The sequence below is a fragment of the Hemitrygon akajei genome, unplaced genomic scaffold (assembly GCF_048418815.1).
Source record: "Hemitrygon akajei unplaced genomic scaffold, sHemAka1.3 Scf000054, whole genome shotgun sequence".
Lineage (NCBI taxonomy): Eukaryota > Metazoa > Chordata > Chondrichthyes > Myliobatiformes > Dasyatidae > Hemitrygon > Hemitrygon akajei.
Genome location: NW_027331940.1, coordinates 232,212 through 376,390, shown reverse-complemented (window position 1 = coordinate 376,390; position 144,179 = coordinate 232,212). Strand labels below are relative to the sequence as shown.

The 144,179-nt window shown below is 44.9% G+C and overlaps 3 protein-coding genes and 1 long non-coding RNA gene across 9 annotated transcripts; 2 read left to right on the top strand and 2 right to left on the bottom strand.

Moving 5' to 3' along the window:
- Nucleotides 1-56,561: 56,561 nt before the first annotated feature.
- On the bottom strand, nucleotides 56,562-61,269 carry LOC140721383 (uncharacterized). 2 transcript variants are annotated; one of them, XM_073036226.1, is made up of 2 exons: nucleotides 60,201-61,269; nucleotides 56,562-57,361 (listed from the first exon to the last, which is right to left on the bottom strand). In XM_073036226.1, the coding sequence occupies exons 1-2, from the start codon at nucleotides 61,209-61,211 to the stop codon at nucleotides 57,104-57,106; spliced, it is 1,269 nt and encodes a 422-aa protein (XP_072892327.1). In that variant the 5' UTR covers nucleotides 61,212-61,269; the 3' UTR covers nucleotides 56,562-57,103. The 2 variants fall into 2 exon arrangements, with proteins under 2 accessions (XP_072892327.1, XP_072892328.1); XM_073036227.1 differs by having other exon boundaries at nucleotides 60,285-61,269.
- A 9,834-nt stretch (nucleotides 61,270-71,103) lies between these two features.
- On the top strand, nucleotides 71,104-81,001 carry LOC140721384 (uncharacterized). 3 transcript variants are annotated; one of them, XR_012097377.1, is made up of 4 exons: nucleotides 71,104-71,301; nucleotides 79,559-79,787; nucleotides 80,167-80,293; nucleotides 80,615-81,001. It is a non-coding gene; the product is annotated as an uncharacterized lncRNA (long non-coding RNA). The 3 variants fall into 3 exon arrangements; XR_012097376.1 differs by lacking the exon at nucleotides 71,104-71,301 and adding an exon at nucleotides 76,403-77,178; XR_012097375.1 differs by lacking the exon at nucleotides 71,104-71,301 and having other exon boundaries at nucleotides 77,342-79,787.
- Nucleotides 71,342-107,481, bottom strand: LOC140721382 (uncharacterized). 2 transcript variants are annotated; one of them, XR_012097374.1, is made up of 3 exons: nucleotides 107,342-107,481; nucleotides 105,386-105,532; nucleotides 71,342-71,504 (listed from the first exon to the last, which is right to left on the bottom strand). XR_012097374.1 is itself a non-coding variant. In XM_073036225.1 (3 exons), the coding sequence occupies exon 3, from the start codon at nucleotides 89,636-89,638 to the stop codon at nucleotides 87,914-87,916; it is 1,725 nt and encodes a 574-aa protein (XP_072892326.1). In that variant the 5' UTR covers nucleotides 89,639-90,044; nucleotides 105,386-105,532; nucleotides 107,342-107,481; the 3' UTR covers nucleotides 85,049-87,913. The 2 variants fall into 2 exon arrangements, 1 of the variants encoding a protein (XP_072892326.1); XM_073036225.1 differs by lacking the exon at nucleotides 71,342-71,504 and adding an exon at nucleotides 85,049-90,044.
- A 6,425-nt stretch (nucleotides 107,482-113,906) lies between these two features.
- On the top strand, nucleotides 113,907-119,991 carry LOC140721397 (uncharacterized). Of its 2 annotated transcripts, none has more exons than XM_073036247.1 (2): nucleotides 113,907-113,960; nucleotides 118,103-119,991. In XM_073036247.1, exon 2 carries the CDS (start codon nucleotides 118,419-118,421, stop codon nucleotides 119,622-119,624), a length of 1,206 nt encoding a protein of 401 aa, XP_072892348.1. In that variant the 5' UTR covers nucleotides 113,907-113,960; nucleotides 118,103-118,418; the 3' UTR covers nucleotides 119,625-119,991. The 2 variants fall into 2 exon arrangements, with proteins under 2 accessions (XP_072892348.1, XP_072892349.1); XM_073036248.1 differs by lacking the exon at nucleotides 113,907-113,960 and adding an exon at nucleotides 114,340-114,383.
- The last annotated feature ends 24,188 nt before the right edge of the window (nucleotides 119,992-144,179 follow it).

The following is a 144,179-nucleotide window of genomic DNA, read 5'->3' as shown; positions in this document are numbered from 1 at the left end:
ATGGGGGTGGGTTGTAGGCTGAAAGGGGAGGGGAGAAGTAAGAGTGAAAGACAGTGGGCGTGAGAAGAGTGAGACAGGGGCAAGGGGTAGAAAAGTAGGGAGAGAAGACTACCGGGGATGGAGGGACGAGTCTGAGAGAGTTGGGAGGGTATTCGGTGTGGCTGCAGTGGGCTGAGAGAATGGTGAGGGATAGGGAGGAATAGGGAGATGATGTAGTGTAGTGAACAGTGGAGTGGGGAGGGAAGAAGTCTGTGAGGGAGCTGCACACATTCAAACAGGGTGTCAGTGGATTTTCCATTCCCTTTCTGGCAATATAGGATCAGATGGTTAATACAAAAATATTAAAATACACAATTAAAGACCAGCAAGACGACAAAAGGAGAAAATGCCGACAGAATCCAGAAGCTATCCAACACATCGAAGGATCTTGCAGCAGTTTAGTTCAATCCGATTACTTGCCCAGGCAGAACCAAGCGGCAAGCATCATTCACCAAAGTCCTGCTTCAAAACACAAACTCATGAAGGATACTATACTATAAATATAAACCTCATTCAGTTTGAGAGCCCGAGTTACATTGAAATGATGACAGATCCATTATTACATATCCATAATAACCGTCACGATAGAATGTTACAGGACAAAAAAAATCAACTTCCCGGATGGTAGTTTGCCTCCCTGGTGCCAGGGTCCGGGACGTTTCTGATCGCGTCCAAGATATCCTGAAGTGGGAGGGTGAGGAGCCAGAGGTTGTGGTACATGTAGGTACCAATGACATAGGTAGGAAAGGGGAAGAGGTCCTAAAACGAGAGTATAGGGAGTTAGGAAGGCAGTTAAGAAGAAGGACCGCAAAGGTAGTAATCTCGGGATTACTGCCTGTGCCACGCGACAGTGAGAGTAGGAATGGAATTAGGTGGAGGATGAATGCGTGGTTGAGGGATTGGAGCAGGGGGCAGGGATTCAAGTTTCTGGATCATTGGGACCTCTTCTGGGGCAGGCGTGACCTGTTCAAGAAGGACGGGTTACACTTGAATCCTGGGGGGACCAATATCCTAGCGGGAAAGTTTGCTAGGGCTACAGGGCAGACTTTAAACTAGTAAGATGGGGGGGGGGGGCGGAAATCAATTTGAGGAAACTATGAGAGAGGAGGTTAGTTCACCAGAAGAGCAAGTAAGTAGACAGTGTGTGAGGGAGGAAAGGCAGGTGATGGAGAAGGGATGCGCTCAGCCCGAAGTTGTAGGGGAGAAGAAAGAAAAGGATAATAAATTTGAATGCATTGCTAGGGATGAAAAGAGAGGAGGAGGTGGAGAGTATCTTAAATGTATCTATTTTAATGCTAGGAGCATTGTAAGAAAGGTGGATGAGCTTAAAGTGTGGATTGATACCTGGAATTATGATGTTGTAGCTATTAGTGAAACATGGTTGCAGGAAGGGTGTGATTGGCAACTAAATATTCCTGGATTTAGTTGCTTCAGGTGTGACAGAGTAGGAGGGGCCAGAGGAGGAGGTGTTGCATTGCTTGTCCGAGAAAATCTTATGGCGGTGCTTTGGAAGGATAGATTACAGAGCTCCTCTAGGGAGGCTCTTTGGGTGGAATTGAGGAATGGGAAAGGTGTAGTAACACTGATAGGAGTGTATTATAGGCCACCTAATGGGGGGCGTGAGTTGGAAGAGCAAATGTGTAAGGAGATAGCAGATATTTGTAGTAAACACAAGGTGGTGATTGTGGGAGATTTTAATTTTCCACACATAGATTGGGAAGCCGCACTTTCCGCGAGACAGGATCACAATCGCCACTAAATTCACTGGAGAAACAACAAAAAATGAGTGAATTACTGTCAATCGAAGTTTGCAGACAACGCATTTCTGGACTTTAACAGGTGTAAAGCGGGACTCGCAGGTGCCCCGTACAATTACATGCTGGGTGAATGGAAATACTACTCGATCCTGGAAGAGGAGCAGGGTTCTGGAGTCGCACCATGCAGCGAAGCCCCGCTCCCTAAGCTTCTGTCTCCCGTTCCCATGTCTTCGCCTCCTCCCCAACTCCCGTCGGTTCGCCTCTTTAAAATATAAAATTCTGCAACTGCGCTTGACCGTGACCGATTGCAACCAGGAAGTTCCATTTCCCGATTTTAATGATTTTGCCTGTATTTTGAACGTTAGTGCTTGAACCATCCAATTATCAAAGGAAAGCCAATTTATCTTTTGCAAAATATTTGCCTCTTTTAGAGGTTGCTGCAAAATCACTGCAGCATTATTCTAAATGCTGCGATGCTTATAGTTCCAGAGCAGAGTATCGCGTGTACGTTATCCCGTCTGACCTGCAACAGACACTGCTGGATTGGGTTTTAACTCCTTCTTCACGAGATGTATCGTAGGACGCGGAAACGAACCCTGGTGCACTAAAACGCACACAGACCATTATTTGAATTTTGCAATCTCACAATGGTTCGGAGTCTAACTCACAAGTGTTGTCTACCGTTCTCCCCTGAACTTCACCGGCGATCTGTTTCCGTGATCCAGTCAAACTTGAAGCAATTGCTTAAAACACGGCTCAATACAATGAATCTGACTGTAAAGCATGTTACGCTATTGATATGGAATAACACCAAGTAGCCGGTAAAGGTGCCGGGCGAGCTGGATTATCGGAGTTTACTTTGACAGAGGCTTTGCAATGATAAATCACAACTGTCTGTCATGAATCCGCAAAATGGATCTATCTATTCTATCCTCCCGCTCTGCAGCTGTTTCAATTGCCGGTTTATTTTCAGTCGAGGTCATGGATCAAACTTCAAGGGATCTTCTGAACGAACACGGAGCTTGTCACAATGTCTGCACCGCACTCTCCGATACACCGGCATCACAATGCTGTCGTAACTCACCGAGTCCAAAGACCGCGCTCACAGAACAGCAAATGTTAGTTCGCCTCTGTTCTTACCAGGAACACCAATAAAGGCAATGATCAAGAAATATATCTTTCTCACACGGAAAAATGTTTCAAGCATGCTGTGTGAGATTCAGCCTGTCTTTCAACTGCTCGCGATCGCGCTGAAGAAACTCTGAGCTGTTGAATCTCCACCGTCATTCATTTATACTCGCTCCAGCACACTGAATATTCAATATTACACAAGGCTGACGTGTCTTCCAACAGTTGGGGTAAAAATACACATGATGTAATTCAAGTAAAATCCCAATTGTAATGAGCTATAGATAGCTTGACACGAAATTTCCAAATCTCAAAGACGATGTACGTTGGTGAATGTTTTGCGAAATGTCGTTGGCCTCATGGACGTGGCCACCAATGCTGTATTGTCATTGACTGCTCTGTTTCACTCTGAGAATTGCTTCGGTGATAGATCTTACAATAGAATTATATAAAACAGATTAAGTTGTTTGTATCTCCTTGTAATATAGTGAAGAGCCTTAAACTAATAGAATATAGTCAACGCACCAAACCGTTAAGCAAATGAATTCCACTCATGCAAAATGCCGGAGGAAATCAACAGGTCAGGCAGCATCTGTGGAAATATATCAACAGTCGTCGCTCCGGCCGAGACCCTTCTTCTCATTAATGAACGTGTCTTCGAGTGCCTTATCTCCACCGACAAAATATTCCAGTGGCGAACCGCTTCCATTTCTATCCCCATTCCCGGTCCGACATATCTATACCCTCCTCTTCTGCCACGATATGACCCTCTCAGATTGGAGGAGTAACACCATCTGTTCCGTCAAAGTAACCTCCAATCTTATGGCATGGACATGGATAGCTCCATCTTCCGGTATTTCCTTCTCTCCCTTCCCTCTTCTGCATTTCTCCACTCTGGAATCTTACTCTTCTTGTCAGCTGTCTATCAACCCTCCCCACCGATCCCCCTACTCATTCCCTTCCTCCCATTATCCACTCTCCTGTCCGATCAGATTCTTTCTTCTCAAACACTCTGCCTTTTCCGCTAATCACCATCCAGCCTCTTATTTGGTCACCCGACTCCAAACACCTTGCTTCACCTATCATCTTCCGGCTTGACCTCCTCCCACTCTCCCAAACATTCTTATTCTGGCACCTTCCTCCATTTTTCACGAGTGCTGTTGCAGGTTTGGGCCCGAAACATCAAGGGCCGATTCATTTCCACAGTTCCTGCAGGACCGGCTGTGTTCTTCCAGCGTTGGTGCAGCCCTCCACATGGTAAACCAGCTCCAGTCAAGGTTCGCAACGGTCTGACGTAAAGCAATTAAATCACCGTACACACCGTCTTCGGATTGGTTAAAAATGCTTAAACCGACAGAGCATCTGCATCCATTACATTTTTTTTTTACCAACAATGACAATTGTTTTGCAGATGCACAAAATTGGTAGCTTTGTTGACCATGAGGTAGGTAGCCGGATTAACATATTTGACGAACCGAACAGCGCTTTCATTGGAAATACTGTTTTGGACACTGTTGATGGGGACGACCTACCAGGGACAAGTTGCAGTGGTTGCGTCTCTGGCACCGAGACTGGACACTCAGCTTAGAAGGGAACGAGGGAAAAGAGGAGAGCAGTAGTGATAGGGGATTCGATAAATGGGGGTACAGATAAGAGGTTCTGTGAAAGGGATCGAGAATCCCTGCTGCCTCCCTGGTGCCAAGGCCCTCGATATCTCGGATCGAGTTCTCAGTATTCTCAGGAGGGCGGGTGAGCAGCTGGATGTCGTTGTCCATGTGGCGACCAATGACGTGGGTAGCAAGAGAGAGGAAGTCCTGAAAGGTGAGTTTAAGGAGTTAGGCGCCACGTTAAAGGACAGGACCTATAGGATAGCAATCTCAGGATTGCAACCAGTGCCACGTGCAGGTGGGTTTAGAAATAGCAAGATAGTGCGGATCAACACGTAGTTGAAGACATGGTGCAGGAGGGAGGGCTTCAGATTTATAGATAATTGGGCAGTTTTCCAAGGAAGGTGGAACCTGTACTGGCAAAACGTTTTACATCTGAACTGGAGGGGGAAAAATATTCTTGCAGGTCGGTTTGCTAGAGATGCTACAATGGATATAAACTAGATACAAGGGGAGAGCTAGAGGGAGGGGAACTAGAGTGTAGGAACAGATGTATGGGAGAAGGAAGAAAAAGAAGATTGTAAAGTTGTTGGCACCGTTAGTGATAAACAGAGAGTAAGAGGTGGAACATTTCTTCAATGCATTTAGTTTAATGCTAGGAGCATTGTAGGAAAGATGGATGAGCTTAGAGCATGGATTGATACTTGGAAATATGATGTTGTAGCTATTACTGAAACATGGTTGCAGGAAACGTGCGATTGGCAAATAAATATTCCTGGATTTCGTTGCTTCAGGTGTGATAGAATCGGACCGACAGGACGAGGAGGTATTGCATTGCTTGTAAGAGAAAATATTACAGCGGTGCTTTGGCAAAATAGATTAGAGGGCTCGTCTAGGGAGGCTATTTAGGTGGAATTAAGGAATGGGAGCGGAGTAGTCACACTTACAGGGGTGTATTATAGACCACCTAATGGAGAGCGAGAATTGGAGGAACTAATTTGTAAGGAGATAACAGATATTTGTAGAAAGCACAGGGCTGTGATTGTGGAAGATTTTAATTGTCCACATATAAACTGGGAACCCCGTACTGTAAAACGTTGGATGGTTTGGAGTTTGCAAAATGTGTGCCAGATACCTTTTTTGCAGTAATACATGGAGATATCAACTACAGAAGGGGCAGTGTTGTATCTCCCGTTCGGGAATGAGATACATCAGGAGACGGAGGTCGGTGTTGGGGAGCACTTCGGGTCCAGTGATCACAATGGCATTAGCTTCAATATAATTATGGAGAAGGATAGGACGGGACCTAGGGTTGAGGTTTTTGATTGGAGAAAGGCTAACTTTGAGGAGATGCAAAAGGACTTAGAAGGGGTGGACTGGGACGATTTGTTTCATGGGAAAGATGTAATAGAAAAATGGAGGTCATTTAAAATTGAAATTTTGAGGGAACAGAATCTTTATGTTCCTGTTAGGTTGAAAGGAAAGGTTAAAAGTTTGAGAGCCATGGTTTTCAACGGATATTGGAAACTTGGTTCGGAAAAAGAGAGATATCTACAATAAACATAGGCAGCATGGAGTAAATGTGGTGCTCAAGGAATATAAAGAATGTAAAAAGAAACTTAAGAAAGAAATTAGAAAAACTAAAAGAAGATACGAGGTTGCTTTGGCAAGCAAGGTGAAAATAAATCCAAAGGGTTTCTACCGTTATATTAACAGCAAAAGGATAGCGAGGGATAAAATTGTCCCTTAGATAATCAGAGTGGACAGCTATGTGTAGAGCCAAAAGGGATGGGGGAGATTTTGAACAATTTCTTTTCTTCGGTATTCACTAAGGAGGAGGATATTGAATTGTGTAAGGTAAGGGAAACAAGTTGGGAAGTTATGGAAACGATGATGATTAAAGAAGAGGAATTGTTGGCGCTTTTAAGGAATATAAAAGTGGATAAGTTTCCGGATCCTGACAGGATTTGCCTAGGACCTTGAGTGAAGTTAGTGTAGAAATAGCAGGTGCTCTTACAGAAGTATTTCACATGTCACTAGAAACGGAGATGGTGCCGGGGGATTGGCGTATTTCTCATATTGTTCCATTGTTTAACAAGAGTTCTAAGAGTAAACCTAGCAATTATCGGCCTGTACGTTTGACGTCAGTGGTGGGGAAATTAATGGAAAGTATTCTGAGAGATGGTATATATAATTATCTGGATAGACAGGATCTGATTAGGTACGATCAACATGGATTTGTGCGTGGAAGGTCATGTTTGACAAATCTTATGGAATTTATGAAGAGGTTTCTAGGAAAGTTGACGAGGGTATAGCAGTGGATGTTGTCTATACGGACTTTAGTATGGCCTTTGACAGGGTACCACAAGGAAGGTTAGTAAGGAAGGTTCCATCGTTAGGTATAAATATTGAAGTAGTAAAATGGATTCAACAGTGAATGGTTGGGAGATGCCAGAGAGTAGTGGTGGATAACTGTTTGTCACGTTGGAGGACGGTGACTAGTGGTGTGCCTGAGGGATCTGTACTGGGTCCAATGTTGTTTGTCATATACGTTAATGATCTGGATGACGGGGTGGTAATTTGGATTAGTACGTATGCAGATGATACAAAGATAGATGGCGTTGTGGATAATGAAGTAGGTTTTCAAAGCATGCAGAGAGATTTAGGCCAGTTAGAAGAGTGGGCTGAAATATGGCAGATGGGGTTTGATGCTGATAACCGCAAGGTGCTACATTTTGGTAGGACTAATCAAAGTAGGACATACATGGTAAATGGATGGGCGTTCGAGAATGCAACAGAATAGAGTCATCTAAGAATAATGGTGTATTTCTCACTGAATGTGGAATCTCATGTGGATAGGGTGGTGAAGAAAGCTTTTGATATGCTGGCCTTTATAAAGGAGAACATTGAGTATAGGAGTTGGGATGTAATGTTAAAATGGTACCAGGCTTTGGTAAGGCCAAATTTGGAGCATTATGTACAGTTTTAGTCACCGAAATATAGGAAGAATGTCAGCAAAATAGAGAGAGTACAGAGGAGATTTACTAGAATGTTACCTGAGTTTCAGCAACTAAGTTACAGAGAAAGGTTGAAGAAGTTCGGTCTTTATTCTTTGGTGCGTAGAACGTTGAGGGGGGACTTGATAGAGTTATTTAAGATTATGAGGGGGATAGATAGAGTTGACGTGGATAGGCTTTTCCCATTGAGAGTAGGGGAAATTCATACAAGAGGACATGAGCTGAGAGTTAGGGGGCAAAAGTTTAGGGGTAACACGAGGGGCAACTTCTTTACTCAGTGTGGTAGCTGTGTGGAACGAGCTTCCACCAGAAGTGGTATAGGCAGGTTCGGTATTGTCATATAAATTAAAATAGGATTGGCATATGGACAGGAAAGGAATGGAGGGTTATGGACTCAGTACAGGTCGGTGGGATTAGGTGAGCGGAAACGTTCGGCACGGACTAGAAGGGCCGAGCTGACCTGTTTCCGTGCTGTAATTGTTATATGTTTATATGGAAATATAAGACAATATTCTATATTCTTTTGATTGTTCGCAACGAAGTGCTTATGTATTGCATGGTCTGAACTGAATGGCGTAAAAGAAGACGCTTAAACTGTGACTAGATAGTCGTTGCAGTGATAAATTAATGGGTCGTGGGTGATGGTATTCAGTCCATCAGTTGTCACTGATTGGCAGATCAACATCAATATTGAAGTATGTGATAATTATTGTCCATGGGTGAGTAGTGTAAGGACATTCACAGTGTAACGGAGTTCTCGTGAGTACTGATTCAGAATCAGATTTAGATTTCTGTTTCTTATCAACGGTATGTGACGTTATTTTTTTTTAACTTAGCAGCAGCAGTTCAGTGCAATACATAACGTAACAAAGACAAATATTAATAATTATAAATAAAATAAAAAAATAATAATTATAAAAATGTAAGTCAGTTACGTATATTGAGTAGATTAAAACAAACGTGCAAGAACAGAAATACTGTATATTAAATAGAAAAGTGAGCTAGCACCCAGAGATCAAATGTCCATTTAGGAATCGGATGGCAGAGGGGAAGAAGCTGTTCCTGAATCGATGAGCGTGCGCCTTCAGGCTTCTGTACCTCCTACCTGACGGTCATACTGAGAAAAGGGCATGCCCTGTCTGCTGTTGGTCCTGAATAATGGACGCTGCCTTTCTGAGACGGACAAGGTAATGGAATTCCAACCATTAGTGAAGGCGGTGATGCGGATTGATAATGTTGTGTTTAATAGTTGACTTCACTGACGTGTATAGTTACATTGCTCGGGAGAAGGTTCTTGGGAAGCCGAAAGGTCTGAAACTAAAAAGGTCACCTGGACCAAATGATGTCCGTCTGAGAGTTCTGAAAGAGCTGGCTGAAGAGATTGTGGAGATTTAGTAATGATTTTTCAAGAATCAATGGATTCTGTAATGGTTCCGAAAGACTGAAAATTTGGAGATATCACTCCACTCTTCAAGGAGATAGAGAGGGAGAAGAACCGAAATTGTAGACCAGTTAGTCTGACCTCTCTGGTTGGGAAGATATTGGAGCCAGATGTTGAGGATGTGTTTTCAGTATCTTTGGGGTTCATGACAAAATTGGCCATTTTCAGCATGTTTTCCTGAAGGGAAATTCTTGTCTGATACGTGTGCTGAAATCCTTTGAATTGATTGAAGAAATAACAAGGGAGATAGAGAACGGAAAATCGGTTGATGATGCGCACCTGTCGTTTCAGAAGTTCACATGAGGCTGCCTATCAAGTTATAAGCGCAAAATATTACAGGAAAGATTCTTGAATGAATAAAGCAGTGGCTGATTGGCAGGAGGCAAAATTAGTCATAAAGTAATAAAATAGAGTAATAAAAGGAACCTTTTCCGGTTTGCTGCCGGTGACCAGTGGTGTTCCACAGGGATCTGTGTTGGGACTGATGCTTTTTATGTTGGATTACAATGACCTGGAATGCAGAATTGACGGCTCTATTGCAAAGTATGCGGATGATAGCAAGGTAGTTGGAGGAACAGGTAGTTTTGAGGAAGTAGATAGACTACGAGAGGACTTCGACAGATTACAGCAAAGGGCAAAAAGGAGGCAGATGGAATACAATGTAGGGAAGTGTATAGCCATGCACTTTGGAAAAAAGAAATAAAAGGTAGAATATTTTCTAAATAGAAATTTAAAAAAAGCAACATCGATGCACAAAGGGAATGGGAGTCCTTGTGCAGGATTCTCTGATGGGTAACTTGCAGGGTGAGTCGGCGGTGAATGAGACAAAGGCGATTTTAGCATTCATTGCAGCAGAACTAGATTATGAAAGTACGAACTTAATTTTGAGACTTTATGAAGCACCGGTGAGGACTCACTTAGAATATTGTAAGCAGTTTTGGGCTACTTATATTAGAAAGGATGGGCTGACACAGCAGTGAATTTAAAGGCGGTTTACGACAATGATTCCAGGATTGAATGTCTCGTAATATAAAGAGATTTTGAGAGGTGATATAATTGCAACCTATCTAATGTCTCGATGGATTGGATGTGGAGAGAATGTGTCCTATGGTGGGAGAGACTAGCACCATAGGAGGCAGTTAATAGAGGGGCGTCCTTTTGAAATGAAGATGAGATTAACCGGAGAGTGGTGAATCTATGGAATTCGTTGCTACAGGCAGCAGTGAAGGCAAAGTCCTTATGTTTATTAAAACAGAGGTTGATAGATTCTTGACTGGTCTGGACATGAAGGGATACAGGGAGAAAGCAGGAGATTGGGGCCACGAGGAAAATTGGATCAGTCATGAGGAAATGGCGGAGCAGACTCTATGGGCCAAATAATCTAATTCTGCTCCTACGTCTTATGGTATTATGTTTCATACTCATCTCTCGGTTGTATTGTATCTTGTCGATCTGTTTCATATTCCACCAGCTCTATTGCTCTCACTTACCCTGTCCATAGACAAAGGAGAGACGATGGATGGTGCTTGCTTGGATTTTCAGATGGTCCGTAACAAGGACTTGTACCTGAGGCCGCTTAGCAAGATCACAGCTCGCGATATTACACGAAAGGTACTAGTATCGATCGAAAATTGGTTTACTGGCAGGAGGCAAGGAGTCAGAACAATGTGAGCCTGTTCTGTTTGCTGCCAGTAAATAGTGGTGTTCTGCTGTAGTAGGTATTGAAATCAACGATTTGCGTGAAGGACTTGATAACTTGGTGAGCAACTTTACCACTGATATGAAGGTAGGTGTCTGCGGAAGGACTGGGACGGACATGGAGAACAGGCGATGCAATGGCAGATGAAATGCAGGTGGAGGACTGAGTGGAGATTTGATAGATGTATACCAAATGACGAGGCGAAGAGACAGTGTAAATGCAATCGGGATTGCTCCACTGATGTTGGGCGAGAATACCATTGCAGATCATGGGCGAGGGGTGAAATGTGAAATGTTTAAGGGAAACATGGGGGTAAATTTCTTCACCCAGAGGGTGGTGAGAGTGTTGACAGTGCTGCCAACGCAAACGGTAATTGCGATTCCGATGTCAGCATTTAAGAGATGATTGGATAAGTACAAGAATAAGAGGGATGTGAATGGCCATGGTCCGGGTGCACGTCGATGGGAGCAGGCAGTGCAAATAATTCCTCACGGCCTGACGGACTGAGGACCCTGTTTCTGTGCAGTGGTTCCCTATGGCTGTCCGACTGTATGTCTGGGTTAGAGCGTTAGTGTCTCACAGTGCTGACCAATCTAGAAAGTCGTTGATACTGTTCGATCCCTCTGTCTTTGCACACACTGAAGCATGGAGACTGAGTTAATGGATGGTTACAGCATGAGAAGACTGAAGCGCAGATGTGAGATGATAACGAGGGTGTCACACGACAGAAATACACGTTCACCCCTTCAGTAACGCGGTAAAGAAAGTAGTTCCGGGCTGGAGGTGGGTGTGACAGTTGTCCCGGAACAATTAACAAATCTGTTGCTTCATCGGTGGTAATGGGGATGATTCGCCCCGATACTATACAACAAAGGATCCATGTAATCCGAATCCTATCCTTGGTCAGAGATTGAAAGTGAGAATTCTTGGCAGTCGTTGGAGGCTTGGAGTTGTGGAGACGTCATATTTTAATTGTGTTGAATATTAACTCGTGGACGATACGTTACTTTCTGCGTCTCTTTGTCCTGGAGTCGAAAGGCTTCATTAAAAGTTGTATGACTGCAATTACAGATGTTTGTTAACTATTGAACACATAACAGGAAGCCATTTTCTGCAATATTTTGAAAATATGAATGCATTGCCAATTTGAAATATAGCACGAGGTTTGGACGTAAGTGAGTTCAATTGAAAGAGACAGAGAAAGATTACAGCCATGAATGGCTTTATGTGAGGTGTGTGTTTCTTTAGTTTGTGTTAGGGAGAATGATTGAATTGATCTTCTTTTTCACCATACACATGACAAAAAATTTGTGTCACCTTGCGAGATGTAACTTCCAAGAACTGATGCGAAATTCGGAGGCTGCGTATCTTTCCGAAATTCTATGAAGTGTTTGTGTATGTGAGCCTCAGCTCCCCACATCTCACTCTCCCAGGTTCTTCAGAACACGGGCTGAGGCCTTTTGCTTTGGAAGTTGTTTATTCTGTATTCTCCACTTGCCGGCTATGGTTTTGAAGGAAGAAAAGTACGAGCACGGATGTTTGCTTTGCTGTCAAAGCGTTTTAATTCTGTGTCGTTTTGTATGATTCATTTATCATTGATTTCAGAGGGAGATACGGACTCTACACCGGCCATGTGGATTCCGGGTTAAAGGGATCGAAATTTGCATCTACACCCGATACGATAGAACTACAATTAAGGGGTAAATTGGCATTAGGATAAAATGGTGTGTACTTGAACTGCGAATTTGGAATTGACATTTTGGAAGGCTGGTTCTTCTAAGGAGCAGCAAAAGCTGCTGCTGAACACTTTGGAACACTGGTTTGAAGTTGTAGGTTTCCATTGCAAAAGATTGTTTTGATGTCATTGTAGCATCTGCCCTGTAATATGTAAATGGAAGGTCGGTTTAGATACCGTGGCGGTGCAGTCAATAGCTCAGAGATTTGCTTACATCCTTAGCCCTAATTCCACAAATTACCCAGCTGCAGCTCGGTGGTCAGATTAAATCGGATATTTCCCTCTTAACTGCAGAGCCCAAATATAGTTAAAGTATAATTTTAACCCTCCGTGTGGAACACGGATGCCCGCTGTCTTCCAAGCAGAATTCACTCTGTCTGCTACATCATCTGCCTTCTGTTAGCAAGCCGATTCTGAATCAACGCAGCCAGGTTTCCCTGGACCCCTTGCCTCCTCACTTTCTGAATGAGTCTATTATGGAGAACTGATCAAACGCCAGACCGAGATTAATGCACCCACATCGACTGATCTGATTCTTCTGCTTGTTTTATTTTCCAAAGAGTTCAATCTGGTTCGTAAAGGACAACATGCCACTCAAAAAGCCATGTTGACTCTCAGTAGTCTGGCTACATTTCTCCAACTATTCAGAAATTCCCTCTACAATAATCTTCTCCAATAGTTTATCCACTGCTGATATAAGTCTCATTGGTCTATAATTCGAAGGAGTATCCCTATTCGTCAACAAAGATAATAGGATAACATCTGCCACCCTCACCTCAATCTTCCCCTCCAAAAGCGCAGCAATATCTTTGCTCTCTTTCCAAAATTACCTGGACTATATCCCTTCTGGCACCGGAGAATCATCTATCATAATGCTTTTCAATTTCCAGCACATCCTCTTTCTTAGCGTCGGCAAGTTCGAGCATATCTGCCTGATGAATATGAATGTGTTCATATTCATCAATGTATTCAGTAAGGAGCTTCGCTGCCTTCTTGGAATCCAGACACATATTTTCCTCTTTTCCTTCTGACCTGCACAGACTCTCTCTAGTCATTCTCCTGTTCTTCACACTGCAACTCGCCAAAGACTTCTCAAGTCCCCTTCTATCTCCTCTCAGTCCATTTTAACATTCTCTCCTGTCTTCACTGTGATTCACCATAACCCTACCTGATCCCTTCTTCCAAAATTTTAAGTTTCTTTCTTTCTTCCTCTTGAATCGTTCAAATTTTCTTGTCACCCAGCGTTACGTTACGGTATCATCCTTTCCCTGCGTCACTGAGATAAGCCTATACTGAACCCCATGTCAATCTCCACATATCTGTTGCGTATTTCCCTGAGTACATCATTTCCCAATGTACGTTCCCAAGTTCCTGCCAGGTAGCGCCATAATTCGCAGACCCCAAATTCCATGCTCCCTGGTCCTAACCCTGTGCAAGGTAAATATAGGGGAGTTCTGCCGTATTGCTCTGACATGCAGACCCGCGGAGAGATTTGTCACCTGACCCGGTTCCTTTTCTAATAATAGATCCGGTATGGACTGCTCCCTAGTCCGTCTTTCTTCTTACAGTGACATGAATCTTTCCTGGACACAACTGAGAAATTATGCCATACCTAAACCTTTAAACCTGGGGAGGTGCCAAAAAATATTAGAGAAGTTTCAATTACCCGTGCCAGTAACATGGTCGATGTACATGTTCCGCTCCCGATCGGTTCCTCACTGTTCCCGTTGTGTGTGTGTGTGTTTTCTTCTGTTAATCTGGTGGGCGGCTATACAAAATATTCCAGATGGCCCTTCATGTTTCAGTGTTAGTCTCACAGTGTATTAAAAAACGAACGCTCCACGTTGTCCTCCCTTTCTGCAGCTGCGATATCATCCCTGGTTTCCCATTGCACTCCCTTTACACTCTGTTATCCGAACCTGTCCAATTTTCAACATCTGAAACCCGGAAAGTCCTGAAGCCATCCCTGCCCTTGTGACAGTCGAGTGTCTGTGATAGTTTGGAACATACTTCAAACAACGTAACAATCACGCCAGCAGCATTGAAGTTTTGTATCGCTGCCTAACTGAACGGTATAAAGTGAGAAATCTTAGGCCAGTTGTGCAATTTCCGGATGGCCAGGCATACAATTGTTTGAATTAATGACAAATTTGCCAAACCTGTTCATTGTAAATGGGCTTTATTTGAAAACTCCGCTGAATTGTCATTAGACACGGGCGTTATCTACATAGATGGCAATTTAATGTAAACACATACTTCATTCCATTCCTCAGCTCTTCTCTGAATTTCCTCTGTGTCAGTGTATAGATGCAAGTGTTGGTGCACACACTGAGCATTTGCAGCATGAACCCAAATTGTTGGAGGATGTATACCGGTGAACTAAAATGTCTGTCCTCGTAGAAATAGTTTTGCACTTGCCATTTCAGGGAATGAGCTACATTGGGCATCCACAATAATATGAAATTAGCTGATATAGAAAACAACAAAATCATCGATTTTCTGTGTTTTTCAACCTCGGCATCTTTCTGATTGTCGCTGCTGTCCCGAAGCTTTCTGCGGACTCTATTTGCCACAACGATATACCTTACTGTTAACCCGTTAAACACCAGGATTAAGCCGATTGGTAGCAATGGTGTTAAAATACTGTCCAGTAATTGGTATCCTTTCCACACGGGTGAAGTAGCGTATTCATATGTGGCGGTGCAACGCCACGGCATGTTGTCAATGATGACGTCAGGTTCAACGGCAAAGTAACCCGGGATACATCTCCCGCAGCTCACTATAACCACGGTCACGATAACCACCGTTGCTGTTCTCTCGGTGCAGTATCGTTCCCGCAACTTTTGGCAACATATTGCCATGTAGCGATCGAAGGTAAAACTGACCGTGAACCAAACAGAACAGTCCGTCATTACAGTCCGAAATACAATTGTCAGAGCGCATACAGGAGTGATGAGCAGGGATTTGGAATAAATGTAGATATTGTTGGTCTGTTCCACTAAAGCAGCAACGATAACCACCATCAGATCCGCTGTTGCCATTCCAACCAGGTAACGGGTGATGCATTTGGAGAGTCCGCATTTTCCCCGAGATAGGATCACAATCGCCATTAAATTAACTGCAAGAAATTTGGAAACAAAATAGAAATATGGTCAGCTGCCTGAATGCCCCCATTCTACCGATGCTATGCAGGGTATGGTCTGTTTGGAAGTGGAAAGTGGACAATGACGGATGTGAGTGTAAGTGGATTGGAGACATTCCCACAGTTTAGAGCGAGGCATCCGAGTTCCACGACTCACGTACCGGTGAGCAGTCGATCGCTCCTATAAACAACACCATCTCCATTATTAGAGGTGAAATAGCTGAAGGGATTGTTTGTAGCGGTGACAAAGTGGAGTCAAGGAGATATAAAGCACGAGTTCTCAGTTACTGAGTTACAGAAGAACAGAGCTACGTTTCGAAAATAGACTGGACCGTCATTTAAATAAGCTGCCACGTTGTCAGCACTGATAGAGACTCAGACCTAGAAAAGCAGAGACCAGCATCACTTCAGAAAGCCCAGCGAGGTGAAATTACGAAACAACGACAATATCGACACTAACTTAATTAACAAAAGAAGAAAACACTGCGATCAAAGTATGGAAAATGAAAATAAAACAATCAGATTCCTGAATCCTCCATTCCGGAAACACGTTTCAGCCGATGGTAGCATCTGTGCTCACTTACAGTGCGGATACCGCAGCAGAGTAACGACGGCAACATACATAAACTAACCAGCTCCGGCATCTTACCGGGAACACCAACCGCTACAAGTGTGGGATAGAAAATGGCCGCGATGTAGTAAATCGCCGGATATCCCATGTTCCGTCAGAAGCAGCGTTCAGTTGTACGGAGCGTTTCAGCTGCTCAGATGGACCGGGGATCGGTTTAGCAGACTTTTATTGAGGAGAGAGCAATTCCACTGAGGCAATTAGCGTGGCTATCACGTCAGGGACATTAGTGACAACCAAATGCACAAACACTTAAGTTAAACTATTTTTACTCACTGCTGCCGTGTCACGAGTTTGATTCCTCAAGGGATATTACAATCCATTTACATTAGAAGAACACATGATGTGGATTTTTCATGTTATTTTCCATGATACCTGGCTTCAGCTATTCAAATATGATACTTTTTGTATCTGTGTTGCTTTAAACAGGCATTCATCTTGAAGTCAATTTATCTTGTAATATTTGACCGTGCACATTCGCCTCTGAAGTTGTGGGAAGGAGCTGGCGGCTGAAATGGAGAAAACCTCTTTATTAAAGGGGAACATTCATCCATCTTTTCGTTCGTTCGTTCCAGTCATTCCGGGGGTTTGAGTAATGGAAATCACAGTGACAGCTGACATGTGTTAAAATAAAATACACTGCACTTATTCCTCTAAACACTGTAAAAAATCCACAGCGATGTCCCAGAGACGTGTGATCAAAATGGGAGCGTGTCCTCGGGAAATTAGCGAGGACTGTGGACAGTTTGAAGAACAATGTTTTCCAGCGCAGACACGGGCCGTTTGGCAGGAATCTGACCTCTGCCAGTGAATGACTTGACCACTTCATATCCGTTACGCACGATGTAGTCTGTTTAACTTTAAAGATATTCTCCAACCTGCCACAATACTACCACTATTTCTCCATCCATTCTCTCTTTGAACAAAAGTAGCAAGTGAAATCTATGAACAATCTGCAGGTTTCCAGGCTGTGCTGTTATTTGTGATTAAGTTGTCATTTTTTTCCCCTCCTGATTTACTGTCAGATATATTACCTTTCCAGCATCACTATATGAATATGCAGAACAGCGGATGTGTTCAAGCTCACCTGTCAATCGCACTTCCTTCTGCTCCGGCAGTGCACCGCTTCGTGCCGATAGTGGTTCTAGTATCGATGAGCGGCCCTCGGCGTGTTGGAGAGAGTCTCACCACTCTGTTTCCAGTGTGGAACTCACACTAACGTGCGGCCCTAGGTTGACACTAGAAAATATCACTACTGCCTTCAAATCCATCTTTCCAAACTGAAACACTCCGTACCTTTCCGGGTTGAACTCCATCTGTAACCGCTCAGCGCTGCTCTGCGTCCTGTCACTGTCCTGTTGTAATCTGTGACTACCTTCTATACAATCCATAATTCCACCAACCTCCACATCATTGAAAACACAATAAACCACCCTACCACCTCGTCATCCAAATCGTTCATAAAAACACGAAAAGCCGGCGGTCTCAGAACAGATCTCTGCAGGACACCTGTCACCAAAATCCAGGAAGAAAACGCTCCATCGGCAACTATCCTCAGTCTTCTGTGGGCGTCAGGTCAGAATCCATCAGCGAACTTTCCCTGCATACGAAACCTTCTGACATTATGACTGGTCCTACCATGGATAAATCTAACGCCTTGTTAAAATCCATTCATATCAGATAAATTACCGCCAAATTTATTTCCAAAAGTCCACGCAACAAGCACGTTCCCATTTGTTTCTCTCTTCCAGTGTCTCCGCTTTGGCTCCAGCGAGTGCAGAGATGTGAACTGTCTCCATCCTCCGGGTACAAAATGGAAGTAGTCGCCCAACTCACTGAGGGGGCAACTGCTCCATCACCGTCGATTGCCTGAAACGTAAATCCAAGAGGATAATCTCATCTCGGAGCGGAGCATCCCATTGACAATATGTTTTCTGGAACTCAGTTACTAGAGGACATTGGCTATCTCCAAGGTGTTTGAGTTGGTTCATATGATACCAACCGAACTTAAATGGAGCGCTCTGAATTCGATATACTGATGGACTGGCTCTGTGCCGACTAATCTGGAAGGGGTAAGGGGGCTCGGCTGATATAGTGACATCATAACCTTCTGTCGTATTTTAAACGCCCGCGGTTTTGCTCGCACCTCGAAACAAGCTTCGCTCTGCCGTTTCTTCCGTCACGTGTTATGGGCGGCATCATAATGAGCCTCCATAAAAAAGTCAATTATTTGCTGTTTGCTATTGTTCATTCCAATGTATCATACTCGGTCTTCGATAAATCTAACCCTTTCATTTGTCTCCCGATCGTCAACGTAAAACGTACAAATGCAGGAGAGGATGCTTCTGTGCTGAGGGCTATTCTCAGAACATAGAGAAAGACCGGGACCCATGAGCCGTTTAGTCATTTTGCTTCTCCAGCCGATTTATCGGGGTTCTCAGCGGGCACAAACCAAACAATTCTTACTATAATGTTGTACATCTCCTCGCAATTTCGGCCACCAACACAGATTCTTCAACTATTCCATAGATCTATCTGAACCTTGATGCCCACAATTGCCATGGTGCCAGTACATCACTTGATTTCTTTCCCAATTAGGGACCACAGATTTACCATTATTAATTACAATCTAATTCCGTGCCTACATCACTCGATATTTCCCAAACTCTTCAGATTCCTCGGCTCTTTGTACCTTTTTAAACTCCTGATCCTCTTGTTGTGTCATATGTGTGTGTGTGTGTGTGGGGGGGGGGGAGTGGGGCTGGGAGTGGCCACAAAAGCAAGACACAGACACTGAACTACCAGGAACAGGACTGGGCGTGAGAAGGAAGCAGGGAAAGGAAGGAAGAAAGGACGCTGGACACGACAAAGGCCCCAGACGAGACAAGGATTCCGGGCCTGGGCTAGGACCTAACTAGGATAGGGAACCAGGACATGGAACTGGGAAGTAGGAGCCTAGCCTTGGACTCCGAGACAGAGACTGGACAAGGACCCAGAACCCGGGTCTTGACTCGGGCTCGGACCCCAGAACCAGGCGAGGACATGAAAAGGTTACAGGATGGGACGTGAGACTCATGAACAGGACGAGGGAATCCCAGCACAGGACGAGGGAACCCCAGCACCGGGCTGGGCAAGGAACTCCTATGCTGGGCGATGCACATGGACAAGACGAGAACACAAAGCCGTGGCTTGGACAGGACAAGGATCTTGGACGTGACTGGGACTGGACGAGGCCCTGAAGCCTTGACATGGTCGAGGGAGAGGCAGGAACGCAGAGACTTGATCGAGGAAGAACAGGAGCGAAGAAAGAGTCTGGGTCGAGGGAGAGACAGCAACATGGAACACCGAGCCGGGACCCCTCCTTGGGTACAGGACATAGGGCCGAGACTCATCACACAGAACGCTGAACACGACGACACAGTTCCCAATGCTCGGCAGCGGCATAACTGCCGGACCTACCTAGCGAAGTCGTGGACACAGACAGACAGTTTCAATGAGGGCAAGGCTCCAGACACAGGCAAGGCGAGGCAAGGCTCCAGGCAGAGGCAAGGCGAGGCGAGGCAAGGCTGCAGGCAGAGGCAAGGCACCAAGCAGACGCAAGGCAGGGCGAGGCAAAGCTATGCTAGGCTAGGCTAGGCTCCAGGAGGAAGGTGAAGGGAAGGGATACAGACAAGAGGTTTGGACAGGAACAATCCGGCAGCCAGAGGCTGAATCGTGAAGCTACTTATGAAGCAGCCCAAAGAAGAATCAGTTGCCTCAGCAGAAACTGGAGAAACCCAGAAAACCTGGAATAAGGAACTGGGACCAGACCTTGAACCGGAATGCTGTGTCATGACTAACTCTATATCTCTACAGTTTGATGGTTTCTCTCACTCACCAGCCTTCCTGCTCCCTTCCCGGAAAGTCTGTAACTGAGCATTCACCTTTTTGTTAAATTAGGTGTTTCCACTTCCCTTCTCAAACATGTACGTCATCAAGTGAGCTGATAGTACAGTTTTGCCATCTTTTGAGATATACCCTCTAGCTTCCCATAACGGTAAATATTCAATCAAAGCACACGTGTAGGCAGTGAATGAAGGGAGATGGGTCGAGTACATTCATCAGAGTTTACTCTCATTCGGTATCTTGTTCAGAGCAGAAGTAGTGAGTCACAGGGCTTGTTCCCATGCTGTCCTGTTCCCAGGATCCCAACATGTCCATGTGACGAGTTCACCTTGTAATATCAATCTATTAATCATCAGCTGCCCATTCTCCTCCATTCATCTCGTTCTTCTGCACTGGTGAGTGTAATATAGAACACGGTGTCTTGCAACACAGGAGCAAACTCTTCCGTCCACCATGTCCCTGACGAGCGGAACATTTCCGGCTAAGCTGTGACGCCAGATTCTCAAGATTTATTCAATTAACCGGATGCTGCAATTTGGAATTTTGGGTTATTCCAAATGTGAAAATTTACCTTCCCTCACATTCCTATTCAGAAACTCCTTCGGTGCTGCATAGAACAACGTAGACTTAATTTTATCAATGGGAAATGCAGGCATTTGCAGACAAGTCTGAGGTTATCATAAGAAAATCGAAATGAATATTATATTATTTATGAGTGGGACATAAATCGAGTGGACTAATGGTCTGGTGCACATTGAGAAATATGTGACAGAATCGGCAAACATAATAGAGCAGATACACGGTGAAGGTAGCAATTTAGAATTGCTGAGAGGAAATGTGTTCACATAAATGATGCTGGAACATGCAACGCTCTGCCTCAGTTGGTCTTATTTCGAGCAAATTATTAATTTAATTTCTCACTTATTTATATAAATTAATGAATTTATTTAATTTGATTATTTTCATTCAACGTTTAAGAAGTTTTTTTGCCAAACCACAGTAAGTTACAAATCACGTGCTGCTCAATTGTCTCTACGTGGTTGAGTAACAAATAGCGTGCAGAATGATGTCGGGCCGAACGGTCTGTTTGACATATGATTCTACGACGCTGAATGTCCTGCTGGATATAGCCGTCATCATTCATCGGTGCACTGTCCATCTCACAATCATAACAAAAACCGACTGCAGGAGACTCGTGCTCTAAAAATAGCTCATGCAATACAGAATCTATTTTAAGATTATTTACTAGGTTTGAGGGACAGTGGGAAAAAAAGGAGAAAAAATACACGCGCTCAGACTGCATCAGAGTCTCACAGGTGCAGGACTGAGAAGACACACTTAACGGTGGATCCGAGGCAGATAAATGGAAAATGAAACCCACACTCGCACATAGTAACAGAGACTGACAGATACAGAATGAAACCCACACTCTCACGTAGTAACAGAGACCGGCAGATACAGAATGAAACCCACACTCTCACACTGTAGCAGAGTCTGACAGATACAGAATGAAACCCACACTCTCACACTGTATCATAGACTGACAGATACAGAATGAAACCCACACTCTCACACTGTATCATAGACTGACAGATACAGAATGAAACCCACACTCTCACACTGTATCATAGACTGACAGATACAGAATGGCACACACACTCGCAGACTGTAACAGAGACTGGTATGTACAATATGAAATGCACACTCTCACAATGAACATGAGAGTGAGAACTAAAGAACCGCACCCTCTCAGTCTGTACCAGGGACTGATATCTATAAAGTGATCCCCACACTGTCACATTGCACCGGAGACTGGTGGGTACAGAATGAACTACCCCTCCACACTCTACCGGCGACAGGCAGGTGGAGAATGTAACCCACACTCTTATATTATCCGACTGAGTGTCTTCCGTTTGTCGATTGTCTCTGCACTGCTGTCGTTCTCTCTCACTATTTCTGCATTATATGTCAACTGTATATTAACCCTTTCTTCATTTTCACCTTGTGGTCAACTGCATGCTCAATCCTTTCCTCTCTCAGGCAGACTGGCCTATTACTCTGTTCTCCCAATTTATTGTTCTTCTTCTTTCATTCTGCTGTGAATAATCCTTGTTTCTACAACATGGCCTTCCAGCTGTTTCAAAGTCGCTTTTGCTTCTTCAATCCCTTAATCGAAATGCCGACTTCACCGTGAAATATCGTTTTCACCGCGTTCCGATTGGGAAGAGAAAGGCATGAACTGCGAGATCGACAAAGAATTTAATATATGTACTAACTTTCATTTGTGTGTGCGCGCGCGTGTGTGTTGTGTGTGTGCATGGTGTGTGTGTGTGTGTGTGTGTGTGTGTGTGTGTGTGTGTGTGTGTCTGTGTGTGTGTGTGTGTGTGTGTGTGTGTGTGTGTGTGTGTGTGTGTGTGTGTGTGTGTGTGTATGTTGAGTCCAGGTGTTTGTGTTCACGTCTTTGTCTGTGTATTCGTCTGAGCGCGTGTGTGCTAATAATGGCTTTTAATTTGGCTTTATGTGATGATGTGGCCTTACTTGTCGGTCCTGCATTTATTTCTGCACGGCACTGCGAAGGTAATGCCAAGGATACGGGCGTTTTTATGTTCAACCATGAGAAGAAACGGAATGAAATCTGCCGATGGCAGGAAGTATTTTATTTTACACCGGTATTCACACCAGGGAGAAACGTGTTGATGGTTGTGCCCGTACCCCACAGGACAGTGAATGGCAGCCTTATCAGCCCACTGTATTCCTGCAGCTAAGTGAAACAGTATTTCAGTATCGAACTGTTCCTCAGGTGAATTCTACATCGGCTTTGTCCGTCACTTTACCGTTTCAAAATCCACAGCACGAGTAGGAAATTTTATACGTACTCGTAATAAGATATTTAATAGTTGCACACTTACATACGTACCTTTAGCAGCTTAATGTGCACTTTTTCCCTGAATCAACTTCTTTCTGAAATCCAACTTCGAAAATCACCTGCTGACTCTGTATTACCGTCACTGCTACTGATTTGCATTAAAACCGATGTTGATACAATATTTTCTGTTTTTCTCTGTCTGTTACAGCAGCGGATAATGTCTGTAATGCTGGGGTCATTGGTTTGCATTTCGCGCCGCATACTTGCCAGCATCTGTGTTTGCGACTGACTCCGGTAACAGTGCAAACAATGAGGGTTTGCGTCAGAAAAAAAACATGAATCCTAATGTATCATATCCAGGAAAAGAAAATCACCGGAGAGTGAATCATATTAAAGGTGCGTCATCATAGCGAAATAACAAGACAAAGACTCCACTCGCAATGTGAGAGTGGAATCAGCGCTGATGAGGTGGATTCATCCACAGGATTACAGACTACTGTCGTCACCAGCGATGCGCAGATAATGTCTTGTCATTACACGGAGTAGTTTGACAACAACTCAGTGTTGCAGTCCAAGCGTCGGCCGTCTCTTGGGGCTTCAAGAATGGTGTTGCGTTCAGTTCAATGAAATAAGGCGTGTTATTTCCCCACTGGCATTACGGTTCGTTAGAGCAGAGAAATAATTGCTAATTAGCAGTAATTAGCACCAGTCAATGAACCAGTTGTTTTCATCATCGGTAACCGATTATCTATAAAAGAATGCCATTCTGTGCTTCAGTTACATTGAGGACGGAAACATCCAGACGCGGTGGACTGTCAACAACGTGTGATCCGTGAAGAGTTTTACCCAGTAGGCGCAAAAGAAATTTGCTCTCTGGGCGTTGTTATAACTGTTTGAGTTTATTTACTGGCTATTTACAGCTTTTATGACATTTAGAAATTGGGAACGTTCCGAACAGATCTGTAAATACTAACAGCCTTGGATTAACAATGCTTGAAGTGAGTGCTATTTGCTACACGGTGATTATAATTGTCGGTATCCCGGGTAGGTGCCTTTCGATTACTTATACAGAAACAGAGACCTCCCGCCGCTCTCAGCTACTGCTGATGTGATTTTAATCGGTGTTTATTAAAAATTCCTAAAATGCCGCCTCGCTCCTCTCAATCTCCTGCCCTGTTAATATTTCAACCTGGGCCATGCAGACTTGTCACTGGAACTGCCTGTAGTCTTCTCCGTTGTGTCGTGAGACATCGACCTGTACAGACACAAGACACACAGTCCATGTCTATCAAAACCTCCCGTCATTAGCGGACCTCATTCCTTCCAACCCTGTCACGTGAGCAGTAGATTAACGTTCAAACTCACAGCAAATAGCTTTGATTTCAACTTGTGAAATTCTGCTCCCTTTTCTTGCTCTGGTTCACGGAGACTGAGCATCACAGGCAATTTTGATCTTATTACCGCCCCTCTAATTTTCCCGATCAGAGGATTAACGTGACAGTTCACAGTATTTTAGTGTCTACAGTCACATAAGATCCAGATAAAGGCCAATATTCTTCATCCCTAAAGGACATTTATGAAACAAATGAGGCTTTACAGCAACTGGGTAGTGTCGTGTGCTTCGTCACCGAGGCCGGCTTGTTAGGGAAGGGTGAAAGAGACTCGTCTAAAGACAGGGATTCCAACGGCGCGGCCGTGAGTAGGGTTCCATTTCACCATAAACGATGCGCCGCCACGGCTGTGATCCAGAGACTCTTGTCGCTCCTCAAAGACTCGCTCACGCATCTTCCAGCGGCTGTGCGCCCAAGTGCAAATTTACCGATTTCCACTAAAAAAATTATCTTCCCTCTTTCTTAAAGGTAAACTCATCTTTTCCTTTTCTATTTTCCCCTCCCAGCGCTGTTCAATTAAAGGACTTTTTTGACATTTTCTACTCTTTGACAATTCCCAAGTTTTTCCAGTCACAAATTCTGATCTATGTTTCTTGGTGTCAGCACTGTTCCTTCGCAGATGCGCGGGTACGCAGCTGCGCCAGAACTGAAATGGGTCACTCTGTAAATATTGTTTTTCAAATCTTTGTTAATTTGACTCTGCAATACACCGAAATTTACTGTATTACTGAATATAATCCATAAATGCGCTAAATACTAAACGTACCACATTTACATTGAAACATTTTAGAGCAACACATTTGAATCGTCATTGTTTCAAGTTACAACACTGTCAAAAGTGGTAACAATAAAGACAGGAACTTCCAACGCCGTTCAGTCAGAACATTTTACTTCGGAATATTCCCTGACTGAGGTGACTGCCTAGCAGCGTTTACTTGTGTTGTGTGTAATATTTTGTCATTGTTCGACATGCATGTTACAAATTTAAAAAAAAAATAAAGTACCGCGCACTTTCCAAACCATGTAACAATGTTCTGCTCAGAGCAATGGTTTGTCCCCGAAGCAGTAAAATAAAACAGATGGAAGGTTGATAGATAGATAGATAGATAGATAGATACTTTATTCATCCCCATGGGGAAATTCAACATTTTTTTCCAATGTCCCATACACTTGCTGTAGCAAAAACTCATTACATACAATACAATACTTAACTCAGTAATAATATGATATGCATCTAAATCACTAGCTCAAAAAGCATTAATAATAGCTTTAAAAAGTTCTTAAGTCCTGGCAGTTGAATTGTAAAGCCTAATGGCATTGGGGAGTATTGACCTCTTCATCCTGTCTGAGGAGCATTGCATCGACAGTAACCTGTCGCTGAAACTGCTTCTCTGTCTCTGGATGGTGCTATGTAGAGGATGTTCAGGGTTTTCCATAATTGACCGTAGCCTACTCAGCGCCCTTCGCTCAGCTACCGATGTTAAACTCTCCAGTACTTTGCCCACGACAGAGCCCGCCTTCCTTATCAGCTTATTAAGACGTGAGGCGTCCTTCTTCTTAATGCTTCCTCCCCAACACGCCACCACAAAGAAGAGGGCGCTCTCAACAACTGACCTATAGAACATCTTCAGCATCTCACTGCAGACATTGAATGACGCCAACCTTCTAAGGAAGTACAGTCGACTCTGTGCCTTCCTGCACAAGGCATCTGTGTTGGCAGTCCAGTCTAGCTTCTCGTCCAACTGTACTCCCAGATACTTGTAGGTCTTAACCTGCTCCACACATTCTCCATTAATGTTCACTGGCTCCATATGAGTCCTAGATCTCCTAAAGTCCACCACCATCTCCTTGGTCTTGGTGACATTGAGACGCAGGTAGTTTGAGTTGCACCATATCACAAAGTCCTGTATCAGTTTCCTATACTCCTCCTCCTGTCCATTCCTGACACACCCCACTATGGCCGTGTCATCAGCGAACTTCTGCACATGGCAGGACTCCGAGTTATATTGGAAGTCAGATGTGTACAGGGTGAACAGGACCGGAGAGAGTACGGTTCCCTGTGGCGCTCCTGTGCTGCTGACCACTGTGTCAGACCTACAGTCTCCCAACCGCACATACTGAGGTCTATCTGTCAAGTAGTCCACTATCCAATCCACCATGTAAGAGTCTACTCCCATCTCCGTTAGTTTGTGCTTTAAGATCTTGGGCTGGATGGTGTTAAAGGCACTAGAGAAGTCAAGGAATGTAATCCTCATCTTGGTTTCAGAATCTGGCCTTGCAATCGAATAGTAACTAAAACCTTCGGAAAGAAGTGTAGGTACGCACTTCAATTACACTACCCCTCTCCTCGGAGATACCGCGCTTGTAGTTCTGTGAACAGTTTTGCTCGCCCTGTTATAGGAAAGGCAGAAGTACGCTGATATTGGTATTCACCTGACGGAGAATCTCACCTGGTCCTCAACACCAGCTCCATAGCAAAGAAAGCCCAGCAGCGTCTCTACTTTCTGCAAAGGCTGAAAAAGTTCATCTCCAACCCCGCATCCTCATCACATTCTACAGGGGTTGTATTGAGAGCATCCTGAGCAGCTGCAGCACTGCCTGGTTCGGAAATTGCACCATCTCTGATCGCAAGACCCTGCCGCGGATAGTGAGGTCAGCTGAGAAGATCATCGGGGTCTTTCTTCCTGCCATCACGGACATTTACTCTACACGCTGCATCTGCAAAGGAAACAGCATTATGAAGGACCCGACGCACCCCTCATACAAACTCCTCTCCCTCCTGCCGTCTGGGAAAAGGCTCGGAAGCATTCGGGCTCTCACGGCCAGACTATGTAATAATGTCTTCCCCCAAGCTATCAGACTCCTCAATACCCGAAGCCTGGACTGACACCTTGCCCTACTGTCCTGTTTATTATTTATTGTAATGCCGGTACTGTTTTGTGCACTTTATGCAGTCCAGTGTAGGTCTGTAGTCTAGTATAGCTTTCTCTGTGTTTTTTTTTTTACGTAGCTCAGTCTAGTTTTTGTACCGTGTCATGTAACACCATGGTCCTGAAAAACGTTGTCTCATTTTTACTATGCACTGTACCAGCAGTTATGGTCGAAATGACAATAAAAGCGACATGACTTGAAAAGAGTGCAGACAGTATTTACAAAGATGCTGCAGGGACTCCAGGACCTGAGTTACAGGGAGAGGTTCGGCCGAGTGGCATTTTATTCCTTCAGGCAGGTGATTGGCGGATGATAATGTATAGATACTGTCATTCATCTCCGCGGGGTTGGGTAATCGTGAGCAAAAGGGGGTAATTTTACGATCAGAGAACAGAAATGTAGTTGGATTCTGAGAGACGTTTTCTCACATAGAAGTTGCTTTGTGTGTTTGACAACCTGACAAAGGAAATGGACGATAGAGAATCATTAACAAATATTTAAAATACACCTGGGCAGCTTGACAAATGTGAAAGCCTTAGGGAGATGTGATCCAGACGTGAATAGACGGGACCAGCTCAGATGGCCGTGCCGGTCGGCATGGAATTATGGGCCGAAGGGCGCGTTTCTGTGCTCGATCATTCCTGGACTCTACTCATCGCTGCTGCATCGGTGAACGTGAGGAGACAGAGCAGCAGGTGCTCCTGTAAAGCGCTTTGTGCTGCGGTCAGGCTTTCAAACAAACCGCATAACACAGGTATTTGTTTTTTATTTCCTCTGATAATGAACGATGGATTTTATTTCAAGTGAACAAATCATGGCTGTATTTCCACGCAAAACAGAGTTTGATATTGTTTATTCTTATTTTTGGTCCTTTTTGTCACGCTGCAGTTAACCTTGTGGCAATCATCATTCTCTGCCCAGGAAACTGCGGTCTCTCCAAATGTGTCACGCGGTACCTGGTGGCAATGGCTGCGGCGGATCTAATGGTGGTGATTATCGAAGTCCTGTTCTACCAGATGGGTCGAGCATACGGATTTCATTACGGAGTCCTGGACAACGCTCCGTTCTGCCTTGTCCACTACGTCCTGTGTCACGTGGCCGTTGACTGTTCCGTGTGGCTTACTGTCGCTTTCACTTTCGATCGCTTTGTGGCCATTTGCTCCGCTAAATATAAAACGAAATACTGCATCCCCAAAATTGCCGGTTTGGTGATTGGCGCAGTATTTATCGGTTTCTGTTTAAAAAACGTACCATTTTATTTCCTGTATATTGAAAGAGTAGCATTTTTGATGAGGGGTAACTGGGTCTGTTTCAATAGGCCGCACTTTCTTTCACAGAATCGTTAGAGTGGTTTTATTGGGTGGACCGTCTGTTGAATCCGCTACTTCCTTTCTTCCTCATTTTGACCCTCAATGCTCTGACCGTCAGACAGATACTGGCGGCGAGCAGACTTCGCAGGGGGCTGAAGGGACGGGGAATTTGCTGGAAACAGCGAGATCCGGAGATGGAGAGTCGGAGACAATCCATCATTCTGTTCTTCAGCTTGTCGGCGAGTTTCCTTCTCTGTTGGGCGACAACTACTCTGGTCTTCATTCTCATGCGATGCCTCTACACAGACCTGGAAGTGTCCATTCGGCTTTTTCAGGCACAGCTTGCGGGTTCTGTGATTCAGAATTTCAGCAGCTGCACAAATACATTTATCTACGGAGTGACCCAAACCAGATTCAGAGAGCAGGTGAAAGTTCTTTTGATCTCCCCCGCTATTTTAGTTTTGAAACATTTCAGATGTCTATATCGCTCAGTTGAAAGGGTCAGGTAGTTCTCCCAGTTCGAAAATAAATCCACACCTGCTCTACAAGCGGATTAATAAATTGAACTTCCTGAAAACGTCGCTGTTCCCAGCAGTTCAGCCTTTCCATTATTTCAGGAAATGAAGCATTGCTTTATATAGATCAGATTGCTTAGATATTTCCGTTCTGTAAAATGTATTTTAACTTGCACATTAATCCCTCTAATATCCGGTATTGAAAACAAAGAGATTTATTCTCGAATTGTCCACTATCTAAACCTGTGCAGTGACCCGGCCGTTTTTGCCATCCCGACATCCATTCTCTTTACATTTGGTTCGGAGTTTTCATTTTATTTAATGTTCCAGTGTGCCTCCTTTACCAGCATGTGATCGGGAGATTTATCGATCTATTCTCTGTCTGGCTGAATCTTTCCAGTTTCAGCCAATGGAGAAGCTCACGATATAAATGACTCGATTGACTGAGCGACTAATTCTGCTCCTGCAGTCTGATGATCCACCGGAACTTGTTTTGACCCCACGTCACATCACGGCAGTTTGTCAAGTCTGCAACACCTGCTCTTAGATTTTAAACTGTAAATGTAGAATCAAAGACCTCATTCCCGATTTTTTTTTCTTATCCGGATTTTCCTTAACAAGTTAGTGAAATATTTATTTGTGCTCGTGTGTGACACGAAATTCACATTGTATTGCCAAAAGATCGATGCCTGTTTCTCATCCGATCACATTCACTCCGGTCACTCTCTGTCACGCTGCATGTCTGATCAGGCAATGGTAAAAAGAGGGTAATATGTCTGGAAATCCAGACGTCTGTCCTTGTTCCGGTAAGACATTGACTGCCGGTATATTAAAATAAGAACGAGCAGTACAAACTGTCTAAGAAGTAGTACTAAACACGATTTATTATAAATTATTATAATTGCACTTTGCACATTTAGACGGAAATGTAGAGATTTTCGCTCATTATATGAAGGATGTCAAAAATATATTCAATTCAATTCAGTTAGCTTTTCTTAAGGCTATCTACCCAGTATTAACTCAAAATTAAAGTGACGCGCTGACAATGAACTGTGCCGACTTAAACGGACAATTTAATGCCATTCCAAATGAATTTACATAAACATCCCAATCAGTAGAGCAACATATTATGATCGAGCCCTAACGTTGAAATTGCCCCTGTGTGTAATTCGGAATTTCTGGAAACGTAATGTGCAATACAGAGTGGCTATCTCACTTCTGAAACTTTGAGCTAGTAACAAGTCGTTAGCAATTTCCTGAATAGCAAACTTATCTCGAAATTCCTCAATATATCATGCCGATTTGCTTCACGTTGCCCTCTCCAAAAACAAAGTTTCGTAAAAGTTAGGTTAGCTGTAGTTTCAGTTTAGTTATCGCTATTAGAATGTTTATAACAAGGTGTAGCGAAATCAGGAATTCACGACTAATTTTAGGTGCAATCAGTGCTTGATTATTGCTCTAAAGTCCAGAAAGGTTCATTTGCGCTCAGACAGAACTACCTTCTGGAGGCCCAGCGTCAGCTCTCAGACATCTTCTCCTACTTACTCCTCGAAAAGGATCCCACCACGGAGCACCAGGCCTTTGTCCCCAAACTTACTAGCTCTGGGGGTCAAATTCCACTGCAGCACCCTCATGATTCCCGTAACCGGCGGCTCCCGTTTCTACCTCATACCCAATACCCACAATCGACCCTGTTCAGGTAAACACTTTGTTACAGATTGTTCTGCCCCACTAAAATCATATCTGTATTCTTTGACTCCGTTTCATCCGCCATGGTTCATTCCCTTCCCATACACATCCATGACAGCTCACACGCTTTGCATCTTTTCAATGTTGTCTGGTGCCCTGACACATATCATATGATATATACCATCCATGCCCAGTCCCTATACACCCCCATCCCTCACCAGGAAGTTCCCAAAGCTCCCCGTTTCTATCTGGACACCAAGCCCAACGACTTCCATCCCACCATCACTCTCCTCCGTCTGGCGGAGCTTGTCCTCACTCTCAATAATTTCTCCTTTAGATCCTCCCACTTCCTCAGACAAAACGTGTACCCATGAGCACACGCAAGACGTCCCAGCTATGCCTGCCTTTTTGTCGGCTCCGTGGAGGCGCGGGTAAATAAATTCAGGCAGATATACCAAACACCAGAAAGTCTGCAGATGCTGGATATTCAAAGCAACGCACGCAAAATGTTACAGTAACTAAGCAGGCCAGGCAGCATCTACGGAAAAGAGTAAATAATCATTGTTTTTTCGGGCTGAGACCCTTCATCGGTACCGGAAAAGAAGGGGAGAAGTGAGTTTAGAAAGCTGTGAGAGGTGAAGAAAAAGTTAAGGTGGCAGTTGATAGCTGCAACTGTGAAAAAGGGAGGGGTGAAATAAAGAGATGGAAAGTTGATTAGTGAAAGAAATAAAGGTCTGGGGAAGGGGGAATCTGAATCGAGCAGAAAGAAGTCCATGGAAAAAAGGGAAGTGTGTGGGGTGGGCGGATGGGTAGGGGAGAGCACCAAATTGTGGGGATGATCAGGTAAGAAGAGAACTTGTGAAAGAGAGACATGAATGCGGAATGGTGAAGTTGTGGGGGTGAGTGTGGGTAATGACCAGACGTTAGAGGAATCAATGTTCATGCCATAATATTGGAGGCTACCCTGACGGAATACAAGGTGTCAGTACTCGAACCTGTGTGCCGCCGCCTTGGCAGTAGAGGAGGCCGCGGACGGGCATGTCAGAATGGGAACGGGAAGCAGAATTGAAATGGGAGGCCACCACTTTTCGTGGAAGGCGCTCGACGAGGGGGAGGGGTCTTCCTATCTACGTTGCTTCTCACTGATAGATAGGAGCTCTCAACGACCGGATACAGTAGATGACCCCAAAAGACTCGCAGGTAAAGTGTCGCCATCCGTGGAAGGAATGTTTGTGGCCCTGAGGGAGGAGGTGTGAGGACAGATGTTGCGCTTGTTCCAGTTGTAATGATAAGTGCCAGGAGGAAGAACAGTGGGGAGGGACAAGGGAGTCACACAGGGCGTCATCCCTGCAGAAAGCAGAAATGTTCGGGAGTTGTATGAGGATGGGAAGATGTGCTCGGAGGTGGGATCCCGTTGGAGGCAGTAGACGATATGTGCGATTATGTTCAGAATGTGCATTGTGGTGCGGTAAGTGAGTGAAAAAGAGGAACTCTATCCGTGATGGGCCGCGGAAGGATGGCGTAAGGGCAGGTGTGCGTGAAATGGAAGAGATGCGGGCGAGGCGGCGTTCATGTTGGAGGAGAGGAAGCCCCTTTCTTTGAAGAAGGAGGACATTTCATTTGCTCTGGAATGAAAAGCCTCAGCCTGAGAGCAGATACAGAGGGGACGGAGGAGCTGAAAGAAGGGGTGGCTTTATTTACAAATGACAGGGTAGAAAGAGGTACCGTCCGGACTGCTGTGAGGCAGTAGGTTTATAAAATATACCAGCATATAGACTGTCTCCGGAGATGGAGGCAACGATGGAGAAAGGGAAGAGAGGAGTCGGGAATGGACCGGGTAAATTTGAGGGCAGGGTGGAAGTCGGAGGCAAATTTGAATAAATGGACGAGCTCAGCACGAGTGCGGGAAGCAGCAACTATGCAATCGTCGATGTAGCGTTGGATGATTTGGGGAACGTTGCTGCTGTAGGCTTTGAACAGTCCGGGTGACTTATCCAACTTCATGCTTTCCAAAAGCTCCAGCACATCATCTTCCTTAATATTTACATGTTCAGGCTTTTCATTTCGCTGTTGCTTATCCCTACAATCGTCAAGATCCTTTCTCCGTAGTGAATACTGAAGCAACGTACTCATTAAGTACCTCCGCTATCTCCCCCGGTTCTATACACTTTTTTCCACTGTCACACTTGATTGGTTCTATTCTCCCATTTCTTATCCTCTTTCTCTTCACCTACTTGTAGAATGCCTTGGGGTTTTCCTTAATCCTGCCCGCTAAGGCCTTCTCATGGCTCCTTCCGTCTCTCCTAATTTCTTTCTTGAGCTCCTTCCTGCTAACGTTATAATCTTCCAGCTGTCTATCATTACCTAGCTTTTTCAACCTTTCGTAAGCTCTTCCTTTCTTCTTGACTAGATTTACCACAGCCTTTGTACACTTTTTCGGCTTCTCTGCTCCAGGACGAGTGAAAACAGCTTTTCCGGTCTAACCTGCGTCTGAGGTTCCTTCCCGGTGGAAATATTCCCGGGAATATTCTCGGCTACATGACGGAGACGTCCACATCCATCCTAAATTGACGGGACCAGAATTGAGAGCCACAGGCCAGCTGTGCCCAGCCCTGCTCCAACATCTTCCTGCTTCTGCCTCTGGGCTTCGAAGTGCCCGATGTCCCTCACTCCCCACTCTCTCAACGAAGTAGTGAAGCTGTCCAACTCATCACAAGCACATCGCTTCTCGGAGTGAGCAGTATCTCCAGGACGTGCCTCCTCAAGAAAGTGACGTCGTCATCAAAGGTCCCGTCATTTCGGTCATTCTGTCTGTCACAGCTGCAGTCAGACAGGACCCGTATGCGTGTCACGTGCTTTTGTCGTCATGCGGTAACTGTGCATTCCATTACAGAATAACACAGATATAAATTACAATAACTACAGTATGTACTGAGATAAATTAAATATACCGTGCAGAACGAAAGACAGAAATACAGAGGAAGATTTCGTCACCGAATCGATCTCTGTTCTGAAATCTGATTGCGGATAGGAAGAAGCTGCTCTTGAGTGTGTGTGGTCGGGTCCCTGTGCCCTCTGGGCGAGCGAGGGGAGTGGGGTGAACTCTTTACTGATGGATACAGCTTTTTGAGGCATCGCCTTTTGAAGGTGTCTTGGGTGCGTGGGAGGCTGGCGCCTATGATGCAGCCTTCCAAGAAAAGATTTTCAGCAGACTGATCTGATCCTGTGCAGCGGCCTCTCCGTGGCAGACGGTGATGCTTTCAGTTAGAATGCTCTCCACGGTACATCTGTCGAAATGTGCGAGAGACCTCCGTGACAGACCGATTCCTCTCAAACTCTGAATGAACTATCGCCGCAGTCGTGCTCTCATTGAGACTGCATCAATATATTGGGCCGGGATGGATCCTCAAAGAGGTTAACACCAATGAAATTGAAACTGCTCACTCCTTCCACTTCCGGTCCGTCAACGAGGGGACTGTTGGATGGTCCCTCGACCTCCTCTTCCAGGACACAGAGGCTGGGGGGAGATCTGGCAGAACCTGGTAGAGTTATGAGATGCCTAGAAGGTGAATTGTTGTGGCCAAATGTTGCGGAAAAATCTCAGGAGCAGCAAATAGAATAAATCCGGCCGACTCAGAGAATTGTTTCAAACTAAATGACTTTATTGCATGATATGATGGGGAGCCTCCTTCCACCTAAAAGCGGTGCTCAGGGGGTCTGCTTCTCTGGCAGACCCAGTTCATTATATAGACACAGCGTAGGTGACTAACAACACTTACGAATAACATTGCTTGACTGAGAACTTAGTACTAGGTTGTAACAAACAACGTGACTTTGAACTTCGGACTAATTTTCAAGAAGCAAGAGCATGACGTCAATATGGTGCCATAGCATTCTTGTTTACACTTTAGCAAGTACTGAATTCTAAGACTTGCAACTCAGAGCTCAGCTAAATTTTAAGAGCATTCATAAGCAATTAGGTTAACCTCTGCATATCCAAAGAGTCTTAAGTTCTTCCACACCCAGGTGGAAATATCAAGTCGGCGATGGTCTGTATTTAACGCGAGAGAAGAGTAGCTTAGAGGAGATGCGCGGGGCAAGTTGGCTTGTTTCACAGATAATGGTGGGTGCCTGGAAAATCTGTCAAGTGTGGCAGTCGGTAATACATTGTTGTTTACGACGTTGTTGGCGTAGCACATGAACACGCAGTGAATGAATGGAGATGGGTCATGTGCAGTCAACAGAGTTTAGTCTCATTCGGTATCTTGTTCAGCGCAGGAGCAGTGAGTCACAGGGCTTGTTCCTGTTCTCTACTGTTCCATGATCCCAACATGTCCAGGGGATGTGTTCACATTGTGATATCAGTCTGTTCATCATCTTCTGTCCATTCACCCCCATTCATCTCGTTCTTCTGCACTGATGGGTGTAATATAGGACACTGTATCCTGCAACACAGGAGCAACTCTTCCGCGCACCATGTCCCTGACGGGGGGAGCATTCCCGGCTGTGCAGTGACGTAATCAGTGACGCCAAATTCTCAGGATTCTTCCATCAACCGCGGGCTGCAGTGAGCAGCTTTGGATGATTCCCACTCGCATTCCCACTCACAAACACTTTCAGTGCTGCACGGAACAAGGCTGTCACAACTTTATCAATGAAAAATGCATGGCATATTACAGAGCAGTCTGAGGCTGGCATAAGAAAATCGAAATGAATATTATACTATTTATGAGTGGGAAATAACTCTGGGTAATTCATGGTCTGGTGCACATTGAGGAATATGTGACAGAATCGGCAAACATAAGAGTTGCGAATATACGGCGAAGGAGCAATTTAGAACTGTGAGAGAAATGTCTATAGCGGGGGGGGGGTGATTGATAAGTTCGTGGCCTGAGGTAAAAGGTGTCAACTTTAGAAACCTGGTGCATTTATTTTTAATGAGTTATGATGAGTTATTAGCTTCAAACTTTCTGCATAATCACTCAAAGAGCTGAAATTCACGTGCATGTAACGTGAACTGTATAATTCATCTCCTTCGAACTTATCAATCACCCCTGCTGTGGACCACTTCTGGACGTCCAGGACGGCGACTTCTACAAAGAAGGAATCCATACGCTTCACCACCGCTGGACTAAGTGTGTAAATGTAGGAGGGGACTATGTTGAAAAATAAACGTGTTTGATTTTCTAAAGTTGACTCATTCTACCTTAGCCACGAACTTATGAATCACCCCTCATAAATGCTGCTCAAACAAAAAACTCGATGCCTCTATGGGTTTTATTTCGATCAGTTTATTGATTTAGTTATGCACTTGTTTGATTAAATTAATTAAAATATTTATTTTCCTTATTTTCATTTAACATTTCAGAGATTGTTTTGTCAAACCACAGAAATTTTACGGATGGGCTGCTGTTCAATTGGTTCTATGGGTTTTAGCAAGAATCGCAAGCAGAATAATTCCGGGACGAACGGTCTGTTTGCCGTATGACTCTATTACACAGGATGTCCTGCTCCATACAGCCATGAGCATTCATCAGTGCACTGCCTCTCTCACAATTTTAACATAAACCAAATGCAGGAGACTCTTGTTCTAAAAATAGCTCTGAGAATACAATATCTATTTTAAGAGTATTTTCTGAATTTGAGAAACACCGAGAAAGAAGGAGGATAAATAGACCCGCTCACACTGAATCAGAGTCACACAGGTGCAGGACTGAGACGACACACGAAATACTCGAACAGAGACTGACAGATACAGAATGAAACCCACACTCTCACACTGTAACAGAGACTGACAGATACAGAATGAAACCCACACTCTCACACTGTAGCAGAGACTGACAGATACAGAATGAAACCCACACTCTCACACTGTAACAGAGACTGACAGATACAGAATGAAACCCACACTCTCGCACTGTAACAGAGACTGACAGATACAGAATGAAACCCACACTCTCACACTGTAACAGAGACTGACAGATACAGACTGAAACCCACACTCTCACACTGTAACAGAGACTGAGAGATACAGAATGAAACCCACACTCTCACACTGTAACAGAGAGTGACAGATACAGAATGAAACCCACACACTCACACTGTAACAGAAACTGACTGATAAAGAATGATTTGTAGCTTTTTGGTCAATCAGGGCGTCAGATGTTTTCGGGAGAAGGCAGGAGAATAGGTTTGAAAAGGATAATAAATCATTCGTAATGGAATAGTGGAGCGGAATGGCAAGGGTTTGAATGGTGTGTTCTGTTTCAACGACACACCACATGTTTGTTAAGTCATCCAGACCTGTTTTATAGAGTTTAAACTGTAAATCCAAAATCAAAACTCATGATTTCTATCTGACGTTACTGTGGGACTGAATATATAATTAATAATTCTCCATTTTTTAGCCAAGATTCCGGTAACAAGCTAACTCAATATTCCTGTGTGATTCTGTGTGACGTGAATTTCATCATTCATTTTTCAAAGCTCGATGTCTCCCTGTCGATAATTAGATCGCCATAACGAGTTGATGCCGCGCATTTACAGGAACTGCGGCTCCACAGAAACAAAGTCAAACCACAAGATGTTGCTGTTTCTCCGGACTGGTGAAAGATTTACACTGAACTTCCTCAGATGTCAGTAGCAAGAGCATTTTGTTTTTCATAAACATGAACGAGGAGCGGAAAAACTTTGGGGGATCATAACCGTGATATACAGGAAGATTAAAATAATATCGGAAAATATGGCAGATCAAATTAAATACTGATGACTATGACTCCCAATAATAAAACACGCCTTGTGCACGACACTCCCACACTGACTATGCGTGTCTCCCAGTACCTACTGGGGCCGACTTACGGCATCTCTTAGCGTCCACAGACACCACAACTCCGCCTTTAGCCCCTTCCTGACACCCAGCGTCTTCAGTACGAGCTGTACCTATTGACCCTCATCTCTCCACCACTGACCATTCCCTCACCATGCTGTCTCATTAAACACACCCTTTTCCCACCAGTTCCCAATGACCACACGTCTCCTCAACAACCACTCCTCCTGAACCCAGACCTCCCACACGAAAACCCACTGAGTCAATTCCATCAGCACAGGCCCGTCGCATTGAAATCACCGACACCCCCACACGTTTTACACACACTGAAACACCAGACACCGCCTCCCTGAGCCCTCCTTCTGAACCCGCCCTATCGCGATCGACACATGGCAATGACTTTGATCCTTCCCATCAGCTTTTCCCAGTGATCTCATCACATCCCAACAAGATGCACCCCTGTGGCCACGCCGCCCTATTAATCTCTGACTCCGCAATCTCTCAACAATCCCGACATTGAGCAACTCTCGAGCAACGTCTCCACTAACCGCGCACACACATTCCGATCGATTTCCCTTTAATCCTCACGCGGTCCAACCATCCTCACTGACTCCAACTCTACACCAGCCTCCACGGCCTCCAAGGCTTTCAGCAGCATTCACGGACTCCACCTCCCCACCAGTCACCACGGCCTCCACCACAACACCAGCGTCCACGGCCTCTAACACTCAGCCAGCCTCCATAGCCCTCACCTCCGCACCAGCTTCCTCTGACCGAGCGCATTAGCAACAGCTCCTTTGAGCCCATTACCTCCGCACCGGAACACAGTCTCTGTTCCTACCTGCGATTACCCACTGACCCCCCTCATTCCCGAAGTTCCCAATGACCCCACACCGCTCCAACAACCTCGACTGGTTACACCCCTCCCGGTAGATTATCTCTGACAGCATACTTTCTCCATGCTCCAAAGATCAGCTGATCCGCCCAGCAGTTCCCACTGACCCCACATCGCTCCACGTCCCCGGTAACCAAAAACTCAACACATCAAACTGACCGCACACCTCGTTCATGTTCCGATTAACACCACAACTCCCCCACCAGTCCCCAGTGACGCCGCACACTTCTACGTCCCGGATGGGTCCACACAAACCCGGTTGTTTCTACTTACGGCCCAAGTCCGACTGACCCGACACATCTACCGGTTCCCAGTGACGTCATCCTTCCTCCGCGTTACAACTGACATTACAACACCTTCGCCATTTCCCACTGCCCTCAGATATTTCCACGTCCCCAGTGATCACAGCCCTCTCCAGCAGCCCGTACTCAATGTCAACCACCCATACTGCCCGAATGGTCATAACCCCCACTACATACGTTTCCTCTGACTCCTCGTTTTCCAATGACCACATACCACCCATATTCTCGCTGACTCCACTCCTCCCCATCAGCTCACATTGCGACTATTCCTCCCCAGCAGACCCCACAGCTCCCAGGCATTTGACACTGACCACAGGCTTCTATTGAACACACAGCCAGCCCCCATATCTCACCCGTCAGACCCTAAAGCCGTCCTCATTTACCTTCTTCCCCACAAGCATCGCGCCTGCATCTCCGCTCCCGCACCGGCTTGACCAGCAAAACAAGATCCGTGTATCTAATCTTGATTCTACGGGCCCATAACTGCACATCAGCCACTCCCACAGCACCCATCTGACTCCTCACGCTCAGCAGACGCCCATTGTTCAACCACCACAGAACCCCACCACCCGCCAGAAATATCCACACGAACAGCAACACAGAGCACCCCCGCACCCCCAGCCATCTAACTGACCGCACACTGCTCCCTCGGGATCCAGTATCTGTGAATCCTCGGGAGGATGCCTTTCGGCATTTGGACCCACCCTCAGTCATCTAACTGACCGCACACAGCTCCCTCGGGATCCAGTATCTGTGAATCCTCGGGAGGATGCCTTTCGGCATTTGGACCCACCCTCAGTCATCTAACTGACCGCACACAGCTCCCTCGGGATCCAGTATCTGTGAATCCTCGGGAGGATGACTTTCGGCATTCTGACCCACCCTCAGTCATCTAACTGACCGCACACTGCTCCCTCGGGATCCAGTATCTGTGAATCCTCGGGAGGATGCCTTTCGGCATTTGGACCCACCCTCAGTCATCTAACTGACCGCACACAGCTCCCTCGGGATCCAGTATCTGTGAATCCTCGGGAGGATGCCTTTCGGCATTTGGACCTACACTCATCATCTAACTGACCACACACTGCTCCCTCGGGATCCAGTATCTGTCAATCCTCGGGAGGATGCCTTTCGGCATTCTCACCCACCCTCAGTCATCTAACTGACCACACACTGCTCCCTCGGGATCCAGTATCTGTGAATCCTCGGGAGGATGCCTTTCGGCATTTGGACCCACACTCAGTCATCTAACTGACCGCACACTACTCCCTCGGGATCCAGTATCTGTGAATCCTCGGGAGGATGCCTTTCGGCATTCTCACCCACCCCCAGTCATCTAACTGACCGCACACTGCTCCCTCGGGATCCAGTATCTGTGAATCCTCGGGAGGGTGCCTTTCGGCATTTGGAACTACCCTCAGTCATCTAACTGACCGCACACTGCTCCCTCGGGATCCAGTATCTGTGAATCCTCGGGAGGATGCCTTTCGGCATTTGGACCCACCCTCAGTAATCTAACTGACCGCACACTGCTCCCTTTGGATACAGTATCTGTGAATCCTCGGGAGGATGCCTTTCGGCATTTGGACCCACCGCCAGTCATCTAACTGACCGCACACTGCTCCCTCGGGATCCCGTATCTGTGAATCCTCGGGAGTATGCCTTTCGGCATTTGGACCCACCGCCAGTCATCTAACTCACCGCACACTGCTCCCTCGGGATCCAGTATCTGTGAATACTCGGGAGGATGCCTTTCGGCATTTGGACCCACCGCCAGTCATCTAACTGACAGCACACTGCTCCCTCGGGATCCAGTATCTGTGAACCCTCGGGAGGATGCCTTTCGGCATTTGGACCTACACTCGTCATCTAACTGACCGCACACTGCTCCATCGGGATCCAGTATCTGTGAATCCTCGGGAGGATGCCTTTCGGCGTTTGGACCCACCCCCAGTCATCTAACTGACCGCACACTGCTCCCTCGGGATCCAGTATCTGTGAATCCTCGGGAGGATGACTTTCGGCATTCTGACCCACACTCAGTCATCTAACTGACCGCACACTGCTCCCTCGGGATCCAGTATCTGTGAATCCTCGGGAGGATGCCTTTCGGCATTTGGACCCACCCTCAGTCATCTAACTGACCGCACACAGCTCCCTCGGGATCCAGTATCTGTGAATCCTCGGGAGGATGCCTTTCGGCATTTGGACCTACACTCATCATCTAACTGACCACACACTGCTCCCTCGGGATCCAGTATCTGTCAATCCTCGGGAGGAAGCCTTTCGGCATTCTCACCCACCCTCAGTCATCTAACTGACCACACACTGCTCCCTCGGGATCCAGTATCTGTGAATCCTCGGGAGGATGCCTTTCGGCATTTGGACCCACACTCAGTCATCTAACTGACCGCACACTGCTCCCTCGGGATCCAGTATCTGTGAATCCTCGGGAGGATGCCTTTCGGCATTCTCACTCACCCCCAGTCATCTAACTGACCGCACACTGCTCCCTCGGGATCCAGTATCTGTGAATCCTCGGGAGGATGCCTTTCGGCATTTGGAACTACCCTCAGTCATCTAACTGACCGCACACTGCTCCCTTGGGATCCAGTATCTGTGAATCCTCGGGAGGATGCCTTTCGGCATTTGGACCCACCCTCAGTAATCTAACTGACCGCACACTGCTCCCTTTCGATACAGTATCTGTGAATCCTCGGGAGGATGCCTTTCGGCATTTGGACCCACCGCCAGTCATCCAACTGACCGCACACTGCTCCCTCGGGATCCAGTATCTGTGAATCCTCGGGAGGATGCCTTTCGGCATTTGGACCCACCCCCAGTCGTCTAATTGACCGCACACTGCTCCCTCGGGATCCCGTATCTGTGAATCCTCGGGAGTATGCCTTTCGGCATTTGGACCCACCGCCAGTCATCTAACTGACCGCACACTGCTCCCTCGTGATCCAGTATCTGTGAATCCTCGGGAGGATGCCTTTCGGCATTTGGACCCACCGCCAGTCATCTAACTGACCGCACACTGCTCCCTCGTGATCCAGTATCTGTGAATCCTCGGGAGGATGCCTTTCGGCATTTGGACCCACCGCCAGTCATCTAACTGACCGCACACTGCTCCCTCGGGATCCAGTATCTGTGAATCCTCGGGAGGATGCCTTTCGGCATTTGGACCCACCGCCAGTCATCTAACTGACCGCACACTGCTCCCTCGTGATCCAGTATCTGTGAATCCTCGGGAGGAAGCCTTTCGGCATTTGGACCCACCGCCAGTCATCTAACTGACCGCACACTGCTCCCTCGGGATCCAGCATCTGTGAATCCTCGGGAGGATGCCTTTCGGCATTTGGACCCAGCCTCAGTCATCTAACTGACAGCACACTGCTCCCTCGGGATCCAGTATCTGTGAACCCTCGGGAGGATGCCTTTCGGCATTTGGACCTACACTCGTCATCTAACTGACCGCACACTGCTCCATCGGGATCCAGTATCTGTGAATCCTCGGGAGGATGCCTTTCGGCGTTTGGACCCACCCCCAGTCATCTAACTGACCGCACACTGCTCTCCCGGGATCCAGTATCTGTGAATCCTCGGGAGGATGCCTTTCGGCATTTTGAACCCGTGATGCTTCGCGCGTCGTTCTGCAGTTTCCCCTCGGCAGGAAAAGTCAACGTTGATTGCATCAGCACATGTCAGGTTTAGCAAAGCGATAAGGGCGAGAATCATCTGATACCGAATGGGGAAAGGAGAGAAAGAGGGAGGGGCCATTCTTTGGAAAGCCTTTATTCATGACCACCACGGAAATAACCCAGAGAACGGTATAGAAGGTGGTCACTCGCCGAATTCAATATAACGTTGAGACTTTATAAATCACTGTTAGGGCTGCACTTTGAGTGTTGTGAGCAGATTTGTGCTCCTCCGCTTAGAAAGGATGTTCTGAAACTAGAGAGGGCTCAGTCCTGCTTTACGAAAATGATTTGCGGATTTATCGGCTTGTCCTATGAAGAGGGTTTGTTGGCTCTGGCCCGGAATTCACAGGAAAACAGAAAAATGAGGTGTGACGTCGTTGGAAATATCGAATGGTGAAAGATCTTGACAGAATAGATGTGGGATGGATAATGTTTTATTGTGAGAGAGTCTAGGACCAGAAGACGCTGCCTCAGAATAGAGGAGCGTCCCTGTAGAACGGCAAACATAACTAATTTTGTTAGCCAGAGAGGGCTGAATCCTGTAATTCCTTGCCACGGGCAACTGCAGAGTCCAAGTCTTTATGTATATTTAAGACGGAAAGTGATAGATTCTTCATTCTGCAGGTCATGGAGAGAGAGAAAAAAAAAACATTGGGGCTGAAAGGAAAATTGGATCTGCCACGATGAAATGGCGGAGCAGACTCGATAGACCAACTTGATTAATTCTGCTCCTATTCTTAATGTCCTTATGGCCTTAACTGCTTTGCGCTGATTATTATATGAGCCGTCTCGTTAACTTTGCTTCCTGTATCGTTTCGATATCTACACATGAATCGCCCGTCATCTGTGTGCGCAGTTACATTTGAAGACACCTGGTGACCCCATCTCTACCACAGGAGCGGGCAACGCCTTCCAATCACAACGACTTATTGTTTGTACAACACCGCGTGTGTAGCCCAGGTGGTATCCTGGTAAATCTGCTCTTCACCGCCTTTAACGTTTGCACCGTCTCCCTAAGCTCAACATTTCAAGTGTGGTCTGACCTGTGCGTTACAGATCTGCAACATTTTCTCACCATGTTTGAGCTCGATTCCAGACAAATGAAGGCCAGCGCGCCTTCCTAACATTGCTCCCGACTTGTTCATAGTTCACAGCACATTTACCATCAGAGTATGTATACAGTAGACAGCCTTGAGGTTCGTCTTGTTGAAGGCGGCCACAAAGCAAAGAACCCGCTTAAAGAAAACAAAAACACACATAATTCAGGACTAAGGATAACTCCGAGGAATTCCACAAGTATGTGAAGAGCAAGAGGGTGAGATGTGAGCCAATAGGACCAATCAAGTGTGAGAATGGAAAAGTGTTTATGGAACCCGAAGAAATAGCAGAGGTACTTAAAGAATAATTTGCTTCAGTATTCACTACGGAAAAGGATCCTGGCGATTGTAGGGATGACTTGCAGTGGACTGAGAAGTTTGAGAATGTGCCGGAGATTTTCGAAAGCATCCATTTGGATACGTCTCCGGGACCGGACGGGATGTACACCCAGGCTACATGAAAGGCTTATTGAGGAAGAAAGGAGGCATGGGATCCAAGTGGGCATGGCTTTGTGGAACCAGAACTGGCTGTCCACAGAAGGCAAAGTGTGGTTGTAGACGGGTCATATTCCGCATGGAGGCCGGGGACCAGGGGTGTGCCTCAGGGATCTGTTATGGGACTCCTATTCCTTGTGTTTTCTTTAATGACCTGGATGAGGATGTGGAGGGATAGGTTAGTAAATTTGCTGATGGCACAAAGGTTCAGGGTTTAGTGGATAGTGTGGTGGGCTGTCAGAGTTTATTGCTGGACACTGATAGGATGCATTTTGGTAGGTCAAATACCATAGCAGAATATAGTATTAATGACAAGACTCTTGGCAGTTTGGAGGATTAGAGGGATCTTGGGGTTCGAGTCCATACGACACTAAAAGCTGCTACGCAGTTTGACTCTGTGGTTAAGAAGGCATACGGTGCATTGGCCTTCATCAATTGTGAGATTGAGTTTAAGAGCGGGAGGTAATGGTGCAGCTATACAATGTGGTGATAATGGCATCTAAGTTGAATTTTCCTAATGTGTGTCCTTAATTGGCGATCCGGCATTTACTTCTACCAGTGCACGGCGGAGGTAATCCCAAAGACATAGCTATTTTATGTTAAAGCAGGAGATGAAGAGATCTGTTTATGGGGTTGAATCTATAAATAACAGAAAATATCATGCCAGTATTTACACCTGTTGGGGTCCGGTCCGAAGCCCGCCTTCCGGGTCTTGTTCCGGTCCACGGACTCCGGACTCCAGGCCTTGCAGCCAGCCCTCCTGTCACACGGAGCCATTTAATCATCTTGGCTTAAGGAGGTACACCTGTTGCCTATTAGGGGGTTGGTGTTTATAAGAGGCTCGGGGACTGAGCCTAGTTGTGGGGTCGTCCTGCTCTGAAGCCGGTTTAACCCGCTCTGAATACTGTTCTGCCCTGGTTGCCGCCCTGCTCGGAATCCTGCTCTGCCCTGGTTGCCGGCCTGTTCTGTATATGCTCTATCCGGTTGGTCTTGTCCCGCTGCTTCTCTCCTGTGCGCTGGTCTCGCGGTTCTGCCGTATTCTCATTGCTCGCGCTGCCACTCTGTCGGTTGCTTTTCCCAATGTACCGTTGTATCACGGTAGTCCTGCTGCTCACCCTGGACCCAGTTTCCTTCTTATCCCTTGCCTTCGTCGGGCAGATCCGGCCGGTCTGCCGCTGTCCGGCGGGGGTTCTGCCCCTGCCTCTCCGTTACCTCCGTCGGGCAGTTCCGGCCGGATTGCCGCTGGCCGGCGGGGTGTCTGCCCTTTCCACCTATTGCTCCCTAAGGGTTGTGCCCCGCACCTGCCCAGGTGTCCGCGACTGGCCCAGGCCTCCGTGTTCCCGCCTGGAAGGCGGCCCTGCCCGGGATCCATGGGGCCCGCCCTAAGGACTCCTACACTTTCCTCCCCTCGTTTCCCATGGGTTGTGCCCCGCAACTGCCCAGGTGTCCGCGACTGGCCCAGGCCTCTGTGTTTCCGCCTGGGAGGCGGCCCTGCCCGGGATCCCTGCGGCCCGCCATGAGGAATCCTCCTGCCCTGCCACGTCTAAACTCTAGGATCCTCCTGCCTTACCCCTCACGTGCCATGGCATCCCTATCCTGTCCTACCCCTAGTACTTCAGTGTCTGCGTCCTGCGTTTGGGTCCATCCGGCCCCCGTTCCTGACATCACCAGGGTCAAACGTGCTGATGGTTGTGCTCGTAATCCACAGGGCAGTGAATGGCAGCCTTATCATCTCATTATATTCCTACAGCTAATTGAACGCCACAGTGTTTCAGCATCTAACTGTTCCTCAGGCGGATTCAACCGCGGTTTTGATGGGTTTCAAAATCCACAGCACGAGCAGAAATTTTTAATTCAAATACATAATAAGATGTATCAGAGGTATTTCAGCCCACACTCACACATATATAGAAACATACACACTCCCACAAACACACATATGCATACAGGAGCAAACAAATAAACACCCACACACACATCACAGGTATGGAGAAGATAGTTTAAGAGATGCAGGGATCGATGGACAGTTCTGGACCTCAAGATATCGAAAATAATTATGATACAGGGAAGGCTGATCTAAATGGCGTAAACACTGATGTCGTCCAGGTGTGATGGAAAACTGGACAGAGTGTCTGTGTACACAGCGGGGATAGTTTGTATCTGGTGGCACATAGTGGGGCGGGGTGGGGTGGGTTTTTTGCCTGAGCGCAGACGCCAGTTTCTCAGTAGTTCATCAGTCAGCCGCATGCTGCAATGTGGAACATTGAATTATTCCAAATGTGAAACCTGAGCTTCCCTCACATTCCTACTCACAAACTCTCTCAGTACAACACAGAACATGGCTGTCCACTATATAATCAATAAAACATGGACCAGTCTGAAGCTCATATAAAAATAAAATCAAAATGAATATTACATTATTTTTGAGTGGGACATCACTCGAACAAACTCACACAGTTGTGCACATTGAGGAACGGATAAAAGAATCGGCAAACTGAAGAGAGCAGAGAGACTCGGTGAAAGTAGCAATTTAGAATTGTTGAGGAACATCTATTGATATACATGGTGCTGGAACATGAAACATTCTGCCTCTGTGGGATTTATTTCTATCAAATCATGAATTTACTTACGCACTTAAATATTTAAATGAAAGCACTTATCTGAAGTGTTTATTTACATTGAACATTGAAGTCGTTGCGCTGCCAAACCATAGAAAATTACAGACCAGGTGCGGTACTACTGGATGTATCTGGTTTAGAAAGAAATAACATGCAGAAAGATGCCGGGCCGAATGGTCTGTTTACCCTATGACTATTATCCGGAATGTACTGTTCGAACAACCGACACTATTCCTTAATGATCTCTCCATCACACAATTATAACATAAACCAACTCAGGGAGACAACGACTATTTAAAGAGTAGTTACAGGATTTGAGAAAGTAAGAGAAAAATTACACCGACTGTCACTGAATCGGTGGCTTCCGGGTACAGGACTGAGACGACACACTTAACGCTCGATCAGAGACTGACAAATACAGACAGGAACCTACACTCTCACACTGTAACAGAGAATGACATATAGAGAATGAAACCCACACTCTCACACTGTAACAGAGACTGACAGATACAGAATGAAACCCACACGCTCATACTGGAGGAGAAACCGGCATGAAATGCATAGACACAGTCTATGGGAGAGACAGGGAGTGGTGTGTGTGTGTGTGTGTGTGTGTGTGTGTGTGTGTGTGTGTGTGTGTGTGTGTGTGTGTGTGTGTGTGTGTGTGTGTGTGTGTGTGTGTGTGTGTGTGTGTGTGTGTGTGTGTGTGTGTGTGTTGATAATACTTTTTAATATGGCTTTATTTAATGACGAGGCTTTATTTGACGACCCTGCAAAGGGCACTGTAAAGGAAATGCCAAAGAAACGGGTACTTTTATGACAAACCATGAGATCATATCGGAATGGAATCTGTACATGATTTTGTTAAATCATGCCGGTATTTACACCAGAGAGAAATTGTGTTGACGGTTGTGCCTGTAACCCAAGGGCAGTGAATGGCAGGCTTATCAGCCCATTATATTCCTACAGCTAATTGAACCCCACAGTGTTTCAGCATCTAACTGTTCCTCAGGCGGATTCAACAGAGGCTTTGTCCGTCACTTTACCATTTCAAAATGCACAGCACGAGCAGGTAATTTTATTCACATACTTTATAAGATGTATAAGAGCTATTTCAGCATACACACACACACACACACACACACACACACACACACACACACACACACCCACACACACACACACACACACACACACACACACACACACACACACACACACACACAGAAACTACATATGTGGAAAATATAGTTTAACAGATGGACTGAACCGTCGACACCTCTAGACTTAGAGAAGGTGTCGGAGATAAACATTACACGGGGGAGGCTGATCAAAATGATGTAAACATCGATATCGCCCAGGGCTGATGGAGAACTGGACAGAGTGTCTGTGTACACAACGGGGATGTGTTATATCCGGGAGTACATAAGTGGATGGGGTGGGGTGGGTTTGTTGCCTGAGTGGCCGAAGTGGAGCTGCTGAATAAAAAAAAGTACAAAGTGAATGACATTAACTGGAAGTCTTCAGAAGGAGACTGAGAATGTCCCTGGATCCAGAGCACACTGAGAGGAAAACAGGTCTATTTGTAGATGAAACAGGAGGTGTGACAGTGAAAAATGCCAAAAATGCCGGACACACCGATGCCCGATTGCTCGTGGAAAGAGAACCGAAGTGAAAGTTTCATGTAGGAAAATAGGATCAGCCGTGACCGCTGCCAACACTATTGTGGAAAGTTGTAAACAGAGCCGATTATTGCTCACTTACTGGTCTCATTACACATTTTGGTCGAGTTACATGTAACACCATGTAACCATTAATATCATTGGCATCACCTCAGTCAGATCGTAGAGGGATCTGACTGAGGGAATGCCAATGGTATTATTGCGTTTGTGTTACATGCCCACAACATTTGCACCTGAGACACTGCCGGTGATGTAATTTGTTTGTTCAATAACAATAGTCAGAGGTGGGACCTTGTCACTGGAGATCGATCACTTGTATAAATCAGAGCCTGTTGCAGTACGTCAGCCCAGAGTGGCTTGCCGAGCTGTGGAATTCAGAGCAAGAGCGGTCACTGCGTCACTCAAATGGGATATCCAGTAATCTTGCGGATAGAAGACATTTACTACCCGGTTATTTCAGCCGTTGGAATTCCCGGTAAGCCGCTGTCACTCCTGCAAACGGCAGAAACTGAGAGTTAACTCCTATGTTCCGAAGTGTTTCTCTCTCTACTTGTTTCCACAGCCACCTGTCCAGACCCCGCATTTCAGTCATGGGCGGAAGGCGCTGACAATATTAATCCCATTGCTTTCGTAGCAGGCAGCGCTCCATACTGGAGCCGAGATGCTGCCTTTGATTGAAATCCTCTCCGCTGTCTCGCTGTCACGGTATAATTATGAATGGAAATGTCTGCACAGGAGGACACCGGACTACACTGCCTCCGTGGGAAACAGCCGACCTTCTTTAATGTCCCTATGAATCGTCAGTAATTTGCGCGACTGGGTGACGGAACGACGCGAGTAGCTCATTTATTTGAGAAATGTGAGCAGAGGGAACTGCAGATGTGGATTTCATTTCATTCCTGTGCTGCTCAGAGCCAGTAATGCCGGTATTTAATGTCCATCTCTCACTGCGGCCGTGGAAGCATTTAAGCAGCTCACCTCTCGTCAGTTTTGGTAATTCACCCAGATTTAACAGAACTCGCAGGAAATCTCTGTCACGCCGATAATGCACACTCTCTGTCGCTCCATATGTCCCTGGTCCGGTTTCTACCCTCTGAGGCAGATAACAAAACACAAGATCTAATCTGATTCTATCACACTGCGACTCGATTTTCCTGACTAGTCAGTAATGTCTCTGCCTCCTTCTCTCCCTCTTGCAGTTAACCTGGTGGCGATTGTTATCCTGTCCCGAGGAAAGTGCGGCCTCTCCAAATGCATCACTCGCTACCTGCTGGGAATGGCAGCGACCGATCTCCTGGTCGTTATCTCTGACCCTCTGCTGAGGTGGACTGTATTCATATACTTTAGGTCTTCCTTCCTCTATTGGACTCCCGTTTGCAGGGTGGCCCGTTGCCTGCTCATAGCAAATACCGGGGTCTCTGTCTGGCTGACAGTCGCGTTCACCTGTGACAGATTTGTGGCCATTTGTTGTGAAAAGCTGAAAACAAAATATTGCACCGAAAGAACGGCGGCTGTGGTTATCGGGACAGTGAGTGTTCTGGGCTGTTTAGGAAGTATCCCTTTCTACTTTACATTGGAGCCTTTGATGATAATTAATAGAGTTTTCTATGGCTGTGTGACCAAAGAGAGTTTCTCTACGTCCCCCTCGTGGGCCGCACTTGAGATGATACATCGCATTTTCATGCCCTGTCTCCCGTTTGTTCTGCTTTTATTGTTCAATGCTCTGACAGTCAGACGGATTTTGTCCGCTAATAAAGTCCGGATGGGGTTCCGGGGCCGCAGCAACGGAAACAATGACAAGGACCCGGAGATGGAGAACCGAAGGAAATCGGTCGTTTTACTATTCAGTATAACCGGTAGTTTTATATTTCTGTGGTTAACTCTGCTGGTTTTTGATATTTACGCACGGATTGTAAACATCCCTCTTTTCACGGACACTGATCCGATTTATATCACAGACTCCACGGCGGCGATGCTGCAGATCCTCAGCTCCTGCACCAACACATGTATTTACGCCGTAACTCAGAGCAAGTTCAGAGAGGAGCTCAAGAACGCGGTGATATACCCGCTGGAACTGTTAAGCAAATTCGTTAAATTGTAGAGCGACCAGTTGGTTTCTGTAGTGGAGTTAAAACAATCGTCAATTTCCTCCATAAGCTATCCGCTAGCCGATATGTAGAACCACGGCTAACAACTGAGCGCTCTGAAATACGCATGCATTTAATGGTGATACATTTCACTCGCTGTCTACCCCGTAAATATGAAAATTGTCCTTCATTGGACTCCTGCCAAATATGTAAGACTCGCCTCAGCGGTAATTCACCCGGTGGCCGCTCTGTAGAACTCGGGAACTGTCCGGGACGGTCCAGTCAGGTCCCGCCCGTTTTATTTTCATTCCCTCCGTTACATCTCATTCTTCGTTCTGGTGATGCCCTCTGTGTGTTTCCCCGGGTTTGTTCAGTCAGGAGGGATCAACTTCCTTTTTTCTCTCTCTTTCTCTTTCTGAACGAACTGATCTCCATCTGCAAGTGTAATCGATTTTTGGGAAAAATAAAGAATGATACTGGAAATCCGAATTCAGACACAAATTAATGGAAACGCTCAGCTTGTGAGGTACGGCCGGTTAAATATTCATTAATATTTCAGTCATCTGTGCTTATCGTTCATCACCATGTTAAAAATGTCAAATACCTCGTGTCTGTGGATTCGGACTCTGTAACTTTTACAGTGATTATCTGATGCGGCAAGCCATACAGAGAAATATCGCAGAATTACTTTAAACGATGTAGTGCCGCTCTCTGATCGAACATTACTCACTCTGTTGCATTTCCAGTTCCGTCTCACTGATGTCTGTCCTGCCACCGATCAGCGTTGTACAACTTCGGTGATTCTACACTCCCGGGGTTTGACGGAAGTGAGAGCTGATCCGACAGGTAACTTTTCGAGCGCAGAATAGATTTATGCGCCTCGCGCCAGTCATTAGTAACTCAACACTTTATTATACATGACTGTTCCAGTGATAGGTAACGATTATGTCCCATCTGCGCCCACCCGTTGAACACAATCACAGTTTGAATCGGAAGGGACTTCATTCTATTCTTGGTCAATTAAACACCCAATCAGTTTGAGTGGTTTTCTGACTACAACACAACTTCCTGGCAAGATTAAATGACAAGTTCATTGCATCCGGAGATGGTAATGACCCGGGGTTAACTTTGTTGTGTCAATGCAGCGCATCTCCTTCTGTTGTTGACGGCTGTCTGAGTCCAATCACAAACAAGGGAAAATCTGCAGATGCTGGAAATCAAAGTAATGGACACAAAATCCTGGAGGAACTCAGCAGGTCAGGCAGCGTCTGAGTAAAAGAGCCAACAGTGACGTTTCGGGCCCAGACCCTTCATCAGGGTGATCCAATACAATCGGATTGGACTTTTCCACCACAACTGCAGGGTCGGCGACAGATTTTAGACAACTCGGCATGCCACTTACAAATAGAGGTAATTGTAATGAATAATATGCAATGGGTTGTCTGAGACCCCGATGTCGTTGTCTTGAATTGCGACTAGCAAACCCTTGGTGTTTATTTGCAAATAATTGGAAAGGAGCGGGATGGTCAGACATGCCCAAAGCAGGGACGGTTGACAAAGCGGGGTTAAGAGCATTAAAGACTGTGTTCATTTCCTGACTCCACTGTATTTCGGCAGACATGCTCGGTAATGAGGCTTGTCGACGAGGAGCCTCCATCATTCGATATTCAGGAATCCAGTGTCTACAGTAATTGACCATTCACAAAACGGGAAGCATTTCAGTTCGGGTGCGGGGAGGTGGCGCATTAATAAAAGCTACAATTCGTTCTTTGGCAATTTGCTCCCATCCTTGAGAAACCATGTCTCCCAAATCCTGTACAGTGGGCTGACAAAGCTGATGTTTATTGAGGGATACCTTTTGTCTCTTTTCAGCCAGGCTTGGCAACAGAGCCGCAATGTCATTTTTTCGCAATTAACTCGGCCGAGAGTGATAATCGGCAATTTGTAAATTTCTACTTTCCCCTGGCAACCGCTGGGCGCTTAAATCCCGTGTGACTGCTGCGGCATAAACCGAAGGGCTCTCAGTTTACCCATGATGCACCCTGGTCCGAGTTCACTGTCCACCACTGTAAGTGAAAGCAAACAAATACTGACTGACCTTGTGTAATGGGATGGAGAAAAAGGCAGAACAGTGTCTATAACAGAATAACATCAGATGCGGCAGGAATATGGAGAGGATGACGTTAGCATCGGGCACGACGGGACCAAGAGGTACAACTATCTTGTTAATTGCCCTTAGGTCTGGTAAAAAAAAACACTCATTACCACGACTTGCGTTTGGAATTGGTAAAACAGGGGAATTACAGGGACTACAGGTTGGGAGCAGCACTCCCTGATCCAAAAGTGCCTCTATGCCAGGCTTCATACCTTTCACTTCCTCCGGTGACAAATTATATTTCCGGATAGAGGGTGGAACAGCATTGGTCTTCCTGTGGTGGGGCGGAATGTACAATCCCACATGGTTCTTGTGTACCGACCACAGGGAGGGAGGTGACCCCTCCGGTGACAAATTATATTTCCGTATAGAGGGTGGAACAACATTGGTCTTCCTGTGGTGGGGCGGAATGTACAATCCCACATGGTTCTTGTGTATCGACCACAGGGAGGGAGGTGACTGCGAAAGCAAAAGGTGTACGACACGCTCGGGCAAAGGAGGGGGAGCAAGCAGGTAAAACTTTGTTTTAACGCTGAAAAGGGCGAAGATTAAATATCCCGAATGAAGTTGCAGAGCAGCGTTAGTATTAGGCAGTGATGTAGACTGTGTGCGGTTTAACCCTGTAAAGTCTGAAGCACGGGTCCGAGTAGTTCAGGAGTTGCAGGGGGTTTGATGGCTGTGGTGACATGAGGGGTTACGTTTGGCAATTTAATTCGCTCATTCTGTTCTTCACTCATAAACAGTTCTGCTACTGTGTCTTCTGGACCATAATAGTTGCGTCCTGTTAAAGAAAGAGTTTCTGCTCTGTCAGTCACGGAAAGGAGCTTCTGGTGATCGCTCGGCTGAGATGTGTCAGTGTATCGGGCGGTGCAATGGAAATGAATCAGAGGTCGGCATGTCGGAATACACTGCCGTAGATAATAAGCGTCGTTCGGCAGTTTAAGAATGTCTGGACTATCTGCACGGTAGCGCAGAGTTGTCCTGCAAGTCTATTCCAGCAGATGATTCCCATGTGTCAAGGAAACGGGAAGCACAGTCAGTCATATTTTCTCCTGTTTTTTGTCTGCACCTGACAACCTCTTCAAAATCACTATGGCTTCCCGATAATGGCAACCTTACACGGTGCCCTGTAACCACTTTCCATCAGTAACGTTATCTCCATCATTATCGTTTCTCACTTTATTCCTCTGCGGACTTCACAATGTCCTTGCACTGCAGTCCAAGTCGGTCCCACGCACCACTTTCAATAACATCTGACCATTTCCAGGCAAGGGGTTATAAATCTTACAAATTTGTCCCATAGCTTGAACCTGGGACAGGGCCCACGGCCGGATTACCGCGACCGGGCAAATCTTTTGTTTTGGATATTGTGTAACAGGATCTATTCTGATTCGCTTCCCGTTTCCTGGTTAAATACGCAAATAATATTCATGTCCCGTTTGATTTTTAGTCCCATCCGCCAGTGGACAAGCGACCCTGAAAATGGGCTCATTTTTCCTTGGATAGTTCTTTGTCTTGCGGTTTATCCCCCTTCTGCTCTTCGGCTTCGGTTGCCTGGGCGTTATAAGGCGGGTCGGCGTGTTTGATTCTGTCGTACAGCTTCTGCGAACATTAAAACTTCGATCAGATCTGAATCCGGGACGGGCTCGGGCTCTCTCAGACTCTCTCCGGTGAGGATATAAGCCTTGAGACACCTCCCGGTTCTTCTGTTCGGACGTCTTCTGCAGAGTCGGTCTATTTATTGGTTTCGGAGACTGATGCCGCTGAGCTACCTCCAGCCTTTTCTCAAGACAAGTCAAGGTTATTGTCATTTCGTTTCCCCGACCCAGAGCACACACAACCCACAGATACTTAGGAAAGCAAAGACAACATACTCCGTTGACCAGGCTCAAAATAACAAAGTCAATTACATAAATCAAAACACTTTATTAAACCCGCGTAGAGTCTCTGTCTCCTCTAACAGTATCTTGTTTAAAATATATAATTTTCTTTATCTCCAAAGACTCCCATAGCGCCACCGTCCTTGTTTTCAACCACACAAGTCACTGGTAAAAGGAATCACATGTCTAGTTTATCCACTTTCCAACTAGCCATCATCAGCAGTGGAGATTGGCGGCACCAGCGGCTCTCCACGGGATTTCGCTACTCGTTCAATCTACCGGCGCAACTTTCTCATTCTTTTTCTTTACCTTTACAGAGAAAACTCACCCCGCATTTCTGTCAGCAATCTTTACTATCATTACTTACCATCTTCCTTCAATCTACTTACCTGGTTTTCATCATTATCTTTACAGGAAACTCTCTCCCCCGCATTCCTGATCAACTTTACTGTCACTGCTTCCCATCCGCCTTCAATCTACTTACCTGGTTTGCATCTTTGTCTTTACAGGAAACTCTCTCCCCCGCATTCCTGATCAACTTTACTGTTACTACTTCCTATCCGCCTTCAATCTACTTACCTGCTCCTGCAAAGGAAAGACAATCAGTCGCAACTCAAGCTTGAACGACATTTCGTTCCGTTCGCCTCTTGAAGACTTATTTATACCTGTTGGATTTGTTTACTAATCGGAAAACATCTTGGGTGGGACTAGGATCCGGATCCTCAAGTCCTTAATTTCCACAATACTTCACATAATGCTGCGGTCTTCCCTACTTGATCTTGCCGATGCCGTCCTTTCTACCCGGTCATGGGCCAGGAGGCTCAAAGCGGATCACACAACGGGTAGCTAACTCGAAGTTGCCATTCCCACCCACAGTTACTCCATCGCTTGAAACTATTTTGTTGGCATCCTGCTTAACTAAGGCAAATTGTCAGAGATGTTAAAGAATCAAGTTCAGTTGGCAAATCTTTTATTTAACATGCTATCACGGAGAGTCCACATGCGTGGAACTCTAAGGTACAAGTATAATGCTTCTCTTTATATCTAGTAGCAGAGAGGTGTGTGAAATCTCAGCAGAACAATGGAGTTAGTTCACAATGTTTATTTTCATGATTTATTGTTAAACTCATCTCATTTGCGCAGCTGTATTATGGTTCTGAGGAACAGTAGTGACAGGCACGATATTATTTCGTGGAAAACGCAGAAGTCCACAATCTCACAAAGCTTAAGCAACATACAGCCCTGTAAACCTTATATTCGGAAATTTCATCCATAGGGATGGCGGTTGGATGTCAGAGAGACAGAGCGAGGGTGATGGTGGCGAATAATGTTCGGAGGGAGGGAGAGCGTGAATGCCTGTTAGAAGGAGTGGCGTCAAGGAAAGGAGCCACAAAGACGGGAAAACTTTGTCCAGACCCGATTCCTGCCTGGGCACAGGCTGTCTAGGTGAGGATATAGACTCTGACATTCCTCACCTTTCTTTGGTTTGGACATGGTTTGGACAGTCAGTCTATGTTTTTCTCGGAGGGTGGTGTGGCCTAGCTACCTCCAGTCGAGTTTGCTGTCATTTAATAACACACATGCACACCAACAAACTAGACAAGGTTTCTCCGAGCCGGGTTGTAAAGAACAGCAGCACAAACAACACACAGAACACACAACTACTTATGAAAGAAAGGACAGCATCCTCCGATGAGCCACGCACAGATAAACAAAGTAAATCAAAACACGTTATTATATTCAGATTCAGTTTATTTGTCATTTAGAAACCACAAATGCAATGCAGTTAAAAAAATGAGACAACGTTCCTCCAGAATGATATCACAAAAGCACATGACAAAACAGACTACACCAGAAAATCCACATAACGTTTGGCAATCCCCAATCCAGTGTCCGGAGAGAATGCTGCGTATTAATATCGCGCTACTGTCTTAGCACGTTACCCTGAAAGGAGCTCCAAACCCACCAGACAAAACAAGACCAAAAACTAAAGCTACAAAACCTGCACGAAACCACGTAGTTACAACAGTGCAAACAATAGCATAATTCATTAAAAAAAAACAGACCATGGGCACAGTAAAAATAGTCCAAAGATGTTAAAAGACTATAAGTTCAAAAGAAACCAGCACACAGTTTCCACGTCCACAGGGTCCCGATAGACTCGTCATCCCACGCAGGCAGCAGAAGGGAATACCCCCGCTATGGACTTCCACGGCGCCGCCCGACTCAGCCTCGCAGACACAGCACACAGTGAAAGCGACCTGACCGCAGCGGACTCCATGTCCGGCGAACCTCCGCGCCTCCGGCACAGCTTCTCCGAGCACCATCCTCTGCCGAGCGTATTAAGACTGCCCCGCCAACGCGACCCCGAGGAATGGGGGCCTGTTCTTCCCAGCTGAGTCCCGGATCTCACAGCAGCAGCAGCAACGAAGAAGGTCTTCCTGGAGATTTCCAGATGTTCCTCCGTGCTCCCACGTCCGTTTTTCATCCGATTATGATTGCGCACGGCACCCCGCTTCACAAATAACAGATAACCAGCTCCGGAATGGCCGCTGCAAGCTCCGTCGCGCCGCCATCTTGGATTACAGTTGAATTTGAACACGATTCAGCACTCCATATGTGTACATGCAATTGTGAAAAGAAATACAGACCAGAAAACTTAAATGAGATGCTACCTCAGAAAAACAAATCATCACTGTGGAAGAAAACATTAACCAGTGGAATGAGAATGACCTTCCATGGGAGACATCCCAATGATCTGAGCAGAATAGATGTTGACAAGGAAGCACCGAGCACCTGGACTGAGAGTTGGAGACCTCTTCCCAGAAACAGAGGGGTTCCTTGCAGAAATACAGGACAAGGTGGTTAGCAAAAGGGGAAGAAAATCACAAATACATACAATACAAACAAGGCAATCAATGCAGAAAATGCTAAGAGAAACCAGACACAATCCAACACATTCCAGGATCCTGCGGCAGTTGAACTCAATCTGATTAATTATACAGCTGCAATCAAGTGGCAAATATCATTCACCAAAATCTTGCTTTAAAATACAAACGGATGAATGACCATGTTAACCTAATTAAGGTACAATAAATTCCAGCCTGATCCACTTAGTCAAAATCTCACAATTTATATGATAATTGATACATTATTACAGATAGGACAATCCATAATAACCATCCGGATATAATATTACAGGATAAACAAGCAAATCCCTCGATAGATATAACAATTCTGAACACACACGTTCCCTGACCAGTGGAGCACCTCACCACAGGTATTGTTTGTGTCATTAGTCAGGCAAACAAATTATTTTCTCTGTCAGCTTCCAAATGTTGCTATTGTCATTCATTGCCACACCCCGCTGCTGATTTCCTTCTCCTCATCATACGTTCTTACCTCGACCATCGTCCAGAGCCCCAAACTCTGCCCTGTGCAGACTCACCTCTGGTTTCTGACCCTGCTCCTTTGAACATCCAACCAATGTTTTCGCATTCTGCTTTCAGTCTTTAGAGGACAGTGGTGTTTTCTAACAACCCTTTAGAAGCAGGGAAAATGACCCATAATGTGGAAATGAGCCATGAATAAGGAGAGTAAATCCAAATGTCATTCTTCCTCAGCTCAGAGATTTCAGGGGCAAAGAACATCTCAGACAGAACTGCAGTCAGCACAACTTCTTCAGTCTGGAGAAAATTCAAGGGGAACCTTTTCACCCACAGAGTGGTGACTGTTTGGAACCCGTCCCACAGGGGGAACAAGAGGTGAACAACAGGGGAGGATTTAAAAGGACTGTCGTGGGACAGAATCACTGGCAGGGTCCAGCAGGCCTGAGTTGACTCTCTATTCAGTTTAAGATAGTACTTAGGGCCAATATGTCTAAAGATAAATTGGCGCATATATTTCCTAATATAAGCACTATTTGTGACAGATATAACGTAGAAGTAGCTGCTCTAAGAGATGTGTTTAGAATATTATCTAAAGTTATAGATGTGGATGTTCAACCCAATTTCTCTTACGGCAATTTTTGGGATTATTCCAGAGGAAATAGGGAGAGTATCTGCTTCTGCTCAACATGAAAAGGCAAATTCTGCCTTTTCAACTTTACTGACTAGGAGTACTATCTTGTTATATTGGAAAGAATCTAATCCTCTACTGTTTTCTATTGGCTCACCTCCATTATGTCATATCTAAGCTTGGAGAAAATTAGAAGCTGGACGTTTGATACATCTTTTAATTTTGAGCAAGTCTGGTGACCCTTTATTCAATATTTTCATATCATTTAATTTATTTTTTCTTTATTCTCTTTAGGGAAAATCCTTATCTGTGAAGGTTTGGAGGTGACTGGAAGGGTGCCTTTACTGTTTGTTTTTCTTCTAATTCTATCCTCAATTGGACTGCCCAATCTCTTTTCTTATTTAGTTTACTGTTTTTTTCCTGCATATAAATAACATTTTCCAATTTTTTTAACGATTTGTTAAGAGTTGTGTTTTTTTGATTACACTGTATATATAACAGCATAACATTAAACCTATCTGACTTTGACAATATATACTTTTCTTTATTGCTGTTTATGTCTTTTGTATTATCTGTTTGCTAAACCTCTCCACTGATTTGTATTTTTTTACTGGAAATCAATAATAAAATTGAAAAAATGAAAAGGACTGTCCTGGAACAGAACCACTGGCAGGATCCAGCCGGCCTGAGTTGACACTCTACTGTACGCTAGGTGTGTTATAAATTCACCAAGTACTGGAGACAGAGTTTAAAATAGAACTGACTTACTTCTCTCAGATCCAGAATATTAAACTCCAGTCCCATTAAATGTGAATGTGCAGCAGAAGAAACTCCTCCCATGCCCAGTGACCAGTGTGCAGAACTGGGTGTGGTGATCAGCAGCAATAATTTATGAGTCACTCTTGAAATTGCATTCAGCAATGGTGATGGACAAATATCCAGCATGCAGCTTATTTAAAGTTTCTCCCCAGTGTGAATCCAGTACTGTGTCACAAGGTTAGATTACTGAGTGAATCCTTCCCCACATTCACAGCAGGTGAACGGCCCCTCCCCAGTGTGAACTCAATGATGCACATAAAGTTGAGATGACTGAGAGAATCTCCTCCCAGAGTCTAAGTAGGTGATCAGCCTCTACCCAGTGTGAACTGACTGGTGTCCCAGTAGGTCAGATGACCGAATGAATCCCTTCCCACATTCTGAGCAGGTGAATGGCCACTCCCTTGTGTGAACTCGCTGATGTACCAGTAGGGTAGATGACAGAGTGAATCCTTTCCCACATTCTGAGCAGGTGAATGGCCTCTCCCCAGTGTGAACTCGCTGATGTACCAGTAGGTCAGATGACCGAGTGAATCCCTTCCCACATTCTGAGCAGGTGAATGGCCTCTCTCCAGTGTGAACTCTCTGATGTACCTTCAGTTCAAATGACCGAGTGAATCCCTTCCCACATTCTGAGCAGGTGAATGGCCTCTCTCCAGTGTGAACTCTCTGATGTACCTTCAGTTCAAATGACCGAGTGAATCCCTTCCCACATTCTGAGCAGCTGAATGGCCTCTCCCCAGCGTGAACTCGCTGATGTAACTTCAGTTTACATGACCGAGTGAATCCCTTCCCACAGTCTGAGCAGGTGAATGGCTTCTGCCCAGTGTGAACTAACTGATGTACCTTCAGATGGGATGACCGAGTGAATCCCTTCCCACAGTCTGAGCAGGTGAATGGCCTCTCTCCAGTGTGAACTCTCTGATGTACCTTCAGTTCAAACGACCGAGTGAATCCCTTCCCACATTCTGAGCAGGTGAATGGCTTCTCCCCAGTGTGAACTCGCTGGTGTACCAGTAGGGTAGATGACAGAGTGAATCTCTTCCCACAGTCTGAGCAGGTGAATGGCCTCTCTCCAGTGTGAACTCTCTGATGTACCTTCAGTTCAAATGACCGAGTGAATCCCTTCCCACATTCGTAGCAGGTGAATGGCCTCTCTCCAGTGTGAACTCGCTGATGTACCAGTAGGTCAGATGACTGAGTGAATCCCTTCCCACAGACTGAGCAGCTGAATGGCCTCTCCCCAGCGTGAACTCGCTGATGTAACTTCAGTTTACATGACCGAGTGAATCCCTTCCCACAGTCTGAGCAGGTGAACGGCTTCTCCCCAGTGTGAACTCGCTGATGTCTCTGTAGTTTGGATGGATCAGTGAATCCCTTCCCACAGACTGAGCAGGTGAATGGCTTCTCCCCAGTGTGAACTAACTGATGTACCTTCAGTTGGGATGACCGAGTGAATCCTTTCCCACAGTCTGAGCAGGTGAATGGCCTCTCCCCAGTGTGAACTAACTGATGTACCTTCAGATGGGATGACCGAGTGAATCCCTTCCCACAGTCTGAGCAGGTGAATGGCCTCTCTCCAGTGTGAACTCGCTGGTGAGCCATTAGATCAGATGACCGAGTGAATCCTTTCCCACAGTCTGAGCAGGTGAATGGCCTCTCCCCAGTGTGAACTCGCTGGTGAGCCATTAGATCAGATGACCGAGTGAATCCTTTCCCACAGTCTGAGCAGGTGAATGGCCTCTCCCCAGTGTGAACTAACTGATGTACCTTCAGATGGGATGACCGAGTGAATCTCTTCCCACAGTCCAAGCAGGTGAACGGCTTCTCCCCAGTGTGAACTCGCAGGTGAGCCATTAGATCAGATGACCGAGTGAATACTTTCCCACAAATTCAGCAGATGAGCAACCTTTGCCCAGTGTGATCTGACTGGTGTGTTCACAGGTGGGAAGACCGACTGAACCCCTTCTCACTCACAGAACAGGTGAATGGCCTTGCCCAGTGTGAACTTGCTGATATACCTTCAGATGAGATGACCGAGTGAATGCACTCCCACTGTCTGAGCAGGTGAATGGCCTCTCCCTTGTGTAAAATGATGGGCGTGCCAGTTGGTCAGATGACCGAGTGAATCCCTCTCCACAGTCTGAGCAGGAAGGATGATCGAGTGAATCCCTCGCTCCACTTCTTAAATATCTAGAGCGAGACAGCAAAACTGGTGTGCTGTGTTTGAATTTCCATTGACAAATTCCTTGTCATTTTTAACCTGAAAAGATTTAAAAATTCATCAGTGGGTGAAGGACAACATTTCAGATGAGCTCACTTGAGTTGCCAACGTGTGATCTGATATCACACTGTTACAGTGTGGTTCAACCCAAGTTGGAGAGAGAAATCACCTTCTAACTGGGCAAAGTGTTGGTATCTGGAATGACCATCAAACTCTCTGATGCGCTATAAGTATGGGGCATTTCTGCCATCTCCAGTCTGTTACTTGGCTCAGTTTGACTCTCTCCATTGGTAATATTCCCCGTTCCCCCTGAGCGGCATGGGTGCCTAGCCCCACAGTAACTGAAACACTCTCACGCAAGTAGCTTTTTTGTTGACATACAGCTGGGATTTTCTTTTATGTACTATTAATTTAAAGTGCCATAGACTTAATGCCATGTAAATATCTCCTAACCTTGTTTAGTTCCACATTGGAGATAAATGGTTTGTAATTCTGAGATTAGTTAAAACCCGAGCAGAAGGATATAAATAAAGGAATTTAAACCATTGAATAAAATCAGGCCCAAAATTAAATTTTCTGATGTTTTAAATAGATAATTCCATTCAACCCAATCAAAGGCCTTCTCAGCACCTAAGGATGTCACACATTCCAATGTCTCTTTAGAAGAAGAATAAATGACATTTAATAAACAACAAATAGTGAAATGAGAATATTGATCTTTAATAAATCCAGTCTGGTCCTTTGAGGTTGTCCTTTGAGTCCTTTGATCTTTGATCTGGCCTTAGAACACTTAGCTATTGCCTTTAGAGAATCTCACTGTATCGCTGGGATATTAAGGAGAGGTATTATTCACAAAGTTTTGTTCTATGCCGATGACCTACTACTTTATATTTCTAAGGTCGAAACTTCTGTGCTTTCTTTACTTTCTTGTTTCAGCCAATTTTCAGGATATAATCTAAATTTACATAAGACTGAACTTCTTCCTTTGAATAATTTGGTACCCATTCATACTAACCTTCCTTTTAAAACTGTAAGAAATCAATTAACCTATTTTGGTGTAATAATTACTAAGATTTATAAGCTACTATTTAAAGGAAGTTTTTTCACTCTATCGGGTTACATTAAACGGACACTTTCAAAATGATTGCCTCTTTCATTATCGTTGATTGGCCAAATCAATTCTATTAAAATGAATCTTACCTAAATTTATATACCTTTTTCAGGCCTTACCCGTCTTTATTCCTCAATCCTTTTTTGATTCTCTTGACTCTACCCTATCTTCCTATATATGGAAACATAAACTTTCTCGACTAAATAAATTTCATTTTCAAAAAGCAAGAAAGAATGGAGGTTTAGCTTTACCAAATTTTATGTTTTATTACTGGGCAGGCAATATATGGAAACCTCACATTTTGGTCATACTATATTAATCATGAGGACTGTCCTGCTTGGGTTTCTATAGCTAATTCTGTTCATAAATTCTCTATTATTTCTCTTCTTGGATCTTCACTTCCTTTATCTTTAAGTAAACTAACTGACAGTTTGGTAGTTAAACATACTTTGAGGATTTGGATACAATTTAGAAAATATTTTGTTTTAATGAGACATTCTCTATCAAGTCCTATTTTTTCTAGCTATTTTTTAAACCTTTTTGATCGATGTAGTTTTTAAAGAATGGGATAGACTGGGTATTAAATGCTTCCAGGATTTGTTAGTTGGAGGAAATCTTTTCGCTTGAGCAATTGTCAGCTAAATATAGCTTACCAAAAAACTTTTTTTTTTAACTGCAAATTAGGGAATTTCTGCAGTCTCAATTGCATACATTTCCAAAAAGTCCAGATAAGAATTTATTAGATGTAATTTTTAATCTGAAACCTTTTCAGAATGGTTCAATATCCAATATTTATGGCATGCTGTTGAGAATGAGAAATGTTCCTTTAGACAAAATTAAAAATCTCTGGGAACAAGATTTGCAGACTTCAATCTCTGAGGAACCTGGAATGAAATTTATAAATTGGTTAATACTTCATCGTTATATGCCTGCCATTCCCTCCCACAATTTAAAGTAGTCCATAGGGCCCATATGACTAAGGATAAGCTCTCTCGTTTTTATTTGGATATGTCTCCCTATTGTGACAGATGCAACTATGGATTAGCTTCATTGATTCTTATGTTTCGGATATGGCCGAGTCTTCAAAAGTACTGAAAGGAAGTATTTCAAAGCTTTTCTGCACTTTTTAAAGTTAATTTTAAGCCTAATCCTTTGACTGCCTTATTTGGTATTGTTGGAGGGCAAGATATGATTTTGGACATACCTGATCAGTGGCTACGTGATGTTACGTCATGCTTAAATTTCGAAAAGATTTGGTGTTCAATTTCTGAATCAAAGACTTTCAAACATAATGGGGACCATTTTTGAATTATTTTCAAAGCATTTGATTTGTTGTTACGTACGGCTGTTGGCTCATATTATCATCTATTTCTTTATAATGATAAGGACGTTTTTCTTTTTTTTTCTTTTTTTTACCAAGCAGCTTTTTGTTGGTAGCGGATTAGATTTTTTTTGTATAATGATAAAATTAGAAGATTTCAATATTATGATTTAAGTCAATTTACATGAATATAGGGTATTCATGATTATAAGTGTGTTTCTAATATACGGTATTTGGTACCATTTTAACATTTTTGATAGTTTATATATATACACACAATCAATAAAAATATTGGAAAAAAATCTCCGGATCTGGCTGGTGGTAACAGTGCCGGACTTCAGGATGAACCTGAATTTGAATCCAGCCGGCTCCCCTGCACACTTTCCATCCATGCCGGGTTACGGGCTGCTGATTTCTTTGGAACCTCTGCTGTAACTTGCCTCGTACGCGGTTGCCCACGACGCCAGAGAGGCTTGGAGGGAAATCGTCCGCTAACCGGAGAAACTCCGGTTGCAGCGTACCCCCACGACGCCAGAGAGGCACGGAGGGAAATCGTCCGCTAACCGGAGAAACTCCGGTTGCAGCGTACCCCCACGACGCCAGAGAGGCACGGAGGGAAATCGTCCGCTAACCGGAGAAACTCCGGTTGCAGCGTACCCCCACGACGCCAGAGAGGCACGGAGGGAAATCGTCCGCTAACCGGAGAAACTCCGGTTGCAGCGTACCCCCACGACGCCAGAGAGGCACGGAGGGAAATCGTCCGCTAACCGGAGAAACTCCGGTTGCAGCGTACCCCCACGACGCCAGAGAGGCACGGAGGGAAATCGTCCGCTAACCGGAGAAACTCCGGTTGCAGCGTACCCCCACGACGCCAGAGAGGCACGGAGGGAAATCGTCCGCTAACCGGAGAAACTCCGGTTGCAGCGTACCCCCACGACGCCAGAGAGGCACGGAGGGAAATCGTCCGCTAACCGGAGAAACTCCGGTTGCAGCATACCCCCACGACGCCAGAGAGGCACGGAGGGAAATCGTCCGCTAACCGGAGAAACTCCGGTTGCAGCGTACCTTTCCCAAAACCATTGCCTCATCCAATTGACTGTCTCATCTTGAATGCTGAGTGACTGAACCAACCTCCCATATGTGACTTTGTCAAGTGTGGGCCCATGTAGAAAACATCAGCTGCCTTGCCTTCATCCACTTTCCTGATAGCTTTCTCCAGAGACTCTATAAGATTGGCTAGACATGACCTACCATGCACAAAACCATGCTGTCTATCCTTAATCTGTCCACATCTATCCAAATATTTACATATCCGGTTCCTGCACATATGTTCTAATAACTTTCCCACTACTGATGTCAAGCTCACTAACATAAAGTTTTCTCATTTATCCTTAGAGCCTTTCTTGAACAGCAGAACAACCTTGGCTGTCCTCCAATCCTCCAGTATCTCACCTGTCACTAAGGATGATTTAAATATCTGTGCTTGGGCCCCCACAATTTCTGCACTTGTCTTCCGCAGGGTCCTGGGGAACAGCTTGTCAGGCCCTGGGGATTGATCCATGATAATTTGCCTTAAGACAGCAAACACCTCCACTTCTGTAATCTGTACAGGGTCCATGAAGTTGATGCTGATTTGTCTCACTTCTATCGACTCTGTGTCCATCTCCTGAGCAAATACGGATGCAAAACAACTATTTAAAACCTCCCCCATCTATTTTGAGTCCCGTATAGGTCACCATTCTGTTTGTCCAGAGTGGGCATGTTTCTGTTCTGACCTTCTCCACGTTTCTGTGACAGAGAAGCTGGCCAAACCTGACTGGAAGGGGAATCTGGTAGGAGTGACGATGGAGCAGCAATGGATGGAGTTTCTGGGAGCAACTCGGGACCTGAGTGATCACTACATCCCAACGAAGTGGAAGCATTGGAAAGGCAGGAGGACTCAACCGTGGCTGAAATGAGAACCCAAAACCAACAAAAAAAGCCAAAGAGAGGACAAATAAGCTTTTAGAAACCAGGAGAGGACAACTAAAGAAAGTCAGATGAGCTCAGGGTGTGGAAATATAATATTGTAGTCATTAATGTGTCTTGGTAGCACCCAACAGCCTGAAGAATTTAGAGGAACAAAATATCCAGGGCCTCGATATCTCTTGAAAACAAAGGTTCCCTGCACCAGTTACCTTTCACCTTTTATTTTGGTAGGCACATACAAACTCTACACCCTCAAAATTTCACTTCTGAAGAACTCCCACTCACCAAGTACTCCTTTGCCAGAAAACAGCCTGTCCCAGTCCACACCTGTCAAATCCTTGCAAATACCATAAAATTGATCTTTCTCCAATTTAAAATCTCAAGAGAGGTCCAGATCTCTGTTTTTCGGTACTTACTTGGAATCTCATGGCATTATGATCACTATACACAAGGTGTTGCCATTCACTAATTTCTGTCACCAGCCCTGGATCATTTCCCAACAGCTTATTGCACACTTCTACGCCGGATGTTTTACGTACTGATTAAGGCTCATTTGACAAACTCTACCCCATCTAGTCCTTTTACAGTATGGGAGTCCCAGTCAATATATGGAAAGTTAAAATCACTTACTATATCAACTTTTGTTTCTTGGTATAGTCTGTGATCTCTCTACAAATTTGTTCCTCTATATCCCTCAGACTGTTGGGTGGAACCAATTCCCAGTAATGCCTACGATATCATAATTCCATGCCCTGGGCTCATCTGGCTTTGCTACGATGCTTCTTGCATCATGATTTCCACAGCTCAACACATTCATCACACTATGCTCAAGCATTTGATGCTGACTCTATCTGAGCTCTGAACAACATCTGTCTGGTGTCAAGAAAACAACCTCTCCTTCAATATCAGAAAAATATCTGACGCTGATTTTTGTGGTGAGGACGCAGGAAAGGTTTACTTCTGATGACTCTTACGTGAAGGTCATGTTTGTGCAGGTGTCGCTGCACAATAGAACAGTGCACCACCACTCCAGAGTCTGCTAAATCTTCCTGAAGGTCTTTTTACAGTCAAATGGGGGTTTTGATTTGTCTTTCTAGCAATCCAACGATTAGTTCTCTCGGAAAGTTTTCTTGGTCTTCCAGACATCAACTTGACCTCCACCGTTCCTGTTAACTGCCATTTCTTAATTACATTACGAACTGAGGAAACGGCTACCTGAAAACACTTTGCTATCTTCTTATAGCCTTCTCCTGCTATGTGGGCATCCATTACTTTAACTTTCAGAGTGCTAGGCAGCTGCTGAGAGGAGCCCATGGCTGCTGATTGTTGGGACAAGGTTTGAGGAGTCAGGGTATTTATAAAGCTTTGTGATTTGCATAACCTGGCCTGTCCTAACGATGACTGTGAACAAGCCATTGTCCTAACAAGCTAACTCAGGCCTGAGACCTTGGTAAAAGTTATCTGAGAGCTCAAATCTCTTGGGCTGCCCAAACTTTTCCATGGTGCTCCTTTCCTTTTTCCCCCACTCTAAAATTGTACAAAACAGAAATAATACACTAACTTGCTTAAAATGTTGAAGAATGTTTCATCTTTAACTTTATGACTTTTCGAGACCAGTTCACCTTCTACTCACTTATTCACAGTAACAGAAAGTTTGACCAGTGGTGCCCAGCCGTTCGCATACCACTGTATGGGATGAGGTGGAGAGCGTGTGGTGTGACGGGAGAGAGGGGGAGGAGGAGGAGTGACAGAGGGCGAAGAGGGAGAATGCATAGAGTGAGTGGTAGATTTAGAGGGTGAGAAGGAGGGGAAGACAGTGTGGGATACGGGAGCCAGCAGGGAGAGTGTTTGAGAGGGGGGGGGGAGGATGGGATGTAGGGAGAGAGATAGAGAGTGAGAGAGCTGGAAATGGGGGAGGTTACAGAGTGGTGGAGGTGACTGAGTGAGAGAGACAAGTTTGATTGAGGTGTGAGGGTGCGTGAGAGAGGAGGAGATGGAGATGGGAAGGCAGTGAGTGACTGAGATTGAGAGTGAGGTGGCGGGTGATAGGGGTAGGGACAGGGATTGTGGGATGGGAGAGAGAATGGAAGAGTAAGAGAAACAGATGGCTAGAAGGGGAGAGAGTGTGAGAGAAATGAAGAGAGGCATGAGAGAGTGAAGAGATGAAGAGAGATGAGAGAGGAGTACGATTTGTTAATAGAGGAGCAGAGAGAGTGGTGATAGAGAAGCAGAGTGTGAGGAAAGGGGTGAAAGAGAGTGGGAGACTGGTTGAGTAGCAGTGTAACAGGTGGATAAAGAAGAAGGAAGGGGGAGGGGAGAGGTGGGGACGAAGCAAGGATGATTGAGAGGGAGCAAGAAGGGAGAGCTGGAGTAGAGGGCCCTATGAGGAAGAGAAACTGTGAGGAGGGTGTGGTGAGGGAAATGGGGTAAGTAGCTTGGGGTGAGGGAGAAAGGCAAGGAGATTGGTGTATATGATTTGAATTGTTAGACGAACTATTTATTCAGTCCCCAGTTGCAGGGTCATTAATCACGAATGTTCACAAGTCACCGAACAAATCCACCGTGGGATTACGGTTCCATGCTGGAAATGATGAGTGTGAGGGCAGCTTGTTGTTCTCGGTGTCGGATGTGGGAGGTCCCAGAGTCTCCCAGCCTCCCGGATGTTCACATCTGCGCCAGGTGCGCCGAGCTGCAGCTCCTAAGGGACTGTGCCAGGGAACTGGAGATGCAGCTCGATGACCTTCGTCTGGTCAGGGAGAGCGAGGAGGTGATAGAGAGGAGTTACAGGCAGGTGGTCACTCCGGGGCCATGGGAGGCTGACAGGTGGGTCACGGTTAGGAGGTGGAACAGGAAGAGTCAGGTACTAGAGAGTACCCCAGTGGCTGTACCCCTTGACAATAAGTACTCCTGTTTGAGTACTGTTGGGGGGGGGGGGACAGCCTACCTGGGGGAAGCAACAGCGGCCGTGCATCCGGCACAGAGTCCGGCCCTGAAGCTCAGAAGGGTAGGGAAAGGAAGAGGAAGGCAGTAGCAATAGGGGACTCGATAGTTAGGGGTCAGATAGGCAATTCTGTGTATGCAGTCAGGAGACCCGGATGGTAGTTTGCCTCCCTGGTGCCAGGGTCCTGGATGTTTCTGATCACGTCCATGATATCCTGAAGTGGGAGGGTGAGGAGCCAGAGATCGTGGTACATATAGGTACCAATGACATAGGTAGGAAAAGGGAAGAGGTCCTGAAAGGAGAATATGGGGAGTTAGGAAGGGATTTGAGAAGGACCGCAAAGGTAGGAATCTCAGGATTACTGCCTGTGCCACGTGACAGTGACAGTAGTAATGGAATGAGGTGGAGGATAAATGCGTGGCTGAGGGATTGAAGCAGAGGGCAGGGATTCCAGTTTCTGGAACATTGGGATGTATTTTGGGGCAGGTGTGACCTGTACAAAAAGGACGGGTTGCACTGGAAACCCAAGGGGACCAATATCCTAGTGGGGAGATCTGTGAAGGCTACTGGGGAGACTTTAAACTAGAATGAATGGGGGGGGGGAATCAAATTGAAGAGACTAGGAGAGAAGAGGTTAGTTCACAAATAGAGAAAGCTTGTAGACAGTGTGAGGAAATCTAGGAATAATGGTGCATATTTCCCTGAAGGTGGAATCTCCTGTGGTGGTGAAGAAAGCTTTTGGTATGCTGACCTTTATAAATCAGAGCATTGAGTAAAGGAGTTGGGATGTAACGTTAAAATTGTACAAGGCATCGGTGAGGCCAGATTTGGAGTATTGTATACAGTTCTGGTCACCGAATTATAGGAAAGATGTCAACAGAGTACAGAGAAGATTTACTAGAATGTTACCTGGGTTTCAGCACCTAAGTTACAGAGAAAGGTTGAACAAGTTAGGTCTTTATTCTTTGGAGAGTAGAAGGTTGAGGGGGGACTTGATAGAGGTATTTAAAATTATGAGGGGGATAGATAGAGTTGACGTGGATAGGCTTTTTCCATTGAGAGTAGGGGAGATTCAAACAAGAGGATATGAGTTGAGAGTTAAGGGGCAAAGGTTTAGGGTTAACACGAGGGGTAGCTTCTTTACTCAGAGAGTGGTAACTGTGTGGAACGAGCTTCCAGTGGAAGTGGTAGAAACAGGTTCGATTTTGTCATTTAAAAAAAATTGGATAGGTATATGTACAGGAAAGGAATGGAGGGTTATGGGCTGAGTGCAGGGAAGTGGGACTAGGTGAGAGTAAGTGTTCGGCACGGACTAGAAGGGCTGAGATGGCCTGTTTCCGTGCTGTAATTGTTATGTGGTTTTACCGCGTACGATTCTGGTCTCCATATCTGACAGCGTGGAGTTTTAACACATACAGGGACCAACTGCAGCTCAACCCCAGCTGATGCGGATGTTTCTCCTGTTCAGTTGGCAGTGAGAAAGGGGTTAATCTCGGGTTTTTGAAAATCGAGGACCGGTTGCAGTGGGAAAGGGCCGGGACCGAGCTGGACAGCTGGAGGCTCCGGGCTCTCCAGTCTTGCATCCCTGGTTTTAGTTTTGCACTGAGTCGAGAATGCGGGATCAGTTTGCTCTGGTTCCCCAAGCTGGGAGGGTGGACCTGGGTGAAGGGGGCCTGTCTATGTGTCAGTGTGGGGTGAATGGTCAGAATGGTGTGGGGCCACTGGGGGGACGGAGGGTGTTTGGGGTACTGTGGGTGATCAGAAGTAACATGACTTGGGTGGATGGGCAAGGGGTAAATTAAGTTGTCAGCGAGGGTGAATCTGGTCCACTGGATCAGACAGCTCAGCTCGCGTGTCTTTTCAGGAGGCCACAATTCTCTCATCATCTTAATCACTGACTAATCTTCCTGTTAACATTGAGTTTGTTACAGAGCCCCAGGGTCTGGGAATGGCTGGGTGGTAGGAAGCAGAGGGTGATGGTGAGAGGCTGTTTCTTGGACTCGAGTCTCGTGCTTAGTGACATTTCCTGGGGTTACGCCCATTGCATTCCTGGGGTTACGCCCAATTTGGTTGAGAAAGTACAGGGTATGGGTAGAGAGTTTGCAGCAAGTTCAAACAAATACTGTTCTTGAAAGACAGTCAGCATAAATACTCCCCTCTCTTTCCCTCTCCCCACTCAGAACTGACCAAAAGCTACATCAGAGGATGCAAGATCTTGAACTGAGTAACCACTGAGGGAATGGGAGTGGTTTCAAAGGGCTGGGCTGCTGGAAGCACATTACCAGACCTGGAGTGATTGCAACTGGATCTGACAGAGTCATAACTGGTACTTCTGGGCACATTCAGTCTCACTCCAACTATTTCCTACCTTCCTTTGTACAGGTATGTAATGTTGTGTTTGAGTGAATGAGACTCACCAAACTTTCTCCTGACTGAATCACTGGAATCTCCGAGTCAGATGGGTTCTCTCCAGCCGGTGCTCTCAGTCCTCGGGCTGGTTCACTTGTTGCTGTTCCCTCGTCTTCAGTCGTGGTTTGCCTCCAGTTGGGGTTTTTCTTCAAATAAATCTCTCACCACAGGTCTAACTTTAACCAGAGAGACAATGAAGCACATTAATAATGAAAAGGAGAACTAAACATTTCTGCATAATGTTACTAAGAACAAAACTCACTGAAATTTAAACACTGAAGGCAGATTTAATGATCTCAGTGAACAATCTTTTATTGTCCCTCACACGTCACAGAATGATATGGGATAAGAAGGAGCCATCATTCAGTCATGGTAAGACATAAGACACAGGAACAGAATTCGGTGATTCGATCCATCTGGTCTGCCCACCACTCAACCACAGCTGATTTTTATTCCAACACCATATTCCTGTCTTCCTCCTTGTGCTGCCTTTATGGCAGTTATTTAGTTTATAATATTTTCGCGTAGTAATTTGTTAGCATTTTTTAGTTAAAGTTAGGATTGTTTAAATCAATTGATTTGTCTGTAATACATCGCGGCTGCGATGACGTCACATCCGGGTTCGCCGCATCTTGTGGGGAATTACCGGTTTGAGATTCACGCAAGGGCGAGGGTCACTCACATGTGCGACCATAACGCTGACTAGGGTCTCTCTATGCACCAAAGACACAGTGAAAGCAACGCTGTAAGTCATTAGATAATCGGTATTTTGAGTTAAAATGTTAACGCCGATTCTGTTGAAAGTAACGACGGTCGGTAAGGTTTACCTTTTCGTCAGTTAAAGAGTCGGGATAGTTTGTATTGAAGTGTGTCTAAAGCAGCCAATGGAGCAGCTAGATTCTGACTGTATGCTGCACTTTAATGTAATGTAGTTATTGTAGTTTTACCTTTGCAAGTATTCACAATGTAAATGTGATATTTAGAAGGGAACAAACACTGTACCAATCTTGTATTGTTTTTCAACAGTTTTCACCATGCGTTAATGTGAAGAGTGAACAGTAAATGGTTAATCTTACTGCGGTCTCGTTTGCATTGATTCTGGTTTATCTCGACGTTTACCTCGGCGTTACTTCACACCCGAGCGAGAACGCTACAGTGAAAAAGCGGCATTATCAGGTGTTTAAGGTGCAGCCATGTCAACCCGATCCAGCATCAAGTCGTTGTCAAAGTCATCGTCATCCTGCGATAGGGGCAGTAGGGCATCAAGTAAGGCCACCCAAGCAAGAGCGAAAGCAGAAGCCGCCAAGGTGCGAGCGCGCTTTGCCAAAGAAGAATTAGAAGTAAAGATGAAAGCGGCTGCCAGAGAAGCCGAAAACCAGAAGGAAGCGGCTGCCAGAGAAGCCGAAAACCAGAAGGAAGCGGCTGCCAGAGAAGCCGAAAACCAGAAGGAAAAGGCTGCCAGAGAAGCCGAAAACGAATTGGAAAGGAAAAGGGTAGAGGCACGGTTAGAAGCGCTGAAGCTAGAACGAGAAGCAGCAGCTGCCGAGGTGGAAGCAGAGTTAATAGAAGACGCCGAAGAAATGCATGATCCGAAGGACGGAAAATCTACCTCAGAAAAGATCGGATTGGAACGTACAAGGGACTATGTCCAATCTCAAATGAAATGGAAGACTCTTTCTTCCTCTCCTTACTTATTCGATAACGTCCCACTTCACGAGGAGTCTTGGAGAGGCCCGACGGCATCACGTCCATCCGAGGAAGATAATTTACCCTCGCAACTCCGCGATGAACCCAGGAATGCAAGGGCTCACGACAATTACTTCTCGACACCGAACTTACCGGATTTGGGGAGAAGAGAGGCAAAGACTGAGTCCAGACCAGCAAATCCCATAACAGATGTACGCCCTCAGTCATGTACCTGTGGACATGTTCCCTCAGCCCGCACGCCACCTGCAGATGAATCCGCAGCACGGTATTTCGCACGACGGGATCTCGTCACTTCAGGACTATACCGGTTTGACGATAAACCCGAAAATTACCGTGCATGGTACTCCACTTTCACCAACGCTATCGACGGATTCCAGCTCAGAGCAACCCAGGAGTTGGATCTTATGGCAAAATGGCTGGGAAAAGAATCATGCGAACAGGTGAGACGCATGCGTTCAGTGTACATCAACAAACCCGAGCTAGCATTGAAGAAAGCATGGGAGAGACTTCAGGAGGGCTACGGAGCCCCCGAAATTATTGAGGCGGCGCTATGCCAACGTTTGGGAAATTTTCCTAAGGTGTCAGCCAAGGACCACACCAAGCTAAGAGAATTTGGAGATTTACTCATGGAGATTCAAGGCGCCAAAGAAGATGGCCACTCAGCTGGTCTAGTATACCTAGACACTCCAACCGGGATTAGACAACTCGTGGACAAACTTCCATTTGGGCTGCAGGACAGGTGGTTGTCCGTTGCCTCAGATTACAAGGAAGAACACGAAGGTCAATTCCCTCCCTTCGAGTATTTCACCAGGTTCGTGTGCAAGGAGGCGAAGAAGCGAAACGATCCTAGCCTCATAGGTCCAGGAAGCAGTACAATTTACACCAAGCCAGATAAATCCACTTCGAATAATTCCAACATTACTAAACCAGTCTCAGCGCTTAAGACTGAAGTCCTTACAACTAACAACGACTCTAGCAAGAATTGTCCATTGCATAACAAACCCCACCCCCTCAAAAGATGCAGAACGTTTAGGGAAAAACCCCTTGAAGAGAAGAAGGCCCTCCTCGAGGAGAAAGGAATATGCTTTAGATGCTGTTCCTCGACCTCTCACTGTGCGAGAGAGTGTACGATCGCCGTGAAGTGCCTGGAATGTGATAGCACTAATCACGACTGGGCCATGCATCCTGGCCCGTCACCGCAAACCGACAACGCTCCTTCACCCCCACAACAGGACGGCGGGGAGGGAGAAGCTCACTCCAGGACAACTGTTGTCAGCTCGAGCTGTACGGAAGTTTGCGGTCAAGCTCAGGCAAGCCGTTCTTGTTCAAAGATCTGTCTCACTAAGGTGTACCCTAAGGGAGCCAAAGACAAGGCCATCAAAGCCTACGTAATTCTGGACGATCAGAGCAACCGCTCGCTAGTCAGTCCAGAGTTCTTTAACTTGTTCAACATTGAGAGTGAGCAGTTCCCATACTACCTTAGAACTTGCTCAGGCAACATGAAAACTTACGGAAGGAGGGCCGAAGGCTTCCAGATCGAGTCCCTGGATGGTAAAGTCCTCATCTGTCTCCCCCCACTCGTAGAGTGCGAGAAAATCTTGAATAACCGCACTGAGATCCCGACGCCAAGTGCGGTGCTACACCAACCACATCTCCACCACATCGCCAAACACATCCCAGAGCTGGATCCAGAAGCAGAAATACTCCTGCTATTAGGAAGAGATGTTCTCCGGGTACATAAGGTTAGGCAGCAGGTCAATGGACCACACGACGCCCCCTTCGCCCAACGCCTGGATCTGGGCTGGGTGGTGATAGGGGAGGTGTGCCCTGGCAACGAACACAAATCAACGGCTAACACACTCAAGACCAATGTGCTAGAGAGTAGCCGCCATATGATTCTTCAACCCCGCACAAGTTCCATGTGCGTCCAGGAAGCACCACAAGGCTTTAACAAGCGCAAAGTAACTGACGAGACGCTCGGTCAGTCTGTCTTTGCTCAAAAGGAGCATGATAATAAACTCGCTCCATCGGCTCAAGACGCCACCATCTTAAAAACGGAGGACACCAAGGTCTTCAGAGACAAAGCAAATAGTGGGGTCGCCCCACTACCTTTCAGAGAATCACGCCAGTGCTTGCCAAACAACAAAGAGCAGGCAGTCAAGCGGTTCACGCCCTTGCAAAAAACCACGAAAAGGAGACCTGAGATGCAGCAAAGCATCCGATCGACCCACGAGGTACTGGGCACACCAATGGCAGAGGTCACAGCCATTATGAATGCACGACCACTCCTACCCGTGTCTCCTGACCCGGAAAACCCCTTCATACTGTCGCCATCAATGCTCCTTACGCCGAAGGCAGGAGCTGCCCCTCCACCAGGGGACTTCTCCGATAAGGACCTGTACACAAAGCAATGGAGAAGGGACCTTCAAGTTGGAGATTTAGTCCTGCTCAAGGACAAGCAAATCGCCGGCAACTGCTGGCCAATGGCCAGAATCACTGCCACATTCCCTAGTAGGGATGGACATGTCAGGGAAGTCGAGTTGAAAACTACCGACCAAGGCGATGGGAAAATTTACCAAAGGCCTGTTACAGAAGTCATTTTACTTCTACCTAACGACTGATTTAGAGACTGAAGTTTGTATTACGTTCATTGTGACCTTACGAAGGCCAAGCGGGGAGTGTGCTGCCTTTATGGCAGTTATTTAGTTTATAATATTTTCGCGTAGTAATTTGTTAGCATTTTTTAGTTAAAGTTAGGATTGTTTAAATCAATTGATTTGTCTGTAATACATCGCGGCTGCGATGACGTCACATCCGGGTTCGCCGCGTCTTGTGGGGAATTACCGGTTTGAGATTCACGCAAGGGCGAGGGTCACTCACATGTGCGACCATAACGCTGACTAGGGTCTCTCTATGCACCAAAGACACAGTGAAAGCAACGCTGTAAGTCATTAGATAATCGGTATTTTGAGTTAAAATGTTAACGCCGATTCTGTTGAAAGTAACGACGGTCGGTAAGGTTTACCTTTTCGTCAGTTAAAGAGTCGGGATAGTTTGTATTGAAGTGTGTCTAAAGCAGCCAATGGAGCAGCTAGATTCTGACTGTATGCTGCACTTTAATGTAATGTAGTTATTGTAGTTTTACCTTTGCAAGTATTCACAATGTAAATGTGATATTTAGAAGGGAACAAACACTGTACCAATCTTGTATTGTTTTTCAACAGTTTTCACCATGCGTTAATGTGAAGAGTGAACAGTAAATGGTTAATCTTACTGCGGTCTCGTTTGCATTGATTCTGGTTTATCTCGACGTTTACCTCGGCGTTACTTCACACCCGAGCGAGAACGCTACACTCCTGTAACCCTGCAGCTACTTAGCAATCATCAATTTATTAATCTCTGTCATAAATATACCCAAATGGCAGCCTCAACCAACCTCTGCAGCAACAAATTCCACAGATCAGACACCTTTAGGCCAAAAAATTCTCATCTGAGTTTTAAGGGGAAGCATCTTTATTCTGAGACCGTGCTGTCAGATCACAGACTCTCCGTCTAATGGAAACATCCTCTCCATGTCCACTGTATCCAGGCTTTTCAGCATTCGGTAGGTTTACTTAACCATACATCCCTCCACCACCCCCACCGTCCCTCTGAACTCCATCGAGCACAGGTCCAGAACCATCAAATGCTCCTCATACATAAAGCCGATCATTCCTGAGATTATTGATGTAAACCTTGTTAGCAACAACTGTACTGAACACATTTCCAGGAATAACAAAGAAATTGGTACCAGGATAATTTAAAGGGAAATGTTGTGCTTTCTTTACTGTTCTACTATCACATGTGTTGGCGCGTGGCCAAGTGGTTAAGGCGTTGGTCTAGTGATCTGAAGTTTGCTAGTTCGAGCCTTGGCTGAGGCTGTGTGTGTGTCCTTCAGCGACGACACCAGTGCCAAGCTGTATGGGTCCTAATGCCCTTCCCTTGGACAACATCGCTGGCGTGGAGAGGGGAGACTTGCAGAGACTCTAACGGAGGCCTACAAACTATCACAGCCATTTTCATTTCCAGGTTAAAACAGGTCCATTTCATGAAATATAAACCAAGAAATAAAAAGAAACTGGAATTACCAGAAACACTCAGCAGGTAAGGAACAGCTTACAATACAATTCAATTAATAACATTTCATCAGAATGACTTCAAACATTTTCAGTTTTTAGTGCAGATCTTTAGCACAGATCTTTAGCACAGCTGCCTGATTTTCACTGGGTGACAGTGGGGGGGGGGGGGATTTCCAAACACAGTTTGAACACCAAACTCAGGGTCTATTTCTACTGTTGTAAACACGGAACAGCCCATTTACTCACAGCCTCTCCCTGTGAGGGATGGAATGGGAACTCATCCTCTCCTCAGATTGGGAGTCATTGCTTCCAAAGGAACTCCAGAAACAAACATCTGATCCCAGACCAGAAATACTCGATCAACACCTCACAAGCCCAAGCAGCTCAATCCCGGGTCCACTTTACCTGGATCAAAAACCGTGATCTCCCAGGAACCAACGTCACAGACTCACACTGCTGAATCTGCCACTCACCGACCCTGAGAGTCTCACACATTGTCCCCACATCTCATACTGGGTAGTGCAATCTAGGAGTTCACCACAACCAATGTCCAGCTGCTCAAAATTTCTGCTTCATTGCAGGACGACTATCCGGCCCCATCTGTAGAAGCACTAACCAAAGTCAAAGCCAAAACACCAATAGTTCCATTTGCCTGGAATGCCGATCACAGGATTAGAGCCCAAGCACCAACTCTCCCAGTATTCTTTGCTGCCAGTAAAATGCTGCAGTGTGTCAGCCCGTCACTGTTCATAAACTAGCACGTCCACACCAATGCACAACAGAACTGGGACCTGATGACCCTCCGGCATTCCAGCTAACAATAACCGATTCTGGAAATGACTCAGCGAGGCCAACGGTACAAAAGAACACTTCACAATGAAGACAAGGGTTGGAGGAAAGTTTGCTGATATATAACATTGAGGAGGTGGGATACAAGGCGGACTGATGAAGACCCAGATGGTTCATTTAAATCACTGAAGTGGGGTTGGGGGTTGTGAGGAGACTGGACAGAGGTTGAACAAGATGAGCAGATGGAACCAGGTGGGAGAAGGGATCAAGGACAATCACTGATGGTCCTCCAGCAACACATAGGTACTGAATGAATAGGACATACTATTGTACAAAAGACTAAAATGACAGAATTAGCAAAAATAACAAGAACTTTGACAGATATACTTTGACCCTCACCAAAATTTTATCAACACACCGTAGAAAGTTTCCCATCCGGACACTTCACGCTTTGCATGGTAAAGCGAGGAACTGGTAAGACCTTTGGATCCAGATCAGCACATCACAGAAACCATTCTCCCCCCTAGACTTCCCAGTCCCTCGGTAAAGCAGGCAGTGAAATCAAAGATCCCCACAACCTGGGACGTTCTCCTTTCTCACCCACCCCAGTCCGGGAGAAGACACAACAGCCATAAAGCTCCAGGACAAATGTGAGGAGCCTCAGGAAACGAGGCGAGTTCGGGGGAAGTTGACGGGACTCAGTGGCCAACATCAGATTTCCCCAACACAACATGGAGGATGCATGACCACCCATCTGGAGATTGTGAACATGCACAAAGAGATCGTTACATCTGCGGTTAAATGGGAGGGGCAAATGGAATCACGTGAACGGTGGGGTATAACACCCCAGGCATAGACTCCAGCTTCCCAGCATTCTGTGGAAATAAACAGATGCGCCTCACATCTCCTCTCACCTTAAATGTGTCAGACATTTCAAACCCCCAGGAAAAAACATACCCTGTGTCCACTCTATCTGTTCCTCTCGTAATCTGATAAACGTCCATCCAGTCTCACCCCAGCCTGCGCCATTCTGGAGAAAACAACAGAAGTTTGTCCAGCCTCCCGTTATAGCTCATGCTCTCTAATCCAGGCAGTGTCCTGGTAAACCTCTTCGCGCCCTCTCCAAAGCCCCGACATCCTTCCGAGAATGGGAGCGACCAGAACTGTATGAAACACTCCAGATGTGGTCTATCTAGTTTTACAAAGCTGCAGCACAACTTCATGACTTTTGAACTCAGTCCTTCAACTAATAAAGACAACCATGCCATTTGCCTTCTTAACCACCCGATCAATCTGTGCAGTCTCCTTCAGGGAGCGATGAACTTGGAATCTAAGATCCCTCTGATCATCGACACTGTTCAGGGTTTTGCATTTAACACTGTACTGTCTCATACATTCAGGGGTGCAGTGCTACCAGAGCTCACCGGAGAGCCGCTCCGACACCTCTGTAAAAAAGTCAAAATAAACAAGCACGGAATTTAACAACCCCGGATATTAAATTGAGGGAATTTTACGGAAGCGGGGGTGTTGGCTGGTGGGGAAAAATACCACTAATAACATTAGGATATTTGATCGTTTTTGGTGAAATCCTGGAGCTGTGACTGTTTTTAATTTAGGTACTTGTAAAATTCCTTCTCACTCGACCCGTTATCCAAGGAAGCTGGGGAATACCTGTACACAAATGCGAGCATTTTTCCGCTCTTCCCAATTTGTACCATTGGATACCAGGAAGGAGCTATATTAAGCACGGAATGAACATCGAAACCTATGCTTAAGAGTCGAAAATAATGAAAGAAAAATTCACTGCTCGCTCATCTTCAGCCTGATTTTGATGAAATATTCAAGGTAATCATCCAAAATCCTCTTCTACACCTGGATATATTTAGTTTTGTTTTGGAAGCCAAATGGAAAAAAAATTCTAGGCTACAAGCTAGTTTTACGTCATTTTATATAATTAGTGGCTGAGTAAATCCTTGGCCTCGCTCCACCAACTGTAGTTGATTGAAAAGAGGCTCTTGTTCTCTTTGTGTTGACAGGAAAAAGAGTAATTTAGTGAGGCAATGAACGAGATGAAATGCATTTCCAAATCTCCCAAATGGTTGCTCTCCTCCCGTTAACATTTGTCACTTCCAAAATACAATATTTTCTATTCGTATAGTTGCGATAATAATTTATGTAAAGATTCAAGCTTCTTTAACTTTTTATATATTTAAACACTAAACAGGATGTATAAAGGTCGAACCATGTAACACCTGACGTGTGAGGATATTTTGAGTATCGACACTCACAGGTACACTTCAATATATTGAGAAAGGGATGGAGCAGTGGACCCAGAGTGAAGTGATAAGCAGGTGAGAGGACGTACAAAGACAGAGAGGATGAGAGGGAGTGGGAGGGAGGGGTGTGAGGTAAATTTGTTCACCGGAAGGGGAAATCGATATTCATGCCATCAGGTTGGGTGGGGGCACCCAGACGGAATATAAGTTGCTGATCCTGCACCCTGAGGGTGGCCTCATCTTGGCAAGGGATGGGATGACACGTCGGAACGGGAATGGGAATCGGAATTGAAATGTTTGGACACCGGGAAGTCCCGCTCGGAGTGGAGAGTTCAAAGGTTAATTTATTATCAAAGCAGGTATTCATAAATAACGCTGAGTTTTTTTCTTCTCCAGAGAACCACGAAACAATGAAAGCATGAAAGTCGTTCAGAGAGAGAAAAAAATGAAACTCCCTCCCCACCCCCCGCATCAAAAAGGACGGCATCCCGATCATCAACCCCCAAAACCCACCCCTCCCGCACAAAAGGGTAGAAAAATATCGACACCCGTTAAAAAACATTCCTACCCGACACAACTGCGGAGCAGCCGGTGTCACCAGTGTCGAGGCGGCCGCATCGGGAGCAGCGGACACAACAGGCGACCCCGGAAGATTCACATGTGAAGTGTCGCCTCACCTGGAAGGATGTTTGGACAACGGAGAGAGTTCAACAGTCCGGCCCTTTCACTGTGACACCCCGAACTCCACATCAAATCCGTCCAAACGAATCTGGGCGAACTTTAATGACCAATAAATATAATTCCTCTCAGCGATCAGCTGTCTGAGTGATTCCCTGACTCTGAGAGGAAGGGGTATCTATGGTCCACACTGTCAGGGTGTTGAGTTTACCAGGAGACAAAGACTGCAGGGACGAGAGGTTTTCTGTTGACTAATACACTACCCGCTGGCAATTCTGGTGTTGTGACCCGAATCGAGACAAACACAACGCTGCCCATTCCACTAACACGGCACAGCCGGACACATAACAGGGGATTTTACATCTCACAACACTGGATTCAGTGATGAAACCCGTGATTAATGTTTTTGTCTCACCGAAAAGTCCATTAACCCTAACCCTGCAATATGGTGTAAAATCCCGCTCCCCATATTAACACGGGTTATACAGACCAAAGAACAAACTGCCGGAGGAACTCAGTGGGTCGGGCAGCATCTGTGGAGGGAAATGGACCGTCAACATTTCGGACCGAGACCCTCCCTCTGGACTGAGAGTGGACGGGAAATAGTCAGAGAAAAGAGGTGAGGGGTGGGGATGGGGCAAGAGCTGGGGAGTGAGAGGTGGATCCAGGTGAGGGGGGAGGTGGAAGGTGAAAATAGTGACAAGGGGGGGAGGTGAGTGGTGGGGGCAACACGGGGCTGCAGAAGATGGAAATTAATTCCATAGAGGATGAACAAAGAGGTTAGAGAGTATTTGTTATAGAGAGTGCAATGAAGATTCACCTGACTGATCCCTGGAGCGGTGGGGTCATAACCTGAAGAAAGATCAAATGTGATAACTCTAAATGTCATTTAGAGAGTCGAGGACTGAGAGGTGAACACATTGAAATGCACAGCATCTTTAGCGGTTGAATCAGGGATCCCAGTATCTGAAAAAGGGAATGGGAATCGAGCCCGTGACTCTGTGACCTGGGGGTGGAGGGAAAGGGATCGGGGTAGATATGGTGTGGAAAAGTAGACATGTATCTGGTGTAAATATGGAATAATGTGGGGAATGCGGCGGATGGGTCGGGCAGTGTGTGAGGTGAGAGGAGCAGAGTCATCGGTTCAGGTCGGAGTCCCTCTACCCGTCACCTGATCCCGTTTCCTGTTCACGTTTTTTTGCAGATCTGCAGCATTTGCGGGTCACTGCTCTACGTGTCCGTGTAGCTTCACCTTTGTCCCCTTCAGACAAGGCAGTGAGATCCGGATCAAATAGTTCCACACAATTAGAATAGTTTATTACATTTTTTTTCTATTTTTGTACTATATATATACTTCTTTTAAATCACAATTGTTAAAATCTTTTGTTAAGAATTAGGTTCTACTGCTACCGCAGAGACAACGAATTTCATGGCATATTCCGGTGCTATTAAACTTGATTCTGATATTAATATGGGAGACCCACCACCGGTCACCTGATCTCATTTACCGCAGATCGTAATGTGAGATTGAAGCATCTTCCATATATTTGCTTTCCACAGAAATGACAACAGTTCAGTTTCCTTCTGTGGTTCCAGAGCAGAAGCTCAGTCTGTCTAATATTTCCACACAATTAAAGTGGGGAATTTGTTTATTATCATCACGTACTGAGCTACAGTGAAAATCTTGCCTGATGTACCATCCACAAAGATCGATACATTACAACAGTACATTGAGCTCATATACAACAGAAAAATAACTGTAACAAAGCATTAAAGCTGCAGAGAAAGTGCAGTGCAGATAGACATATGGTGCAGGGTCACGTCGAGTTACATTGTGAGGTCGAGTCCATTTTATCATTCATTTGGCTTATAACTGCAGACAGGAAGCCATCCTTCAGCCTGGTTGTACACCAGGTACACCTTTAAGGCTTTTGTATCTCTCTGCCAATGTGGGAGCGGGTTTGCAGCAAGAATGTCCAGGTTATGAGGTTCTTTGTGTATATGGCCTGCTTTTCCGAGGGAGGGGAAGTGTAGGGAGAGTCCATGGAGTGCAGGCTTGTTTCTCTGATGTCCTCTGCTCTCCAAAGTTCTCTGCAGTCATGGGCAGAGCAGTAGCCATACAAAGGCATGAAGTATCGACAAGGAGCTCAGAGACTTCGGCCTTCACCCTGCCTTGTGTAGCTGGCTCCTGGACTTCCTGTCAGATCGCCAGCATGTGGTAACAGAGGGCTCCATCTCCTCTCGCTGTGACCCTCAGGACACATAACCCACAGGGTTGTCTCTTTGGCCCTGTCATTTACTTTCTGTGCACCCATGACTTGTGTTGCCACCCACAGCTCCAATCTGCTAATTAAATTTGCTGAGAATACTACATTGATTGGCCTAATCTCAAATACTGATAACAATCGATCAAATGCCTCCTGACAAGGTTCAGTCCAAACAAACTTTTCACCCTTCTTCAGGAGATTAGTCAGAGGAAGAGCGATAGCAGCAAAGTTCTTACAGAACTTACGATAATATCCATCCATTCCCAGAAACCTTCTAAGAGCCTTCTTAGCAGTCAGAATAGGAACTTGAGAAATTGCCTGGACTTTTGCCTGAACAGGAGCCAACTTGCCTTGACCTACAACATAGCCAAGACAGGTCACAGAGGCATGGCCAAATTCACTCTTAGCCAAGTTAACTGTAAGGCTGGCCTGCAAAAGCCTGTCAAACAGCTTTTCTACTGCAGAGATATGCTCTTCCCAAGTGTCACTCCCTGTGACTAAGTCATCAATATAGGCATCTGTGTGTTCTAACCCTCGAATTTCAAAATCAATCATTATCTGGAATGTTCCTGGAGCATTTTTCTTTCCAAAAGGCAAAACATTGTATTCATACAACCCAGATGGTGTCACAAATGCAGAAATTTCTCTACCTCTGTCCGTCAATGGAACACACCAATACCCTGTCAACAGATCAATCTTTGTAAGAAATTAGCTATTCCAACCTTATCGATGCAATCATCTACCCTAGGGATAGGATAGGCATCTGTTTTTGTTACTGCATTTACCTTCCCATAATCAGTGCCTCTGAGACCTACTGAATCTGTTTCCACACTTACAACAATTGCTCAGCCAATTTACATTTTCTACGTTCATGCGATATGGGTGTTGTTTAATCGGTTTGGCTTGACCAATATCTGTGTCATGTACTGAGACCATGGTTTGCTTGTGAACATCGGGAAATAAATCTTTAAACTTCAGAATTACTTCCTTCAGCTGTTGTTGTTGCTTTGGCTGCAGATGAGCCAACTTGTTATCAATGTTTTCTGGAACAACTGAGTTCATTAGCCTAACTGGGACCACGTTTGGCTTTTGAAAAGTCTCAGACGAGTCTATTGTTTCATTCTCAGGGTTGCCAGATTCATATATTTTGACAACAACACTCACAGATGGTGCCTGATTGTCAAAATAAGGCTTTATCATATTTATGTGTACCAGCTGTGTTAGTTTACGTCGGTCGTGTGTTGTAATAACATAATTCACATCATTAAATTGAGAGACTATTTCATACGGTCTATTGAATTTCACCTGAAGTGGATTCGTCAACATAAGGCAAGCACCTTATCCCCCACCCGGTATTTTCTTTCGCAACCCTGCTTATCAAACCAACACTTCATTTTGTTTTGAGAAATCTTTAAGTTTTGTTTCACTAGACTACAGAATTGGTGTCGTTTATTTTTGAACTTTAAAACATAGTCTAACAAGTTAACATGTACATCCCCATCAATCCACCGCTCCTTTTACAAGGTCAAAGGTCACCTCACTCTGCAACCAAATACTAGTTCAAATGGAGTAAAGCCCAATGATTCCTGAACTGACTCTCTTACTGCGAACAAAAGCAAATGTATTCCTTCATCCTAGTCGTTTCCATTTTCAACACAGTATGTCTTGATCATTGTTTTGGGGGTAGAGTGAAATGTTTCTAAAGCCCCTTGTGATTCCGGATGGTATGTAGACGATGTAATTTGTTTTGCTCCCAGTTCATAAACTACCTGCTGGAATAACCCAGATGTAAAATTACTTCCTTGATCAGACTGGATTTCTTGAAGCAAATTGAATAAAGTAAAAAAAAACTTGTTAAGAGCCTTCGACACAGTTTTAGCTTTAATATTTCTGAGAGGCATTGCCTCTGGGAATATGGATGCAGTACACATAATAGTTAGCAGATACTGATGGCCAGCTTTAGTCTTTGGCAATGGGCCAACACAATCCACTATAACTTTGGAAAAGGGTTCACTGAATGCAGGTATAGGCCGGAGTGGGGCCACTGGGATGACCTGATTAGGTTTAGCCACAACTTGACAAGTGTGACAAATCCCAGCATTAATTTCTGGTTTACCCTGGTTATCCCTGCTACTCTTTTCGAAACTCTTATTCAGGGTAAACATAACCTTATGAGTTAAAGCAAACTGATCTGCTAATCTAGCAGACACCTGCATAGTGGCAGCATCATTTCCATCTAAATACATCTTTATGTCATCAGGCACACACTTTTTGAATTCTTCAATTAAAACCAACTCTTTCAAGCTGTTAAAATCATCATTTACATTTTTATAAGTGCACCAGCGGGAAATACACACAAATTTCTCATAAGCAAATTCCATATAAGTCTGGTTCACAGATTTCTTCAAATTTCTAAACTTTTGCCTGTATGCTTCTGGGACCAACTCATAAGCTTTGAGCACAGCCTGTTTCACTAGGTCATAATGTGTGGTGCGTGACCATATGGTTAAGGTGTTGAACTAGTGATCTGAAGGTCATGATTTCGAGCCTCAGCCAAGGCAGCGTGAGTGTCTTTGAGCAAAGCAGTGAACCACACACTGCTCCTGCACGTTTATAGCCCAGTGGCGATGATTGGTGCAGTATAAATAATCAGCTGCTTCATCAACTGTCAAAGCAGAATAGCCATGCTAAGCCTTCCCCTTTGTTACACTTTATGAGACAATTTTCTGTCTGTTTTTCTGCCTCTCCAGCCTCAAACTGCTTCTGCCTTTCCGCAGCCTCCATCTTTAATTTTTCTCACTTGTACTGGAGCACAAGCTCACTAAGTTTACTTTCAGGAAACACCTCCAACTCCTCCACTTTAAACACACTCTCAGAAACATAATGTTCAGCTATTATCCTCTGCATCTGTGCCCTCCTCATTGTCAATTTCACCTTAGCAAGTTTTAACCTTCTAGCAAGACTCAACAACTCAATCCTTCTGGTGTCCTCTAATACCTCAGAGGTTGGCGCTTCCTGACATCGATCAACATCCATTGCTGCAAATTTTCCACACAGAAATAAATCAAAAGAGATTTCGCCAATGAAATCGATAATTTATCAATCCTCAAATTTGATCATATCCCAGATGCAGGCCCCATTTTGTTACGAACCGTAACGCTTCAGAAACGAACCAGCAGCAACAGACTACTACTGGAGTCTGATTTTGACGTGAAAACCACAATGCTTATTAGTATCCACTTTAATATAGTAACTTAAGCAAGTTAAACAACAATTAACAGTGTTATGTGTATATATGTGTATAAATATAACTCCCAAACTATTGAGCTCGGGAGAAACAAGGCTTGGAGTCTTCAGATGGTAAAGTATGAATGTTCAGTTCATCCACAAAATAGGTGATGAGAGAGATATTTGTAATTCAGGGTAAATGTCGAGAGAAGGCAGTTATGTCGAACAGCAAGGGAGATGAGGCTGAGTGCAGAGCTATGGTGGAAATCTTTGTCACATGGTACGAGGAGAATCATCTGCAGCTTAATGTGAGAAAGACTAAGGAGCTGGTGGTGGACCTGAGGAGGGCTAAGGCACCAGTGACCCCTGTTTCCATCCAAGGGGTCAGTGTGGACATGGTGGAAGATTACAAATACCTGGGGATACAAATTGACAATAAACTGGACTGCTCAAAGAACACTCAGGCTGTTTACAAGAAGGGTTAGAGCCGTTTCTATTTCCTGAGGAGACTGAGGTCCTTTGACATCTACCAGACGATGCTGAGGATGTTCTACGAGGCTGTGGTGACCAGTGCTATCATGTTTGCTGTTGTGTGCTGGGGAAGAAGGTTGAGGGTAGCAGACACCAACAGAATCAACAAACTCATTTGTAAGGCCAGTGATGTTGTGGGGGTGGAACTGGACTCTCTGACGGTGGTGTTGTAAAAGAGAATGCTGTCCAAGTTGCATGCCATCTTGGACAATGGCTCCCATCTGCTCCATAATGTACTAGTTAGGCACAGGAGTACATTCAGCCAGAGACTCATTCCACCGAGATCTAACACTGAGCGTCACAGGAAGTCATTCCTGCCTGTGGCCATCAAACTTTTCAAATCTTCCCTCGGAGTGTCAGACACCCTGAGCCAATAAGCTGGTCCTGGACTTATTTCCACTTGCAAAGATTAACTTATTATTATTTAATTATTGATGGTTTGATATTGCTATATTTCTCCACTATTCTTGGTTGGTGTGGCTGTAACGAAACTCAATTTCCCTCAGGATCAATAAAGTACGTCTGTCCATCTGTCTGTTATACAGGTTCCACAGTGTTAAAATGAGAGAACAGATCCGTCATCTTTACAAATCTACATACGAATTATCACCGAAAGTGACTTATCATGAGGGCTATCATCTTCAAATGAATGACCACATCACACCCAGGCAAGGGTTAACACATAAGTGGTCTCCACAGGATATCCCAAATCAGATCCACTCCTATGGCTTAAATGAGGTGACAACCACACATTCGATGTATGGATAATGGATAGTGGATAATTAACCCACCCTTGCGGGCATAGGAAAGTTCTAAACAGTGACCTTTGGCCACTACTTCCCTGGTTTCAATCCTTCCATTTTTCATCCGTCTCCGTCTGACTCTGAGTGTCTGTGTCCTCAATTAAAACTAAACAAGCTGCAAGTCAGACTGATTCACCTTCTTAATCTCTCTTAAATATGACAGTCCATATCAAAGGAAACCAAGGGATTCATAACAATGGCCACTCCCCACTATGAACTGACTTGTGTTCCAGTAGTTGGGATGACTGAGTGAATCCTTTCCCACAGATTGAGCAGGTGAACGGCTTCTCCCGAGTGTGAACTTGCTGATGTCTCTGTAGGTTGGATGACTGATTGAATCCCTTCCCACAGTCTGAGCAGGTGAACAGCCTCTCCCCAGTGTGAACTGACTGGTGTGCCAGTAGGTGGGATGACTGAGAGAATCCCTTCCCACATTCTGAGCAGGTGAATGGCTTCTCCCCAGTGTGAACTCGCTGATGTCTCTGAAGGGTGGAAGAGTGTGTGAATCTCTTCCCACATTCTGAGCAGGTGAACGGCTTCTCTCCAGTGTGAACTCGCTGATGACTATGTAGGTTGGATGAGTGAGCGAATCTCTTCCCACATTCTGAGCAGGTGAACGGCTTCTCCCCAGTGTGAACTGACTGGTGTGCCAGTAGGTGGGATGACTGAGTGAATCTCTTCCCACATTCTGAGCAGGTGAATGGCTTCTCCCCAGTGTGAACTCGCTGATGTCTCTGTAGGGTGGAAGAGTCAGTGAATCCCTTCCCACAGACTGAGCAGATGAACAGCTTCTCCCCAGTGTGAACTCGCTGATGTACCAGTAAGGTGGATGACTTAGTGAATAGTTTCCCACATTCTGAGCAGGTGAAAGGCCACTCCCCAGTGTGAACTTGCTGGTGTGCCAGTAGTTGGGATGACCGAGTGAATCCCTTCCCACACTCTGAGCAGGTGAATGGCCTCTCTCCAGTGTGAACTCGCTGATGACTCAGTAGGGTGGATGGATCAGTGAATCTCTTCCCACAGACTGAGCAGGTGAATGGCTTCTCCCCAGTGTGAACTCGATGATGTCTCTGTAGTTGGGATGACTGAGTGAATCTCTTCCCACATTCTGAGCAGGTGAACGGCTTCTCCCCAGTGTGAACTCGCTGATGCTTCTGTAGGCTGGATGAATCACTGAATTGCTTCCCACATTCTGAGCAGGTGAACGGCTTCTCCCCAGTGTGAACTCGCTGATGCTTCTGTAGGCTGGATGAATCACTGAATCTCTTCCCACATTCTGAGCAAGTGAACGGCCTCTCCCCAGTGTGAACTCGCTGATGACTATGTAGGATGGAAGATTGAGTGAATCTCTTACCACAGTCTGAGCAGGTGAACGGCCTCTCCCCGGTGTGAACTCGCTGATGACTCTGTAGGTGGGATGACTGAGTGAATCTCTTCCCACAGACTGAGCAGCTGAACGGCTTCTCCCCAGTGTGAACTCGCTGATGACTCTGCAGGTAGGATGACTGAATGAATCTCTTCCCACAGACTGAGCAGCTGAATGGCTTCTCCCCAGTGTGAACTCGCTGATGTACCAGTAAGGTGGATGACTTAGTGAATCCTTTCCCACATTCTGAGCACGGGAAAGGCCACTCCCCAGTGTGAATATGCTGGTGTGCCAGTAGTTGGGATGACCGAGTGAATCCCTTCCCACACTCTGAGCAGGTGAATGGCCTCTCTCCAGTGTGAACTCGCTGATGACTCTGTAGGGTGGATGACTGAGTGAATCCCTTCCCACAGACTGAGCAGGTGAATGGCTTCTCCCCAGTGTGAACTCGCTGGTGACTGTGTAGGTGGGATGACTGAGTGAATCTCTTCTCACAGACTGAGCAAGTGAACAGCCTCTCCCCAGTGTGAACACGCTGGTGTGCCATTAGGTCAGATGACTGAGTGAATCCTTTCTCAGATATTCAGCAGATCACCAGCCTTTGCCCAGAGTGAACTGACTGGTGTGTCCACAGGTGGGAAGACTGACTGAATGCTTTCTCACACACAGAACAGGTGAATGGCCTTGCCCAGTGTGAACTTGCTGATGTACCTTCAATTGTGATAACCGAATGAATCCATTCACACTGTTTCAGCATCTGAACAACCTTTCTCCTGAGTAAAATGACGGGTTGCCAGTTGGTCAAATGACCGAGTGAATCCCTCCCCACAGTTTGAGCAGGAAGGATGGTCGATTGAATCCCATGCTCCACTTCTTAAATATCTGGACAGAGACAACAAAACTGGTGTGCCTTGTTTGAACTTCCTGGAGACAAATTCTTTCTTGTTTTTAACCTGTAAAAAGATTTACAAAATCCATCAATGGGTGTAAGGCAACATTTCAGATGAGATTACTTGAGTTACCAAGGTTTGATCTGGTATCACACTGTTACAGTGAGGTTCTACCCAAGTTGGACAGAGAAATCATCTCCTGACTGGGCAGAGTGCTGGTATCTGGAATGACTATCAATTCCCTGATGCTCTTCCTGTTTCTATAAGAATGGGGCATTTCTGTCATCTCCAATTTGTACCTTGGCGGAGTTGGACTCTCTCCATTGGTATTATTCCCTGTTCCTGCTGAGCTGCATGGGTGCCTGGCCCCACAGTAACCGAAACAGTCTCACGCAATTAGTCTTTCTTGATGTGCATCTGGGATTTTCTTTTATGTATTATTAACTTAAAGTGCCACAGTTTTAATGCCATATAAAAAATTCCTGTTGAGGTGAATGGTTGGTCCGCACAGCTGTTAAAAAGACAGAGTTGATTTTTGTAATATTTTACATTCTTGTAGAAAATTACAACACAGAAACATGCCCTTTGGGCCATCTAGTCTGTGGTGAACTATTTAATCTGCCCACTCCCACACCCCTACCATGCAGGTACCTACATGAACCTCTTAAATGTTGAAATTGAGCTCGCATGCACCACTTGTGCTGGCTGCTCATTGCACACCCGGATGACTGTCTGTGTGAAGAAGTTTCCCTTCATGATCCCCTTAACATTTCACCTTTCACCCTTAACCCATGGCCTCTGGTTGTACTCCCACCCCATCAATCAAATCTCCCCTCAATCTCCTACACTCCAAGGAATAAAGTCCTGACCTGTTCAATCTTTCCTTATAACCCAAGTACTCCAGACCTGGCAACATCCTTGTGAATTTTCTCTGAACTTTTTCAAAGTCTTTACATCTTTCCTGTAGGCTGGTGACCAAAACTGCACTCAGTACTCCAAATTAGGCCTCACCAATGTCTTCTACAAGTCAACATAACATCCATCTATTGCTGTCAGTATTTTTGTTCATGAAGGCCATTAGGCTAAAATCTTCCCTTCCATCTCTATCTAACTGTGATACCACTTTCAGTGAATTAAGGACTTTCTTCTACAAGAGGTCCCTTTCTTCTACAACACTCCTCCGTGCCCGACCAGTCACTGTGAAAGACCTCCGTTGGCAGGTCAGACCAAATTGCAACAACTCACACTTGTCTGCATTAAATTCCTTTTTCCATTTCTCAAACCATTTTGCCAGTTGGTCCAGATCGCACTGCAAGTTTAAATGCTTTTTTGGCATTGACTAGATGGGACAAATAGCCTGTTTCTTTACTGAACTTCTCCATGTTTCTATGGCAGAGAAGCTGGCCAAACTTGTTTGGAAGGGAAAGGGTAGGAGTGACAATTGAGCAGCAGTGGCTGGGGTTTCTGGAGCAATTCGGGACCTGAGTGATTCCACAGAAGTGGAAGCATTAGAAAGACAGGAGGACACAACTGTGGCTAAAATGAGAAGCCAAAGCCAACGTAAATGTCAAAGAGAGGGCAAACAAAAGAACAAAAACTATTCGGAAGCTTTGAGAAACCAAAAGAAGACAACAAAAAAATTCAGATGAGCTCAGTGCGTGGAATCATGACTTGTAGTCATTAATGGGTCTCAGTAGCACCCCAACAGTCTGAGGCATTTAGAGGAACAAAATATACGAGGCTTCAATTTCTCTTCAAAAGCAAGGTTCCCTGGACCAGTTACCTTTCAACTTTCATTTTGGCAGCCACATACAAACTCTGCATCCTCAAAAATTCACATCTGAAGGCCTCCCACTTACAGGTACTCCTTTGCCAGGAATCAACCTGTCCCAAACCACACTTGTCAGATCCTTTCTGATAACATCAAAATTGACCTTTCTCCAATTTAGAATCTCAACCCGTGGTCCAGACCTCTCTTTTTCCATATTTACTTTGAATCTCATGGCATTATGATCACAAATTCTGTCACCACCCTGGATCATTTCCTAACAGCTTATTGCACACTTCTACATCAGGAATTCTACGTACTGATTAAGGGCACATTTGACAAACTCTACCCCATCTAGTCTTTTTACAGTGTAGGAGTCCCAGTCAATATATGGAAAGTTAAAATCACTTATTGAATCAACCTTTTTTTTTATTGGCATGGTCTGCAATCTCTCTACAAATTTGTTCCTCTAAATCCCTCACACTTCTGGCTGCAACCAAGTCCCAATATTGGCTACAATATCATAATTCCTTGTCCTGAGCTCATCTGGCTTTCCTACGATGCTTCTTGCATTGTGATATATACAGCTCAGCACATTCATCGCACCAGGCTCAACCATCTAACTGCTGAATCAATGATCTGAACACCTGACTGGTGTCAAGGAAACAAACCCTCCATCATTGTCACAAAAACAAAGGAGCTGATTGTGGACGACAGGAGGAATGGAGACAGGATAACCCTTATTGACATCAATGGATCTGGGGTTAAGAAGGTGAACAGCTTTAAGTTCCTCGGCATAAACATCACCAAGCACCTTACATTGTCTGTACATACGGCTGTGTTGTGAAAAGAGCACAGCAGTACCTCCTTCACCTCAGATAGTTGAAAAAGTTGGGGATGGGGACCAAAATCCTGAGGACTTTCTACAGGGACACAATTGAGAGCATCCTGACAGGCTGCATCACTGCCTGGTATGGGAACTGTACTTCCCTTAATTGCAGGAAATTGCAGAGAGTGTTGCGGACAGCCCAGCACATCCGTAGTGGTGAACTTTCCACTATTCAGTACATTTACACAGACAGGTGTATAAAAAGGGCCCAAAGGATATCAGGGACCAAATTCACCACAACCACAAACTGTTCCTGCTGTCACCATCCAGGAAACGGTACCACAGCAAAAGGACCAACAGGCTCCGGGACATCATCTTCCACCAGGCCATCAGACTGATTAATTCATGCTGATACAATTGCATTTCAATGTTATATTGACTGTCCTATGTACAAACTATCTATAATAAATTACCATAAATTACACACTGCACATTTAGATGGAGAGATAACATAAAGATTTCTACTCCTCATGTTTATGAAGTAGGTATCTAATAAAGTCAATTCAATTCAATTCACCCTCTCCATTATCTGATAGATAGATAGATAGATACTTTATTCATCCCCATGGGGAAATTCAACTTATTTTTTCCAATGTCCCATACACTTGTTGTAGCAAAACTAATTACATACAATACTTAACTCAGTAAAACATATGATATACATCTAAATCACTATCTCAAAAAGCATTAATAATAGCTTTTAAAAAGTTCTTAAGTCCTGGCGGTAGAATTGTAAAGCCTAATGGCATTGGGGAGTATTGACCTCTTCATCCTGTCTGAGGAGCATTGCATCGATAGTAACCTGTCGCTGAAACTGCTTCTCTGTCTCTGGATGGTGCTATGTAGAGGATGTTCAGAGTTATCCATAATTGACCATAGCCTACTCAGCGCCCTTCGCTCAGCTACCGATGTTAAACTCTCCAGTACTTTGCCCACGACAGAGCCCGCCTTCCTTACCAGCTTATTAAGACGTGAGGCGTCCCTCTTCTTAATGCTTCCTCCCCAAAACGCCACCGCAAAGAAGAGGGCGCTCTCCACAACTGACCTATAGAACATCTTCAGCATCTCACTACAGACATTGAATGACGCCAACTTTCTTAGGAAGTACAGTCGACTCTGTGCCTTCCTGCACAAGGCATCTGTGTTGGCAGTCCAGTCTAGCTTCTCGTCTAACTGTACTCCCAGATACTTGTAGGTCTTAACCTGCTCCATACATTCTCCATTAATGATCACTGGCTCCATATGAGGCTTAGATCTCCTAAAGTCCACCACCATCTCCTTGGTCTTGGTGATATTGAGACGCAGGTAGTTTGATTTGCACCATATCACAAAGTCCTGTATCAGTTTCCTATACTCCTCCTCCTGTCCATTCCTGACACACCCCACTATGGCCGTGTCATCAGCGAACTTCTGCACATGGCAGGACTCCGAGTTATATTGGAAGTCTGATGTGTACAGGGTGAACAGGACCGGAGAGAGTACGGTTCCCTGCAGCGCCCCTGTGCTGCTGACCACCGTGTCAGACCTACAGTCTCCCAACCGCACATCTATCTGTCAAGTAGTCCACTATCCAATCCACCATGTGAGAGTCTACTCCCATCTCCGTTAGGTCTCTGTTTGGTCATTCTGGCTCCCATTCCCCTTGCAGTTTATTTTAACCACATCACCCGCTCCACCCACACTAGCACTAGCATGCCTTACCACTTGGATATCAGTCCCCTCTTGTTCTGTTCCCCTAACTAATGAATCACCTATCACCCCTTTGACTTTTCTCTGTCAGGTAATCCCCTTCACCACCAGTTTCTACAGTGGTCTACCTTTTGTTGTGTTTGATGGGCACAAGAGTACTCTGCAATGGCTATTTAACCTCATTCCCCTTCCTGACTCTCTCCCAGTTTCCTGTGTCCGGCACCTTGTGTGCAACTCACCTCTCTTCATGTCATACCTATCACCCCCTCCAACTCCTGGATGATCCGGAATTCATCCATTTCAGGTTCCAACTCCTTAACGTGCAGGGTCCACATCTTGTAGGTGAGGACATCAGGGACGCTGGAGGTCTCACCACCTTCCCACCAATGTCCCCTCTAATTTGTAATGACCAGTGTGCAGTTAAATCATGTACTGTGCACTTTTTTTAACTCAGTGACATGTGCACAGTGAATTTTATACAGAGAGGTAATCGTTTTCACAGCTAGCAAATCACTGTTGATAAGTACTTTGATCTCCCCTGGGTTTGATCGAGTTCATCTGCACTCTCACACAACCTATGTAGCAGCCCTGTAATGGGTAATGAAGGATTTTCTCACCAAAGCTTTTGCATATTGTCCATATGTGGTTTGCTTGCTAAATTATGCTTTAAAAAGTCAGATTTGCAACTGGTTTGTTGATCAAGTTTGACTGTTTAAATGGTTAATTACATATTTGACTGAGAAAAGAGGATAAAAGGATTTGTTCATTTTATCTAATATTTGGTTTGATTTTTGTTGTTATTTCTTAAATTACTAACTGGTAGTCTTTTTTTCTACCAACAGGGTTTCTTTTTATATATTTATCTGGGAGGGTTAAGTTACTATGATTTTACTAATTAATATTTCTATCAATTCAGTTCAGTTAAGTATACTATTAACTTTTTTAAATCTGTTTTATTATAGCACCCTATAACTGAATTTAAAGTTTTCTTAGGGATTTAAAGCTAAACTTAAGATGGGGCTGGTTTTTCTCTCTAAGAGATTATATTATTTTGGTTCTTTTTCTGTTTAACACATGATAGAATGTAAAGACTCTCCTTTGTTGAGACTTTACTGTCTTTCTTGCAAGGTCATTTTATATATTTTATGTACTGGCTGGGGGGAGGCAGAGACGAGACCAACAGAGTGGCCCATGTCTTCGCATCTATCTTAGTTCACTTGCCGTTTTTTCAGGCTTTTTGGAGGGTGGGTGGGTTTAGAGTTAGGAGTTTTTTCCCATTGGGTGGTTCCAGAGCATGCGTGTTTTCTATATGGCTTTATTCTTCATCACTGCCATCTTTGATAATCCCGTATTGGTATGTGTTCTGCGCATGTATAAAGTAAATTAGAATAAAATTATAGTATGGCAGTTAAATGGATTAATGTAATAATTTGGAATATACGTGGTTGGAATGATCCTATTAAACAAAAAAGACTTCAAATTATTAATCGATTCCAACCTGATATAATTTTTGCTCAGGAGACGCATATCAAGGCAGGAGATCAGAATAGATTTTTTCGCTGGTGGAATGGAAAACAACTCCATGCTACTTCTCAGAGCAAAACTAAGGGTGTGTCTATCTTTATTAAATCTAATATATTTACTCAAGAGTATATTGAGTCAGATTCTAATGGTAGATTTTTAATTGTTAAAGGAGTGATTTGTAATAGAAAGGTTGTTTTGGTTAATTTGTATGGTCCTAATTTAGATGATCCTGCTTTTTAAAAAAAAATATTTGCTTTACTGCCAGATTTAAATGAGTATATGTTGTTAATGGGTGGGGTTTTTAAACTGTTGCTTAAATCCTATGATTGATAAGAGCTCAACTAATCAACGACTTACAAATCATTTTGCGTCAGTTATTAACTCTTTTTTGACCAATTTTGGGTTGATCGAATTATGGAGGCATTTACACCCTGATAACAGAGAATATTTTTTTTCTTTCCATGTTTATGAAATATATTCAAGGATTGATTATATTATAGTTGATCCCTGTCTTTTGCCTAATGTTAATAACTGTGAATATGACGCTATTGCTATACCTGATCATGCGCCTTTGAGTTTGTCCTTTGAATTTGACGATGACATTTTTGGCCGTCCACCATGGCACATGTCTCAGACTTTATTGCAAAGCTCTGACTTTATCAGTTTTATCAAAAGCCAGATAAAAGAAGTTTTTACTTTTTAATGATATAGGAGGTATGTCTAAATTAATTATATTGGATACATTCAAAGCATTTTTATGTGGTCAGATTATTTCTTATTCAACTAAACTTAAAAAACAGACTAAAGCAAAATTAGATAAAATTTCAAAACAAATTAAAGATTTAGATAATATCTATGTGACCTCCCCTAATATTGACATTTAAAAAAAGGGTGGAACTTCAATCATAATATAACCTATTATTAACTCATTTAATTGAAGGTTATCTACTTAAGTTAAAGACCCAATTTTATATGTTTGGAGATAAAAATAATAAACTACATGCATCTCAATTAAAATGAGCTGGAGCCAAGAGGCAAATTTTGAAAATTCGTAGAAAAGTTGGTACCCTGGCTCGGGATTATGAAGAAATTAATAAGATTTTTCAAGACTTTTATACTGAACTTTATAAATCTCAATGTCCAGTGGACTCTTCTGAAATGAATGTTTTTTTTTTTACGAACGATTGCTTTTCCTAAAATTTCTGTTGAGGATCAAAAAACTCTGGATGCCTAAATTACTGAATCCAAAATTCATAAAGCTATTTTCTCAATGCAAACTGGTAAGGCCCCGGGACTTGCCGGTTATCCTGTAGAATTTTATTAAAAATTTGGAAAATTGCTTTCTCCATATATGTTGGAGATGTTTAAAGAATCTTTTGTGAAAAGTGATTTACCCGCTACTTTTTATGAAGCTTCTATTTCTTTAATTCTCAAAAAGGATAAAGATCCTTTTGATTTTGCCTCATACAGACATATTTCATTATTGAATGTTGAAGCTAAGATTCACTTAAAGATGATGGCCAATCCATTGGAGAGTATTTTGGGTAAAGTCATTTTTAAAGATCAAACAGGCTTTATAAAGGGTCATTTTTCTTTCTCAAATGTTCGGAGATTATTTAACATTATACATTCACCTTCTTCTAAAACTCCACAATGCCTTATATCTTTGGATGCTGAAAAAGCATTTGATTGAATCGAATGGAAATATTTATTTAATACTTTAGAAAAATTTTGTTTTTGTATTAATTTTAATAATTGGATTAAAATGATATATAAAGCTCCTATTGCTACTGTTGTCACTAATAACTGTAGGTCTCCTTTTTTCAGCTATCACGGGGGACAAGCCAAGGTTGCCCATTAAGTCCTTTGTTATGTAACTTAAGATTAGAGCCCCTTGCTATTGCTCTTTGTGAAGCCGAAAATATTCATGGGATTTTTGTGAATGAGGCCATGCACAAGATCTCTCTTTACACTGATGATTTATTGATATGTATATCCAAGCCTGAATAATCTATTCCTGCTTTGCTAAAATTATAAGACAAATTTGGAGACCTTTCAGGATATAAAATAAATTTTAGTAAAAGTGAATTACTTCCTTTAAATGAATCTGTCTCTATATATGATAATATTCCTTTTAAAGTTATGGATTCTTTTAGATATTTAGGTGTTATAATTACTAAAAAATATCAGGATCTTTATAAAGTCAATTTTCCTCCTTTAGTGGACTTTTTAAGATTTGTTTTTACAAGAGTGTTTAATGTCTTTTTCACAGTTAATGGACAAATATGATATCTCTAATACACATTTTTCAAATATTTACAGGTTGGGAATTTTTTACGTGATTTTTTACCAATTTACCCCTCAGCCTGCTCTTTAAATTTGGCTTATGCTATTTTTCAGTTTAAACCTTTTCAAAAACAATTCATAGCAATCCTTGATAAACAGTTAATGAATGCTCGCATGTCGCCTAATGACAGGGTTCAATGCACCTGGGAAGTACAACTTCAACATTCACTTTCAGATAATCAGTGGAGTAAAATTTATTATTTAGTCAATAATTCACCTATCTGCACATGCCATATCTAAATTCAGTTTAAGATAGTACACAGGGCCCACATGTCCAAAGATAAATTGGTGCATATTTTTTCTAATATAAGCCCTATTTGTGACAGATGTAATGCAGAAGTGGCTACTCTAACTCATATGTTTTGGTCATGTGTAAGTTTAAACAATTTTTGGAGGGATGTGTTTGGAATATTATCTAAAGTTATAGATGTGGATGTTCAACCTAATCCACTTACAGCAATTTTTGGGATTATTCCAGAGGAAGCAAGCAAAGTGTCTGCTTCCGCCCAACAAAACTTTTATATTTATTTCAGAATATTCCTGTTTTTGTTTACTAAGAAGTTATTTGATCGGATTGATTCTATTATTCTATCTTTTATTTGGGATAATAAAAGACCAAGAATTGGTAAATGTCATTTGCAAAAGTTAAAAAAGGATGGTGGTCTCACTTTGCCTAATCTATGAATGTATTATTGGGCTGGTAACTTCTGGTATGTCCTTCTGGTTATATTGGGTTGATAGGAATGAACAGCCAATCTGGGTAGACCAGGAACTGAGAGATGTGAAACAGTTTTATTTAACTTCGTTATTAGGAGTTACTCTACCTATACAATTAGCTAAAGTTGCTAATTTAAACCTATATCCTGTGGTTAAGCACTCTTTACAAATTTGGAACCAGTTCCGCAATTTTTTTTAATCGTAAAAAAGTTAAACTTTGTAGTATAATTTACCATAATTACTTTTTAAACCTTCTTGGAGTGCTCCAATTTTTTTTTTACTTTGGGAAAATAAAGGTATTAATTCTTTTTTGGATTTATTTAAAGAAGGCAGATTGATGTCTTTTGAACAATTTGTCGATAAGTATTCTCTCTTATATTCAAATTTTTTACAATATCTTCAAGTTAGACATTTTTTACAAAAATATTTAAGTAATTTTCCTTACATATTGGAGGCTGATTTGTCAGATACTATTATGAATATGAACCCCTTGTTGAAAGGTTCTATTGGAAGAATTTATCATTTATTATTACAAAGGGATAAGCGTCCTTTACTTAAGATTAAACAAGATTGGGAGAAGGAACTCAATTTCCCTTTTATATGGGAGGATTGGACATGGATTCTGAAGCTGGTTAACTCTTCTTCGATCTGTGCTAGTCATTCACTGATTCAATTTAAAATTGTACATTATTACCATTTGACGAAGGAGAGACTTCCAAAAATATTTCCCAATGTTGACAAGTATTGTGATAGATGTAAAAATGAGATAGCCACACTGACACATATGTTCTGGTCATGTCTATATTAAAACAGTTTTGAAAGTCAGTCTTTTCGACAATTTCTAAAGCACTCAGAATCAATTTACAACCTAATAAATTAACTATGCTTTTTGGAATAATTCCTCAAAATATCCATGGTATTTCTGTGTCTGACCAACATGTTTGTTACATTGATAGCTAGGAGGGCCATCTTGTTGAAATGGAAGGATATATCAGCTCCTACTTTGTCACAATGGCTCTCTCAGGTGATGCTGTCTCTTGGAGAAAATTAGAAGTCGAACCTTTGTACCTTTATTTGATTTTGAGAAAAGATGGGGATCATCTGCTCATTATTATCATTTCAGTTAACTGATAGATTTCCTCCACGATCTAAATGTAAATTTTTTTGATATATCTTTTCTTTCTTTTTGGTGGTTTGATGTTTATTTTTAGAAGCTTTTTGTATGACGCTTGGCTCTGGGGTTGTACCTCCAATGGGTTCCTTCTTTTTTCCCCTCACTTTTCTTTTTAGTTTAATTCACAAAATTTTCAATCCTCAAGATAATTTCCTCTTTTATGAGGCATTGTAAGTGTTGTTACTTCGATGCACTTGTGCTATTTTTGAATAATAATAATAATAAAAAGATATGAAAAGAATATTAAAGGTGAATATGTTCAGTGGGAAGGAGGATGCGAGCGGGCTATATCTGCGGATCAGAAATGGGAACAACAACCTACCAAGGGACAGGTGGGGACAACAACCCATTTAGAAATTGACAAGCAAAGATGCTTCCTACCATGAGTACCAGCCCTCAGGAAGAGCCCAATGTAATATTGACAGTTGCTGCTATTCCAGTTCCGTTTATGATTGATATGGGGGCAACTACAACCACTCTCAATCGGGAAATAGTATCGGAAAAGGGATTGCAGTTATCAGACGCAACATTCACTCTGTCTGGGTTTGAAGGCACGGAACGTACGTATTCACATAACAGTCGGGGTTGTAATCCAGCAGGGAGAGACTTGCTCTGTCTGTTGGAAGTCGAGATTCTCTGCACAGGCAATGGTGTCACCCTGTGACAGGTGAACAACTGATAGCTTCCCCAATTTCTGACCTCCCAGTGGTGGGCATTTAATCTGGACTCCACTGCGTCTGAACCCCTTCTGCCAGTGGTCGACCCCCATGTGACTCTGTGCTGTGACATTACGGGGTGCTCAGCTGAGGAAAGTCAATATTATGCACCCCTCGAGGGACAGAAGTTCCCAGTCATGATGATTGGAGAGATCCCCATTCCACTGTTAGTGTTTGCCCTGGGTTCAAGCCAAAGAGCCCAGAGTTCATTGCCTACACCTTGCTGAAACAAGCCTCCAGCACCGAGGGAGACTGGCAAGACTTGGCTGCGGTCCAACTCCGATAATGGAAGGAGTCTGAGGTGAAGGCGGGACATTTGGTGAGACACACTTTTAATATTGATCGATCCCAAGACGCTGTACCCCATCTCTGAGCAAATTCAGGCCATGAAGTCGGTCGCACCAACTGTCCCCCTGTCCGGATCACCGTGAAGGAAGGACAGACTCTCCCATCCATTCTGCAATATCCCCCTCTAGCCCGAAGCAATTTTATGAGGATGGAAGCTCTTTGTGGATCCAGCAGAGAAACGATGCGATAGTGACGGACAGTGAAGTAATTGAGCAGGCCTCTTTTGAAGCAGCTGTCTCTGCCCAGAAGGCTGAGCTGTTTGCTCTGACTCGTGCCTGTATCCCAGCAACAGACTAAAGTGGGAACGTTTACACAGACTCCCGTTATGCATTTGGAATTGTACATGACTACGGGGCTCTCTGGGAACATGGGGATTCCTGACTTCCTCTGGCCACCCCATTAGCAATGCCACCATTGTAAACAACTTACTCACCGCTCTGCAGCTACCTTGAGTTCTGGCTGTTATTAAATGTACAGCCCACACACGCATGTCCGACTGTGTCACTAAACACAATGCTCTAGCAGATCAGACAGTGAAAAGTGCGGCACAATCCTCAGTAGTTGTAGCCTCCTCGGGTTCCCGTCAAGCAACCCTCCATGACTAAAGCAGAACGGGTTTGCTGGACATGTGGGAGGTACGTAATTTTCAGGGGGACGCCTCTGAGGAGGAGCACAAACTGTGGTCCCAGATGGGGGTGCCAGAAAGACCCCGACCTAAGTTTTTGGATCACCCAGTGGGACAGGTTTGTGTTCCTACACAGTTTTTACCAATATTGGCCGATTATATACATAATTGTACACACCTGGGAAAGGAGGGAATGGTTGGTAACCTGTACCCTGCACACCGGGTACAACTCCCTTGACAGGTGGATCCTTTTCTGTGTCTACAAGTTGATTTTATTGAATTGCCTAGAGTACATTGCTATAGATACTGCTTAGTTATTATAGATGTGTTTAGTAGATGGATTGAAGCTATTCCAACTACCATTAATACTGCTATGACTGTTGTGAAGGTATTATTATGGGATATAATTCCCAGGTACGGCCTGCCAGAGATGCTGAGCTCTGACAATAGCCCACACTTTATGGTGAAAGTAAACGAAGGGGTATGTAATGAACTAGCTATCCAGCAACAATTCCACTGTCTACACCACCCATGGGCCGCTGGCAGAGTGGAAAGAGCCAATGGCACTCTGAAGAGTAAACTGGCCAGACTAACAGCGGAGACTGGACTCACTTGGTTGAAGGTCCTACCGTTAGCACGATTCCACAAGGGTTACCCCATAGGGGAAAGCGGGGTTGTCACCAGTTTACAACATTTATGCATGGCCCATGAGGATATCCTGGCGACCAAGACCTTGTGCACCATTGCTCCCAGAAAGCCTACCAGCAAAATTAGATATTGGAAGAGATGGGGAAATAAATATGCCAACTAACCAAAATTTTCCAAGCGTTACATTCACAGGTATGACAGGCTTACAAGGAAGAGAACTACCCTGCAGAGAGGAGTGACTATCCCACCATAGAACCTGGGAATTTATCCTGATCAGGAACTGCGATCGAGGGAAACTCAGACCTCGGTGGAGAGGACCATATCAAGTGTTACTGACCACTCCGACAGCTGTGAAACTGAAAGGGCAATCTCGGTGGATATATCGAACAGACTACAAACGTGTTACTGAAGGAAATGAGTAGAAGGACTCTCTCGGACTAAAGGAAATTGTATTGGTTGATAGTAGAGAGTGATGAACCTCTCGGTTTCTTGCTGTGGACTGTCATTTTAACAGATATTGCCTGAGTGATGTCAGCCACCAGCTTTCTCAGCTCCTGTTTGATTCTTACAAAGAGAGAGAGAGAGGGCTGGAACTATTTGACCATGCAGTGTGTTTACACTTGCTCGCAGCTTGTGTTTACATAGCTCAAAGTTTGTTTTATTTAAGCAAGGACACACAGTCAGCCGGAGAGAAAGAAAGAAGATGGAAAGTTCGAAACAAAGGACCTAGTGGCCAAAGGTCACTGTTTGGACTCTCCTATGCCCACAAGGTGGGTTGACTATTGATCCATTGTATACTGAATGTGTGATTGTCACTTTGTTTGATCCATTGGAGTGGATCTGTTGGTTTGGGAGTATCCTGTGAGGACCACTTGTGCTAATCCTTGCCTGGGTGTGGTAATTCACTTGTAGAGGTACCCCTGTGACCAATCACTGTTGGTGATAATTCGTATAATCCATATGGGGATTTTGTTGGAGTATCCCGTGGCTACCACTTTTGTTAACCCTTAGCTGGATTCGGGTGTGTTATGTGGGTAAACACTTGTGAGAAGGGATATTCTGTGGAAATCACTGTCGGTAATGCTTTGTGTGTTGGATCTGGATTGGGAGTACCCTGCGGAATAAACCTGTGTGTTAACCCTTGCTTGGGTGGTAGTTCCTTCTGCAGACAGTACTCCTGTGATAAGCTACTTTTGGAGATAATTCGTATGTGGATTTAGAACGATAGATAAGACCTACGGCGACTGTTATCCCGTTTTATCACCATGGAATTTGTGGAATTCAACATAATTGCCTTCTCTCGACATTCACCTTGGATTACAAATATCTCTCTTGTCATTTATTCCATGTCTGAACTGAACTTTCATACTTCACCATCTCAAGACTTTGAGCTTGGTATTCCCTGAGCTCAGTGGTTTGGGAGTTATATTTACACATATGTGGTAAATATATATGGTTCATTTAAACCGTTACGAGTGCGTAACAGTAGTGTTTGTGTTTATGTCTTTGAGAGGGCTCACCCCAGCATCCAGTTATGATCTTTCTGTCTCTGTCACACTTATGTCAAACGGGTAGAACTAGGGGCCCTGACAGACACAGTGTTTTGACAGATGTATCTCAGGCCCCCACCAAACGGAACTTCCTACACTGAGAAACATGCATCGTGGCCATACTTGCAGGTGCCAGCAGCGGAGAGGAATAACTGAGACTGAGCGATCTTTGATGATAGTTTTTCTCTCCTATGGAGTAGCCGGGAATTCACGAGAGATAATCAATTTGGCTACAAGCACTTGAGGAGCTGGCCACAATACTGCAGAGGCCCTGGCAGAAACACAGGCCCAAGTAACAGAAATATCCACTGAAATGATTGCAATCTGGCAAACAGTCCTATAGAATCTTACGGCTTTAGATTTTATCCCCAGCTAAGAAGGGGGAACCTGTGCTATTACTGACACAAGAATGCTGCACCCATATCCCTGATGAGGCTACTAACGTTACATCCCTCTCCAAGCACACTGCCAAGGAAACTGACAGCATCAAGAGAGTAGGGCAGGATTTACACAGGTTCACTGAAGGGTAAAAATGGTGATCTTCGAAGGCCTGTTTGGCAATATGTGAGGCATAATATTGCATTATGGCCTAATAGTTGTACATATCATTGTTATAGTTACTGTTCTATGCCATTTTTACCCACTGAGAAGTCAAAACTGTACTCGGTTGCTTTCTCTGTAAAAAAATTACTGTTTTGTTGCTCATGTAACAATCAAAAAGCAGGGAATGATGAAGTATGGTTTAACACTTCGTTAAAAAATAGCAGCCTGTTTTTCTGAAAGAAATTGCTGATGATCAATAGATGTACTAAGCCATGCTGAGCCATATTTCTTCTTGAGGGTAGCTAGCTAGGGTTTCAGGACGCTCATCGCCTTGTGTGTTCATGTGCAGAGATAGGACAGCTTCAGTCTGTTCTGTGGTGTGTAAGCCATTTTATATTTGTGTACAAATTGTGTATTGTGTAATTATTTTGTAATTTGTATTTAGGGGCTCCAGCCTGTCATGTAGTAAATAACTTTGGCTCCAGCATGTCTTGTGTGGGGAGTATCTGGACGGATATATCTGTGGCGAAGGGGAATTGTTAGTCAGTGGATTGGGCGGGGAACAGTCATTGACTGTTCCTGTTTGAGCGACTAACTGAGTAAGCCCCAGATACTTGGAATAAAGAGTTTGTACTTATACAGTCTATGAGAGGCTCTCTCCGGATTCGACTTCCACAAAATGGGAGTGGTTTTAAAGGGCTGGGCTGTTGGAAGCACATTACCAGACCTGGAGTGATTGCAACTGGGTCTGACAGAGGCATAACTGGTTCTTCAGGGCACATTCAGTCTCACTCCAACTATTTCCTACCTTCCTTTGTACAGGTATGTAATGTCTAAAGGACCAGTGTTTGAGTAAATGAGACTCACCAAACTTTCTCCTGACTTAATCACTGGAATCTCCGATTCAGATGGGTTCTCTCCAGTTGATGCTCTCAGTCCTCGGGCTGGTTCACTTGTTGCTGTTCCCTCATCTTCAGTTGTGGTTTTTCTTCCAATAAATCTCTCACTGCAGGTCTAACGTTAACATGAAAGATAATGAAGCACATTAACAATAAAAAGCAGAACCAAACATTTCTGCTTAATGTTAGTAAGAACAAAACTCACTGAAATTTAAACGTTGAAGGCAGATATAATAATCTCAGTGAACAATCTTTTATTGTCCCTCACATGACACAAAAGAATATGGGATAAGAAGGAGCCATCATTCAGTCATGGTAAGACATAAGGAACAGAATTAGGTGATTTGATCCATCTGATCTGCTCCACCATTTAAACATGGCTGGTTTTTATTCCAACACCATATTCCTGCCTTCCTCCTGTAACCCTGAAGCTATTTAGCAATCATGAATATATTAATCTCTGTCATAAATATACCCAAATCGCAGCCTCAACCAACCTCTGTGGCAACAAATTCCACACTTCGGACACCTAATGAAAAAAAAAAATCTCAACTGAATTTTAACGGGAAGCATCTTTATTCTGAGGACCGTGCTGTCAGATCACAGGCTCTCTGTCTAATGGAAACATCCTCTCCATGTCCACTGTATCCAGGCTTTTCAGCATTCGGTAGGTTTACTTAACCATACATCCCCCCACCACCCCTCTGAACTCCATTGAGCACAGGTCCAGACACATCAAATGCTCCTCACACATAAAGCCGATCACTCCTGAGATTATTCATGTGTACCTCGTTAGCAACAACTGTACTGAAAATATTTCCAGCAATAACAGACAAGCTGGTTCCAGGATAATTGACAGGGAAAAGTTGTGCTTTCTTTACTGTTCTACTATAACAGATCGAGTCATTTCCATTTCCAGGTTAAATGTAATAAAAAGAAAGTGGGAATTACCAGAAACACTCAGCAGGTAAGGAACAGCTGCGGGGAGGGGAACAAACTTTACAATTCAGGTTAATGACGTTTCGTCAGAATGACTTCAAACATTTTAGTTTTTAGTGCAGATCTCCAGCAACTTGAGATTCTGCCTGATTCCACCGAGTGACAGACTGGTGACAGTGAGGGGTGGGGGGAATTTCCAAACACAGTTTGAACGCCAGACTCACGGGTCTAGTCCTACTGTTGTAAACACGGAAAAGCCGGTCCGGAGACGTCAGAACACACCACAGCTACTGAATTAATGATACATACTACTGTATAAAAGATTCGAAAATGACAGAGTTAGAAGAAACAAAAAGAACTTTGTCATATATACTTTGACCCTCACCAAATTTTTATCAACACACCCATAGAAAGTTTCCCATCCGGGACACTTCACGCTTTGCATGGTAACTGCTCCGCCCGTGACTGTGAGGAACGGCAGAGACCTTTGGATCCAGATCAGCACATCACAGAAACCATCCTCCCCACTAGACTTCACAGTCCCTCGGTAAAGCAGTCAGTGAAATCAAAGATCCCCACAACCTGGGACATTCTCCTTTCTCACCCACCCCCAGTCCGGGAGAAGACACAACAGCCATAAAGCTCCAGGACAAATGTGAGGAGCCTCAGGAAACGAGGCGAGTTCGGGGAAGTTAATGAGACTCAGCGGCCAACTTCACACCACGTGATCTTGCGTCACAAAGCGGAGGGCGGGGCGAATCTGCGGCACACAGCCTCACGTGACCTGTTGGCGGGACTTCCATTTCAATTCTGAGGAAATAGACACCCTGTACTCCTGGTTTTGGATCGTTCAATGCAGATTATGTGAAGGGGACACATTTCTGACGAGCCCAGATAACTGGAAATTAAATGAGTAACTGGCCCTCAGTTCGGGGCTCACGGCCAACATTGGATCTCCCCGCTCGGGATCGGTCTCAATACTCACCGATGGGAAAGTGATATCTTCGCTCAGCAGACAGGGATGCTGACCGTGGAGACGAAAAGCCTTCCCCGATCACACAGACGACCCACTTCAGCAATGAGCGGAGAAGAAAACACCGTCCGCCCGGAGAAGCTGGGCATGCGCGAAGCGATCGTTTCAGTGTCCGGAGGGCGGGGGCCTCGGAAACAGATGCACAGATGCTGCCCATCTACGGTTAAATGGGAGGGGGGCAAAGGAATCACGTGACGGCTTTGGTCGGTCTCTCTCTCTCTCTCTCTCTCTCTCTCTCTCTCTCTCTCTCTCTCTCTCTCTCTCTCTCCCTCTCTCCTCTCTCTCCTCTCTCTCTCTCTCTCTCTCTCTCTCTCTCTCTCTCTCTCTCTCTCATCTCTCTCTCTCTCTCTCTCTCTCTCTCTCTCTCTCTCTCTCTCTCTCTCTCTCTCTCTCTCTCTCTCCCTCTCCTCTCTCTCCTCTCTCTCTCTCCTCTCTCTCTCTCTCTCCTCTCCTCTCTCTCTCTCTCTCTCTCTCTCTCTCTCTCTCCTCTCTCTCCACCCACCCCCCCCCCCACCCCAGACTGAGAACCAGCTACCCACTACTCTGTGGACAGAAATAAACTTGCCGCTCACATCTCCTCTCACCTTAAATGTATTAGTCATTTCAACCCCCAGGAAAAATATATCGTCTGTCCACTCTATCTATTCCTCTCGTTATCTTACAAACGTACATCCAGTCTCACCCCAGCCTGCGCCCGCTCTGGAGAAAAACAACACAAGTTTGTCCAGCCTCTCGTTATAGCTCATGCCCTCTAATCCAGGCAGTGCCCTGGTAAACCTCTTCTGCGCCCTCTCCGATATCCTGATATCCTTCCGAGGATGGGGGCGACCAGAACAGTATGAAACACTCCAGAATATGGTCTAACTAGTTTTATAAAATTGTTGTTACGAAGTGTGACGTTTTAGAAACGAACCAGCAGCAATAGAGTTCACACTGGAGTCTGGTTTTGATGTTAAAGCCATTCTCTTTATTAGTTTCTACTTATGATGTAGTAACTTAATGAAATAAAGGGAAGTTACCAGTGTTAAGTGTATATATGTGTAAATATAATTCCAGACTATCGAACGTGAGGGAACAAAGCTCAGAGTCTTGAGATGGTAAAGTAGGAAAGTTCAGTAATCCACGGAATAAATGATGGGAAAGAGATATTTGTAATCCAGGGTGAAACGTAGAGAAAAGGCCGTTACTTCAAAATAACCGTCGACGAAGTTCTTATCCATTGAATCCGTCCACATACGAGTTATCAGCGAAAGTGACCTGTCACAGGAATACCGTCTTCCAGGGGTTGCCACACAACGTACCCAGGCAAGGGTTAACACAAGATATTCCAAAATCCACTCCTATGGTTTATACGAAGTGACAGCCACACACATTCGTTGTGGTTCCGTGCACCGATGATCAACCCACTCCTGTGGGCAGAGGAGAGTTCCAAGCCTCAGCTGTGACAAACTGAAGCGATCAGCTTTTCCAGTCTCTCTCTCTCTCTTTAGATTGGCCGACTGCCTGTCTGCAGATCGCTCTCTCTCTCTCTCTTATGGTTCAGTCCACAGTCAGCGCTGTCAGCCTGTGACTGACGTCATAGCCCCGCCTCCTCACGCCGGCGCTCTTAAAGAAACAGTCACAGTACGACCGCAGGCTCGTAACAGCCACAACATAACTTCCCGACTTTTGAACTCAATGCTTCAACTAATAAAGACAACCATGCCATTTGCCTTCTTAACCACCTAATCAATCTGTGCAGTCTCTTTCAGGGAGCGATGAACTTGGAGTCTAAGATCCCTCTGATCATCAACACTGTTCAGGGTTTTGCATTTAACAGTGTACTGTCGCATACATTCGACCTACCGAGCTGCCAAGATGATCATCACTAATCAAATCTCACTGAGATTTCTCAGGTCCTGTTGAATTTATTGCCAAGTGTACAAGTACGGGAAGGTACAGGAACAGAGAAACACTGACTTGTGGCAGCATCACAGGCAAGTACATTCAGATAACACACGGAACACAAATTGTACGATTCTCTGTCAGTAACAATCTATAAACATGTTTTATGTCATTAACAGTATCTAAAATACATTGTGTCATGATCAATATTATAATGTACATTTTGTATCAATAACAGACTTGGAAATGATGATTTTGGTCCCTGTCTCCATTCCTCCTGAAATCCACAACCAGCTCCCTTGTTTTTGTCACAATGAGGGAGAGGTTGTTTTCTTGACACCACTGTGTCGGGGTGATGACTTCTTCTCTGTCGGCTGCCTCGTTATTATTTGAGATTAGGCCAGTCAGTGTAGTATCGTCAGCAAATTTACTTAACAGATTGGAACTGTGGGTGGCGACACAAGTCATGGGTGCTTCGAGAGTAAAGGCGGGGGCCAAGGAGACAACCCTGTGAGGTGTGTGTGCTGAGGGTCAGAAAGACAGAGGTGAGGGAGCCCACTCTTACCACCTGCCGGCGATCGGACAGGAAGTCCAGGATCCAGCTGCACAAGGCAGGGTGAAGGCCGAGGTCTCTGAGCTTCTTGTCGATACTTCACTCCTTCGTATGGCTACTGCTCTGCCCATGACTGCAAGGAACAAGAGCAGAGAACATCAGAGAAACAAGCCTCCACTCCATGGACTCTTCCTACAATTCCCCTGCCTCGGAAAAGCAGGCCATGTACTCAAAGATCCTCACAACCTGGACATTCTTGCTGCAAACCCGCTCTCCCATCGGGGAAGAGATACAAAAGCCTTAAAGCGCGAACCACCCGGCTCAAGGGCGGCTTCATGTCTGTGGTTATAATCCAAATGAATGATAAAATGGACTCGGCCTCACAATGTAACTCGACGTGACCCTGCACCATATGTCTATCTGCACTGCACTTTCTCTGCAGCCATAATGCTTTGTTACAGTTATTGTTCTGTCGTATATCAGCTCAATGTACTGTTGTAATGTATCGATCTGTGTGGATGGTACGTCAGGCAAAGTTATCACTGCAGCTCAGTACGTTATGAGAATAAACAAATTCCCCATTTTAATTGCGTGGAAATATTAGACAGACTGATTTTCTGCTCTGGAACCACAGAAGGAAACTGAACTGTTTTGATTTCTGAACTGAACTGGACTGTTGTCCAGACTTTCGTTATAGCTCGTGCTCTCTAATCCAGGCAGTATCCTGGTAAACCTCTTCCCCGCCCTCTCCAAAGCCCCGACATCCTTCCGAGAATGGGGGCGACCAGAACTACATGAAACACTCCAGATGTGGTCTAACTAGTTTTATAAAACTGTTGTTACGAACTGTGACGTTTTAGAAACGAACCAACAACAATAGAGTTCACACTGGAGTCTGGTTTTGATGGTAAAAACTCTCTGTTTATCAGTATCTACTTATAATATAGTAACTTAACGAAATAAAGTTAACAGTGTTAAGTGTATATATGTGTAAATGTAATTCCCAGACTACCAGACAACCAGCTCCTTTGTTTTCGCTACAAAGAGGGAGAGGTTGTTTTCTTGACACCGCTGTGTCGGGTGATGACTTCTTCTCTGTAGGCTGCCTCGTTATTATTTGGGATTCGGCCGATCAATGTAGTGTCGTCAACAAATTTAATTAGCAGATTGGAACCCGTCACTGCAGCCCCACAGTGCACTATGTACTGATTGCAAAGCTACGAAATTGCATGTGAATAGCCTCCCCTCCCCCAACTCCACTCTTTCTGCGTCACCAGCAGACTGGGACATCTCACATCTCGCTGCCTCCGCCAGGACATTAAACTGTGAACAACTGTGGTCAGGGACTGATCTCTGGGATACTCCAAACGCTACCTCCTTCCAGTCTGAAAACGGCCCACTCATCCAGCCACACACTACCGGCAGTTTATCATCTCCAACGAAAAAGCCTAATCACCTACTCCTGAGGTTCAATACCATTGCTGACTCTGAGTTTACCACCGTCAAATGCCAGGAGGGACATAATAATCAGAAAGTCTCTAGTCACAGCCGTGTAAATAAAATGTGATCTCAGTAGGTGTGTGGCGCATGCTCAGAATGCGAAGGAGACAGACAAACTGAGCCAAGTCACAGACTGATGAAGGGGAGGAATGATCCATTTTGATACAGAGAGGGAAGCAGAGAGTTTGATATTGTGCCTGATGCCGGAACTGTGGCCAGTTAGAAGATGAAGTCTTGTCCCCCCAAATTGTTTTGAGTTGTGACAGTGTTTTTTCTCAGAAGGCACCATGACGAATAAAATTATCTGAACTGAAAAGTTGTCCTTCACCGACTGACGTGGTTTGTAAACTTTTAACAGTTTAGAAAAGTCAAAAGATTTGAGTATGGCAATCACAAACACATTAGTTGCTTTGTGATTGCTCGTTAGTTCCGCTGTATCTGTCAGTTCACCAGCGCTTGAATGCCACCTTGAATGTGGAGGCGGAGATGTTGGAGAAGACAGCGCCCCACTCGCTCCAAGGAGAGCCCGAGCACGTGCCCATGTCCGTGATCTGATTGGATACATCGCCATGACGTCATAGCAGTGAGATGTCATTCACTGGCTCTCATTTTGGAAGAGATTCAGTCGGCCATCGCAGATACACCAACAGCTTCGCACTGGGAAGCGGCCGTTCATCTGCTCCGTGTGTGCGAAGAGACTCATTCAGTTAACCCACCTTGTGATGCTCCGGTGAGTTCACAATAAATAGAGGCCACATTTCTGTCCGGAGTGAGCAAAGAGTTTTACTCAATCATCCCAGCTGCTGCAACACCAGCAACTTCACATCAGGGAGGAAGTTCAAATCAGCTCCGTGTTAAATGTTTAACCATCACGGTGACTGAAGGCAGCTGCAGGTTCATGAGGGACTGTTACTGTCAGATTCTGCAGTTCTTGCGGCTGCTCATCGCACCCAGGACTGAACCCTGGTCACTGAGCATTGGAGGAGTCTGGTGCTGATGTTAGCCTTAAACTAGACTGGTGTTTAATATTGTGGATCTGTGAAAGATAAATCAATCTGTATCAAATCCCGTGTGTCAGGTACTTACAGTCTCTACCACACTCACTGTGTATACTAGAGAGGCCACTCGGCCATTCTGTTCCTGGCCCATGTTTCTGTTCCATATCAGAATATCAAAATCTATCCCTGCCATTCCATTATCACTCTCCCTGAGATGACAGGATGCAACTAGTCACCACTCCGTGGAATAGGAGATTTCCCTTGAATTTCATAGAATCATAGAAATCTACAACACATTACAGACCCTTTGGCCCACAATGTTGTGCCGACCATGTAACCTACTCTAGAAACTGCTTAGAATTACCCTACCGCATAGCCCTCTATTTTCCTAAGCTCCATGTACCTATCTAAGAGTCTCTTAAAAGACCCTATTGTATCCGCCTCTACCACCGTCGCTGGCAGTGCGTTCCACACACACACCACTCTTTGCTTAAAAACCTTAGCTCTGACATCTCCTCTGTACCTACTTCCAAGCAGCTTAAACCTATTCCCCCTCGTGTTAGCCCTTTCTGCCCTGGGAAAAAGCCTCTGGCTATCCACACGACCAATGCCTCTCATCATCTTATACACCTGCATGAATTCCCTGCATGATTTTCTCCAGGCTGAATAAGACGATGAGCTCACTGTGGTTGTGACGTTCTTCAGGGCTCCGGACGAAGTTGGTTAAACTCCTTCTTCTCCGCTCTTTTCAACGTTTTGGGTCATTTTCACCAATTTTAAAGGTCTTTGCTTCGAACTGCTGGGTTGATACAATGCACCTCTGAAGTCTGACAGCAGACTAGCGAGTGAATCTTCGATGGAGCAGAGTCAGAAACCAAGTTGCCAGTCAGGGATTTGGGGCTCCAGAAAGAGATGGGGCCTGGAGTTTACAAGGAGGAGGAAGAAGAGAAACTGAACCTGCAGGATGTGGCTACAAATGAAAGATGAGACACATTTGGAAACTGTTTGATTGAAAAAAAGGTGATTAATTTCTGCAAAATATGGAGGAAATCAACAGATCAGGCAACAAATGTAGAGAGGAATAAATAGACGTTTAGGCCGAGCCCCTTTAGCATGCCTAGACGGTGTACTCCTCTGCTTAGTTGCTACCTGAACTGCACAGTTCCTCCAGCATTGTGTGTGTGTGTGTGTGTGCGTGTGTGTGTGTGTGTGTGTGTCTGTGTGTGTGTGTGTGTGTGTGTGTGTGTGTGTGTGTGTGTGTGTGTGTGTGTCTGTGTGTCTGTATTTCTAGCAACTGCAGAATCTCTTGTGTTTTATATCTGCCTTTGTAAGAGGGTTGTCCGAGAGGCATTAGATAAATGGAATGCCTGTTGATGTTGAGTATATTGTTTCTGGGAGCCGCTTTCTACGTTAAAACAGTTACTAAGTTTTCTACACAGAAAAAACCCTGCGGTGTAGACATGAAACCGGTGCTAGCAGGAACGTTTAATGGCACCTCGATTACCCATAAGCCCCTGGGTTTAAAATTTCGCTGCCTCTGAAGCAATGATCAAATGCGCAGGCATCAAGGTCGATGACGTCACCGAATAGCACGCATGCGCGCCGTACACAAAGGACCTCCGGATGATCGGTAACGGTAAGAATGATTTTCCGGGCTACTATCTGAAACACCGACTGAGGGACATTTGCTGTGAACTCTGGACATCATAGTCCGCAATCCTGGGACAGTCCTGCTCTGTTCCCTCTCTCTCAGTCCCACGATCCGTACGCGGGCCCCGGGGAGCTTCCGGCTGATGAGGGAATGGGAACTGATGGATCTCTCGGACAGAGCTGATCTCCAGCTATCTAAATGAGAAAGGGGAAAAAAAAACATCTTTTACATCACCAGTTGAGAAAATCACCTTTGTTCTTTCTCCAATTGTAGACAAGAGAAAATGTGCAGATGCTGGAACTCAGCATTCGTACTCTTTTCCATAGATGCTTCCTGGCCTGCTGAATTCCTCCAGCATTTTGTGTGTGTTGCTTGAGCTACCGCCTCTCGGTCTGCACTTTTCTACCGGTGAGAACATGTTTTGTCCCATTCTCTCTGGGCACATAATGATATCAAACACCTTTGTCCTGGGCAACTAATAGCTTTCACATCACAAATGTGCCAGACTCCAATGAGACAGAAAGACTACTGCCCTTCCGTTTATGTTCAATGGCATTGCCACACTGAGTTCAACACCATCTGTCACTTGGGGGAGGGTTCAGGGGAAATATTTATGTACAATACAGAAACTGGTGTTACAGTATTGTGGCGATTACAGTTGGAAAATTTACAAGTGGGAAGAAGTGGAGTGATATTTGGAAATCAGTCTTTGTAAAGTATCATTTAGCAAGCAAATCACATACGGAGGGTGTGCAAAAGATCTAGTGAGAAAATCCTTCATAACCTGCAACAGGCTTGCGACATATTTTGTGTGAGAGTGCAGATGAACTCGATCAAATCCAGATGAGATCAAAGCTCTTATCGACAGTGATTTAGATAGATAGATAGATACTTTATTCATCCCCATGGGGAAATTCAACATCTTTTCCAAAGTCCCATACACTTATTGTAGCAAAACTACATACAATACTAGCTAGCTGTTAAAAGAAATACCACCCTATTTAAAATTCAGTGTGCACGTCTTGTTGTCAGTGGGTGAAAATTGCACAGCACAAGGTGTTTTGACACACCTGTCATCGCAAATTAGATGGGACATTGGTGGAAAGGTGGGGAGACCTCCAGTGTCCCTGATGCCCTCACATACAAGATATCATCCAGCTGCAGCTTGTAGCCCTGCACTTTAAGGAGCTGGAGCTGGAAATGTATGAATTCTGGATCATCTGGGAGTCAGAGGAGGTGATAGTTATGACATCAAGAGAGGTGAGTTACACCCAAGGTACAGGACACATTAAACTGGGTGAGAGTCAGAAAGGGGAATGAGGTTAAACAACCATCGCAGAATAGCCTTGGGGCCATCTCCTACAACAACAGGTAGACCACTTTATAAACCGTTGGGGGGGTGGTGGATAAATACCATATACGTACCATATGTGGATACGGCCACATACCACACAGTCGGTATGTACAGACCACATGAGATCCTCAGTGATGTTTATGTCGAGGAACTTAAAGCTGTTCACTCTCTCAACCCCAGATCCATTGATGCCAATAGGGGTTAGCCCATCTCCATTCTTTCTGTAATCCACAACCAGTTCCCTTGTTTTTGTGACATTGAGGGAGAGGTTGCTTTCTAGACACCCAGACAGATGCTGTTCAGACCTCAGACAGAGTCAGCAATCAAATGGTTGAGCATGGTGCGATGAATGTGCTGAGCTGTGTATATCACAATGCAAGAAGCATCGTAGGAAAGCCCGATGAGCTCAGGACAGGGAATTATGATATTGTAGCCATTATTGGGACTTGGTTGCACCCAACACTCAGAGATTTAGAGGAACAAACTTTGTAGAGATCACAGACTGTGCTAAGAAACAAAGGTTGATATAGTAAGCGATTTTAACTTTTTATATATTGAGTGGAACTCCCATACTGTAAAAGGACTAAATGGGGAAGAGCTTGTCAAATGTGCTCTTAATCTGGATGTGGAATTCCTAACGTAGAAGTGTGCAATAAACTGTTAGGAAATGATCCAGTGTTAGTGACTGAAATTAGTGTATGGAAACACTTTGTATCTAGCGATCGTAATGACATAAGATTCCAAGTAAATATGAAAAAAGAGAGAGCTGGACGATGGGTTGAGATTCTAAATTGGAGAAAGGTCAATTTTGATGGTATCAGAAAGATCTAACAAGTGTGGATTAGGACAGGCTGTTTTTCTAGAAAAGGAGTACTTATAAGTGGGAGTTCTTCAGAAGTGAGGGTGTAGAGTTTGTATGTGCCTGCCAAAATAAAAGTTGTAAGGTAACTGGTGCGGGGAACCTTGGTTTTCAAGAGATATTGAGACCCCGGATATTTTGTTCCTCTAAATGCCTCAGACTGTTGGGTGCAACCAAGACTCATTAATGAGTACAGTAATTAATGCCACACCCTGAGCTTATCTGACATTTTGTTTAGTGGTCTTCAGTTGGATTCTAAAAGCTTCCCAATAGTTTTTGCTCTTTTGTTTGCCCTCGCTTTGGCTTTTATGTTGGCTTTGGCTTCTCATTTCAGCCATGGTTGTGTCCTCCTGACTTTCCAATGCTTCCATTTAAGCTGTCTAATGCAACTAACTGCACTGGGACCATAGCCGGCCATACCCCTACCATACAGGCTCCCATCCAAACTTCTTTTAAATGGTGAAACCAAACTCATATCCAACACTTGTGCTGACATCTCATTATACACTGTCACAACCATTTCAGTGAAGAGCTTTTCCACATGTTCCCGTTAAATTTTCACCTTCCCCACTTACCCATGACCTCGGTTGTTGTCCCACCCAACCTCAGTGGAAAAAGCTGCTTGCATTTATTTACCCAATCTTCTCCCTCATCATTTTGTATACTTCCAACAAATCCTCAAAGCAATGTGTAATTTCCTTGTTTATGTTTAGAGACTTTTTTAATTTTATAGAATGATGAGGGATGTTGATCGTGTGGATAGCCAAAGGTTTGTTACATTAGTGTTTATAAATCAAAGTATTGAGTATAAGAGTTGGAATGTAATGGTGAGGTTGTATCAGACATTGGTGAGACTGAATTTTGAGAATTGGGTGCAGTTTTGGTCACCTAATTACAGGAAGGATATTAATAAGGTTGAAAGAGTGCAGAGACGGTTTACAAGGATGTTGCTGGGACTTGAGAAACTGAGTTACAGAGAATGGTTGAATAGGTTAGGACTTTATTCCCTGGAACGTAGGAGAATGAGGGGTGATTTGATAGAGGTGTATAAGAATATGATGGGTATAAATAGAGTGAATGCAAGCAGGCTTTTTCCACTGAGGCCAGGGGAGAATAAACCCAGAGGTCATGGGTTAAGGGTGAAGGGGTAAAAGTTTAAAGGGAACATTGGGGTGTCTTCTTCACTCAGAGAGTGGTGGAGGTGTGGAATGAGCTGCCAGATGAAGTGGTGAATGTGGGCTCATTTTTGACATTTAAGAAAAACTTGGACAGGTATGTGGATGAGATGGGTTTGGAGGGATATGGCCCAGGTGCAGGTCATTGGGACTAGGCAGAAAAATGGTTCGGCACAACCACGAAGAGTCAAAAGGCCTGTTTCTGTGCTGTAATGCTCTATGTTTCTATGGTTGAAATTTCCCAGGGATGAAATGGCTAACATGAGGGGGCATAGTTTTAAGCTGCTTGGAAATAGATACCGAGGGGATTTTGGGGTACGTTTTCTACACAGGTAGTGGTGGGTGCGTGAAATGCGCTTCCAGACATTTGTGTGAGATTCCCATCTGCATGTTAACAAAGGTTATTTGCGTCAGAGTGTTCAGTTACTGTGGGGCCAGCAGCCTATGCAGCTCAGTGGTAACAGGGAATAACACCAATGGAGAGAGTCAAACTGAGCCAAGTCACAGATTGGAGATGGCAGAAATGCCCCATTCTTATAGAGACAGGAGGAGCATCAGAGAGTTTGATGGTCATTCCAGATACCAGCATTGTGCCCAGTTAGAAGATGATTTCTCTCTCCAACTTGGGATGAACTTCACTGTAACAGTGTGATGTCAGATCACACCTTGACAACTCAAGTGATCTCATCTGAAATGTTGTCCTACACCCATTGATGGATTTTGTAAATCTTTTTTACAGGTTAAAAATGACAAGGAATTTGTCTACGGGAATCTCAAACACAACACGCCAGTTTTGCTGTCTTTGTCCAGATATTTAAGAAGTGCAGCAAGGGATTCACACGATCATCCTTCCTGCTGAGACGGTGGGGAGGGATTCACTCTATCATCTAACTCACTGGCATGCCCGTCATTTTACATGGGAGTTCACCTGCTCAGACAGTGGGAATGGATTCACTCGGTCATTTCAACTGAAGGTACTTCAGCAAGTTCACACTGGGCAGAGGCTGGTCATCTGCTGAATTTGTGGGAAAGGATTCACTCGGTCATCTGACCTAATGGCTCACCAGCGAGTTCACACTGGGGAGAGGCCGTTCACCTGCTCAGACTGTGGGAAGGGATTCACTCGGTCATCTGACCTAATGGCTCACCAGCGAGTTCACACTGGGGAGAGGCCGTTCATCTGCTCAGACTGTGGGAAGGGATTCATTTCGTCATCTAAGCTGAAGATACATCAGAGAGTTCACACTGGAGAGAGGCCATTTACCTGCTCAGACTGTGGGAAGGGATTCACTCAGTCATCCTACCTACTGGTACACCAGTCAGTTCACACTGGGGAAAGGCCGTTCACCTGCTCAGAGTGTGGGAAAGGATTTACTCAATCATCCACCTTAATGGCTCACCAGCGAGTTCATAGTGGGGAGTGGCTGTTCTCCTGCTCGGACTGTGGGAGGGGGTTCACTCGGTCATATAAACTGAAGGTACATCAGCGAGTTCACACTGGAGAGAGGCCATTCACCTGCTCGGACTGTGGGAAGGGATTCACTCAGTCATGTCTACTGAAGTTACATCAGCGAGTTCACACTGGGGAGCGGCCGTTCACTTGCTCAGACTGTGGGAAGGGATTCACTTGCTCATCTCAACTGAAGGTACATCAGCGAGTTCATACTGGGGAGAGGCCGTTCACCTGCACAGTCTGTGGGAAGGGATTCACTTTGTCACCTCACCTACTGAGACACCAGTTAGTTCATACTGGGGAGTGGCCATTCACTTGCTCAGTCTGTGGAAAGGGATTCACTGAATCATCTTTCCTGCAGAGACACCAGTCAGTTCACACTGGGAAGTGGCGGTTCACCTGCTCAGACTGTGGGAAGGGATTCAATCGGTTATCTCACCTGCTGTCACACCAGTCAGCCCATACAGGGAAAGGGCCGTTCACCTGCTCAGTCTGTGGGAAGGGTTTCATTTCGTCATCTCAACTGAAGATACATCAGCGATTTCACACTGGGGAGAGGCCGTTCTCCTGCACAGACTGTGGGAAGGGATTCACTATGTCATCTCATCTGAAGGTACATCAGAGAGTTCACACTGGGGAGAGGCCATTCACCTGCTCAGACTGTGGGAAGGGATTCACTTCGTCATCTCAACTGAAGGTACATCAGAGAGTTCACACTGGGGAGAGGCCGTTCACCTGCTCAGACTGTGGGAAGGGATTCACTCGGACATCTCAACTACAGAGACACCAGCGAGTTCACACTGGGTAGAGGCCGATTTCATGCTCAGACTTTGGGAAAAAATTCTCTCAGCCAAATCCACCAAATGTGTATCACTGTTGACACTGGAGAGATTCCGTTCACCTGCTGTGAATGTGGGAAGCGATTCACTCAGTGAATTATCCTTGCGTAACTCTCACTTCAGCTAGCAGCTTAATATAAGGGGTGATAGACCCCAGCCTGGCTAAACTTAAGAAATCTCGTTTGGATGGATGCTGTGTGATGTGTCCCCTGCTACAAATCAGTACCCTGAAATAGCAGTAAACAATATGTGATTAAACAATTGAGCTTTGTAATTCTTACTTTGACCAGAGGGTTAGTAAAGAAAACAAATAAAAAAAAGAAAAAGGGCCCACTCTCTCCATTTACATTTTCTCATCTCTCCCTGGCAAAAGACCATGAAAATCACTCTTCCAGACTCACAAGAAAGAACATTTCTGTCATTGGACAGCCCCACACTCCAAAACCCTGTTATCTCTAGTCATAGCCTAAACATTGCTGCTACTGAGAAACCATTACCTCAGCTGGGAAACATTACTGAGAGGTCGTTACATCAGCAGTGAAACCTTACAGCATGTAAGACTTGTGACACACTGCCGGTTCACACTGGGGAGAAAGTTTCAATGAGCTGCATGCTGGATATTTGTCCATCACCGTTGCTGAATGCAATTTCGAGAGTGTCTCTCGGTGCTGAACTCTGCAATTATTGCTGCTGCTCACCACACCCGGTTCTGCACCCTGGTCACTGGGCATGGGAGGAGTTTCTTCTGCTGCACATTCGCCTTTAATGGGACTGGAGTTTAATATTCTGCATCTCAGACAAATAAATCAGTTCTATTTTAAACTCTGTCTCTGGTACTTACTGAATTTATAACACACCTAGTGTACAGTAGAGAATCAACTCAGGCCAGCTGGCCCCTGCCAGTGATTCTGTTCCACGACAGTCCTTTTAAATCCTCTCCTGTTGTTCATCTCTCGCTCTCCCTGGATGGTGATCCAGTGGTGACGGATTCCAAACAGACACCACGCTGTGGTGAAGAGGTTTCCTTTGAGTTTTCTGCAGAGTGAAGAAGTCGAGGAGAAGGAAATCAGAAGTGGGGCGTGGCAATGTCAGAGTAGAAACATTTTGAAGCTGATTGACAGAGAAAATCTTTTGTTTGTCTGACTGATGACACGAACAATACCTGTGGTGAAGTGCTCCACTGGTCGAGGAACATGTGTGTGTTGGGAAATGCTTTATCTATTAAGGGAGTTGTTCCTGCTTGTTTATCTTGTAATATTGTATCCGGATGGTTATTATTGATTGTCCTACCTGAAATAATGTATTGATTAATGTATAATTTTGTCACCATCTCATCTGCTTAGATTGTTGGGATGTCTCCCATGGAGGATCATTCTCGTTCCACTGATTAATGTTTCCTTCCATAGTGATGATTCATTTTTTTGAGTTGGCCTCTCATTTAAGTTTTCTGGTCTGTATTTCTTATCACAATTGCATATACACACATGGAGTGCTGAATCCAGTTCATTTTTGATGAAAATATATATACCTAGAAGTTTTATCTGACTGTTCTGTGATATTTTTTATTTTATGTGTGTTATTTCTCTTCCTCCATCTGTCCAAGGTAGTGTTAATCTAAGTGGGTTTGAGTGTAAATAGTCTTTTCTAAAGCTTTCTTTACGTTCTTGTTTATCTTTCTAAATTTTACTGATTGAAATGGGACCAAGATATTTTTATTTAAAAAAAAGTCAATGTCAGTATTGATGAAAGTGTTTATTGCCTGTGTTGTATTTGTTAATTACTGAGCTCTATTTGGTAGTTTTTTTTAAAGCCTTGAACTGAATTTTGTCAAAGGTTTTCCCTATTTCACACTACTTTCTATTTTCTTTGCTTGTTGATATTCCAGATACGTGGGTATCAAGAGTCCCAGTGAAGGGTCTTGGCCCGAAATGTTGATTCCCATCCATAGATGCTGCCTGACATGCTGAGCTCCTCCAGCAGTTTGTGTGTAGCTCTCTAGATTTCTAGCATCTGCAGGTCCTTTTGTTTCCCAGATACTTATATGTTTCTTGAAAGAAGAAGCCAAGAACAAGCTGGTAGTGGGGTTGTGTGGCTCTGTTGGTAAAATATTAAATAAAATCATTAGAAAGAAGTGTAAAATCTGTGGGTAGAATTAAGGAACAGCAAATGTAAAAAAGAATCCCTGATGAGAATTGTACAGAGACCCCCAAACAGTAGTAAGAATGAGGTCCTCAAATTACAATGGGAGATAGAAAATGCATGCCAAGAGGGCAATGTTACAGTAGTCATGGGGATTGTCATGCAGGTGATTAGGAAAATTGGGATGGTGTTGGTCTCAAGAGGAGGAATTCCTTGAATGCCTACAAAATGCTTTTTTAGAGCAGCTCGTGATTGAGCCCACTTGGGGGTCAGCTTTTCTGGATTGGGTGTTGTAATAAACCAGAATTAATTAGGTCACTTAAGTCCAAAGAACCTTTAGGGGTAAGTGATCTTAATGTGATCAAATTCACCCTGACATTAGAGAAGGAGAAGCTAAAGTCAGGTGGAATAAAGAGAATTAGAGAGGCACGAGGGAAAAATTGGTCAAAATTGATCTAAAAAAACATGGGCCGGGATGAAAACAGAGCAGCAATGTCTGGAATTTTTGGAAGGCACAGGATATATACAGTGGCATGCAAAAGTTTGGGCACCCCTGTTCAAAATTTCTGTTACTGTGAATAGCTAAGCGAGTAAACGATGACCTGATTACAAAAGGCATAAAGTTAAAGATGACACATTTTTTAATATATTTTAAGCAAGATTACATTGTTATTTCCATCTTTTAATATTTCAAAATAACAAAAACGGAAAAGGGCCCGAAGCAAAAGTTTGGACACCCTGCTTGGTCAATACTGAGTAGCACCCCCTTTGGCAAGTATCACAGCTTGTGAACACTTTTTGTCGCCAGCCAAGAGTCTTTCAATTCTTGTTTGAGTAAATTTTTGGGTTCACTCATAAGTAGCAAAGTACTGACTGTGGAAATTACAAATGAGAATATTATTCGAGTCACAGAGAGCAGCAGTACTGAAACAGGCCCTTCTAGTCCATGCTGACCTGTTTTTGTTGTTACTGCCTGGTTCCAACTACCTGCACCAGAGCCTCCATACACCTCCCATCCACGTCCTCACCCAAATTCCTCTTTAGTGTCTAAATCAAACCCACATCCTCCACTTCCACTGGCAGCTCATTCCACACTCTCACCAACTTCTGAGTGAAGAATTCCCCTTCAGATTCCCCAAAAATAATTCACTTTCACCCTGAACGTATGTCCAATGTCAGGGTGAGAGGGAGGACGGGGCAGAGAGGGAAGACAGTAAGGGGAGGGGGTGTTCGAGTGCAGAGAGGGAAACAGAGTGAAGAGTTTATACTTAATATCTTTCAGAAAAATGTAATTGAACTTGCTGCAAACCTACTCTCCATATCCTGTACATCCTTAACCAAATTATTGATCCAGATGACAATAATGGTTGACGTCCAAAGTAAATGTTATTATCAGACTACGTATATGTCACTACATACAACCCTGAGATTGTTTTTCCTACAGGAACACTTAGCAAATCTATAGAATAGTAACCGGATCAATGAAAGATCAAGTGGAGCATAGAATTCAACAAACTGCAAATGCAAATATAATTAAATATCAATGAATAATGAGAGCAATGTGGTGTAACCCTGGGGAACCTCACTAGGCCGGGGCCTCGAATCGAATAAACAGCCTCCCACCATCACTCTCTGCTTCCTACCATCAAGACAACTGTGCATCCAGTGAGCCAGCTCTCCCTGGATCCCGTTTGGTCTGACTTTCCACAGCAACTTACCATGTGAACCTTATCAAAGGCCTCACTGATGCCCATATCGGCCCCGATCCTGGGACAGAGGTGTCACCGATCAGACGGCATGGATTTAAGCAGAGGATGAAGAGGTTTAGAGGGATCTGAGGAAGAGACTTCTCACTCAGAGGGTAGCTGAAATCTGGAACACACTGCCCGAGGTGGTGGTGGAGGCAGGTCCCTTCACAACATTTCCGAAATGGATGAGCATTGAAACTGCCGAGATACAGTCGGCTATGAACCAAGTGCTGATAAATGGGACCAGTGTAAACAGTGAGTGGATGGTCAGAACAGGTATGGCCGGCCAAAGGCCTGTTTCCGTGCTGTGTGATCCACCACTCCGGACATGCTAAATTAACGATGCAAGGCATTGATTTCAAAACTCCACACCCCTCTCCAACCTGAAGTAAACCAGACTGCACCCCTTTGTCACCACTGGGAATATCTGTTTCTGTCAAGGTAACATACAAATTGATCACTTTTGCTAAACAACTGGCAATTGATGAAGTTTCTGTGTCTTCTTCCATTAATGTTGCTGCCTTACAGCAAAACTAACCCTCTCACTGTGTCAGAATCAGTGATTAAATCAGACTCCAAACACTGTGCTTTCATCCCTGCACATTATAACTGGAACCATCTCACTGAGGGTCTGATGGAGACAAAACCATGTCTTCCCACAGCTGGTTCCACCTGTTGGTGTGTCCTCTTTCCTCCACTTCCAGGGAAGCTGCATCTCGACACAAACTCCTCACTGGAGACGACTTTCTGTACCCGTGACACAGGAAATCACATCACTGTCAGTCTCCTGATACCGTGTCTGACCTGCTCACCTCCGGGTAACCTCCCTCAACAAGCCTCTTCCTCAGTCACCATCTGTGAGATTATTTAAAAATACAATTACTGTAAAACGATCTATCAGACAGCTCCTGTACCCCTCCATCCCGGACGATGGTTTGCTGATTAAAACTCTCTCTCCTCAGCCCCTTCCCTATTCCCTTTCCCTTTGCAAACTCCAGATATGCCAGCTGATCCGAACCCACTGTGAGGACATTTATATCTCACAGGAGGATGTGTTGTTCTCTGATACAGAGGTCACTGACACCACCACTCAGCCGGCCGGGCAGCATCTATCAGAGAGAAAAACCACACTCCCACCCCACCTCCCGCAAAAAACAATGCAATCAGAGGTTTATGATCATTTTCAACATCAAAAGATTGCCCTGACACAAACTGATGAAATGCCTCACAAGGAAACAAAATGCTGAGCAATTCTTTTTCAATCTGGGCATAACGTGTTTCTGGATCAGATAATGAACGAGTTGCATGTGCCACTTGTAGCCATTCCTTATCATGTTATGATCATTTTCAACATCAATAGATTGCCCAGAGGGAATCGGAATGAAAATGTTTGGACACCAGGAAGTCCCGCTCGGAGCGGATAGTTCAAAGGTTAATTTATTATCAAAGCAGGTATCCGTAAACAATTCTTGAGCTTTTTTTCTTCTCCGGAAAACCACGAAACAAAGAAAGAGCATGAAAGTCGTTCAGAGAGAAAAATCAAACTCCCACCTCAACCCCCGCATTAAAAAGATAGCATCCCGATCATCAAATCCCCAAAACCCACCCCTCCCGCACAAAAGGGAACAATATCGTCGACCGCCCCCCCCCCCAAATAAACACCCCTACCCCGCACAACTGCGGAGGAGCCGGTGTCACCAGTGTAGAGGCGGCCGCATCGGGAGCAGCGGACACAACGGGCGAACCCGGAAGATTCACAGGTGAAGTGTCGCCTCACCTGGAAGGATGTTTGGACAACGGAGAGAGTTCGGCCGTCCGGCCCTTTCACTGTGACACCCCGAACTCCACATCAAATCCGTCCAAACGAATCTGGGTGAACTTTAATGACCAATAAATATAATTCCTCTCAGCAATCAGCTGTCTGAGTGATCCCCTGACTCTGAGAGGAAGGGGTATCTATGGTCCACACTGTCAGGGTGCTGAGATTTCCAGGAGACAAAGACTGCAGGGACGAGAGGTTTTCTGTTGACTAATACACTGTGTGTGGACCCCGCTGGCAATTCTGGTGTTGTGACCCGAATCGAGACAAACACCACGCTGCCCACTCCACCAACAACACGGCACAGCCGGACACAAAACAGGGGACTTTACATCCCACAACACTGGATTCAATGATGAAACGCGTGATTAATGTTGTTGTCCCACCGAAAAATCCATTAAGGTGCTTTTAAATACGAGCGCTCCCCCACAGGTGACGTCACACAGCTCCACCCCACTCGCCTGACGTCACACATGGGCTTCCCACACCGGGATGTGCCCTCACGTGTGCGGTGTTTTACGTCACCGACGTGCTGCTGTGCTCGAGCTTTATCGGTTTAACGGCTGGGCTAATAATTAAGTGTTTATAAACATAGACTGCTTTAACTGAAACCCGCACATTTCCTGTGTGGGTCTGAATTGTGTGTCGGGATGGGATGGGATGGGAATCGAAATTATAACGCTGAGAACTCTGTGACCTGGGGGTGGCTGAAAAGGGATCGGGGAAGATATGGAGGGAAAAACTAAATACGTGTCTGGTGTAAATATGGAAATAATATAGATAGATAGATAGATACTTTATTCATCCCCATGGGGAAATTCAACCTTTTTTCCAATGTCCCATACACTTGTTGTAGCAAAAACTAATTACATACAATACTTATCTCAGTAATAATATGATATGCATCTAAATCACTAACTCAAAAAGCATTAATAATAGCTTTAAAAAAAAAAGTTCTTAAGTCCTGGCAGTTGAATTGTAAAGCCTAATGGCATTGGGGAGTATTGACCTCTTCATCATGTCTGAGGAGTATTGCATCGATAATAACCTGTCGCTGAAACTGCTTCTCTGTCTCTGGATGGTGCTATGTAGAGGATGTTCAGGGAATATTCAGAGGATATAGGGAAATAATGAAATAATTTGGGAAATGCGGCGGTGGGTCGGGCAATATGTGAAGGGGGAGCAACAGTCACCGAGTCACGTGATCCTGTTTTACCGCAGATCGTCAGCATTTTCCGAAGCTCCGCCCAACGCCCGTGACGCAATAAGCACATTGCGCATGCTCACATTCCCGGGAACGGCAGTGTTGTTTTTTCGTTCATTGTGAAAGCGGGACGGCGGTGAGATTGGGATCGGGAGGGAATTCTCGCCCCTTTGGATGGGGAGCCGGAGACGGATTATTCTCTGCGGGGCAGCAGCAACAATTTCCCTTCGGTGAGTATTGAAGCCGGTCCCGAGTGGGGAGGTCTGACGTTGGGTGGTGAGTTAACTTTCCCGAACTCAAACAAGAGAAAATCTGCAGATGGTGGAAATGCGAGCAACGCGCACAAAATGCTGGAGGAACTCAGCAGACCGGACAGAATCCAGGAAAAGAGTATAGTCGAGATTACCGGCCGAAACCCTTCGGCAGGACTGGAGAATAAAAGGTGGGGGTGGGGAAGGGAGAGAGAAAGACAAAGTGATCGGTGAAACCTGAAGGGGGAGGGGATGAACTTTCCCGAACTGGCGGCCTCGCCTCGCTTCCTTCACAGAATCTGCCGGGGTCGGTCCGGGTTGTGAGACCTTCACACCGAACCGTCTGAGATGAGCCGCGCTCAGCCCCTGTTGTTCTGGTCCTATTAGCAAGATGAAGTAAAACATGTTTCTGTATTGTTACTGACAGAATAATGTATAATTTGTGTTCCGTGTTTATCTGAATGTATTTGCCTGTGATGCTGCCACAAGTCAGTGTTTCTCTCTCCCTGTACCTTCCCGTACTTGTGCAGTTGGCAATAAATTTAACAGGACCTGAGAAATCTCAGTGAGATTTGATTAGTGATGATCATGTTGGCAGCTCGGTAGGTCGAATGCATGAGACAGTACACTGTTAAATGCAAAACCCTGAACAGTGTTGATGATCAGAGGGATCTTAGACTCCAAGTTCATCGCTCCCTGAGAGAGACTGCACAGATTGATCGGGTGGTTAAGAAGGCAAATGGCATGGTTGTCTTTATCAGTTGAAGCATTGAGTTCAAAAGTCGGGAAGTTTTGTTGCAGTTTTATAAAACTAGTTAGACCACATCTGGAGTGTTTCATACAGTTCTGGTCGCTCCCATTCTCGGAAGGATATCGGGGTTTTGGAGTGGGCGCAGAAAAGGTTTACCAGGATATTGCCTGGATTAGAGGGCCTGAGCTTTAACGAGAGGTTGGACAAAATTGTGTCGTTTTCTCCGGAGCCGTGCCGGCTGGGGTGAGACTGGATGGACGTTTATAAGATTACCAGAGGATTAGAAGCCATGTCTCAGAAAGGCAGCGTCCATTATCAAGGACCTCCAGCACCCAGGGCATGTGGTTTTCTCAATGATACCAGCAGGTAAGGAGGTGCAGAAGTCTGAAGGCTCACACTCAGTGATTCAGGAACAGTTTCTTCCCCTCTGCCATCCGATTGCTAAATGGATATTGAACCCTTGAACACTACCTGACATTTAAAATATATAGTATTTCTGTTTGCTGCACGATTTTTAATTTATTCACAGAAACATAGAAAACCTACAGCACAATAAAAGCCCTTCGGCCCACAAAGTTGTGCCAACATGTCCCTATCTTAGGAATTACCATGGTTACCCATAGCACTCTATTTTTTTAAGCTAGTATTTCTTTATTTTTCTCCAGTGTCTCCAAAGGACCATATTCTACCCACCTCCACCACCGTTGCCGGTAGCCAATTCCACACACTCACCAGTCTCTGAGTAAAAAAACTTATCTGTAACATTTCCTCTGCAACTACTCCCCAGCACCTTCAACCTGTGCTGTCTTTTCATAACCATTTCAGACCTGGGAAAAAGTCTCTGACTATCCACACGATCAATGCCTCTCATCATTTTATACACCTCTATCAGGTCACCTCTCATCCTCCGTTGCTCCAAGTAGAAAAGGCCGAGTTCATTCAAACTATTCTAATAAGGCATGCTCCCCAATCCAGGCAACATCTGTGTAAATAGCCTCTGCACCATTTCTATGGTTTCCACATGCTTCATATAGTGAGAGAACCAGAACTGTGCACATTGGGGTGTGACCATCGTCACATTTAGCTGCAACATTACCTCTCGGCTCCTAAATTCAATTCCACGATTGTTGAAGGTCAATGCATCATATGCCTTCTTAACCACAGAGTCAACCTGCGTAGCAACTTTGAGTGTCCTATGGACTGGGACCCCAGGATCCCTCTGATCCTCCACACTGCCAAGAGTCTTACCATTAATGTTATATTCTGCCATCATGTTTGACCTAACAAAATGAACCACTTCACACTTATCTTAGTTGAACTCCATCTGCCACTTTTCAGCCCATTTTTGCATCCTATCAATGTCCCACTGTAACCTCTGACACTATCCACAACTCCCCCAACCTTTGTGTCATCAGCAAACTTGCTAACCCATCCCTCCACTTCCTCATCCAGGTCATTTATCAAAATCACAAAGAGTAAGGGTTCCAGATATGCTGTAAATAATTTAGTTGTTTATTTTTATTATTTTACTTTGGGTTTTTTTTCCTTCTATAATATGTATTGCATTGAACTGCTGCTGCACGGTTTTCAAATTTCATGACACACACCGGTGATAATAAACCTGATTCTGATTCTGAGTGGACAGACAATCTATTTTTCCTGGGGGTTGAAATGTCTAATATATTTAAGGTGAGAGGAGATGTAAGCAGCAAGTTTGTTTCTTTACACAGAGTGGTGGGTAGCTGGAAAACTCTGCCTGGGGTGGGAGACCCGACTGGTCACGTGATCCCGTTTGCCCCTCCCATTTAACAGCAGATGGGCGGCACCTGTGCATCTGTTTCCGAGGCCCTGCCCTCCGGATGATGTGACACTCACTTCGCGCATGTTCACTGTCTCCGGCCGGGCGGTGTTTTCTTTTCCGCTCAGTGCTGAAGTGCATCATCTGTGGGATCGAGGGAAGGGTCCTCACCTCCTGGGTGGGGGAGCCAGGGGTCGGGATCACTGTCTGTGGGCTGAAGATATTGCGTTCCCATCGGTGAGTATTGAGACCGATCCCAAGCAGGGAGATCCGATGTTGGCCGTGAGCCCCGAACTGAGGACCAATTACTCATTTATTTTTTCGATTATCTGGTCTGGTCAAAAATGTGTAGACTTCACTTAATCTGCATTGAACGATCCAAACCTGGAGCCCAGGCTGTCTATTTCTGCAGAGTTGAAACGGGAGACCCACCAACAGGTCACGTGAGGCTGTTTACTGTCAATCTGCCCTACCCTTCACTTTGTGATGATAGATAGATAGATAGATACTTTATTCATCCCCATGGGGAAATTCAACCTTTTTTTCCAATGTCCCATACACTTGTTGTAGCAAAAACTAATTACATACAATACTTGACTCAGTAAAAATATGATATGCATCTAAATCAAAAAGCATTAATAATAGCTTTAAAAAAAAAAGTTCTTAAGTCCTGGCGGTTGAATTGTAAAGCCTAATGGCATTGGGGAGTATTTACCTCTTCATCCTGTCTGAGGAGCATTGCATCGATAGTAACCTGTTGCTGAAACTGCTTCTCTGTCTCTGGATGGTGCTATGTAGAGGATGTTCAGGGTTTTCCATAATTGACCGTAGCCTACTCAGCGCCCTTCGCTCAGCTACCGATGTTAAACTCTCCAGTACTTTGCCCACGACAGAGCCCGCCTTCCTTACCAGCTTATTAAGACGTGAGGCGTCCCTGTTCTTAATGCTTCCTCCCCAACACGCCACCACAAAGAAGAGGGCGCTCTCCACAACTGACCTATAGAACATCTTCAGCATCTCACTGCAGACATTGAATGACGCCAACCTTCTAAGGAAGTACAGTCGACTCTGTGCCTTCCTGCACAAGGCATCTGTGTTGGCAGTCCAGTCTAGCTTCTCGTCTAACTGTACTCCCAGATACTTGTAGGTCTTAACCTGCTCCACACATTCTCCATTAATGATCACTGGCTCCATATGAGGCCTAGATCTCCTAAAGTCCACCACCATCTCCTTGGTCTTGGTGATATTGAGACGCAGGTAGTTTGAGTTGCACCATATCACAAAGTCCTGTATCAATTTCCTATACTCCTCCTCCTGTCCATTCCTGACACACCCCACTATGGCCGTGTCATCAGCGAACTTCTGCACATGGCAGGACTCTGAGTTATATTGGAAGTCTGATGTGTACAGGGTGAACAGGACCGGAGAGAGTATGGTTCCCTGCGGCGCTCCTGTGCTGCTGACCACCGTGTCAGACCTACAGTCTCCCAACCGCACATACTGAGGTCTATCTGTCAAGTAGTCCACTATCCAATCCACCATGTGAGAGTCTACTCCCATCTCCGTTAGTTTGTGCCTTAAGATCTTGGGCTGGATGGTGTTAAAGGCACTAGAGAAGTCAAGGAATGTAATCCTCACAGCAAAACTGACCCCATCTAGGTGAGAGAGTGATTTGTGCAGCAAATACGTGATGCAAGATGACATGGTGTGTGCTTAGAGTCCCTGGCTGGGTCAGGATGCTTCCTCTATGTTGTGTTGGGGGATCTGACATTGGTCACTGAGTCTCGTTAACTTCCCCCAACTCGCCTCGTTTCCTGAGGCTGGTCACATTTGCAGTTGAGCTTTCTGGCTGTTGTGTCTTCTCCTGGATTGGGGTGGGTGAGTAATGAGAACATCCCAGGTTTTGGGGATCTTTGATTTCACTGCCTGCTTTACCGAGGGACTGGGAAGTCTAGGGGGGAGAGTGGTTTCTGTGATGTGCACATGGCCGAGTGGTTAAGCAATCTGAAGGTCATGAGTTTGAGCCTCAGGCCAGGCAGTGCGTTGTATCCTTGAGCATGGCACTTAACCACACATTGCTCCTGCACGTTTATAGCCCAGATGGATCAAATCACCTAATCCTGTTCCTGTGTCTTATGTATTACCATGACAGAATGGTGGCTCCTTCTTATCCCATATTGTTTTGTGATGTGTGAGGGACAATAAAAGATTGTTCACTGAGATTATTATATTTGGCTTCAACGTTTAAATTTCAGTGAGTTTTGTTCTTAGTAACATTAAGCAGAAATGTTTGGTTCTCCTTTTCATTGTTAATGTGCTTCATTATCTCTCTGGTTAGTGTTAGACCTGCGGTGAGAGGTTTATTGGAAGAAAAACCCCAACTGGAAGCAAACCACAGCTGAAGATGTGGGAATAGCAACAAGTGAACCAGCCCGAGGACTGAGAGCATCAACTGGAGAGAACAACTCTGAATCAGCTGACTTGGAGTTCCCAGTGAGTCAGTGAGGAGGAAGTTTGGTGAGTCTCACTTACTCAAACACTGGTCCTTTATACATTACATACCTGTACAATAGAAGGTGGGAAATAGTTGGTGAGACTGAATGTGCCCAGAAGAACCATTTATGCCTCTGTCAGACACAGTTGCAATCACACCAGGTCTGGTAATGTGCTTCCAGCAGCCCAGCCCTTTAAAATCACTCGCATTTTGTGGAAGTCAGATCTGGATAAAGCGGTGGAAATCGGGCAGAATCTCAAGTTGCTGGAGATCTGCACTAAAAACTGAAAATGAAGTCATCCTGACAAAATGTAATTAACCTGAATTGTAAAGATTGTTCCTCTCCCCACAGCTGTTCCTTACATGCTGAGCAGTTTGGTAATACCAATTTCTTTTTATTACATTCACTTTGGATTGGTTTATGTTTCCTGAAATGTACCATTTTTAATGTGGAAGTGGAAATGGCTCACTCTGTGATAGTAGAACAGTAAAGTAACCACAACTTTTCCCTGCAAATTACCCTGGTACCAATTAGCTTGTTATTCCTAGAAATGTGTTCAGTACAGTTGTTGCGAACAAGGTTTACAAGAATAATCTCAGGAATGTTCGGCGTTATGTTTGAGGAGCATTTGATGGTTCTGGACCTGTGCTCAATGGAGTTCAGGGGGACAGTGGGGGTAGTGGGGGATGTTTGGTTAAGTAAACCTACCAAATGCTGAAAAGCCTGGATACAGTGGACATGGAGATGATGTTTCCATTAGACTGTGATCTGATGGCACAGTATTGGAATAAAGAAGCTTCCCTTTAAAACTGAGAGGAGAAATAAAATTTGCCCAAATGATGTCTGATCTGTGGAATTTGTTGCCACAGAGGTTGGTTGAAGCTGCCATTTGGGTATATTTATGACAGAGATTAACATATTGATGATTGCTGAGTAGCTTCAGGGTTACAGGAGGAAGGCAGGAATATGGTGTTGGAATAAACATCAGCCATGGTTCAGTGGTGGGCAGACCAGATGGATCGAATCACCTAATTCTGTTCCTGTGTCTTATGTCTTACCATGACTGAATGATGGCTCCTTCTTATCCCATATCATTCTGTGACATGTGAGGGACAATAAAAGATTTTTCACTGAGCTCATTAAATCTGCCTTCAGTGTTTAAATTTCAGTGAGTTTTGTTCTTAGTAACATTAAGCAGAAAAGTTTAGTTCTCCTTTTCATTATTAATGTGCTTCATTGTCTCTCTGGTTAAAGTTAGACCTGTGGTGAGAGGTTTATTTGAAGAAAGATCATGACTGAAGACGAGGGAACAGCAACAAGTGAAGCAGCCCGAGGATTGAGAGCATCAACTGGAGAGAACCCATCTGACTCGGAGATTCCAGTGATTCAGTCAGGAGAAAGTTTGGTGAGTCTCATTTACTCAAACACTGGTCCTTTAGACATTACGTACCAGTACAAAGGAAAGTAGGAAATATTTGGGAGTGAGACAGAATGTGCCCAGAAGAACCTGTTATGCCAGTATCAGTCTGACCCAGTTGTGAAGATGCCCCCCCATTATATTCCTTTTAAACTTTTCGCCCTTCACCCTTAATCCATGTCCTCTGTTTTTTTTTCTCCCCTAGCCTCACTGGATAAAGCCTGCTTGCATTCACTCTATCTGTACCCATCATAATTTTATATACCTCTATCAAGTCTCCCCTCATTCTTCTACACTCCTAGGAATGAAGTCCTAAACTATTCAACCTTTCTCTGTAACTCAGTTTCTCAAGTCCCGGCAACATCCTCATAATCCTTCTCTGCACTCTTTCAACCTTATTAATATCCTTCCTGTAATTCGGTGACCAGAGCTGCACATGATACTCCAAATTCGGCCTCACCAATGCCTTATACAACCTCACCATAACATTCCAATTCTTATACTCAATACTTTGATTTACAAAGGTCAATGTATCAAAAGCTCTCTTTACTACCCTATCTACCCATGACACCACTTTTAGGGAATTTTGTATCAGTATTCCTAGATCCCTCTGTTCTACTGCACTCCTCAGTGCCCCACCATCTACCTTATATGTTCTACATTGGTTTTTCCTTCCAAAGTGCAACACCTCACACTTGTCTGTATTAAACTCCATCTGCCATTTTTCAGCCCATTTTTCTAGCTGGTCCAGATCCCTTTGCAAGCTTTGAAAACCTTCCTCACTGACCACTACACCTCCAGTCTTTGTATCATCAGCAAATTTGCTGATCCAATTTACCAAATTATCATCCAGATCATTGATAAAGATGACAAATAACAATGGACCCAGCACTGATCCCTGTGGCACACCACTAGTCACAGTCCTCCACTCAGAGAAGCAATCATCCACTACCAATCTCTGGCTTCTCCCATTGAGCCAATGTCTAATCCAATTTACTACCTAACCTCCCATGCGGGACCTTGCCAAAGGCCTTACTGAAGTCCATGTAGACAACATCCGCTGCCTTGCCTTCATCCACTTTCCTTGTAACCTCCTCAAAACACTCTAATAGATTTGTTAAACTTGACCTCCCCCACACAAAGCCATGTTGACTCTCCCTAATGTCCCTGTCTATCTAAATAATTGTCGATCCTGTCTCTCAGTACTCCTTCCAATATTTTACCCACTACCAACATCAAACTTACCAGCCTATAATTTTGAGAATTACTTTTAGAGCCTTTTTTAAGCAATGGAACAACATGAGCTATCCTCCAATCCTCTGGCACCTCACCCGTAGATAATGACATTTAAATATATCTGCCAAGGCCCCTGCAATTTCAACACTCGTCTCCTTCATGGTCCGAGGGAATACCCTGTCAGGTCCTGGAGATTTATCTACTCGCCTCAAGGTAGCAAGCCCCTCCTCCTCTTCTCTCTGTATAGGTTCCATGACCTCAATACTTGTTTGTCTTATTTCCATTGACTCCATGCCAGTTTCTTTAGTAAATTCAGACACAAAAAAACCATTTAACATCTCCCCAATTTCTTTTGGTTCCATACATAGCCCACCACTCTGATCTTCAAGAGGACCAATTTTATCCCTTAACTATCCTTTTGCTATTAATATACCTGTGGAAGCTCTTACTATCCTTCACCTTGACTGCCAACGCTACCTCATGTCTTCTTTCAGCCCTCCTGATTTCTCCCTTAAGTTTTTTTTTGCACTCTTTATACTCCTCAAGTACCTTATTTGCTCCCTGTTTCTTACACATGTCATAGATCTCTCTCTTCTTTATCAGAGTTCCAATATCCATCGAGAACCAAGGTTCCTTATTCTTATTCACTTTGCCTTTAATCCTGAGACTTTGTTCCCAGGGTGTCCTCATGGGCCGTCCAGAAATGATTTCAGCTGGTGACAACCCTGTTTTCCCCTGTGGGGTAACCCTCATGTGGAATCGGGCTAATGGTCGGACCTTCAACCAAGTGAGTCCAGTCTCCGCTGTTAATCTGGCCAATTTACTCTTCAGAGTGCCATTGGCTCTTTCCACTCTGCCAGCAGCCCGTGGGTGGTGTACACAGTGGAATTGTTGCTTGATAGCTAGTTTGTTGCATACCCCTTCATTTGCTTTCATCACAAAGTGTGGGCCATTGTCAGAGCTCAGCATCTCTGGCAGGCCATACCTGGGAATTATTTCCCATAATAATACCTTCACAACAGTCACAGCAGTATTGATGGCAGTTGGAATAGCTTCAATCCATCTACTAAACACATCTATAATAACTAAGCAGTATCTATAGCAATGTACTCTAGGGAATTCAATAAAATCAACTTGTCGACACGAAAAAGATCCACCTGTCAAGGGAGTCATACCCGGTGTGCAGGGTACAGGATACCAACCATTCCCTCCTTTCCCAGGTGTGTACAATTATGTATATAATCAACCAATATTGGTAAAAACTGTGTAGGAACACAAACCTGTCCTGCTGGGTGATCCGAAAACTTAGGCCAGGGACTTTCTGGCACCTCATATGGGACTACAGTTTGCACTCCTCCACAGAGGTGTTTCCCTGAAAAGAAATAACTTGAGGTAGCTGTAGAGCGGTGAGTAAGTTCTTTACAAAGGTGGCATTACTAATGGGGTGGCCAAAGGAAGTCAGGAATCCCCATGTTCCTAGAGAGCCCTGTAGTCATGTACAATTCCAAATGCATAACGGGAGTCTGTGTAAACGTTCCCACTTTAGTCTGTTGCTTGGATACATGCACGAGTCAGAGCAAACAGCTCAGCCTTCTGGGCGGAGACAGCTGCTTCAAAAGAGGCCTGTTCAATTACTTCACTGTCCATCACTATTGCATAGCCAGAATATCATTTTCCTGCTGGATCCACAAAAGAGTTTCCATCCTCATAAAACGTCGCCTCAGGCTAGAGGGGGTATTGCAGAATGGATGGGAGAGTCTGTCCTTCTTTCACTGTGATTCAGACGGGCTAGAGGGGGTATTGCGGAATGGATGGGAGAGTCTGTCCTTCTTTCACTGTGATCCGGACAGGAGGGCTGACTTCATGGATTGAAATTGCCCAGAGATGGGGGACAACATCTTGGGTTCGGTCACTATTAAAAGAATGTCTTACCAGATGTCCTGTCTTCACCTCAGACTCCTTCCAGTATCGGAGTTGGCCCGCGGCCAAGTCTTGCCAGTTTCCCTCAGTGCTGGAGGCCTGTTTTGTCAGGGTGTAGGCAAGGAGCCCTAGTCTCTTTGGCTTGAACCCAGGGCAAACCCTAACGGTGGTATGGGGAACCACCAGTCCTGTCTGTCGTCAAAAGAAATCTGGAACTTCGACCAGAAATGCAATGCCGTCTCTTCCTTTAACCTCTCCAATCACTATGACTGGGAATTTCTGTCCCTCGAGGGGTGCATAATATTGGCTTTCCTCAGTTGAGCACCACGTAGGGTCATAGCACAGAATCACATGGTAGCTGGCCACTGGCAGACGGGGTTCAAATGCAGTGGAGTCCAGAAAAAGTGCCCACCACTGGGTGATCAGAGGAAGCTATCAGTTGTTTGCAGTTCCAGCGTGCTATCCTTGTCCGTGCATAGAATCTCGACTTCCAACGGACAGAGCAAGTCTCTCGCTATGAGATTACACCCCCGTCTGGTGGTGACGGTAAATGAAACCTCACACTGGTTCCCCTGGAATTCCACCTGCAGTGGCTGGGTACGTGAATACGTACGTTCCGTGCCTCTGAACCCTGACAGAGTGATTGTAGCGTCTGATAGCTGGAATCCCTTTTCCGATACTATTTCCTGATCGAGAGTGGTTGTGGTTGCCCCATATCAATCATAAACAGAACTGGAATTCCAGCAACTGTCAATATTACATTGGGCTCTTCCTGAGGGGTGGTACTCACGGTAGGAAGCATCCTTGCTTGTCAATTTCTAAACGGGTTGTTGTCCCCACCTGTCCCTTGGTAGGATTTTGTTCCCATTTCTGATCCCCAGATATAGCCCATTCACATCCTTCTTCCTGCTGAACATGTTCACTTTAAATATTAGTTCCTTTTGGGGTTGATCAGGAATCGAAAATCAGGTCCCAGTAATATGTCAAAGCTCGTCACATTCGATTTCGGTCATTGTCAGGCCAATCCATATTATCTGTTTTAATCATGTTGGCTTAGTTGGTATGTTTTGGAGCAGTAGGGCATTAAACTGGGGGGACAGGCTTGCTCTCCTGTGAAAGTGCCGTAGCAGGCCACAAATCACTCCCAATAGTCTGGTCCCGATTCCCCAGGCTTAGGTTTGCATTCAAGTACTTTAGTGATGTTTACAGGTTGCTGGAGAGCCCTTTCCAGGGCTTGAATAATCTGGTCTGTCTGTTCATTCTCATTATGGTTTCCTGCCTGTAACTCCTGATAGGTTTGGTCTCTCAATTCTGCCTTCCATTTCCTCCCCTCAGCAGCTGAGAGAATCATGCAGCAGAGACTGAATAAATCTTGCGGGGTCATGTTAAACATTAGTGTAGTACTGTGGACACACTGAGCAAACTGTGCTGCTTTTTCTTTTCTACCTGGGGCCTGATTCATGATCATTATCATTTATTGAGGCTTCCAGGGTGCATACACAGGAATCACTGAGCGCTGTCCCTCCTCCTGCTCGTGGATTGGGCAGCATTCATGTGGGAATTGTCTTTGTGGAGTCACTAACTCTGGGGATTTATTGGATTCTTCGCTCCCTGTCTTGGAATAATCCTCGGTATTCCCTTTCTGGATCTCAGGATGTAGTGACATCCCTTCCCTATGCCGCTGTTTTACCTGAGTGGCCACCGTATCTGGGTACTGGGAGGATTGGGGTTCGGGAGCACTGGGTGAACTTGGCCCCTGGTAAGGTAGGAGAGGTACGGTGAGTGCCCACTCCTCATCATGGTCACTGTCCTCAAACAAGGTCGATATGACAGACATGGGTTTGGGATCCCTTGTGTCCCTATCAGTTCGAACTTCAGACTGATATTCCTGCCCTTCTCTCCTATCTGGGCCGGCCTCGGTTTGCTTACGTTGTTTTTCCTGCTCTCGTTTTTTAGTGCCCATCCACCCATTCACGCTTCGCTTTTAGTGTCTCCCAACCTTTGGCGTTCCTTCTGCAGTACATACCTCTATCCCTTTCTCACATGCGTTATTCCTCCAACTTGCTGATAATATACTGTTCCACTTTACATCTTCATTCAGCCCATCTGCTCAGCACTCCCTATATTGGGATCGTGTTTGTGACTCCAAATGTTGAAGTTGAATAAAACTCGGGAGACCAGCTTCTTATCGTCACCACAGTTCATTTTCCTGCAGGAGTTTGAGACCCATTTGTCAAAGGGAAGGCATGTAAGCACTGCCACCATCTGACTAGTGGACTGATTTAGTCAGGTTACAGCCATATATTTATACATAGTAAGCCCCATACATTCCTATTGCAAGATGTTATTTGAACTGGCTCCAAATGTTGGCTCCAAACTTAATTAAATAAGAGAGTTTGCTGACTGAAGGTTTTAATTACAGGTGGATATACTATCCAGTCCTTATCAGTTATTCCCTTTGCAAGGCCCTGACTTAATTACAAGCAGATGTTTATTCCTGTCCTTATCAGAGAGTCCTCCTCCCTTTACTCAAAAGAGGGTACAATGTATAATGTTATCAACTAATGAGGGTACAGTGTATATTATCATCGCTCAGTATGTCACTCTGCAAGCCACAGAGAACTGATAATGAGCCTGTCTTAGCTAACCACTGAAGACAGTGTTTACTTTGGTTCAAATATTCCTATTCAGTCCCAATTATTCTTTTAGCCAGAGGTTACATAGGTTCAAAATGATTTTATTTAATATATCCTTAATTCATCAGGAGGGTTCGGGGGAAATGTTTTTGTCTAATCTAGAAACTGGTGTCACCTGTGTGTATTGTGGCGATGCAAAAGTTGCTGTAGAACTTACAAGTGGGAAGAAGTGGAGTGATATTTGGAAATCTGACTTTTTAAAGCGTAATTTAGCAAGTAAACCACATATGCACAATGTGCAAAAGCTCTGGTAAGAAAGTCCTTCATTACCTGTTACAGTCCTGCTACATAGTTTGTGTGAGAAAGCAGATGAACTCGATAAAACCCAGAGGAGATCATAGCTCTTATCAACAGTGATTTCCTAGCTCTTAAAATGAATACCTCACTATATAAAAATCACTGTGCACATGTTGTCACTGGGTAAAATTAAGCACAGTACATGATTTATGTGCACACTGGTCATTAGAAATTAGAGGGGGTATTGGAGGGAAGGTGCAGAGACTTCCAGTGTCCCTGATGCCCTCACCTACAAGATGTGCATCCAGCTGCAGCTTGTAGCCCTGCACTTGAAGGAGCTCGGACTTGAAATTGTTGAATTCTGGATCAGCTGGGAGTCAGAGGGGGTGATAGATGTGACATGAAGAGAGGTGAGTTACACCCAAGGTGCAGGACGCAGGAAACTGGGTGACAGGCAGGTGAATGAGGTTAAACAGCCATCGAAGAGTACTCTTGCGGACATCCCACACAACAGCAGGTGGACCACTTTAGAAACTGTTGGGGGGATTACCTGGCAGTGGAAAGTCAAATAAGTGTTAGGGGATTCATTAGTTATGGGAATGGAACAAGGAGGGGACTAATATCCTGGTATTAAGGCTTGCTGGAGCTAGTGTGGTGAGAGGGTGAAGTGGTTAAAATAAGTTGTAGGGGGAATGGGAGCCAGAGTGACTGAACAGATAGTGGAGAGGGTAAATTGAGTCAAATTGCATTGACTTTATTACATACATACTTCATACACATGAGGAGTAAAAGTCTTTACGTTACTCTCCATCTAAATGTGCAATGTGTAATTTATAGTAATTTATAATATATTGTTTATACATAGAACAGTCAATATAACATCAACATGCAATTATATCAGCATGAATTAATCAGTCTGATGGCCTGGTAGAAGATGATGTCCTGGAGCCTGTTGGTCCTTTTGCTGTGGTACCATTTCCTGGATGGTGGCAGTAGGAACAGTTTGTGGTTGTGGTGAATTGGGTCCCCAATATCCTTTGGGCCCTCTTTACACATCTGTCTCTGTACATCTCCTGAATAGTGAGAAGTTCACATCTACAGATGCACTGGGCAGTCTGCACCACTCTCTGCAGGGTCCTGCGATTGAGGGAAGTACAGTTCCCATACCAGGCAGTGCTGCACCCAGTCAGCATGCTCTCTATTGTCTTGCTGTAGAAAGTTCTTAGGATTTGGGGCCCACAACAAGCAACTTCAACCATCTGAGCTGAAAGAGGTGCTGCTGTGCTCTTTTCACAACACAGCCGGTATGTACGGAGCATTTGAGATCCTTGGTGATGTTTATGCTGAGGATCTTAAAGCTGTTCACCCTCTCAACCCCAGATCCATTGATGCCAATAGGGGTTCGCCTGTCTCCATTCCTCCTGTAGTACACAATCAGCTCCTTTGTTTTTGTGACAATGAGGGAGAGTTTGTTTTCTTGACACCAGTCAGATGTTGTTCAGACCTCAGATATCGATCACTCCTACCTTTTCCTTTCCAAACAAGTTTGGCCAGCTTCTCTGTCACAGAAACATGGAGGAGTTCAGTACGGAAACAGGCTATTTGGCCCATCTAGTCAATGCTAAAAAAAACATTTAAGGTATCTATTGCAACTACCTGACTGGGACCATCGCCCTCCATACCCCTACCATCCAGGCTCCCATCCAAACTTCTTTCAAATGGTGAAACTGAGCCCACATGAACCCCTTGTGCTGACATCTCATGCCACACTCTCACGACCATTTCAGTAAAGAGCTTTTCCACATGTTCCCGTTAAATTTTCACCTTCCCCGCTTACCCATGACCTCGGTTGTCATCCCACACAACCTCAGTGGAAAAAGCTGCTTGCCTTTACGCTATCTGTACCCTCATAATTCTGTATACTTCCAACAAATCCTCATGCAATGTTTAATGACCTTGTCTATGTTTAGTGCATTTTTTAGGTGTATAAGATGATGAGGGGCATTGATCGTGTGGATAGCCAGAGGTTTTATTTGCAGGACTGAAATGTCTAACACGAGAGGACATAGTTTTAAGGTGCTTGGAAATAGATACCGAGGGGATGCCAGGGGTAAGTTTTTTACCCAGAGAGTGGTGGGTGCGTGCAATACACTGCCGGCTATTTGTGTGAGAGTGTTTCAGTTACTGTGTGGTCATGAACCCATGCAGCTCAGTGGGAACAGGGAATAATATCAATGGAGAGAGTCAAACTGAGCCAGGTCACAGGTTGGAGATGGCAGAAATGCCCCATTCTTATAGAGACAGGAAGAGCATCAGAGAGTTTGATGGTCATTCCAGATACCAGCACTGTGCCCAGTTAGAAGGTGATTTCTCTCTCCAACTTGGGTTGAACTTCACTGTAACAGTGTGATGCCAGATCACACCTTGACAACTTATGTGAACTCATCTGAAATGTTGTCCTGCACCCATTGACAGATATTGTAAATCTTTTTACAGGTCAAAAATGACAAGGAATTTGTGTACAGGAATCTGGAGCTCAACACACCAGTTTTGCTGTCTCTGTCCAGATATTTAAGAAGTGGAGCAAGGGATTCACTCGATCATCCTTCCTGTTCAGACTGTGGGGAAGGATTCACTGAATCATCTGACCGACTGGCGCACCCGTCATTTTGCACAGGGTGGAACGATTCATCTGCTCAGACAGTGGAAATGGAATCACTCGGCCTTCTCAACTGAAGGTACATCAGCAAGTTCACACTGGGAAAGGCCATTCACCTGTTTTGTGGGTGAGAAGGGATTCAGTCAGTCTTCCCACTTGTGGACACGCAAGTCAGTTCATAGTGGGCAGAGGCTGGTCATCTGTTGAATTTTGGGGAAGCATTCACTAGGTCATCTGACCTAATGGCTCACCAGCGAGTTCACACCGGTGAGAGGCCGTTCACCTGCTCGGACTGTGGGAAAGGATTCACTTGCTCATCTAAACTGAAATTACATCAGCGTGTTCACACTGGGGAGAAGCCGTTCACCTGCTCAGACTGTGGGAAGGGATTCAGCTGGTCATCTCACCTGAAGGTACATCAGCGATTTCACACTGGAGAGAGGCCATTCACCTGCTCAGACTGTGGGAAGGGATTCACTATGTCATCTAATCTGAAGATACATCAGAGAGTTCATACTGGAGAGAGGCCGTTCACCTGCTCAGACTGTGGGAGGGGATTTACTTGCTCATCCCAACTAAAGGCACACCAGCGAGTTCACACTGGGGAGCGGCCATTCACCTGCTCGGACTGTGGGAAAGGATTCACTTGCTCATCCGAACTGAAGGTCCATCAGCGAGTTCACACTAGAGAAAGGCCATTCATCTGCTCAGACTGTGGGAAGGGATTCACTCAGTCAGCAAAGCTAAAGATTCACCAGCGAGCTCACACTGGGGAGAGGCCATTCATTTGCTCGGACTGTGGGAAGGAATTCACTTGCTCATCCGAACTGAAGGTTCATCAGCGAGTTCACACCGGGGAGCGGCCGTTCACCTGTTCATACTGTGGGAAGGGATTCAACTGGTCTTCTGAATTGAAAGCACATCAGAGATTTCACACTGGAGAGAGGCCATTTACCTGCTCAGACTGTGGGAAGGGATTCACTATGTCATCTAATCTGAAGATACATCAGAGAGTTCATACTGGAGAAAGGCCGTTCATTTGCTCAGTCTGTGGGAGGGGATTTACTTGCTCATCCAACCTAATGGCTCACCAGCGAGTTCACACTGTGGAGCGGCCGTTCACCTGCTTAGACTGTGGGAAGGGATTCACTCGCTCATCCGAACTGAAGTTACATCAGCGAGTTCACACTGGGGAGCGGCCGTTTGCCTGCTCAGACTGTGGGAAGGGATTCACACTGTCATCCCAGCTACTGAGTCACCAGTCAGTTCATACTGGGGAGTGGCCATTCACCTGCTCGGACTGTGGGAAGGGATTCACTCAGTCAGTTCAACTGAAGGTACATCAGCGAGTTCACACCGGGGAGAGGCCATTCACCTGCTCTGTCTGTGGGAAGGGATTCAATTGGTCATCTCACCTGCAGAGACACCAGTCAGCCCACACAGGGAAATGGCCATTCACCTGCTCAGTCTGTGGGAAGGGATTCACTTGGTCATCTAAACTGAGTAGACATCAGCAAATTCACACTGGAGAGAGGCCATTCACTTGCTCTGTCTGTGGGAAGGGATTCACTGAGTCATCCGAACTGAAGGTACATCAGCGAGTTCACACTGGGGAGAGGCCGTTCACCTGCTCAGTGTGTGGGAAGGGATTCATTCGGTCATCTACACTGAAAGTACATCAGCGAAATCACACTGGGGAGAGGCCGTTCACCTGCTCAGACTGTGGGAAGGGATTCACTCGGTCATCCACCCTACAAACACACCATTCAGTTCACACTAGGGAGAGGCGAATCACCTGTTCAGACTGTGGGAAGGGATTCACTTCGTCATCTCAACTGGAGAGACACCAGCAAGTTCACACTGGATAGAGGATGATCTCCTGCTCAGAGTTTTGCATAAGATTCTCTCAACCAAATCAACTGAATGTGCATCATTGAGTTCACACTGGGGAGAGGCTGTTCACCTGCTCAGACTGTGGGAAGCGATTCACTCAGTCATCTAACCTTATGCAACTCTCACTTCGGCTAGCAGCTGAACTTTTGGAGTGATAGCTCCCCAGCCCAGCTAACTTAAGAAATCTCATTTGGGTGGATGCTTCATGATGTGTCCCGTTCCAAATCAGTACACTGAAATAACAAACTGTACACAATATGT

Coding starts and splice junctions, on each gene's coding strand:
- LOC140721383 (XM_073036226.1), bottom strand. CDS start 61,211: ATGGCTCACCTGCGAGTTCACACTGGGGAGAAGCCGTTCACCTGCTTG. Junction 57,362..60,200: donor CTCGGTCATCCCATCTGAAG/GTACATCAGTTA, acceptor TATTTCTGCAAG/GAACCCCTCTGTTTCTGGGA.
- LOC140721382 (XM_073036225.1), bottom strand. CDS start 89,638: ATGGCACACCAGCGTGTTCACACTGGGGAGAGGCTGTTCACTTGCTCA.
- LOC140721397 (XM_073036247.1), top strand. CDS start 118,419: ATGGCTCACCAGCGAGTTCACACTGGGGAGAGGCCGTTCACCTGCTCA.